This window comes from Coregonus lavaretus (genome assembly GCF_964263955.1).
Source record: "Coregonus lavaretus genome assembly, contig: HAP1_SCAFFOLD_1370, whole genome shotgun sequence".
In the NCBI taxonomy this organism is placed as follows: Eukaryota; Metazoa; Chordata; class Actinopteri; order Salmoniformes; family Salmonidae; genus Coregonus; species Coregonus lavaretus.
Window position 1 is genome coordinate 1 of NW_028161931.1, and position 130059 is coordinate 130059.

At 46.2% G+C, this 130059-nt stretch overlaps 9 protein-coding genes across 10 annotated transcripts; 2 read left to right on the top strand and 7 right to left on the bottom strand.

Moving 5' to 3' along the window:
* Positions 1–767: 767 nt before the first annotated feature.
* Positions 768–5292, bottom strand: LOC311119936 (GATOR2 complex protein WDR59-like; the record flags this gene model as incomplete). The annotated part of the gene is made up of 3 exons (XM_084194580.1): positions 768–903; positions 2216–2265; positions 5128–5292. Coding segments are annotated over 3 exons (351 nt in total), but the record flags the coding sequence as incomplete, so codon positions are not given.
* A 6-nt stretch (positions 5293–5298) lies between these two features.
* LOC311119943 (RNA-binding protein NOB1-like) lies at positions 5299–15649 on the top strand. 2 transcript variants are annotated; one of them, XM_084194587.1, is made up of 9 exons: positions 5299–5372; positions 5599–5731; positions 5914–6047; positions 6809–6880; positions 7737–7886; positions 13643–13924; positions 14228–14325; positions 14462–14606; positions 15124–15649. In XM_084194587.1, exons 1-9 carry the CDS (start codon positions 5304–5306, stop codon positions 15385–15387), a joined length of 1347 nt encoding a protein of 448 aa, XP_084050713.1. In that variant the 5' UTR covers positions 5299–5303; the 3' UTR covers positions 15388–15649. The 2 variants fall into 2 exon arrangements, with proteins under 2 accessions (XP_084050713.1, XP_084050714.1); XM_084194588.1 differs by lacking the exon at positions 6809–6880 and having other exon boundaries at positions 5300–5372.
* Positions 15650–15732: 83 nt separating this feature from the next.
* On the bottom strand, positions 15733–25044 carry LOC311119942 (conserved oligomeric Golgi complex subunit 8-like; the record flags this gene model as incomplete). The annotated part of the gene is made up of 7 exons (XM_084194586.1): positions 15733–17023; positions 17203–17371; positions 19947–20458; positions 20720–20789; positions 20925–21176; positions 22015–22222; positions 24716–25044. 7 exons carry the CDS (start codon positions 25042–25044, stop codon positions 16491–16493), a joined length of 2073 nt encoding a protein of 690 aa, XP_084050712.1. The 3' UTR covers positions 15733–16490.
* LOC311119940 (uncharacterized protein) lies at positions 22241–24676 on the bottom strand (the record flags this gene model as incomplete). The annotated part of the gene is made up of 5 exons (XM_084194584.1): positions 22241–22245; positions 22571–22583; positions 22630–23352; positions 23458–23684; positions 24670–24676. The coding sequence occupies 5 exons, from the start codon at positions 24674–24676 to the stop codon at positions 22241–22243; spliced, it is 975 nt and encodes a 324-aa protein (XP_084050710.1).
* Positions 25045–25249: 205 nt separating the features above from the next.
* Positions 25250–31412, top strand: LOC311119944 (60S ribosome subunit biogenesis protein NIP7 homolog). Its single transcript, XM_084194589.1, has 5 exons — positions 25250–25441; positions 26615–26701; positions 26851–26989; positions 27411–27551; positions 30826–31412. Exons 1-5 carry the CDS (start codon positions 25386–25388, stop codon positions 30943–30945), a joined length of 543 nt encoding a protein of 180 aa, XP_084050715.1. The 5' UTR covers positions 25250–25385; the 3' UTR covers positions 30946–31412.
* Positions 31413–31532: 120 nt separating this feature from the next.
* On the bottom strand, positions 31533–59383 carry LOC311119941 (telomeric repeat-binding factor 2-like). Its single transcript, XM_084194585.1, has 13 exons — positions 59203–59383; positions 56049–56144; positions 55273–55403; positions 54665–54751; positions 50899–51039; positions 50482–50615; positions 45864–46073; positions 44010–44196; positions 42991–43193; positions 36564–36791; positions 36316–36398; positions 36172–36221; positions 31533–32175 (listed from the first exon to the last, which is right to left on the bottom strand). Exons 1-13 carry the CDS (start codon positions 59348–59350, stop codon positions 32017–32019), a joined length of 1857 nt encoding a protein of 618 aa, XP_084050711.1. The 5' UTR covers positions 59351–59383; the 3' UTR covers positions 31533–32016.
* Positions 59384–85979: 26596 nt separating this feature from the next.
* On the bottom strand, positions 85980–90438 carry LOC311119938 (zinc finger MYM-type protein 1-like). Its single transcript, XM_084194582.1, has 2 exons — positions 87567–90438; positions 85980–87005 (listed from the first exon to the last, which is right to left on the bottom strand). Exons 1-2 carry the CDS (start codon positions 89147–89149, stop codon positions 86384–86386), a joined length of 2205 nt encoding a protein of 734 aa, XP_084050708.1. The 5' UTR covers positions 89150–90438; the 3' UTR covers positions 85980–86383.
* Positions 90439–91883: 1445 nt separating this feature from the next.
* LOC311119939 (zinc finger MYM-type protein 1-like) lies at positions 91884–96343 on the bottom strand. The gene is made up of 2 exons (XM_084194583.1): positions 93472–96343; positions 91884–92910 (listed from the first exon to the last, which is right to left on the bottom strand). The coding sequence occupies exons 1-2, from the start codon at positions 95052–95054 to the stop codon at positions 92289–92291; spliced, it is 2205 nt and encodes a 734-aa protein (XP_084050709.1). The 5' UTR covers positions 95055–96343; the 3' UTR covers positions 91884–92288.
* Positions 96344–117717: 21374 nt separating this feature from the next.
* On the bottom strand, positions 117718–129797 carry LOC311119937 (palmitoyltransferase ZDHHC7-like). The gene is made up of 3 exons (XM_084194581.1): positions 129680–129797; positions 128117–128247; positions 117718–121438 (listed from the first exon to the last, which is right to left on the bottom strand). Exons 1-3 carry the CDS (start codon positions 129759–129761, stop codon positions 121259–121261), a joined length of 393 nt encoding a protein of 130 aa, XP_084050707.1. The 5' UTR covers positions 129762–129797; the 3' UTR covers positions 117718–121258.
* Between the last annotated feature and the right edge of the window lie 262 nt (positions 129798–130059).

The following is a 130059-nucleotide window of genomic DNA, read 5'->3' on the forward strand; positions in this document are numbered from 1 at the left end:
CTCTGGATAAGAGCGTCTGCTAAATGATTCACTGGATAAGAGCGTCTGCTAAATGATTCACTGGATAAGAGCGTCTGCTAAATGACTCTCTGGATAAGAGCGTCTGCTAAATGACTCTCTGGATAAGAGCGTCTGCTAAATGACTCTCTGGATAAGAGCGTCTGCTAAATGACTCTCTGGATAAGAGCGTCTGCTAAATGACTCTCTGGATAAGAGCGTCTGCTAAATGACTCTCTGGATAAGAGCGTCTGCTAAATGACTCTCTGGATAAGAGCGTCTGCTAAATGACTCTCTGGATAAGAGCGTCTGCTAAATGACTCTCTGGATAAGAGCGTCTGCTAAATGACTCTCTGGATAAGAGCGTCTGCTAAATGACTCTCTGGATAAGAGCGTCTGCTAAATGACTCTCTGGATAAGAGCGTCTGCTAAATGACTCTCTGGATAAGAGCGTCTGCTAAATGTCTCTCTGGATAAGAGTGTCTGCTAAATGACTCTCTGGATAAGAGCGTCTGCTAAATGACTCTCTGGATAAGAGCGTCTGCTAAATGACTCTCTGGATAAGAGCGTCTGCTAAATGACTCTCTAGATAAGCGCGTCTGCTAAATGACTCTCTGGATAAGAGCGTCTGCTAAATGACTCTCTGGATAAGAGCGTCTGCTAAATCACTCAAATATAAAAAGTAAATATAAAACGATAGAAAAAAGTATATTTAAGGCAATTTGATGAAATGTTAATGTTATTGTTGCCGTTTTAACAGAGTTACTCACAGAGGCAGCGAAGACGTGGGACTCCGCCTTGTGAGGGTTCCACTGAACAGCCCCCACGTCCCACTTGCTCGGTCTGCCAATCTTCCTGGGCGCTTCAGAAGGAGTCTCCAGGTTCACCACATACAGAAACCTCCGTCTACAGGAGGGGAGATACAACACACAGGATATTACCACCTCCCATCCATTTACATCTGATTCATCCACAAATACACAACTAACATCGTAATAATAAATAATAATATGCCATTTAGCAGACGCTTTTATCCAAAGCGACTTACAGTCATGCGTGCATACATTTGGGTGGTCCCGGGGATCGAACCCACTACCCTGGCGTTACAAGCGCCGTGCTCTACCAGCTGAGCTACAGAGGACCACCATCGTGACATGACACTGTTGCCTTATGCCTGATAGATGTTGACTGAGGCAGAGCTACAGTGATGTTGACTGAGGCAGAGTTACAGTGATGTTGACTGAGGCAGAGCTACAGTGATGTTGACAATGAGAGCTACAGTGATGTTGACTGAATGAGAGCTACAGTGATGTTGACTGAGGCAGAGCTACAGTGATGTTGACTGAGCGAGAGCTACAGTGATGTTGACTGAGAGAGAGCTACAGTGATGTTGACTGAGCGAGAGCTACAGTGATGTTGACTGAGGCGGAGCTACAGTAATGTTGACTGAGGCGGAGCTACAGTGATATTGACTGAGGCGGAGCTACAGTGATGTTGACTGAGCGAGAGCTACAGTGATGTTGACTGAGGCAGAGCTACAGTGATGTTGACTGAGCGAGAGCTACAGTGATGTTGACTGAGGCAGAGCTACAGTGATGTTGACTGAGAGAGAGCTACAGTGATGTTGACTGAGAGAGAGCTACAGGGATGTTGACTGAGGCAGAGCTACAGTGATGTTGACTGAGCGAGAGCTACAGTGATGTTGACTGAGAGAGAGCTACAGTGATGTTGACTGAGAGAGAGCTACAGTGATGTTGACTGAGGCAGAGCTACAGTGATGTTGAATGAGCGAGAGCTACAGTGATGTTGACTGAGGCAGAGCTACAGTGATGTTGACTGAGCGAGAGCTACAGTGATGTTGACTGAGAGAGAGCTACAGTGATGTTGACTGAGAGAGAGCTACAGTGATGTTGACTGAGGCAGAGCTACAGTGATGTTGAATGAGCGAGAGCTACAGTGATGTTGACTGAGCGAGAGCTACAGTGATGTTGACTGAGGCGGAGCTACAGTGATGTTGACTGAGGCAGAGCTACAGTGATGTTGACTGAGGCAGAGCTACAGTGATGTTGACTGAGGCAGAGCTACAGTGATGTTGACTGAGGCGGAGCTACAGTGATGTTGACTAAGACAGAGCTACAGTGAATCAACAGCTGGTAAGGAATGTCAGTGTGTGGTGATGGTGCTGTAACCTGTGGTAAAGAGCTGGACTGGTACCCACCCAGACAGGACAGCATGTCGACCCAGGCAGTCCACGGACATAGCAGTGGCCTGAAAAGATAACAACCAACAAGCATATTATTATTTGTTAGGGGGTAGATCAGCTTAATATTGCAGAAAGATTGTAGCTTCCATTAATGTAATTGTTCGCATCAATTCCAATCCCCCATATTTATATATATATTTTTTAAATATACAGTACCAGTCAAAGGTTTGGACACACCTACTCATTCCAGGGTTTTTCTTTATTTTTACTATTTTCTACATTGCAGAATAATAGTGAAGACATCAAAACTATGAAATAAAACATACGGAATCATGTAGTAACCAAAAAAGTGGTTAAACAAATCAAAATCTATTTTATATTTGAGATTCTTCAAATAGCCACCCTTTGCCTTGATGACAGCTTTGCACACTCTTGGCATTCTCTCAACCAGCTTCATGAGGTAGTCACCTGGAATGCATTTCAATTAACAGGTGTGCCTTAAAAGATCATTTGTGGAATTTCTTTCCTTCTTAATGCTTTTGAGCCAATCAGTTGTATTGTGACAAGGTAGGGGGGGTATACAGAAGATAGCCCTATTTGGTAAAAGACCAAGTCCATATTATGGCAAGAACAGCTCAAATAAGCTAAGAGAAACGACAGTCCATCATTACTTTAAGACATGAAGGTCAGTCAATACAGAACATTTCAAGAACTTTGAAAGTTTCTTCAAGTGCAGTCACAAAAAACATCAAGCGCTATGATGAAACTGGCTCTCATGAGGACCGCCACAGGAATGGAAGACCCAGAGTTACCTCTGCTGCAGAGGATAAGTTCATTAGAGTTACCAGCCTCAGAAATTGTAGCCCAAATAAATGCTTCACAGAGTTCAAGTAACAGACACATCTCAACATCAACTGTTCAGAGGAGACTGTGTGAATCAGGCCTTCATGGTCGAATTGCTGCAAAGAAACCACTACTAAAGGACACCAATAAGAAGAAGAGACTTGCTTAGGCCAAGAAACACAAGCAATTGACATTAGACCGGTGGAAATGTGTCCTTTGGTCTGGAGTCCAAATTAGAGATTTTTGGTTCCTCCCGCTGTGGCTTTGTGAGACACGGTGTGGGTGAACGGATGATCTCCGCATGTGTAGTTCCCACCGTAAAGCATGGAGGAGGAGGTGTTATGGTGTGGGGGTGCTTTGCTGGTGACACTGTCTGTGATTTATTTCGAATTCAAGGCACACTTAACCAGCATGGCTACCACAGCATTCTGCAGCGATTCGCCATCCCATCTGGTTTGGGCTTAGTGGGACTATAATTTGTTTTTCAACAGGACAATGACCCAACACACCTCCAGGCTGTGTAAGGGCTATTTTACCAAGAAGGAGAGTGATGGAGTGGTGCATCAGATGACCTGGCCTCCACAATCCCCCGACCTCAACCCAATTGAGATGGTTTGGGATGAGTTGGACGGCAGAGTGAAGGAAAAGCAGCCAGCAAGTGCTCAACATATGTGGGAACTCCTTCAAGACTGTTGGAAAAGCATTCCAGGTGAAGCTGGTTGAGAGAATGCCAAGAGTGTGCAAAGCTGCCATCAAGGCAAACGGTGGCTATTTGAAGAATCTCAAATACAAAATATATTTTGATTTGTTTAACACTTTTTTGGTTACTACATGATTCCATATGTGTTATTTCATAGTTTTGATGTCTTCACTATTATTCTACAATGTAGAAAATAGTAAAAAATAAAGAAAAACCCTGGAATGAGGAGGTGTGTCCAAACTTTTGACTGGTACTGTATATATACACACACACACATACATACATATCTTTTAAAAATATATTTTCCTTTATTATTTTCCGCTAACCCTACCACTCCTCCCCTAATTGGAGTAAACTAATGAACAACAACACTTAGGCTTCTACTTCCAGCATATACACACTATATACATTTTATGGACATAATCTATTTTACAATAGTTATATTTTATTTGTTTTTAGTCCTGCCCTTCCTCTACCCTCAACCTCTCCCATCTATTTCTGATGTAATAATAATATATAATAATAATAAGCCATTTAGCAGACGCTTCTATCCAAAGCGACTTACAGTCATGCGTGCATACATTTTTGTTTGTGTATGGGTGGTCCCGGGGATCGAACCCACTACCCTGGCGTTACAAGCGCCGTGCTCTACCAGCTGAGCTACAGAGGACCACAAATGTCAATTCAGTTTGATTTCTATTTGCCATATATTTTTAACTGTGCTGTTTCACAAAAGTTCTGAAGCTTTCTATTTTCATAGTTTCTACAGATTGTAAATTAAAGATAAATAGTTTTGCTAAAAGTATTATTATACTATTGATCGATTGACTATGACTTTTCTAATCACCCAGTACTGCTATATGCAGCGTTAGCTCCAGGTACATTTTGCAATTCTTCAGCCATTCCTGGACCTGTGACCAAAAAGTATTATTATGAAGTAATATTTATGGTTAGTTTCCAAGTCAGTGAAGATCATGTGAGCATCATGCAGAGGGCCAGTAAGATGGGACCATTTAGCCAGCAGCATCTGAGTCAGCAGTGCAGCACGTTTGGTTTTTTATTTGTTTTCATGCAAAGTATTGCTGCGATAACTTGTGCATGGATCAATGTCTGTAAACTGGATATGTGGGATCTAGTGCATTTGACCTGATGAAACAAAACTCCCAACAGTCCTGCAACTGAGTGGGACATCTTTGAACTGTGACACTTTTAGGGAACTTACTCCCTCACTACTCACAAAGATAACAACTACCACTTTTTCACTAGGGACAGTATGACATCACCACAGACAGAAGAGGAAAGTTATAAATATCTTTGGCAACACATGTTGCATTAGCTAGCTACATCTCACAACTCTCATTTAAAGCCTGTTTTACTAAAGTACCTGTGCATCTCGGAACTCCACCACCACATTCTCACTACTCCAGCGAGCCGCCATCTTCCTCTGCCCCAACAACATCAACCAGACCTTCAACGATGCCCCGAGTCTCAAATCACGGACAACGCGAGAACTACTTTCTGTCTTCTGATTGGTTGATGATGTGGCCATAGCTATCCAAGATGGCTGCTACCATGGTGGAACATGTTGTCGCAGATGCAGGAGCGTTTTTGAAGAAAGCACCTCTTCAGGTGAGGTTAAAACTTCGTCACATAACAGTAGCGATGTTCTTCAGTAGTTACATCACCCAAGGATCATGCAAATAATTTTTTTTGCACAAACTGCGTGGTTGATGTCAGGTCTGGCTATCTAGTTAACGTGGTTCATCCTGTTTAAATGGCCACATGAATATCATGTACCTGCGTATATTATGATTTTGACATTGCTATATATCTATATATTTTTTTTATATTCTAGGAAATCGGGAAGAATATCTACACCCTGAAGGATGTAGTCGAGGAAATTAGAGACAAGCCAACCCGGAGGAGCCTGTCTGTTCTACCATATCAACTCAACTTCAGAGAACCAAACCCTGAGTACATCAGATTAGGTAGCTAAGGTTTTTAAAATGACACATTTGGTCCGTTTTGGTTGTTAATTTGTTGTTGTACTGGGTATTTGTTTTGTAGACACTCGGCCTCTCCAACATCACTTCTTTAGCTGTTGATGTTTCTAAACATATTTCCCAGAATTGTGATGATGATGGTACTGAATGTTGTGGTCTGTTTTCAGTGACCGAGTTCTCCAAGAAGACCGGAGACTACCCCAGCCTCTCTGCCACAGACATCAAGGTGTTGGCTCTGACCTACCAGTTGGAGAGGGAAAACGTTGGGACTGACCACCTGAAGAAAGAACCTGAGGTCAAGGTAAGACGGGGATCGATGAGATGGGACCCCAAATGGCAGCCTATTCCCTTTGTACACTATATATAGGGAATAGGGTGCCATTCTCTGGTCTAAAGTAGCGCACTATATAGGGAATAGGGTGCCATTCTCTGGTCTAAAGTAGCGCACTATATAGGGAATAGGGTGCCATTCTCTGGTCTAAAGTAGCGCACTATATAGGGAATAGGGTGCCATTCTCTGGTCTAAAGTAGTGCACTATATAGGGAATAGGGTGCCATTCTCTGGTCTAAAGTAGCGCACTATATAGGGAATAGGGTGCCATTCTCTGGTCTAAAGTAGTGCACTATATAGGGAATAGGGTGCCATTCTCTGGTCTAAAGTAGTGCACTATATAGGGAATAGGGTACCATTCTCTGGTCTAAAGTAGTGCACTATATAGGGAATAGGGTGCCATTCTCTGGTCTAAAGTAGCGCACTATATAGGGAATAGGGTGCCATTCTCTGGTCTAAAGTAGTGCACTATATAGGGAATAGGGTGCCATTCTCTGGTCTAAAGTAGTGCACTATATAGGGAATAGGGTGCCATTCTCTGGTCTAAAGTAGCGCACTATATAGGGAATAGGGTGCCATTCTCTGGTCTAAAGTAGCGCACTATATAGGGAATAGGGTGCCATTCCATTTGGGACACGGCCAGGTGAAAGGGGCTAGTTATCGCACAGAACCTGAGTATGTAAGTGTTCAATGGATCCACACCACAGCGTTGACATGTAGTCTGATGTCAGGTCCGGGTATGCAGTACAAGGAGACATCCAGAGGCTCCTGTTGGCGTGGCAGGGTTCCACTTTCCCTCAAAGGTACGGTACAAAGAATGACATGAAATCAACTCTATTGTTAACCACAGTACTGATCCATAGTACTGATCCACAGTACTGATCCATAGTACTGATCCATAGTACTGATCCATAGTACTGATCCACAGTACTGATCCACAGTACCGATCCACAGTACTGATCCATAGTACTGATCCACAGTACTGATCCATAGTACTGATCCACAGTACTGATCCACAGTACTGATCCATAGTACTGATCCATAGTACTGATCCATAGTACTGATCCACAGTACTGATCCACAGTACTGATCCACAGTACTGATCCATAGTACTGATCCATAGTACTGATCCATAGTACTGATCCACAGTACTGATCCATAGTACTGATCCATAGTACTGATCCACAGTACTGATCCACAGTACTGATCCATAGTACTGATCCATAGTACTGATCCACAGTACTGATCCACAGTACTGATCCATAGTACTGATCCACAGTACTGATCCATAGTACTGATCCATAGTACTGATCCATAGTACTGATCCACAGTACTGATCCATAGTACTGATCCATAGTACTGATCCATAGTACTGATCCACAGTACTGATCCACAGTACTGATCCATAGTACTGATCCATAGTACTGATCCACAGTACTGATCCACAGTACTGATCCATAGTACTGATCCACAGTACTGATCCATAGTACTGATCCATAGTACTGATCCACAGTACTGATCCATATGCATGTTGAGATGTTAATAAAACAACCTAAAAGGCGAACATCTAGAATAACCATGTGAATGGGAACCATATGGGAAGATCGTAGTACAAATCAACCACTTCTGTCATAGTAAGATGTGTCCCTCATGGTCCAGAGGCCAGCTGATGGGTTGTTCAGTGGCAGACCGACGGCAGCGGCACAGACACAGCACAGCTATAACCCTCCAGAGATCGGAGAGTACAACAGCTTCCAGTTCTGGAGGAATCCTCTGCCCTGCTTCGACGTGGACCTGCTGGAACTATTGGTGAGTAGAACACATACTATTTTTATTTTATTTAACCTTTATTTAACTAGGCAAGTCAGTTAAGAACTAATTCTTATTTACAATGACGGCCTACCAAAAGGCCTCCTGCGGGGACGGGGCTGGGATTACAAATATATATATATATATATATATATATATATATATATATATATATACATATATACATACAGTGGGGAGAACAAGTATTTGATACACTGCCGATTTTGCAGGTTTTCCTACTTACAAAGCATTTAGAGGTCTGTAATTTTTATCATAGGAACACTTCAACTGTGAGAGACGGAATCTAAAACAAAAATCCAGAAAATCACATTGTATGATTTTTAAGTATTTAATTTGCATTTTATTGCATGACATAAGTATTTGATACATCAGAAGAGCAGAACTTAATATTTGGTTCAGAAACCTTTCTTTGCAATTACAGAGATCATACGTTTCCTGTAGGTCTTGACCAGGTTTGCACACACTGCAGCAGGAATTTTGGCCCACTCCTCCATACAGACCTTCTCCAGATCCTTCAGGTTTCGGGGCTGTCGCTGGGCAATACGGACTTTCAGCTCCCTCCAAAGATTTTCTATTGGGTTCAGGTCTGGAGACTGGCTAGGCCACTCCAGGACCTTGAGATGCTTCTTACGGAGCCACTCCTTAGTTGCCCTGGCTGTGTGTTTCGGGTCATTGTCATGCTGGAAGACCCAGCCACGACCCGTCTTCAATGCTCTTACTGAGGGAAGGAGGTTGTTGGCCAAGATCTCGCGATACATGGCCCCATCCATCCTCCCCTCAATACGGTGCAGTCATCCTGTCCCCTTTGCAGAAAAGTATCCCCAAAGAATGATGTTTCCACCTCCATGCTTCACGGTTGGGATGGTGATCTTGGGGTTGTACTCATCCTTCTTCTTCCTCCAAACACGGCGAGTGGAGTTTAGACCAAAAAGCTCTATTTTTGTCTCATCAGACCACATGACCTTCTCCCATTCCTCCTCTGGATCATCCAGATGGTCATTGGCAAACTTCAGACGGGCCTGGACATGCGCTGGCTTGAGCAGGGGGACCTTGCGTGCGCTGCAGGATTTTAATCCATGACGGCGTAGTGTGTTACTAATGGTTTTCTTTGAGACTGTGGTCCCAGCTCTCTTCAGGTCATTGACCAGGTCCTGCCGTGTAGTTCTGGGCTGATCCCTCACCTTCCTCATGATAATTTATGCCCCACGAGGTGAGATCTTGCATGGAGCCCCAGACCGAGGGTGATTGACCGTCATCTTGAACTTCTTCCATTTTCTAATAATTGCGCCAACAGTTGTTGCCTTCTCACCAAGCTGCTTGCCTATTGTCCTGTAGCCCATCCCAGCCTTGTGCAGGTCTACAATTTTATCCCTGATGTCCTTACACAGCTCTCTGGTCTTGGCCATTGTGGAGAGGTTGGAGTCTGTTTGATTAAGTGTGTGGACAGGTGTCTTTTATACAGGTAACAAGTTCAAACAGGTGCAGTTAATGAGTGGAGAACAGGAGGACTTCTTAAAGAAAAACTAACAGGTCTGTGAGAGTCGGAATTCTTACTGGTTGGTAGGTGATCAAATACTTATGTCATGCAATAAAATGCAAATTAATTACTTAAAAATCATACAATGTGATTTTCTGGATTTTTGTTTTAGATTCCGTCTCTCACAGTTGAAATGTACCTATGATAAAAATTACAGACCTCTACATGCTTTGTAAGTAGGAAAACCTGCAAAATCGGCAGTGTATCAAATACTTGTTCTCCCCACTGTGTGTGTGTGTGTGTGTATGTATGTATGTATGTATGTATGTATATATATATAGAACCAAACACACATCACAACAAGAGACACCACAACACTACTTAAAGAGAGACGCCACAACACTACATAAAGAGAGACGCCACAACACTACATAAAGAGAGACACCACAACACTACATAAAGAGAGACGCCACAACACTACTTAAAGAGAGACGCCACAACACTACATAAAGAGAGACGCCACAACACTACATAAAGAGAGACGCCACAACACTACATAAAGAGAGACACCACAACACTACATAAAGAGAGACACCACAACACTACATAAAGAGAGACGCCACAACACTACATAAAGAGAGACACCACAACACTACATAAAGAGAGACACCACAACACTACATAAGAGAGACACCACAACACTACATAAAGAGAGACACCACAACACTACATAAAGAGAGACACCACAACACTACATAAAGAGAGACACCATAACACTACATAAAGAGAGACACCACAACACTACATAAAGAGAGACGCCACAACACTACTTAAAGAGAGACGCCACAACACTACATAAAGAGAGACGCCACAACACTACATAAAGAGAGACGCCACAACACTACATAAAGAGAGACACCACAACACTACATAAAGAGAGACACCACAACACTACATAAAGAGAGACACCACAACACTACATAAAGAGAGACGCCACAACACTACATAAAGAGAGACGCCACAACACTACATAAAGAGAGACACCACAACACTACATAAAGAGAGACACCACAACACTACATAAAGAGAGACACCACAACACTACATAAAGAGAGACACCACAACACTACATAAAGAGAGACACCACAACACTACATAAAGAGACACCACAACACTACATAAAGAGACACCACAACACTACATAGAGAGACACCACAACACTACATAGAGAGAGACAACACAACATAAAGAGAGACACCACAACACTACATAAAGAGAGACACCACAACACTACATAAAGAGAGACAACACAACATAAAGAGAGACACCACAACACTACATAAAGAGAGACACCACAACACTACATAAGAGAGACACCACAACACTACATAAAGAGAGACAACACAACACTACATAAAGAGAGACACCACAACACTACATAAAGAGAGACACCACTACACTACATAAAGAGAGACACCACAACACTACATAAAGAGACACCACAACACTACATAAAGAGACACCACAACACTACATAAAGAGACACCACAACACTACATAAAGAGAGACACCACAACACTACATAGAGACAACACAACATAAAGAGAGACACCACAACACTACATAAAGAGACACCACTACACTACATAAATAGAGACACCACAACACTACATAAAGAGAGACGCCACAACACTACATAAAGAGAGACGCCACAACACTACATAAAGAGAGACGCCACAACACTACATAAAGAGAGACGCCACAACACTACATAAAGAGAGACACCACAACACTACATAAAGAGAGACACCACAACACTACATAAAGAGAGACACCACAACACTACATAAAGAGAGACACCACAACACTACATAAAGAGAGACACCACAACACTACATAAAGAGAGACACCACAACACTACATAAAGAGAGACGCCACAACACTACATAAAGAGAGACGCCACAACACTACATAAAGAGAGACACCACAACACTACATAAAGAGAGACGCCACAACACTACATAAAGAGAGACACCACAACACTACATAAAGAGAGACGCCACAACACTACATAAAGAGAGACGCCACAACACTACATAAAGAGAGACGCCACAACACTACATAAAGAGAGACGCCACAACACTACATAAAGAGAGACGCCACAACACTACATAAAGAGAGACGCCACAACACTACATAAAGAGAGACAACACTACACTACATAAAGAGACACCACAACACTACATAAAGAGACACCACAACACTACATAAAGAGACACCACAACACTACATAAAGAGAGAGAGACGCCACAACACTACATAGAGACAACACTACATAAAGAGAGACACCACAACACTACATAAAGAGAGACACCACAACACTACATAAAGAGAGACACCACAACACTACATAAAGAGAGACACCACAACACTACATAAAGAGAGACACCACAACACTACATAAAGAGAGACACCACAACACTACATAAAGAGAGACACCACAACACTACATAAAGAGAGACGCCACAACACTACATAAAGAGAGACGCCACAACACTACATAAAGAGAGACACCACAACACTACATAAAGAGAGACACCACAACACTACATAGAGACAACACAACATAAAGAGAGACACCACAACACTACATAAAGAGAGACACCACAACACTACATAAAGAGACACCACAACACTACATAAAGAGAGACACCACAACACTACATAAAGAGAGACGCCACAACACTACATAAAGAGAGACGCCACAACACTACATAAAGAGAGACACCACAACACTACATAAAGAGAGACACCACAACACTACATAAAGAGAGACACCACAACACTACATAAAGAGAGACGCCACAACACTACATAAAGAGAGACGCCACAACACTACATAAAGAGAGACGCCACTACACTACATAAATAGAGACACCACAACACTACATAAAGAGACACCACAACACTACATAAAGAGACACCACAACACTACATAAAGAGACACCACAACACTACATAAAGAGAGAGAGACGCCACAACACTACATAGAGACAACACTACATAAAGAGAGACACCACAACACTACATAAAGAGAGACACCACAACACTACATAAAGAGAGACACCACAACACTACATAAAGAGAGACACCACAACACTACATAAAGAGAGACACCACAACACTACATAAAGAGAGACACCACAACACTACATAAAGAGAGACACCACAACACTACATAAAGAGAGACGCCACAACACTACATAAAGAGAGACGCCACAACACTACATAAAGAGAGACGCCACAACACTACATAAAGAGAGACACCACAACACTACATAAAGAGAGACGCCACAACACTACATAAAGAGAGACACCACAACACTACATAAAGAGAGACACCACAACACTACATAGAGACAACACAACATAAAGAGAGACACCACAACACTACATAAAGAGAGACGCCACAACACTACATAAAGAGAGACGCCACAACACTACATAAAGAGACACCACAACACTACATAAAGAGAGACACCACAACACTACATAAAGAGAGACACCACAACACTACATAAAGAGAGACGCCACAACACTACATAAAGAGAGACACCACAACACTACATAAAGAGACACCACAACACTACATAAAGAGAGACGCCACAACACTACATAAAGAGAGACAACACTACACTACATAAAGAGACACCACAACACTACATAAAGAGACACCACAACACTACATAAAGAGAGACACCACAACACTACATAAGAGACGCCACAACACTACATAAAGAGAGACGCCACAACACTACATAGAGACGCCACAACACTACATAAAGAGAGACACCACAACACTACATAAAGAGAGACACCACAACACTACATAAAGAGAGACACCACAACACTACATAAAGAGACACCACAACACTACATAAAGAGAGACACCACAACACTACATAAAGAGAGACACCACAACACTACATAAAGAGAGACACCACAACACTACATAAAGAGAGACGCCACAACACTACATAAAGAGAGACGCCACAACACTACATAAAGAGAGACGCCACAACACTACATAAAGAGAGACACCACAACACTACATAAAGAGAGACACCACAACACTACATAAAGAGAGACGCCACAACACTACATAAAGAGAGACGCCACAACACTACATAAAGAGAGACTGAATCATTGTCGATGTCAGTGCTGATGAATTGATGTAGTCCTTGTTGTTTATGTACAGAACATTGAGGACCTCTCAGTATCAAACAGTAGTGGAGCAGCAGACACCATCCACACAGAACCTGGGACAGGGACCGGGTCAGAGGAACACAAACACTCAGAGAGTCATTCAGAGGAGCACGGCAGTGGGTCGGAGGAGGAAGATGAGGAGGAGGAGGAGGAGGAAGATGGCGGTGGTTGGATCACTCCTAGCAACATTAAACAGGTCCAGATGGAGACGGGGATCTGGGCGTCGCCTGCGGACATTAAAGTGGGATGTCTCACCACTGACTTCGCTATGCAGGTACTGTCTGGGGCCCAAATGGCACCCTATCCCCTATATAGTGCACTAATTTTAACCAGGGCCCTTAGGTAGTGCAAAAGTAGTGCACTATATAGGGAATTGGGGTGCCATGTGGGACGTAACATGAAGATTCTGGTTAAATTAACTCGAATAGTTCAGCAAACTGTCATCTTATCTATGTAACTCTCCTTGAGTGGTAATAGTCGATGCTGTTATTTAAAGTTGATTAAATTCTGTTGATAAGACCCATTTAGATATACATTCAGAATCATGCAGTTGGTCAACTGTTTGATTGTTCAACAGAACGTCCTGATTCAGATTGGACTCCATGTCCTCTCTGTGAATGGGATGCTCATCAAGCAGGCCAGGAATTACATCCTGCGATGCCACGCCTGTTTCAAGTGAGTACCTCTTATCAGTAAAAGGCCCACCAAAAACAGTACAGGTTTTGTAATTAGACAACTTGAAATGTTTACTCAACCTTTGTCTCAAGAAGCTTAATTAAACTGATAGTATCACATGTTATATTTGCTTTAGGACCACAACGAACATGAATAAGGTTTTCTGTACACACTGTGGCAACAAAACACTGAAGAAGATCGCAGTGACGGTCAGTGAGGACGGAAGCATGCAGATGCATTTCTCTAAGAACCCCAAAGTGCTTAACCCCAAGGGGAAGAGGGTAAGGGGGTGAAGAGGGTAAGGGGGTGAAACCCAGACTACAACCAAACCTTCAACTGTGGGAGGAAACTCCTCTTACAGAATGATTCAGGATTTCTTCAGATAATGACATTTGTTGTATCAAATGTGCAGCTTCTACACATGTTGCAAACTAGCTTCTACACGTTGTTGTTGACTGGACGTAGTATTAGAGGGAGGAGCTGACTGGAGGGAGGAGCTGACTGGAGGGAGGAGCTGACTGGAGGTAGTATTAGAGGGAGGAGCTGACTGGAGGGAGGAGCTGACTGGAGGGAGGAGCTGACTGGAGGTAGTATTAGAGGGAGGAGCTGACTGGAGGTAGTATTAGAGGGAGGAGCTGACTGGAGGGAGGAGCTGACTGGAGGGAGGAGCTGACTGGAGGTAGTATTAGAGGGAGGAGCTGACTGGAGGGAGGAGCTGACTGGAGGTAGTATTAGAGGGAGGAGCTGACTGGAGGTAGTACTAGAGGGAGGAGCTAATGTACACTCTGTTCCCCGTAGTACTCCCTGCCCCTGCCACAAGGGGGCAAACACGCCAGCAACCCCCACCTGGTGGAGGACCAGCGTTTCCCCCAGCAGCGTGTGTCCCGTAAGGCTCGCCAGAAGACAGACGTCTTTAACCCGGACTACCTGGCCGGGGGCAGTTCCCCTTTCTCTGATCACGACATATACAGCCGCTCTGCCAACCTGCACATCACAGACGGAGCAGGCGGAGGGGGTCGGAGACGGGCAAACCCCAACGCTGCCCGCAAGAAGAAATGTTGAGGCTGTCTGTTTCTACACACCAATAAAGAGAATTCCAGCAACTGAACTGTGAAGATAGCTGAATTTAATACTGCAGTTTTGTATGAATGACACAATCTTTTTTTTAAGGAAAACTTTATTAATTCCATGTTCGAATGAAATGTTATACAGTAACTCAACTACCAAGTTTGTAAAAGCCATAAAAGGTATTTGCACTTTCAAGGCTTGTGCATGTAACCTGCTCTGACATTTTGATACCCCTTAATTAAAACTTTAAACAGAGTTCAAGGGTGCAACTTCTGTTTTGGATATATTTTAATAATCAACATCATCCATTTGACATGTACAGTAGAAATAAACTATTTTAATATATCCATTTATTAAATAGTTCAACCCAGTATTACCACATTCTCCAACCAGTCATACCCAGATTAGATGACAGTAAATAAAAGCTAAAGCATTGGAATCATTCCTGAAAGGGTCATTGTTAAATACACAGTAACTACAAGATTAAAACCATCAATGCAAGGCTATTGTTAGTCTGTTACCTGCCATCACTCCACTGAGGGTTAACAGTCTGTTACCTTGCCATCACTCCTCTGAGGGTTAACAGTCTGTTACCTTGCCATCACTCCACTGAGGGTTAACAGTCTGTTACCTTGCCATCACTCCTCTGAGGGTTAACAGTCTGTTACCTTGCCATCACTCCTCTGAGGGTTAACAGTCTGTTACCTTGCCATCACTCCACTGAGGGTTAACAGTCTGTTACCTTGCCATCACTCCTCTGAGGGTTAACAGTCTGTTACCTTGCCATCACTCCTCTGAGGGTTAACAGTCTGTTACCTTGCCATCACTCCTCTGAGGGGTAACAGTCTGTTACCTTGCCATCACTCCTCTGAGGGTTAACAGTCTGTTACCTTGCCATCACTCCTCTGAGGGTTAACAGTCTGTTACCTTGCCATCACTCCTCTGAGGGTTAACAGTCTGTTACCTTGCCATCACTCCTCTGAGGGTTAACAGTCTGTTACCTTGCCATCACTCCTCTGAGGGTTAACAGTCTGTTACCTTGCCATCACTCCTCTGAGGGTTAACAGTCTGTTACCTTGCCATCACTCCTCTGAGGGTTAACAGTCTGTTACTTCCTCAGTCTCTGATGGCTCACTGTCTGCCCCTGGTCCCTCTGGGTTTACCTCTGGCTCTGGGTTAGGTTCTGGGGCGGTCAGTACAGGCTTTGGGGGATTCAGTATGGCCTCCAACTCAGGGTCTTCCTGTACTTCACGGTGGCTGTCAGCCCTTGGTCTCTCTGGGTCGTCCAGTACAGGGTTAGGGTCGTTCAAAATGGCTTCCAGTTCAGGGTCAGAGGTCAGACCTGTCTCGGACACAAACTCAGTAGATATGGTGGACGAGACCATGGGATCCTCCTCTGTAGGTTCCGGGCCTGCTATTGGTTCAGGATCAGGAAGTCCCAGGTTGTCAACAGGAAGTGTTGGTTCAGGATCAGCTGCGGTGAGACCCTCCAGCTCAACACTGAGGTCTTCTTCTACCACCGGAGTCACCGTCTCCCTCTTGGGAAGAACAAACCCCAGAGGCTCCAGTACTGCACTCACATCAATACAACCCAGACTGCTGTACTTGTGGACTTGAGTTGGAGGGACACCTGGAGAAGAAAACCATGTTTCACATACATTATTATAGAGGTTGTTACTGTGGATGTTTTCACATCAGCATATCTGTCATATTCTAGTCTTTAGCATCGGTGGCAGATCATGTAAATGCCAACTGATGTACAAATAACCTGTTGAAATAAAGAGAGATGAGGCGTGCCAGAGTATTCACCCAGTATGACAGAGAGCTGTGCTGGGGGGAACAGGACCTGCAGACAGCGGTTGAGGAAAGGCACCATGTCCTCAGCGAAGGAACAGCAGAATTGGACAAACAGCTCCTTCTCTCGGCTGCTGAAGGCCGTCTCCTCAGCCCTGTGGAACGCCACGATCAACTTGGTGACCTGGGGAGGAGAGACAGTGGAAATCATGAGATACAACCTAACATTTCAACTAGAGTTTGTTGAGTTTGAGGGAGGGTGAACTGATCCTATCAGGGTAACTTCTACCATGGACAGAGACACAGTGGCTTGCAGGAAACATCAGATATCTGTGTTCATCACATACATACTGTATCATAAACCATGAATACATAACATTTCAACTGTACTAGATTAACATGTCCCAAAGACTGATCTTTGGTGAATTTAAGATTAGGATTTGGGGAGAGTAAGATTATCCTAGATCTGAGTATAAACATACCATCTACCATGTCTAGAGAGCACAACATCTACCATGTCTAGAGAGAGCATAACATCTACCATGTCTAGAGAGAGCATAACATCTACCATGTCTAGAGAGAGCATACCATCTACCATGTCTAGAGAGAGCATAACATCTACCATGTCTAGAGAGAGCATACCATCTACCATGTCTAGAGAGAGCATACCATCTACCATGTCTAGAGAGAGCATAACATCTACCATGTCTAGAGAGAGCATCTACCATGTCTAGAGAGAGCATAACATCTACCATGTCTAGAGAGAGCATACCATCTACCATGTCTAGAGAGAGCATAACATCTACCATGTCTAGAGAGAGCATCTACCATGTCGAGAGAGCATAACATCTACCATGTCTAGAGAGAGCATACCATCTACCATGTCTAGAGAGAGCATACCATCTACCATGTCTAGAGAGAGCATACCATCTACCATGTCTAGAGAGAGCATACCATCTACCATGTCTAGAGAGCATACCATCTACCATGTCTAGAGAGAGCATCTACCATGTCTAGAGAGAGCATCTACCATGTCTAGAGAGAGCATCTACCATGTCTAGAGAGAGCATCTACCATGTCTAGAGAGAGCATACCATCTACCATGTCTAGAGAGCATCTACCATGTCTAGAGAGAGCATAACATCTACCATGTCTAGAGAGAGCATACCATCTACCATGTCTAGAGAGAGCATAACATCTACCATGTCTAGAGAGAGCATACCATCTACCATGTCTAGAGAGAGCATACCATCTACCATGTCTAGAGAGAGCATAACATCTACCATGTCTAGAGAGAGCATCTACCATGTCTAGAGAGAGCATAACATCTACCATGTCTAGAGAGAGCATACCATCTACCATGTCTAGAGAGAGCATAACATCTACCATGTCTAGAGAGAGCATCTACCATGTCGAGAGAGCATAACATCTACCATGTCTAGAGAGAGCATACCATCTACCATGTCTAGAGAGAGCATACCATCTACCATGTCTAGAGAGAGCATACCATCTACCATGTCTAGAGAGAGCATACCATCTACCATGTCTAGAGAGCATACCATCTACCATGTCTAGAGAGAGCATCTACCATGTCTAGAGAGAGCATCTACCATGTCTAGAGAGAGCATCTACCATGTCTAGAGAGAGCATCTACCATGTCTAGAGAGAGCATAACATCTACCATGTCTAGAGAGAGCATCTACCATGTCTAGAGAGAGCATAACATCTACCATGTCTAGAGAGAGCATACCATCTACCATGTCTAGAGAGAGCATCTACCATGTCTAGAGAGAGCATCTACCATGTCTAGAGAGCATACCATCTACCATGTCTAGAGAGAGCATACCATCTACCATGTCTAGAGAGCATACCATCTACCATGTCTAGAGAGAGCATAACATCTACCATGTCTAGAGAGAGCATACCATCTACCATGTCTAGAGAGAGCATCTACCATGTCTAGAGAGAGCATCTACCATGTCTAGAGAGCATACCATCTACCATGTCTAGAGAGAGCATACCATCTACCATGTCTAGAGAGCATACCATCTACCATGTCTAGAGAGAGCATCTACCATGTCTAGAGAGCATAACATCTACCATGTCTAGAGAGAGCATAACATCTACCATGTCTAGAGAGAGCATAACATCTACCATGTCTAGAGAGAGCATAACATCTACCATGTCTACAGAAAGCATCTACCATGTCTAGAGAGCACAACATCTACCATGTCTAGAGAGAGCATCTACCATGTCTAGAGAGCATACCATCTACCATGTCTAGAGAGCACAACATCTACCATGTCTAGAGAGAGCATAACATCTACCATGTCTAGAGAGAGCATCTACCATGTCTAGAGAGAGCATCTACCATGTCTAGAGAGAGCATCTACCATGTCTAGAGAGAGCATCTACCATGTCTAGAGAGAGCATCTACCATGTCTAGAGAGAGCATCTACCATGTCTAGAGAGAGCATAACATCTACCATGTCTAGAGAGAGCATAACATCTACCATGTCTAGAGAGAGCATCTACCATGTCTAGAGAGAGCATGGGACAGCCTAGACATGTCAATGCTTTGCTTTATCTTGGCCAGGTCGCAGTTGTAAATGAGAACTTGTTCTCAACTGGCTTACCTGGTTAAATAAAGGTAAAAAAATAAATTTAAAAAATGAAATAAAGAAAATAAATGATGGTAAGTTTAGCAGCAGACAGTGTAGCGTACCATTAGCTGAGACAGACAGGCGTTGGTTCCATACCTTTACCAGGGCGTCCTCCAGGTACTGGGTCACCTGCTGGGCCAGACCGAGGGGGCAGCAGAGCCTGAGGTCATTGAAGGCCGTCAGGATGTTGTTGAGGAAGCAGGCCAGGGGGGGGAAATCCAGCAGAGCCATGGGAGGCTGGAGGGTACCTGGCTGGGCACTGGGGGGCTGGAGGGTGCCTGGCATGGAGCCCCCACCCAGCATGGAGGGGAGAGAGATCAGAGTATACAGGTTCATGTCCTCCTGGAACTTCTCCATGGCTTCCTCTACAGCTTTCCGGAAGGTATCGGCCGCCACACGTTGGAACATTGGGGCCAGCTGGCCGCGGAAGTCTGCCCCGACGCGGCTGAAGGACAGGCCGAAGTACATGCACTGTCCCAGCAGGGAGTCCAGGCGGCCGCCCACCCCCCTCTGGAGGTCTCGGTCCAGAGTCTCCAGGAAGTCAGACACCTGCTGCACCACCCAGCCGTGGAAGATGGCCCCCTCGTTCACCACCTGGCCCTGACCACCTTTCAACACAGACAGTACCATACATCACAAGGCTGCCCATCCAGTGACCTATGACCTGCCACTTTAGTTGGACTATTGACCCGTCAGTACTGTACCATACCCACAGCACGACTGTCTTTTCAAGAAAATATGTATTATAGATTTGGAATGTGTCTTTGGATAATTCTCGTGTGTGTTTAAGCTTCATATTTATGAAAATTGTATCAAATAATTCAGCCTTCTCCGCTGTGTTGCCGTATTGAAATAAACCAGTCTGTCACCGGGAGGCAGCAGGGGGTCCTCGTCAGAGAAGATGGCTCTGTACTGCGTGATGACGTCAAACAGATGTACCTGTAACAGAGTAAGAAATGTCACAGAAATATTCCTGTCAGAGAATAAAGGGGGGGAGCATCAGTCCTGTCTCCTTGGTCCTTCGCTCAACAACTACACCGCTAGATAACTACAGCTGCTACCCAGGTTACATACGCGGCAGGCCTCGATGGTCTTGGTGATGTGGAAGTAAGGGTCATCGTCAGGCACGGCGGAGAGGACGGAATGGAGCCAGCTGCCCCGCGCCTGGAGGAACTTGACCCGCAGCTCCGCCTCCGTGAACACGTCCATCCTGCGCAGGTAGCCAATCACACGCAGGCACACAGGAAGCTGGGAGTTGCTGCGAAGCTGCTGCAACAGCTGGTTCAGCATGAGCTGAGCTGACTGACGCACCTCGTGGACGATGCCCTGAGGAAGACAGGGGGCGGCAGGTAGCTTAGTGGTTAAGAGCCGTTGTGCCAGTAACCGAAAGGTTGCTGGTTCTAATCCCCGAGCGGACTAGGTGAAAAATCTGTCGATGTGCCCTTGAGCAAGGCACTTAACCCTAAATTGCTCATGTAAGTCGCTCTGGATAAGAGTGTCTGCTAAATGACTGACATGTAAATGTAAGACACAGGCCATGTTACAGTAGTGGTCAGAGAATCACACGCTGAACCGTCTGTGTGGACAAGCTTAATATAGTAAGAGGGATTTCTAGTACCATAACTATCCGACAAAATGCCACATTCTGATTGTGTATCTTCCCATCTGTAACTCCTAACTGTGTAAGCAGGAAGTGGTACCATCTGTAACTCCTAACTGTGTAAGCAGGAAGTGGTACCATCTGTAACTCCTAGCTGTGTAAGCAGGAAGTGGTACCATCTGTAACTCCTAGCTGTGTAAGCAGGAAGTGGTACCATCTGTAACTCCTAGCTGTGGAAGCAGGAAGTGGTACCATCTGTAACTCCTAGCTGTGTAAGCAGGAAGTGGTACCATCTGTAACTCCTAGCTGTGTAAGCAGGAAGTGGTACCATCTGTAACTCCTAGCTGTGTAAGCAGGAAGTGGTACCATCTGTAACTCCTAGCTGTGTAAGCAGGAAGTGGTACCATCTGTAACTCCTAGCTGTGGAAGCAGGAAGTGGTACCATCTGTAACTCCTAGCTGTGTAAGCAGGAAGTGGTACCATCTGTAACTCCTAGCTGTGTAAGCAGGAAGTGGCACCATCTGTAACTCCTAGCTATGAAAGTGGTAGTTAGCGCATTAATACCTGGATGACAGGGAGGGACGAGTGCTTCTTCTCCAGTCTCTTGACGTAGGCTGCCAGTTCCAGAGCCTCCTCGTAGTAGCCGTTCCGGACGCAGGTGTCCATCAGCTGAGGGATCTCTAAGATCTCCAGGATCTCTGTGTGGCGGTTCAGAGTCAGGCTGTTCATCCTCCGGCTCGCCCCGATATCCTCCGCCTCCTTCACAAAACCCCTAAAGAGAGGATAGACATTAACCTGGTACCAGTCTGTTTGGGCTAGATAGACAGCCTGGTACCAGTCTGTTTGGGCTAGATAGACAGCCTGGTACCAGTCTGTTTGGGCTAGATAGACATTAACCTGGTACCAGTCTGTTTGGGCTAGATAGACATTAACCTGGTACCAGTCTGTTTGGGCTAGATAGACATTAACCTGGTACCAGTCTGTTTGGGCTAGATAGACATTAACCTGGTACCAGTCTGTTTGGGCTAGATAGACATTAACCTGGTACCAGTCTGTTTGGGCTAGATAGACATTAACCTGGTACCAGTCTGTTTGGGCTAGATAGACATTAACCTGGTACCAGTCTGTTTGGGCTAGATAGACATTAACCTGGTACCAGTCTGTTTGGGCTAGATAGACATTAACCTGGTACCAGTCTGTTTGGGCTAGATAGACATTAACCTGGTACCAGTCTGTTTGGACTAGATAGACATTAACCTGGTACCAGTCTGTTTGGGCTAGATAGACATTAGCCTGGTACCAGTCTGTTTGGGCTAGATAGACATTAACCTGGTACCAGTCTGTTTGGGCTAGATAGACATTAACCTGGTACCAGTCTGTTTGGGCTAGATAGACATTAACCTGGTACCAGTCTGTTTGGGCTAGATAGACATTAACCTGGTACCAGTCTGTTTGGACTAGATAGACATTAACCTGGTACCAGTCTGTTTGGGCTAGATAGACATTAGCCTGGTACCAGTCTGTTTGGGCTAGATAGACATTAACCTGGTACCAGTCTGTTTGGGCTAGATAGACATTAACCTGGTACCAGTCTGTTTGGGCTAGATAGACATTAACCTGGTACCAGTCTGTTTGGGCTAGATAGACAGCCTGGTACCAGTCTGTTTGGGCTAGATAGACATTAACCTGGTACCAGTCTGTTTGGGCTAGATAGACATTAACCTGGTACCAGTCTGTTTGGACTAGATAGACATTAACCTGGTACCAGTCTGTTTGGGCTAGATAGACATTAGCCTGGTACCAGTCTGTTTGGGCTAGATAGACATTAACCTGGTACCAGTCTGTTTGGGCTAGATAGACATTAACCTGGTACCAGTCTGTTTGGGCTAGATAGACATTAACCTGGTACCAGTCTGTTTGGGCTAGATAGACAGCCTGGTACCAGTCTGTTTGGGCTAGATAGACATTAGCCTGGTACCAGTCTGTTTGGGCTAGATAGACATTAACCTGGTACCAGTCTGTTTGGGCTAGATAGACATTAGCCTGGTACCAGTCTGTTTGGGCTAGATAGACATTAACCTGGTACCAGTCTGTTTGGGCTAGATAGACATTAGCCTGGTACCAGTCTGTTTGGGCTAGATAGACATTAACCTGGTACCAGTCTGTTTGGGCTAGATAGACATTAGCCTGGTACCAGTCTGTTTGGGCTAGATAGACATTAACCTGGTACCAGTCTGTTTGTGCTTTTGCCAACTATATTGCTGTCCTTGTCAAGCCAAACATGACAATAAGTGAGAAGGAGTTGGCATGATGGCACAAACAGACTGGCCCTCAGGCTAGAGTTGGCATGATGGCACAAACAGACTGGCCCTCAGGCTAGAGTTGGCATGATGGCACAAACAGACTGGCACTCAGGCTAGAGTTGGCATGATGGCACAAACAGACTGGCCCTCAGGCTAGAGTTGGCATGATGGCACAAACAGACTGGCCCTCAGGCTAGAGTTGGCATGATGGCACAAACAGACTGGCCCTCAGGCTAGAGTTGGCATGATGGCACAAACAGACTGGCCCTCAGGCTAGAGTTGGCATGATGGCACAAACAGACTGGCCCTCAGGCTAGAGTTGGCATGATGGCACAAACAGACTGGCACTCAGGCTAGAGTTGGCATGATGGCACAAACAGACTGGCCCTCAGGCTAGAGTTGGCATGATGGCACAAACAGACTGGCCCTCAGGCTAGAGTTGGCATGATGGCACAAACAGACTGGCCCTCAGGCTAGAGTTGGCATGATGGCACAAACAGACTGGCACTCAGGCTAGAGTTGGCATGATGGCACAAACAGACTGGCACTCAGGCTAGAGTTGGCATGATGGCACAAACAGACTGACACAGGCTAGAGTTGGCATGATGGCACAAACAGACTGGCACTCAGGCTAGAGTTGGCATGATGGCACAAACAGACTGGCACTCAGGCTAGAGTTGGCATGATGGCACAAACAGACTGGCACTCAGGCTAGAGTTGGCATGATGGCACAAACAGACTGGCACTCAGGCTAGAGTTGGCATGATGGCACAAACAGACTGGCCCTCAGGCTAGAGTTGGCATGATGGCACAAACAGACTGGCACTCAGGCTAGAGAGACTTCGTCTCGGGCTTAAACACCCGTGCCAATATATCCTCCAAACACCGGCGTCTCGGGCATTATCACTTAAATAACATGACATGTCAAAACGACAGAGTAATTGGCTAACGTCACCACTAACCTGCATTTTTCACCGAAGCTGGGCAACTTGTCGAGGAGTTTGGAAACACTGCTTTCCACACGCCCAAAGTCGCGGTATATCTCCTCGGTGCAGTCCGCAGTGCGGATGAACGTCTTGTAGTTGGAGAAGGCGAGCTCTCGGGTCTGCTGCAGTATCTGCGCCCTCTCCTCCGCCAACCGCTCCGGTTCACGGTTTAATTTCTCCACGCCATACGAACTGAGCTCCGACAAGTAGGCTGCGAAGTCGGGGTTGTCTCTCCAGTTGTCTGGAAAGCTGTCTTTGAATATTGACGCCAGAATACTCTCATCTTCCACGTCCACAGCTGTCATATTGGAAAGCTGTCGCTTCAATACTTCATCCGGATTTTAGGCTTAACGTTCCTTACTCCGATTTCCAGTCTTAACACAGGAGTACGAAAACAGGTCGTTAAAATACAATGTAAGCGTCTGATGTCTTTTAAATGGCTATTTAATTCGCAATTTCGCTAAATAGCTCGCTCGTAAAGGCAAGAGCACAACAGGAACAGGCGCATGAATTTGACGTCACTATTACGATCCACTTCCGTTTTCCTGCAGATGCATTTCCGCTCACTATACCCACGTTGTAGCGTTTATCAAGCTACGTTCAGTGGGCACAATATTGTAAGGAAATTAGCGAATAATTTACCAAAATGAGGCCTCTAACAGACGACGAGACAAAAACGATGTTTGAGAAACTCTCCAAATAGTGAGTATTGAATTGTGATCTTGAAAGACAAGGCGAAAGTTATTTTGAAACCGCCATGGCTGTTCAGCCTAGCTCCATGCTTGATCATCCAACTCCAGAGTAGTTTTGCCAGCTAGCTTGTGCAGAGGGTTGAAAACCTCCAGTCCATATCCAGTCTCTTTGGTGCTATGCTCATGATGACAGTCTTTAACCTGCCTAGTTATGCTTCTCAACAAACTGGCTAATACGTTGTCTGTGTAGATGGCATGTGATTTGGAATGGGACGTTGTCTGTGTAGATGGCATGTGATTTGGAATGGGACGTTGTCTGTGTAGATGGCATGTGATTTGGAATGGGACGTTGTCTGTGTAGATGGCATGTGATTTGGAATGGGACGTTGTCTGTGTAGATGGCATGTGATTTGGAATGGGACGTTGTCTGTGTAGATGGCATGTGATTTGGAATGGGACGTTGTCTGTGTAGATGGTATGTGATTTGGAATGGGACGTTGTCTGTGTAGATGGCATGTGATTTGGAATGGGACGTTGTCTGTGTAGATGGCATGTGATTTGGAATGGGACGTTGTCTGTGTAGATGGCATGTGATTTGGAATGGGACGTTGTCTGTGTAGATGGCATGTGATTTGGAATGGGACGTTGTCTGTGTAGATGGAATGGGACGTTGTCTGTGTAGATGGAATGTGATTTGGAATGGGACGGTGTCTGTGTAGATGGTATGTGATTTGGAATGGGACGGTGTCTGTGTAGATGGAATGGGACGGTGTCTGTGTAGATGGAATGGGACGTTGTCTGTGTAGATGGCATGTGATTTGGAATGGGACGGTGTCTGTGTAGATGGTATGTGATTTGGAATGGGACGGTGTCTGTGTAGATGGTATGTGATTTGGAATGGGACGTTGTCTGTGTAGATGGTATGTGATTTGGAATGGGACGTTGTCTGTGTAGATGGTATGTGATTTGGAATGGGACGTTGTCTGTGTAGATGGCATGTGATTTGGAATGGGACGTTGTCTGTGTAGATGGCATGTGATTTGGAATGGGACGTTGTCTGTGTAGATGGCATGTGATTTGGAATGGGACGGTGTCTGTGTAGATGGCATGTGATTTGGAATGGGACGACATTCTCTGAATCTACATTGACAGTGTGTGACACCTTCCCCTTTTCTGTCCACAGCATTGGTGAGAACATCAAACTCCTTGTGGATAGACCTGATGGGACATATTGCTTCAGACTTCACAATGACCGTGTGTATTACATCAGGTAAACAATGCTTCAGTTATTGTTAGGATTTTCTATGGATATTATAAAGCTGGCTACTTCGTGATCGTCTATTTGTAAACCTGTGATATAGATGCCGATGAAAATGGGTAGCTAAGATATTATCTTGTTTCCACTTTTTTTTGTATCAGTGAGAGAATTCTGAAGTTGGCGACCAACATCTCCCGTGATAAGTTGGTGTCGGTGGGTACCTGCTTTGGGAAGTTCACCAAGACCATTAAGTTCCGCCTGCACATCACAGCGCTGGACTTCCTGGCACCGTATGCCAAGGTAAACAACAAGCATGGAGCTCTGACATGTCAGTGTGTATAATGATAACCAGAGGTCATGTTAGAAGTGGAGATGTTGTTATATGGCACTGACGACAGCCAGTTGAGGACTAGAGGTTTAAAGTACGATTAATCATATTTGTGTAGGCTTTAAAATGAACATCAAATCCTCTGTAGCTCAGCTGGTAGAGCACGGCGCTTGTAACGCCAGGGTAGTGGGTTCGATCCCCGGGGACCACCCATACGTAAAAATGTATGCACACTTGACTGTAAGTCGCTTTGGATAAAAGCGTCTGCTAAATGGCATATTATTATTATTATAAAACCAATATCTCTCTGAAAACCTACAGGATGTCAGTTAAGACGTTGGTAGTACTGTAATAAGACTATTCTCTGAGTAACTGAACCCTCTGTGTGTTCAGTTCAAGGTGTGGGTGAAGCCTGGGCAGGAGCAGTCCTTCCTCTATGGGAACCACGTGTTGAAGTCTGGTCTGGGGAGGATCACAGAGAACACTAACCAGTACCAGGGAGTGGTGGTCTATTCCATGGCAGACGTACCACTGGTGAGTTGGCCCTCCCTGCACATACTGTACATTCATTATCCAATACATTCACATCAACATATAGGGCAGGTTTCCTCAGACCGAGGTTAACTAGTCAGACTAAAAAGCGTTTAAATGCTTTGGTCCAGGACTAGGCTTAATCTGTATGGTAAACCGGCCCAGACTGGACTAGGCTTAATCTGTATGGTAAACCGGCCCAGACTGGACTAGGCTTAATCTGTATGGTAAACCGGCCCAGATTGGACTAGGCTTAATCTGTATGGTAAACCGGCCCAGATTGGACTAGGCTTAATCTGTATGGTAAACCGGCCCAGATTGGACTAGGCTTAATCTGTATGGTAAACCGGCCCAGATTGGACTAGGCTTAATCTGTATGGTAAACCGGCCCAGACTGGACTAGGCTTAATCTGTATGGTAAACCGGCCCAGACTGGACTAGGCTTAATCTGTATGGTAAACCGGCCCAGACTGGACTAGGCTTAATCTGTATGGTAAACCGGCCCAGATTGGACTAGGCTTAATCTGTATGGTAAACCGGCCCAGATTGGACTAGGCTTAATCTGTATGGTAAACCGGCCCAGATTGGACTAGGCTTAATCTGTATGGTAAACCGGCCCAGACTGGACTAGGCTTAATCTGTATGGTAAACCGGCCCAGATTGGACTAGGCTTAATCTGTATGGTAAACCGGCCCAGACTGGACTAGGCTTAATCTGTATGGTAAACCGGCCCAGACTGGACTAGGCTTAATCTGTATGGTAAACCGGCCCAGACTGGACTAGGCTTAATCTGGATGGTAAACCGGCCCAGACTGGACTAGGCTTAATCTGGATGGTAAACCGGCCCAGACTGGACTAGGCTTAATCTGTATGGTAAACCGGCCCAGACTGGACTAGGCTTAATCTGTATGGTAAACCGGCCCAGACTGGACTAGGCTTAATCTGTATGGTAAACCGGCCCAGATTGGACTAGGCTTAATCTGTATGGTAAACCGGCCCAGACTGGACTAGGCTTAATCTGTATGGTAAACCGGCCCAGATTGGACTAGGCTTAATCTGTATGGTAAACCGGCCCAGACTGGACTAGGCTTAATCTGTATGGTAAACCGGCCCAGATTGGACTAGGCTTAATCTGTATGGTAAACCGGCCCAGATTGGACTAGGCTTAATCTGTATGGTAAACCGGCCCAGATTGGACTAGGCTTAATCTGTATGGTAAACCGGCCCAGACTGGACTAGGCTTAATCTGTATGGTAAACCGGCCCAGATTGGACTAGGCTTAATCTGTATGGTAAACTGGCCCAGACTGGACTAGGCTTAATCTGTATGGTAAACCGGCCCAGATTGGACTAGGCTTAATCTGTATGGTAAACCGGCCCAGACTGGACTAGGCTTAATCTGTATGGTAAACCGGCCCAGACTGGACTAGGCTTAATCTGGATGGTAAACCGGCCCAGACTGGACTAGGCTTAATCTGGATGGTAAACCGGCCCAGACTGTCAGTTTTACACTGCTTCTCTTTTGGATAGTGATCATTTGACGGTTGGTTGATCATTTGACGGTTGGTTGCTCCTTCATAAAAGCTTGTTGAAGACGTTGCAAACAAGCAATGTGGAGCTAATATCTAAGTCATCAACAATATTAACGTCTACAGTCGTGGTCAAAAGTTTTGAGAATGACACAAGTATTGGTCTTCACAATGTTTGCTGCTTCAGTGTTTTTAGATATTTTTGTCAGATGTTACTATGGTATACTGAAGTATAATTACAAGCATTCCATAAGTGTCAAAGGCTTTTATTGACAATTACCTTAAGTTTATGCAAAGAGTCAATATTTGCAGTGTTGACCCTTCTTTTTCAAGACCTCTGCAATCCGCCCTGGCATGCTGTCAATTAACTTCTGGGCCACATCCTGACTGATGGCAGCCCATTCTTGCATAATCAATGCTTGGAGTTTGTCAGAATTTGTGGGTTTTTGTTTGTCCACCCGCCTCTTGAGGATTGACCACAAGTTCTCAATGGGATTAAGGTCTGGGGAGTTTCCTGGCCATGGACCCAAAATGTCGATGTTTTGTTCCCAGAGCCACTTAGTTATCACTTTTGCCTTATGGAAAGGTGCTCCATCATGCTGGAAAAGGCATTGGTCATCACCAAACTGTTCTTGGATGGTTGGGAGAAGTTGCTCTCGGAGGATGTGTTGGTACCATTCTTTATTCATGGCTGTGTTCTTAGGCAAAATTGTGAGTGAGCCCACTCCCTTGGCTGAGAAGCAACCCCACACATGAATGGTCTCAGGATGCGTTACTGTTGGCATGACACAGGACTGATGGCAGCGCTCACCTTGTCTTCTCCGGACAAGGTGTATTCCGGATGCCCCAAACAATCGGAAAGGGGATTCATCAGAGAAAATGACTTTACCCCAGTCCTCAGCAGTCCAATCCCTGTACCTTTTGCAGAATATCAGTCTGTCCCTGGTGTTTTTCCCGGAGAGAAGTGGCTTCTTGACACCAGGCCATCCTCCAAAAGTCTTCGCCTCACTGTGCATGCAGATGCACTCACACCTGCCTGCTGCCATTCCTGAGCAAGGTCTGCACTGGTGGTGCCCCGATCCCACAGCTGAATCAACTTTAGGAGACGGTCCTGGCGCTTGCTGGACTTTCTTGGGCGCCCTGACACCTTCTTCACAACAATTGAACCGCTCTCCTTGAAGTTCTTGATGATCCGATAAATGGTTGATTTTGGTGCAATCTTACTAGCAGCAATATCCTTGCCTGTGAAGCTCTTTTTGTGCAAAGCAATGATGACGGCACGTGTTTCCTTGCAGGTAACCATGGTTAACAGAGGAAGAACAATGATTTCAAGCACCACCCTCCTTTTAAAGCTTCCAGTCTGTTATTCTAACTCAATCAGCATGACAGAGTGATCTCCAGCCTTGTCCTCGTCAACACTCTCACCTGTGTTAACGAGAGAATCACTGACATGATGTCAGCTGGTCCTTTTGTGGCAGGGCTGAAATGCAGTGGAAATGTTTTTTTGGGGGATTAAGTTCATTTTCATGGCAAAGAGGGACTTTGCAATTCATCTGATCACTTTTCATGACATTCTGGAGTATATGCAAATTGCCATTATCAAAACTGAGGCAGCAGACTTTTGTGAAAATTAGTATTTGTGTCATTCTCAAAACTTTTGACCACAACTGCAGGTAACAATTAGATAATTATATTTGACATTCATGTGCAGGTTTGACTCAGCTGAACGTGCCCCTCTGTCTTCCACAGGGTTTCGGAGTGGCAGCCAAGTCGACCCAGGAGTGCAGGAGAGTGGACCCATTGTCCATCGTTGTGTTCCACCAGGCGGACATTGGAGAGTTCATCAGGTCTGAGGACACGCTCACATAGAGGAGTCTTCACAAACTGGACTATCAATTATGCACAGTAGTACTTCCCAACCCTCTCCGCAGGGACCACCAGGGGGTTGGGAGGTACAGCTATGTGAAAACGTCTGGTGGTCTTGGAGAGGGTTGGGAAACCCTGGTCAACAGGATACGATTAGGGCCAGTGACTGTCTGGATAGTTTCATCAAGATGACAGCATCCAACATCCCACCCCTATGGCTGAATCCTTAGTGATGTAAATCACCAAATCTAATAGTTTTCTGTCCCTGGATTTGTTCTGTAAATTGAATATTGGGGTTTTGTGTAGTATTCCTAATCTGTATGGATCTCTGGTTTGAGCATGGAACTACTGTTTGAGCAATTAACATAAATACTATTATACAGTTAATAATTACATCTGCATAACATTAAAACTTGTGATATACTGAAATGTATTTTTTTTTCTACAAATAAAACGATCATAAAATGTTGGATTCTGGCACTAACATCACTTCAATATAGCATGTATTTACTGTAGCTATTAAACACTGGTCTTAACTGTAACAACTCAATGCAGTAAGCTTGCCAGTCCTGTGGTAAACATTAGGCCAGTCAGTATAAGAGAAGTCTTTATTCTACGAAGAAAGACTGTCTGTCTTATTTCAAGAATCTGTTAAAAAAAGAGGCAGAATCAACATTGAACATATTCTAGAACCTTTCTAAAACATCCATTTAGATTAGCTGGATAATCGACCTATTCTCTCTCGCTTAGTCCAAAGGTCCTCCGCCCATCTTTAGCTTCTTCATGGTCCTCCACCCTTCCTCATTGTTGATGGATGTGCGGCGGGTAAATGTTAATTTAACAAAATAAACATTTTGTGGAAAGAAAACGTTTAAAAGTCTGCATCCATTCTCTCAACTGGATAATGTCGTCATTCTCTTACGTAGCTCAGAGGCCCTCTCCAGGGTCGAATTCATTACTGCACCCCGTAGAAAAACATTTTGCAACTGAAAGCGAAAAAGGAGCATTTCTTATAGGACAAGTTAGTAGATAGTCCTTCCCCTGTTTTAGCCAGTGTTCTTCTGTTTGGTGCCCTCAGACCATCTTTAGTTTCTTCATGGTTCTCCACCTATCCTTGATGTTGACGGATGTTCGGCCGACGAAGGGGAAAGAGGACTGTACTCTGGTCCAGTTCCCCTCTCCATAGCGACGCACTCCATCCTTCACCCACTCGGTCTCCTCTGCTGTCCACATCTACAGTAGGGACACAACAGAACACTCAAGGTATAGTATACACACTGTAGAGGACAACACTTAGGGTTAACATAGTATACACACTGTAGAGGACAGCACTTAGGGTTAACATAGTATACACACTGTAGAGGACAACACTTAGGGTTAACATAGTATACACACCGTAGAGGACAACACTTAGGGTTAACATAGTATACACACTGTAGAGGACAACACTTAGGGTTAACATAGTCTACACACTGTAGAGGACAACACTTAGGGTTAACATAGTATACACACTGTAGAGGACAACACTTAGGGTTAACATAGTATACACACCGTAGAGGACAACACTTAGGGTTAACATAGTATACAACACTGTAGAGGACAACACTTAGGGTTAACATAGTATACACACTGTAGAGGACAGCACTTAGGGTTAACATAGTATACACACTGTAGAGGACAACACTTAGGGTTAACATAGTATACACACCGTAGAGGACAACACTTAGGGTTAACATAGTATACACACTGTAGAGGACAACACTTAGGGTGAACATAGTCTACACACTGTAGAGGACAACACTTAGGGTTACCATAGTATACACACTGTAGAGGACAACACTTAGGGTTAACATAGTATACACACCGTAGAGGACAACACTTAGGGTGAACATAGTATACACACTGTAGAGGACAACACTTAGGGTTACCATAGTATACACACTGTAGAGGACAACACTTAGGGTTAACATAGTCTACACACTGTAGAGGACAACACTTAGGGTTAACATAGTATACACACCGTAGAGGACAACACTTAGGGTTAACATAGTCTACACACTGTAGAGGACAACACTTAGGGTTAACATAGTATACACACTGTAGAGGACAACACTTAGGGTTAACATAGTATACACACTGTAGAGGACAACACTTAGGGTTAACATAGTATACATTATGTAGAGGTTTCCCGGACACAGATTAAGCCTAGTCCTGATTCTCCATTGAGTTGTTTGCTGTTTAGTTCAGGACTAACCTTAAATCTGTGTCCAGGAAACCATCAACATTTAAAAACCTACAGTGCATTTGGAAAGTATTCAGACCCCTTGACTTTTTCCACATTTTGTTACGATACAGCCTTATTCTAAAATGGATTAAATCGTTTTTTTCCTCATCAATCTACACACAATACCCCATAATGACGAAGCCAAAACAAGTTTTTACAATTATTAGCAAATATATACAAAATATAAAAACGTACATTTTACATTTACATAAGTATTCAGACGATTTACTCAGTACTTTGTTGAAGCACCTTTGGCAGCGATTACAGCCTCGAGTCTTCTTGGGTATGACGCTACAAGCTTGGCACACCTGTATTTGTGGAGTTTCTCCCATTCTTCTCTGCAGATCCTCTCAAGCTCTGTCAGGTTGGATGGGGAGCGTCGCTGCACAGCTATTTTCAGGTCTCTCCAGAGATGTTTTGATTGGGTTCAAGTCCGGGCTCTGGCTGGGCCACTCAAGGACATTCAGAGACTTGTCCCGAAGCCACTCCTGCGTTGTCTTGGCTATGTGCTTAAGGTTGTTGTCCTGTTGGAAGGTGAACCTTCGCCCCAGTCCGAGGTCCTGAGCGCTCTGGAGCAGGTTTTCATCAAGGATCTCTCTGTACTTTGCTCTGTTCACTTTTTCCTCGATCCTGACTAGTCTCCAAGTCCCTACCGCTGAAAAACATCCCCACAGCATGATGCTGCCACCACCATGCTTCACCGTAGGGATGGTGGCAGGTTTCCTCCAGACGTGACGCTTGGCATTCAGGCCAAAGAGTTCAATCTTGGTTTCATCAAACCAGATAATCTTGTTTCTCATGGTCTGAGAGTCTTTAGGTGCCTTTTGGCAAACTCCAAGCGGGCTGTCATGTGCCTTTTACTGAGGAGTGGCTTCCGTCTGGCCACTCTACCATAAAGGCCTGATTGGTGGAGTGCTGCAGAGATTGTTGTCCTTCTGGAAGGTTCTCCCATCTCCACAGAGGAGCTCTGTCAGAGTGATCATCGGGTTCTTGGTCACCTCCCTGATCAAGGCCCTTCTCCCCCGATTGCTCAGTTTGGCCGGGCGGCCAGCTCTAGGAAGAGTCCTGGTGGTTCCAAACTTCTTCTATTTCAGAATGATGGAGGCCACTGTGTTCTTGGGGACCTTTAATGCTGCAGACATTTTTTGGTACCCTTCCTCAGATCTGTGTCTCGACACAATCCTGTCTCGGAGCTCTACGGACAATTCCTTCGACCTCATGGCTTGGTTTTTGCTCTGACATGCACTGTCAACTGTGGGACCTTATATAGACAGGTGTGTGCCTTTCCAAATCATGTCCAATCAATTGAATTTACCCCAGGTGGACTCCAAGTTGTAGAAACATCTCAAGGATGATCAATGGAAACAGGATGCACCTGAGCTCAATTTTGAGTCTCATAGCAAAGGGTCTGAATACTTATGTAAATAAGGTATTTCTGTCTTTTACTTTGTATAAATTTGCAAACATTTCTAAAAACCTGTTTTCACTTTGTCATTATGGGGTATTGTGTGTAGATTGATGAGGATTTTTTAAAATTAATTTAATCAATTTTAGAATAAGGCTGTAACGTAACAAACTGTGGATAAAGGGGAAGGGGTCTGAATATTTTCCAGAATGTCACCATCTTCTAAACTGAGGCTGTCTCCAGAACCTAAACTCACCCTCTTCCTGTCTCCTCCAGTCGTACTGGTTCTGTTGCTGCCTCCAGAACCTAAACTCACCCTCTTCCTGTCTCCTCCAGTCGTACTGGTTCTGTCTCCAGAACCTAAACTCACCCTCTTCCTGCCACCTCCAGTAGTACTGGTTCTGTTGCTGCCTCCAGAACCTAAACTCACCCTCTTCCTGTCTCCTCCAGTCGTACTGGTTCTGTCTCCAGAACCTAAACTCACCCTCTTCCTGCCACCTCCAGTAGTACTGGTTCTGTTGCTGCCTCCAGAACCTAAACTCACCCTCTTCCTGTCTCCTCCAGTCGTACTGGTTCTGTCTCCAGAACCTAAACTCACCCTCTTCCTGCCACCTCCAGTAGTACTGGTTCTGTTGCTGTCTCCAGAACCTAAACTCACCCTCTTCCTGCCACCTCCAGTGGTACTGGTTCTGTTGCTGCCTCCAGAACCTAAACTCACCCTCTTCCTGCCACCTCCAGTGGTACTGGTTCTGTTGCTGCCTCCAGAACCTAAACTCACCCTCTTCCTGCCACCTCCAGTGGTACTGGTTCTGTTGCTGCCTCCAGAACCTAAACTCACCCTCTTCCTGCCACCTCCAGTGGTACTGGTTCTGTTGCTGCCTCCAGAACCTAAACTCACCCTCTTCCTGCCACCTCCAGTGGTACTGGTTCTGTTGCTGCCTCCAGAACCTAAACTCACCCTCTTCCTGCCACCTCCAGTGGTACTGGTTCTGTTGCTGCCTCCAGAACCTAAACTCACCCTCTTCCTGTCTCCTCCAGTCATACTGGTTCTGTCTCCAGAACCTAAACTCACCCTCTTCCTGCCACCTCCAGTAGTACTGGTTCTGTTGCTGCCTCCAGAACCTAAACTCACCCTCTTCCTGTCTCCTCCAGTCGTACTGGTTCTGTCTCCAGAACCTAAACTCACCCTCTTCCTGCCACCTCCAGTAGTACTGGTTCTGTTGCTGTCTCCAGAACCTAAACTCACCCTCTTCCTGCCACCTCCAGTGGTACTGGTTCTGTTGCTGCCTCCAGAACCTAAACTCACCCTCTTCCTGCCACCTCCAGTGGTACTGGTTCTGTTGCTGCCTCCAGAACCTAAACTCACCCTCTTCCTGCCACCTCCAGTGGTACTGGTTCTGTTGCTGCCTCCAGAACCTAAACTCACCCTCTTCCTGCCACCTCCAGTAGTACTGGTTCTGTTGCTGCCTCCAGACCCTAAACTCACCCTCTTCCTGCCACCTCCAGTAGTACTGGTTCTGTCGCCAGAACCTAAACTCACCCTCTTCCTGCCACCTCCAGTGGTACTGGTTCTGTTGCTTTCTCCAGAACCTAAACAAAGACATAGGTTAGAACTCCATAGTAAAATCCCTAGTAATAAAACACCACACAGTTTTGAATCATAACTGTTGATCATCATAATTACTGTCTTTGTGAGGGGAGTCAAATAAATCATCTTCATCGCTCCACCTATCCTTGGATTCCTTGGCAACACTGAATAGCTGCTTCCTGCAGATGACAGCACCATTATATAAAGAGAGAGAGAAAGTCAAATCAGCTGTGATTTGAACATCATCCTCTACCTTATCCCTGAAATACATAACCAAATGTCTCATAGAATCATATCACAGTGGAGAAGACAGAACTATTCTGAAGCTATATAGCTCTACATACCACTTCGGATCGGTTCCCTTTTTACTGGTGGATTCCTTCTGAGGGGTGGAGCTTCTCTTATGTGAAGAGCTTCTCTGATTGGATGAGCCCCTCTGGGGGGTGGAGCTTCTCTGATTGGATGAGCCTCTCTGGGGGGTGGAAACGGACCGGGTGGTACGTTCTTCATGCTCAGGGGGCTCAGGGGTGTCATCCAGAATACACACATCCTCCTCGGGGTCAGACGGGGACCTGGAGACAGAGGTCGTATTCATTAGGGCACGCCAGGCGTTTCTTATTCCCTCTCCGTTTCAGTCAGCTTCCACTACCCTCGTCAAACTAGTCACCACTTAATCGTCCCTCATTAAGAATGTGTTAAAGTCAAAGAGAGCTGGTTAAAAGGCCCTACCATTACCGCAGTACTATATGCAGGGACGTCCTTGTATTTGTATTTATTACGGATCCCCATTAGCGGCTGCCACGGCAACAGCTACTCTTCCTGGGGTTTATTACGGATCCCCATTAGCGGCTGCCAAGGCAGCAGCTACTCTTCCTGGGGTCCAACCACAATTTACATACAATAAAACAATACCTAACACAACACCTTATTACACTCTACCATAACATATTTACAATACAAAATCAATAATACAGCAAAATAACCATATTAAAATGTGTGTGTGTAGAGTGCGTGTGTTAGCATGTGTTTGCGAATGCTGTGTGTGCCTTGTGTCTCTTCACAGTCCGCGCTGTTCCATAAAGTGTAGTTTTATCTGTTTTTTTAAATCTCATTTTACTGCCTGACTGAGTTAGATGATGTGGAATAGAGTTCCATGTAGTCATGGCTCTATGTAGTACTGTGCGCCTCCCATTGTTCTGGACTTGGGGACTGTGAAGAGACCTCTGGTGGCATGTCTTGTGGGGTATGCATGGGTGTCCGAGTATTCCAAACAGACAGCTCGTACATTCAGCTTGTCTACACCTCTTTAAAAAAACAAGCAGTGATGAAGTCAATCTCTCCTCCACTCTGAGCCAGGAGAGACTGACATGCATATTATTAATGTTAGCTCTCTGTGTACATCCAAGGGCCAGCCGTGCTGCCCTGTTCTGAGCCAATTGTAATTTTCCTAAGTCCCTCTTTGTGGCACCTGACCACACGACTGAACAGTAGTCCAGGTGCGACAAAACTAGAGCCTGTAGGACCTGCCTTGTTGATAGTGCTGTTAAGAAGGTAGAGCAGTGCTTTATTATGGACATACTTCTCCCCATCTTAGCTACTGTTGTTTCAATATGCTTTGACCATAACAGTTTACAATCCAGGGTTACTCCAAGCAGTTTAGTCACCTCAACTTGCTCAGTTTCCACATTAATTATTACAAGATTTAGTTTAAGTTTAGGGTTTAGTGAATGATTTGTCCCAAATTCAATGCTTTTAGTTTTAGAAATATTTAGGACTAACTTATTCCTTGCCACCCACTCTGAAACTAACTGCAACTCTTTATTAAGTGTTGCAGTCATTTCAGTCGCTGTAGTAGCTGACGTGTATAGTGTTGAGTCATCCGCACACATAGACACACTGGCTTTACTCAAAGCCAATGGCATGTCGTTAGTAAAGATTGAAAAAAGTAAGGGGCCTAGACAGCTTCCCTGGGGAATTCCTGATTCTACCTGGATTATGTTGGAGAGGCTTCCATTAAAGAACACCCTCTGTGTTCTGTTAGACAGGTAACTCTTTATCCACAATATAGCAGGGGGTGTAAAGCCATAACACATATGTTTTTCCAGCAGCAGACTATGATCGATAATGTCAAAAGCTTCACTGAAGTCTAACAAAACAGCCCCCACAATCTTTTTATCATCAATTTCTCTCAGCCAATCATCAGTCATTTGTGTAAGTGCTGTGCTTGTTGAATGTCCTTCTCTAGAAGCATGCTGAAAGTTTGTTGTCAATTTGTTTACTGTAAAATAGCATTGTATCTGGTCAAACACAATTTTTTCCAGTGGTTTACTAAGGGTTGGTAACAGACTGATTGGTCGGCTATTTGAGCCAGTAAAGGGGGCTTTACTATTCTTAGGTAGCGGAATAACTTTTGCTTCCCTCCAGGCCTGAGGGCGCACACTTTCTAGTAGGCTTACAGTGGGGGAAAAAGTATTTAGTCAGCCACCAATTGTGCAAGTTCTCCCACTTAAAAAGATGAGAGAGGCCTGTAATTTTCATCATAGGTACACGGAAACTATGACAGACAAAATGATTATTATAAAATGAGAAAACAAAATCCAGAAAATCACATTGTAGGATTTTTTATGAATTTATTTGCAAATTATGGTGGAAAATAAGTATTTGGTCAATAACAAAAGTTTCTCAATACTTTGTTATACAGTGATCCCTCGCCACTTCGCGGTTCACTTATCGCGGATTCGCTATTTCGCGGATTTTCATAATGCATTTTTTTTTTTTTGGTGCATTGTGCTCTGCATTCTGATTCGCTAAAAACTCACTCCCGCTTCTTGTATCAAAACATGCTACGAATTGTGCTATCATTTTGTCGTCTCGTGCAGTTATGTGTACGTACATAAAACAGCTTGGCAAATTTACATTAAGTTGGCCAAATTATCTTGTAATTTCGAACATCTCCTAAACCCATAATGTCGACGAAACGGCCTGGACCGACAAAAGCACCTGCGGATGGGCCCAAACGGCGGAAGATGCTACCTATCTCAGATAGTTAAACTTCTGGACATGCTAAGGGAAGGTAAAAGCTATGCAGCCGTTGCTCGCCATTACGGAATCAATGAATCTTCCGTTCGTTACATAAAGAAGGAGGAAAAAAACATAAGGACGACAGCAGCAGTCAATGAGGAGGAAGGACTAACGCTTGGTCGCTTAGCAACCATGGTGCGAATGGCCACTGAACTTAAGCGAGTAGCTGAGGAATGGGACCCTTTGATGAGCTGTTCATTACAGTTCTCCAACGTAATCGATGGTGGCATGTCGGTGTACAAGGATCTTTTTGCAAAGAAGAAAAAAGAGCGACAACAGCTGCCTATCACTATGTTCTTCTCCCGAACAAACACACCTGCACCGCGGGCTTCAGAAGAAGAGAACACTGCAGAGCGCAGTCAGGATGCAGCGGCCCAGTCTGAAGAGCAGTGAAACGGCCTACACGTGAGTCACTGTATTTGTATACATGTAATAGTTGCTAATTGTAAAAAAAAAAAAGTTTTCTATTTCGCGGATTTCACTTATCGCGGGTCATTTTCGGAACGTAACCCCCGCGATAAACGAGGGATTACTGTATACCCTTTGTTGGTAATGACACAGGTCAAACGTTTTCTGTAAGTCTTCACAAGGTTTTCACACACTGTTGCTGGTATTTTGGCCCATTCCTCCATGCAGAACTCCTCTAGAGCAGTGATGTTTTGGGGCTGTCGCTGGGCAACACAGACTTTCAACTCCCTCCAAAGATTTTCTATGGGGTTGAGATCTGGAGACTGGCTAGGCCACTCCAGGACCTTCCAGGACCTTGAAATGCTTCTTACGAAGCCACTCCTTCGCTGCCCGGGCGGTGTGTTTGGGATCATTGTCATGCTGAAAGACCCAGCCACGTTTCATCTTCAATGCCCTTGCTGATGGAAGGAGGTTTTCACTCAAAATCTCACGATACATGGCCCCATTCATTCTTTCCTTTACACGGATCAGTCGTCCTGGTCCCTTTGCAGAAAAACAGCCCCAAAGCATGATGTTTCCACCCCCATGCTTCACAGTAGGTATGGTGTTCTTTGGATGCAACTCAGCATTCTTTGTCCTCCAAACACGACGAGTTGAGTTTTTACCAAAAAGTTATATTTTGGTTTCATCTGACCATATGACATTCTCCCAATCCTCTTCTGGATCATCCAAATGCACTCTAGCAAACTTCAGACGGGCCTGGACATGTACTGGCTTAAGCAGGTGGACACGTCTGGCACTGCAGGATTTGAGTCCCTGGCGGCGTAGTGTGTTACTGATGGTAGGCTTTGTTACTTTGGTCCCAGCTCTCTGCCGGTAATTCACTAGGTCCCCCCGTGTGGTTCTGGGATTTTTGCTCACCGTTCTTGTGATCATTTTGACCCCACGGGGTGAGATCTTGCGTGGAGCCCCAGATCGAGGGAGATTGTCAGTGGTCTTGTATGTCTTCCATTTCCTAATAATTGCTCCCACAGTTGATTTCTTCAAACCAATCTTGCTTGTTTGTAGGTGACCAAATACTTATTTTCCACCATAATTTGCAAATAAAAAGAATGTGATTTTCTGGATTTTTTTCTCTCAATTTGTCTGTCATAGTTGACGTGTACCTATGATGAAAATTACAGGCCTCTCATCTTTTTAAGTGGGAGAACTTGCACAATTGGTGGCTGACTAAATACTTTTTTCCCCCACTGTAAATTGAAAATATGACAAATAGGAGTGACAATATCGTCCGCTATTATCCTCAGTAATTTTCCATCCAAGTTGTCAGACCCCGGTGGCTTGTCATTGTTGATAGACAACAATAATTTTTTCACCTCTTCCACACTCACTTTACAGAATTCAAAATGACAATGCTTGTCTTTCATAATTTTGTCAGATATACTTGGATGTGTAGTGTCAGCAATTGTTGCTGGCATGTCATGCCTAAGTTTGCTAATTTTGCCAATGAAAAAATTATTAAAGTAGTTGGCAATATCAGTGGGTTTTGTGATGAATGAGCCATCTGATTCAATGAATGATGGAGCTGAGTTTGCCTTTTTCCCCAAAATGTAATTGAAGGTGCTCCAAAGCTTTTTACTATCATTCTTTGTGTAATTTATCTTTGTTTCATAGTGTAGTTATTTCTTCTTTTTATTCAGTTTAGTCACATAATTTCTCAATTTGCAGTACGTTTGCCAATCGGTTGTGCAACCAGACTTATTTGCCATTCCTTTTGCCTCATCCCTCTCAACCATACAATTATTCAATTCCCCTCAATCCACTGAGATTTAACCAAACATGTCACACATATTATCCAGATACTGACTGTTAGCACTTGGTGGTCTATAGCAGCTTCCCACCAGAATGGGCTTTAGGTGAGGCAGATGAACCTGTAGCCATATTACTTCAACAGTATTTAACATGAGATCCTCGCTAATCTTCACAGGAATCTGGTTCTGAATATAAAAACAGCAACACCTCCACCATTGGCATTTCTATATTTTCTGTAAATGTTATAATCTTGTATTGCTACCACTGTATCCTCAAAGGTATTATTTAAGTGAGTTTCAGAGATAGTCAGAATATGAATGTCATCTGTTACTAGCAAATTATTGATTTCATGAACCTTGTTTCTTACATTTTACATTTTAGTCATTTAGCAGACGCTCTTATCCAGAGCGACTTACAGTTAAGTGAGTACTGGGAATCGAACCCACAACCCCTGCGTTGCAAACGCCATGCTCTACCAACTGAGCTACATCCCTGCCGGCCATTCCCTCCCCTACCCTGGACGACGCTGGGTCTCCCGGTCGCGGCCGGCTACGACAGAGCCTGGATTCGAACCAGGATCTCTAGTGGCACAGCTAGCACTGCGATGCAGCGCCTTAGACCACTGCGCCACTCATGTTCTTAAGCTACATATGTTAACATGGGCTATTTTGAGCACTTTTCTTCTGGGATGCTTACTTGTTTTTATTGCTTTACTGGGAAGCTTAGCAGCAGTAGATGTGCTCATGTTCTTTATGTTAGTGCAGGGTGAGCTGCACACAGTGGCCTTCCTCCTTGGGCACACCGGCTCAGTGCTAACAGTATAAATCTGGTTCTTAGGCACATGATTACTGCATCCAATAGCTGTAGGATCAGCAGAGGTATTCAGGGCAGTTAGAGGGACATAAATTAGGTTACTTACATTGTGTCTACCGACGCTCCTGTTGTAATGTACATTTGCTGAAGCATTTTGACAACTCTGCGTCACAATGGTAGGGATTAGCTGAGCTGGGCTTGGGTCATTGATAAGTCATTGTCTCAACGCAGCCTTATAATGCTGTGAAAGGATCCAGGAACCCAAATGATTTGGGTGGATCCCATCCTCCTTACAAAACGTGTTTTGTTTCCTAAAGGTATCGAAATTGTCAACAAAAGTTACACCCATTGAGCTGCAATAATCACGTAGCCAATTGTGAAGAGCAAGAATCCTGCTAAAGCGTTCAATGCCACGATTCAGAGAGGGCACAGAGCCAGATATGATGGGTATTTTGTTAGTGTCTAGCAGAGAGTCAATCAGTTCTTTAAAAATCCAGTTTCAACTGTTCAGAGCTGCCCTTCATAATGTCATTAAAACCCACATGGACTACGATAGAATCCATTTCCATGTCCTGACTTAGTACATTGGGGAGCAGCTTAGTGATGTCATTTACTCGAGCTCCGGGATTGGACATTGTTTTCTTGTTCTTGACTTACTCTTTGGTTCTCTCTCTGGCTCGTCGTTTGCGATACTTCCGTGTTGGTGGGCTGCAGGTGGAGGCGGGGCTTAGTGGGTCCGCCCGGCTGACTGACTCCTCCCCGTTGGATACCGATTCCTCCCTCTCAGCTACCGGCTCCTCCCTCTCAGCTATAGGCTCCTCCCTCTCAGCTACAGGCTGCTCTAGAGAGGCCGTAGAATCCTGTACACCAGGGTTAGAAGATGAGGTCATGAATCCTGTACACCAGGGTTAGAAGATGAGGTCATGAATCCTGTACACCAGGGTTAGAAGATGAGGTCATGAATCCTGTACACCAGGGTTAGAAGATGAGGTCATGAATCCTGTACACCGGGGTTAGAAGATGAGGTCATGAATCCTGTACACCGGGGTTAGAAGACGAGGTCATGAATCCTGTACACCAGGGTTAGAAGATGAGGTCATGAATCCTGTACACCAGGGTTAGAAGATGAGGTCATGAATCCTGTACACCAGGGTTAGAAGATGAGGTCATGAATCCTGTACACCAGGGTTAGAAGATGAGGTCATGAATCCTGTACACCGGGGTTAGAAGATGAGGTCATGAATCCTGTACACCAGGGTAAGAAGATGAGGTCATGAATCCTGTACACCAGGGTTAGAAGATGAGGTCATGAATCCTGTACACCAGGGTAAGAAGATGAGGTCATGAATCCTGTACACCAGGGTTAGAAGATGAGGTCATGAATCCTGTACACCAGGGTTAGAAGATGAGGTCATGAATCCTGTACACCAGGGTTAGAAGATGAGGTCATGAATCCTGTACACCGGGGTTAGAAGATGAGGTCATGAATCCTGTACACCGGGGTTAGAAGATGAGATAATTCAAGAAGTTAATTCAAATTCAAGCCATGAGTTGAATTACTCCATTAAAGCCTTATCCCTCCTGCTCACTTCCCTCACCATTATCAATCCACCAAGTGATTTAACAACTCATTTGCATTAAAACCTCAACCCTGTTGCTTCACTCTCTCGTCTTACCTGGCTGTCTGGCTCCATAACCAGCCTGGCTATGGTGTAAGGCCAGCCTCTGCTCTTCCACTGTGGGCCTGCCTCTGGTGCCAGATCTGCTGGGGGTGCCAGGTCAGCAGGGGAGGCCTCCATTGGACTGCCCGAGTCTCTCTGGGACCCAGGGACATCCTGCTCCAGCACAGCGTCTGAGCCCTGCCTGGGGGGTGAAGGCAGATCCAGTTAAAGTACATTTAACAGGGGTCACTCACAACACACTTTAACAAAGACAAACAAGAGGCAGAGAAACGGAGGAGGAAGGGGACATTTAACAGGGGTGCCTCACAACACACTTTAACAAAGACAAACAAGAGGCAGAGAAACGGAGGAGGAAGGGGAACATCATCAACAACAACATTAAACTATATACAATCTGGGGAGCAGAGAAGTCCATAGGGCTAGTCTGGAGAAACACACTCTGTTTGGGATAACATCCCACTCCTTGTCATGCCAAACGTGATTGGCATGACAAGGAGTGGAATGTTAACTAAACAGAATGGTACCCAGGCTACCATAGGACAGGAAGCAGCAGGGTAGTGATATGACTGGTAACCAGGCTACCATAGGACAGGAAGCAGCAGGGTAGTGATATGACTGGTAACCAGGCTACCATAGGACAGGAAGCAGCAGGGTAGTGATATGACTGGTAACCAGGCTACCATAGGACAGGAAGCAGCAGGGTAGTGATATGACTGGTAACCAGGCTACCATAGGACAGGAAGCAGCAGGGTAGTGATATGACTGGTAACCAGGCTACCATAGGACAGGAAGCAGCAGGGTAGTGATATGACTGGTAACCAGGCTACCATAGGACAGGAAGCAGCAGGGTAGTGATATGACTGGTAACCAGGCTACCATAGGACAGGAAGCAGCAGGGTAGTGATATGACTGGTAACCAGGCTACCATAGGACAGGAAGCAGCAGGGTAGTGATATGACTGGTAACCAGGCTACCATAGGACAGGAAGCAGCAGGGTAGTGATATGACTGGTACCCAGGCTACCATAGGACAGGAAGCAGCAGGGTAGTGATATGACTGGTAACCAGGCTACCATAGGACAGGAAGCAGCAGGGTAGTGATATGACTGGTAACCAGGCTACCATAGGACAGGAAGCAGCAGCGTAGTGATATGACTGGTAACCAGGCTACCATAGGACAGGAAGCAGCAGGGTAGTGATATGACTGGTACCCAGGCTACCATAGGACAGGAAGCAGCAGGGTAGTGATATGACTGGTAACCAGGCTACCATAGGACAGGAAGCAGCAGGGTAGTGATATGACTGGTAACCAGGCTACCATAGGACAGGAAGCAGCAGGGTAGTGATATGACTGGTAACCAGGCTACCATAGGACAGGAAGCAGCAGGGTAGTGATATGACTGGTACCCAGGCTACCATAGGACAGGAAGCAGCAGGGTAGTGATATGACTGGTAACCAGGCTACCATAGGACAGGAAGCAGCAGGGTAGTGATATGACTGGTAACCAGGCTACCATAGGACAGGAAGCAGCAGGGTAGTGATATGACTGGTAACCAGGCTACCATAGGACAGGAAGCAGCAGGGTAGTGATATGACTGGTAACCAGGCTACCATAGGACAGGAAGCAGCAGGGTAGTGATATGACTGGTAACCAGGCTACCATAGGACAGGAAGCAGCAGGGTAGTGATATGACTGGTAACCAGGCTACCATAGGACAGGAAGCAGCAGGGTAGTGATATGACTGGTAACCAGGCTACCATAGGACAGGAAGCAGCAGGGTAGTGATATGACTGGTAACCAGGCTACCATAGGACAGGAAGCAGCAGGGTAGTGATATGATTGACAACCTGGGGCTTCCGGAGAGATGCAGGACGGGTTCCTCTTGGTCCAAAACAGCATCTGGTTTTCCTGCGTTCTCCTCCATCACCTCCCTTTCCACCACCTCCTCCAGCTCGGCAAAGGTCATGGGCTCCCTCAGCTCCTCGGCCAGGGCTGTATAAACGGCCCTCAGCCGGCTGCGGGTCAGCAGGACGCCACCAGGGGGTGCACTGGGAGGACTGGAGGGAGAGAGAGTCAGGCAATTTAGACTGGGAGGACTGGAGGGAGAGAGTCAGGCAGTTTAGACAGAGGACTGGAGGGACAGAGCCAGGTAGTTCATAATAATAATAATAATATGCCATTTAGCAGACGCTTTTATCCAAAGCGACTTACAGTCGTGCGTGCATACATTTTTGTGTATGGGTGGTCCCGGGGTTCGAACCCACTACCTTGGCGTTACAAGCGCCGTGCTCTACCAGCTGAGCTACAGAGGACCACAGAGGACTGGAGGGACCGAGTCAGGCAGTTTAGACAGAGGACTGGAGGGAGAGAGTCAGGCAGTTTAGACAGAGGACTGGAGGGACAGAGTCAGGTAGTTTAGACAGAGGACTGGAGGGACAGAGTCAGGTAGTTTAGACAGAGGACTGGAGGGACAGAGTCAGGTAGTTTAGACAGAGGACTGGAGGGACAGAGTCAGGTAGTTTAGACAGGGAGGACTGGAGGGACAGAGCCAGGTAGTTTAGACAGGGAGGACTGGAGGGACAGAGCCAGGTAGTTTAGACAGGGAGGACTGGAGGGACAGAGTCAGGTAGTTTAGACAGGGAGGACTGGAGGGACAGAGTCAGGCTGTTTAGACAGAGGACTGGAGGGACAGAGTCAGGCTGTTTAGACAGAGGACTGGAGGGACAGAGCCAGGTAGTTTAGACAGGGAGGACTGGAGGGACAGAGTCAGGTAGTTTAGACAGAGGACTGGAGGGAGAGATTAAGATAGGGTCATTCATTAGGGCACACCAGAGGAAAATCTTATGCAACGGAAAACAAAAACGAGCGTTTCTTATTGGACAAGTCCAAACAGTCCCTCCGTGTTTCAGTCAGTGTTCTTCCATTTGGTGCCTAATGAACACGACCCAGGTGTTCCAATACTAATGAACGGCATCGTGTCATCTGACACGGTTGTACTGGATCACAGCCATACGATGGCAAACAACTGAACACACAGATTGGTGATTACTTGAAGGAAGAGCGTTATGAAGGTTGTACTTTAATTTAAAGTATTCAAAATCAAGTGGTCGACTACATTGAGCTCCAAAAGGTATTGGGAGTATTGGCAAATGCATCCAACAAGTACAGAGCCAAGTTGGGTCGTCGAAGGAGGAGGTCGTCGGGTAAGCTTGGCGTCGGGTAAGCTTGGCTTTATACATAGCTTGGGCTTTGTCGAGTAAGGCTTAAACTATGTATTTAGATTGTAGTTAGGGATTGTAGGTAGCTATCGTGGGTTGTTGTATGTAATTATTGTAGGTTAGTATTGTATTCGGCTGTGCCGGGTGTAGCACGAAGCTAGCTAGCTAGCTAACCCACCACCTGGACTAGCTGGCGAGTAGCTATTAGCAACGGTATAGTTGTCTCACGCCTGAGAGTGCTTGTAATTACGCCAGCTGGCTGCCTACAATAATTACATACAATAATGCCTACCATTCAGCTGTTTTCTAACCTCATTGTCTGAACCGTTAACGTGAGGTAGCAAGTGGCTACTGTGCTTGAAATTTAGCTAGCTTGTTGCTACCTGGATAGCTACTAGTAAACAATAGCTGGAACGACCGAGCGAACAGACGCGAACTGGCTGAGTCAATTCAGTGGCTAGCTTTGCACTTGGCTAGCTAATAGTAGCTGCTAGGGGTAAGTCATAACCTACACTTGTGTTTTGTTTTTTACATATTGATAGCCCGAGTCGTTCAAGGAATTCGGGACATGGGTGACTAGTTAACGTTAGTTTGGCTCTCTCTGTGTGTTCGTGCCGTGAAAGGAGGGGTTCTTCTTTGTCTGAAAGCAATGGCTAGCTAGTTTACTAACTATTCTAGCTAACTAACTGGCTGAATAAGTTGACGACGGACTCGCTCAAGCTGTCGGGACTAACCCACAACGTTAGACACGGACACGAACGATCTGCTTGCGTGTTGATACACTGGTGGTTTGTTGTGGCCGAGTATTGGCGCTAAACCGTGTTGTTGGAGACCGGCATGCTAGCTGGCTGTGGCGTCTTATGACGAGGTGCCCGGACGATTTTCACGGAATAATACTGCACCTAGTTAGCTAGCTGAATAAACTAAGTTAGTCTATTCCTAGAAAACATTGAACCGCTGTAGTTTACAACAATTATAGTTTCTGAGGTGGAAGTTGGGAGAGTTATATTTGGGAGTTGTGGTGAGGGAGGCCCCGCTCTCTCCTTTCCCAGATGTTTAGTTCATTTCATTCCGATCTCCTCTGCATTATTGTAGCCATCTGCTGCAGCCTGTCAACTATGCCTCTGCCTATCCCTGTTCTCTCCTCTCCGCACAGGCTACACAAACGCCTCACACCGCGTGGCTGCTGCCTCTCTAACCTGGTGGTCCCTACACGCACGACCCACGTGGAGTTCCAGGTCTCAGGCAGCCTCTGGAACTGCCGTTCTGCTGCCAACAAGGCAGAGTTAATCTCAGCCTATGCTACCCTCCAGTCCCTCGACTTCTTGGCGCTGACGGAAACATGGATTACCACTGAAAACACTGCTACTCCTGCTGCTCTCTCCTCGTCTGACCATGTGTTCTCGCATACCCCGAGAGCATCTGGTCAGCGGGGTGGTGGCACAGGAATCCTCATCTCTCCCAAGTGGACATTCTCAATTTTTCCCCTAACCCATCTGTCTATCTCCTCATTTGAATTCCATGCTGTCACAGTCACTAGCCCATTTAAGCTTAATATCGCCCTCCAGGTTCCCTTGGAGAGTTCATCAATGAGCTTGACGCCTTGATAAGTTCCTTTCCTGAGGATGGCTCACCCCTCACAGTTCTGGGGGATTTCAACCTCCCTACGTCTACATTTGACTCATTTCTCTCTGCCTCCTTCTTTCCACTCCTCTCCTCTTTTGACCTCACCCTCTCACCGTCCCCCCCTACTCACAAGGCAGGCAATACGCTTGACCTCATCTTTACTAGATGCTGTTGTTCTACTAATCTCCCTGCTGAATCTCCCCCCCCCCTCTCCGGTGCGGCTCACTCTTGGATTGCGTCCTACCTGACCGGTCGCTCCTACCAAGTGGCGTGGCGAGAAGCTGTCTCCGCACCACGTGCTCTCACCACTGGTGTCCCCCAGGGCTCAGTTCTAGGCCCTCTCCTATTCTCGCTATACACCAAGTCACTTGGCTCTGTCATATCCTCACATGGCCTCTCCTATCATTGCTACGCAGACGACACACAACTAATCTTCTCCTTTCCCCCTTCTGATAACCAGGTGGCGAATCGCATCTCTGCATGTCTGGCAGACATATCAGTATGGATGACGGATCACCACCTCAAGCTGAACCTTGGCAAGACGGAGCTGCTCTTCCTCCCGGGGAAGGACTGCCTGTTCCATGATCTCGCCATCACGATTGACAACTCCGTTGTGTCCTCCTCCCAGAGTGCGAAGAGCCTTGGCGTGACCCTGGACAACACCCTGTCGTTCTCCGCTAACATCAAGGCGGTGACCCGATCCTGTAGGTTCATGCTCTACAACATTCGGAGAGTACGACCCTGCCTTACACAGGAAGCGGCACAGGTCCTAATCCAGGCACTTGTCATCTCCCGTCTGGATTACTGCAACTCGCTGTTGGCTGGGCTCCCTGCCTGTGCCATTAAACCCCTACAACAGAATGCCGCAGCCCGTCTGGTGTTCAACCTTCCCAAGTTCTCTCACGTCACCCCGCTCCTCCGCACACTCCACTGGCTTCCAGTTGAAGCTCGCATCTGCTACAAGACCATGGTGCTTGCCTACGGAGCTGTGAGGGGAACGGCACCTCCGTACCTTCAGGCTCTGATCAGTCCCTACACCCAAACGAGGGCACTGCGTTCATCCACCTCTGGCCTGCTGGCTCCCCTACCTCTGCGGAAGCATAGTTCCCGCTCAGCCCAGTCAAAACTGTTCGCTGCTCTGGCACCCCAATGGTGGAACAAGCTCCCTCACGACGCCAGGACAGCGGAGTCACTCACCACCTTCCGGAGACATTTGAAACCCCACCTCTTTAAGGAATACCTGGGATAGGATAAAGTAATCCTTCTACCACCCCCCCCCCCCCCCCCCCTTACCCCAACCCTCCCAAAAAAAAATACAAAAAAAAAAATACATTGTAAAGTGGTTATCCCACTGGCTATAAGGTGAATGCACCTATTTGTAAGTCACTCTGGATAAGAGCGTCTGCTAAATGACGTAAATGTAAATGTAAAACAAACAATGGTGTCACTGTCCCAATACTGTTGAAGCTCCCTGCATCTCCACACACTGTGGTGGTGGGGCCCAATGACCTTCGGAGTCTAGGCTAGGTAACTGGCAAGCATGGCATCGCAATACCTGAGGTAAAAGGGCTTTATAAAATACATTTACTTTGATTGATTGACATTGGATCCATGAGGCTACCTGGGTTTGTGTCTGGATGTGTTGTCCTGTGTTACTGGTCCAAGCTGGTCCTCTGGCTGAGGGACTGAGGGACAGTCTCCTTCCTCCGCATCCTGTCCTGCCTCCTGTCTCTTCACCATCAGCTGTCTGGCAGCCTGGTATTCACACAGACAGATCTCCTCAGTGCGGGTTAGGAGCAGTGGGTTCTGGGAGACAGAGAGCTCCCAGTGTGTCTTTAGTTAGCTACAGTACAACTGAATAAGTACTGAGACATCAGCCCAAACAGTTAAAACAACATGTTCCTAAGCATGTACTTAGAAGCTGTGTCCCCAACGGCCCCCCTATTGACCCTGGTCAAAAGCAATACCCTATATAGGGAAAGGGGAGCCATTGGGGACGCAGTCAGAGTGTCCCTGAGGGAATACAATACATACATACCCTGCACAGGAAAGGAGGAGAGTAGGTGAACAGGCTTTCACAGAACTGCAGCATCTCTTGTTTAAACTGCTGGTAGGTGACCTGCTGCAGGACCGAATGCTCACTGCTCCTCTTGTTGACCAGCCCCAGGAAGATCGCTTTCTGGAGGACACATTACCCTGCATCAGTCTCTAACGACGTTACCCTGCATCAGCCTCTAACGACGTTACCCTGCACCAGCCTCTAACGACGTTACCCTGCACCAGCCTCTGACGACGTTACCCTGCACCAGCCTCTAACGACGTTACCCTGCATCAGCCTCTAACGACGTTACCCTGCACCAGCCTCTAACGACGTTACCCTGCACCAGCCTCTAACGACGTTACCCTGCATCAGCCTCTAACGACGTTACCCTGCATCAGCCTCTAACGACGTTACCCTGCATCAGCCTCTAACGACGTTACCCTGCACCAGCCTCTAACGACGTTACCCTGCACCAGCCTCTAACGACGTTACCCTGCACCAGCCTCTAACGACGTTACCCTGCATCAGCCTCTAACGACGTTACCCTGCATCAGCCTCTAACGACGTTACCCTGCATCAGCCTATAACGACGTTACCCTGCATCAGCCTATAACGACGTTACCCTGCACCAGCCTCTAACGACGTTACCCTGCACCAGCCTCTAACGACGTTACCCTGCATCAGCCTATAACGACGTTACCCTGCATCAGCCTATAACGACGTTACCCTGCATCAGCCTATAACGACGTTACCCTGCACCAGCCTCTAACGACGTTACCCTGCATCAGCCTCTAACGACGTTACCCTGCACCAGCCTCTAACGACGTTACCCTGCATCAGCCTCTAACGACGTTACCCTGCATCAGCCTCTAACGACGTTACCCAGCCTCTAACGACGTTACCCTGCATCAGCCTCTAACGACGTTACCCTGCATCAGCCTCTAACGACGTTACCCTGCATCAGCCTATAACGACGTTACCCTGCATCAGCCTCTAACGACGTTACCCTGCACCAGCCTCTAACGACGTTACCCTGCACCAGCCTCTAACGACGTTACCCTGCATCAGCCTATAACGACGTTACCCTGCATCAGCCTATAACGACGTTACCCTGCATCAGCCTATAACGACGTTACCCTGCACCAGCCTCTAACGACGTTACCCTGCATCAGCCTCTAACGACGTTACCCTGCACCAGCCTCTAACGACGTTACCCTGCATCAGCCTCTAACGACGTTACCCTGCATCAGCCTCTAACGACGTTACCCAGCCTCTAACGACGTTACCCTGCATTAGCCTCTAACGACGTTACCCTGCATCAGCCTCTAACGACGTTACCCTGCATTAGCCTCTAACGACGTTACCCTGCATTAGCCTCTAACGACGTTACCCTGCATTAGCCTCTAACGACGTTACCCTGCATCAGCCTCTAACGACGTTACCCTGCATTAGCCTCTAACGACGTTACCCTGCATTAGCCTCTAACGACGTTACCCTGCATTAGCCTATAACGACGTTACCCTGCATCAGCCTAACGACCTTACCCTGCATCAGCCTCTGACGACGTTACCCTGCATCAGCCTCTAACGACGTTACCCTGCATCAGCCTCTAACGACGTTACCCTGCATCAGCCTCTAACGACGTTACCCTGCATCAGCCTCTAACGACGTTACCCTGCATCAGCCTCTAACGACGTTACCCTGCATCAGCCTCTAACGACGTTACCCTGCATCAGCCTCTAACGACGTTACCCTGCATCAGCCTATAACGACGTTACCCTGCATCAGCCTATAACGACGTTACCCTGCACCAGCCTCTAACGACGTTACCCTGCACCAGCCTCTAACGACGTTACCCTGCATCAGCCTATAACGACGTTACCCTGCACCAGCCTCTAACGACGTTACCCTGCACCAGCCTCTAACGACGTTACCCTGCACCAGCCTCTAACGACGTTACCCTGCACCAGCCTCTAACGACGTTACCCTGCACCAGCCTCTAACGACGTTACCCTGCATCAGCCTCTAACGACGTTACCCTGCATCAGCCTCTAACGACGTTACCCTGCATCAGCCTCTAACGACGTTACCCTGCATCAGCCTCTAACGACGTTACCCTGCACCAGCCTCTAACGACGTTACCCTGCACCAGCCTCTAACGACGTTACCCTGCATCAGCCTCTGACGACGTTACCCTGCATCAGCCTCTGACGACGTTACCCTGCACCAGCCTCTAACGACGTTACCCTGCACCAGCCTCTAACGACGTTACCCTGCACCAGCCTCTAACGACGTTACCCTGCATCAGCCTCTAACGATGTTACCCTGCATCAGCCTCTGACGACGTTACCCTGCATCAGCCTCTAACGACGTTACCCTGCACCAGCCTCTGACGACGTTACCCTGCACCAGCCTCTAACGACGTTACCCTGCATCAGCCTCTAACGACGTTACCCTGCATCAGCCTCTAACGACGTTACCCTGCACCAGCCTCTAACGACGTTACCCTGCATCAGCCTCTAACGACGTTACCCTGCATCAGCCTCTAACGACGTTACCCTGCATCAGCCTCTGACGACGTTACCCTGCACCAGCCTCTAACGACGTTACCCTGCATCAGCCTCTAACGACGTTACCCTGCATCAGCCTCTAACGACGTTACCCTGCATCAGCCTCTGACGACGTTACCCAAATGGTACTCTATTCTCTAGTGCACTACTTTACCAGGCCCCCACATGGCTCTGATCAAATGTAGTGCATTATATAGGGAATAGGGTGCCATTTGGGACTCAAACTTCATTTCCTAAGGGTTATGATAACTTGTGTAAATGCATGATGACCACAGGTTAAAAGACAGATGGGTCTAAATGCCTCTGTCCTGTCCCTCGGGTTAAAAGACAGATGGGTCTAAATGCCTCTGTCCTGTCCCTCGGGTTAAAAGACAGATGGGTCTAAATGCCTCTGTCCTGTCCCTCGGGTTAAAAGACAGATGGGTCTAAATGCCTCTGTCCTGTCCCTCGGGTTAAAAGACAGATGGGTCTAAATGCCTCTATGTCCTGTCCCTCGGGTTAAAAGACAGATGGGTCTAAATGCCTCTATGTCCTGTCCCTCGGGTTAAAAGACAGATGGGTCTAAATGCCTCTGTCCTGTCCCTCGGATTAAAAGACAGATGGGTCTAAATGCCTCTGTCCTGTCCCTCGGGTTAAAAGACAGATGGGTCTAAATGCCTCTGTCCTGTCCCTCGGATTAAAAGACAGATGGGTCTAAATGCCTCTGTCCTGTCCCTCGGGTTAAAAGACAGATGGTCTAAATGCCTCTGTCCTGTCCCTCGGGTTAAAAGACAGATGGGTCTAAATGCCTCTGTCCTGTCCCTCAGGTTAAAAGACAGATGGGTCTAAATGCCTCTGTCCTGTCCCTCGGGTTAAAAGACAGATGGGTCTAAATGCCTCTGTCCCTCAGGTTAAAAGACAGATGGGTCTAAATGCCTCTGTCCTGTCCCTCGGGTTAAAAGACAGATGGGTCTAAATGCCTCTGTCCTGTCCCTCGGGTTAAAAGACAGATGGGTCTAAATGCCTCTGTCCTGTTCCTAGGGTTAAAAGACAGATGGGTCTAAATGCCTCTGTCCTGTCCCTCAGGTTAAAAGACAGATGGGTCTAAATGCCTCTGTCCTGTCCCTCAGGTTAAAAGACAGATGGGTCTAAATGCCTCTATGTCCTGTTCGTATAGTTGCCATCATCTCTTTAGGAGTTATCAGTTAGCTCACCTTTCCAACCATGCCTTTTGGGAAGTATTTCGTCAAAACCTCCTTGGCTTTGTCAAACGCTTTGTTCTTAATGCACACCATCACCAACTACAGAGCAAAACAAAACAAGGTTGAATGCAAGACTGATGTAAGAATGCACAACGCGGCAAAAGACAAATCACAACAGAATGACAAGGGGAAGACATGAACGGGCAAATTGTTGTGCAATTCAGTATAACGCAGAATGTTATTGATCACAGTACACTGTGTCCTCCCTCTATAGCCACTCAGAAGCCCATCGTATAATGTTGGACAGGGATGACATGAAAAATCATAACAGTGTTTATGGTTTCAACAGGGGACCATTCAATGATTATACACAGTGGGGCCAGATCTCACCACACAGTGGGGCCAGATCTCACCACACAGTGGGGCCAGATCTCACCACACAGTGGGGCCAGATCTCACCACACAGTGGGGCCAGATCTCACCACACAGTGGGGCCAGATCTCACCACACAGTGGGGCCAGATCTCACCACACAGTGGGGCCAGATCTCACCACACAGTGGGGCCAGATCTCACCACACAGTGGGGCCAGATCTCACCACACAGTGGGGCCAGATCTCACCATCTCTCTGATAGACTTGTGTACTCGCTCCAGGTCTTTCTGGGGAACTGTCAACTCCTCGCTGATGCTGTCCAATACGCTCATAGCAGACTCCAGCGGAGTGAGGAACTCCTGAGATTCAAACGAGAAGTCTGTGGACGGCAAGAGATCAACTGTGTCAGTGATCAGTCTGTGGACGGCAAGAGATCAACTGTGTCAGTGATCAGTCTGTGGACGGCAAGAGATCAACTATGTCAGTGATCTTAGACTTGATTTCAAAGACACAGCTGGCTAGCTATAGGGAACAGCAGATTGTGGCACCTGGGGTCACATTTCAGGTGTCTCTGATTTTCAACATGGGAATGAATATTAGTTCATACCGTTACCTAGATAGCGTTGTTACCTAGCTAGCGTTGTTACCTAGCTAGCGTTGTTACCTAGCTAGCGTTGTTACCTAGCTAGCGTTGTTACCTAGCTAGCGTTGTTACCTAGCTAGCGTTGTTACGTAGCTAGCGTTGTTACCTAGCTAGCGTTGTTACCTAGCTAGCGTTGTTACCTAGCTAGTGTTGTTACCTAGCTAGTGTTGTTACCTAGCTAGTGTTGTTACCTAGCTAGCGTTGTTACCTAGCTAGTGTTGTTACCTAGCTAGTGTTGTTACCTAGTTAGTGTTGTTACCTAGCTAGTGTTGTTACCTAGCTAGCGTTGTTACCTAGCTAGCGTTGTTACCTAGCTAGCGTTGTTACCTAGCTAGTGTTGTTACGTAGCAAGTTACTTAAAGTTTAGCTCAAAATTCTCACCGAGTTTGTCACCATCATTTATCCTGGTGAGGAACTGTATTGCTCGAATCTTCTTCGGCATGGCATCGTTGGCTTCCAACGGCCGAACCAGATGACCTGAAAAGAGGATGTTGTTGGATAATGTGTTAGCTAGCGTCTATTAAATGGGGCTAACTGCTTTAGCGCATTTTGACGATAGTATCTTCTGACCGAGGAAGTTTTGTGAAGAGCCCAACCCCCCCCCCGACTCTTGCTCTAAATAAAAACACTCATCGCTTGTGGTTTTGGAAACATAAGGAACGTATCTTTCAGATCAGTGAGAAATTATTAAAAATAAAATTAAAATAAAGGTTAAAATTACTACACACCTTTATAGGGTTGGTGTTCCCACACGGCCATATCTCCATGTTTATAGAAGACATAGGCAGCCACCTGTGCTAATGACTGTCAAAGACTTCAGCCACCCAAGTCATACTGTTCTCTCTTCTACTGCATGACCAAAAGGCTCCTGAACAGCTTCTACCCCTAAGCCATAAGACTGCTGAACAGTTAATCAAATGGCTACCTGGACTATTTACATTGACCCCCTTTATTTTGTTTTGCGCTGACTCTCTTGCACCAGCTCTATGCACACTCACTGGACTCTACCCACACACTCACTGGACTCTACCCACACACTCACTGGACTCTACCCACACACTCACTGGATTCTACCCAGACACTCACTGGACTCTACCCAGACACTCACTGGACTCTACCCACACACTCACTGGGCTCTACCCACACACTCACTACACTGACAATCCAACACACACACATACGCTGCTGCTACTCTGTTTATTATCTATCCTGATTGCCTAGTCACTTTTACCCCTGCCTACATATACATATTACCTCAACTACCTGGTACCCCTGCACATTGACTCGGTACTGGTACTCCTTGTATATAGCCTCGTTATTGTTATTTTATTGTGTTACTATTTCCTTGTTTTTTCCTCGACATATTTTTCTTACTTTTTAACTCTGCATTGTTGGGAATGGGCTCGTAAGCAAGCATTTCACGTTAAAGTCTACACCAGTTGTATTCGGCATGTGACCAATACAATTGGATTTAGATTTGATGAGACATCTAGCGTATTCCGAACACCTGTGTGTAAGCGTAAAGCCAATTTATTCTTGATCCGAAATGTGGTCGGACCATCGTATGGAAGGTGGAGCTTCAAGATCCTTGGTGTCCACATCACCAACAAACTATCATGGTCCAAACACACCAAGACAGTCGTGAAGAGGGCACGACAAAGCCTATTCCGCCTCAGGAGACTGAAAAGATTTGGCATGGGTCCTCAGATCCTCAAAAAATTCCACAGCTGCACCATCGAGAGCATCCTGACTGGTTGCATCACCGCCTGGTATGGCAACTGCTTGGCCTCCGACCTCAAGGCACTACAGAGGGTAGTGCGTACGGCCCAGTACATCACTGGGGCCAAGCTTCCTGCCATCCAGGACCTCTATACCAGGCGGTGTCAGAGGAAGGCCCTCAAAATTGTCAAGGACTCCAGCCACTCTAGTCATAGACTGTTCTCTCTGCTACCGCACGGCAAGCGGTCCCGGAGTGCCAAGTCTAGGTCCAAAAGACTTCTCAACAGCTTCTACCCCCAAGCCATAAGACTCTTGAACAGCTAATCATGGCTACCCGGACTATTTGCACTGCCCCCCCACCCCATCCTTTTTACGCTGCTGCTACTCTGTTAATTATTTATGCATAGTCACTTTAACTCTACCCACATGTACATATTACTTCAACTACCTCAACTAGCCGGTGCCCCCGCACATTGACTCTGCACCGGTACCCACCTGTATATATAGCCTCCCTACTGTTATTTTATTTTATTTCTGCTCTTTTTTTTCTCAACACTTTTTTTGTTGTTTTATTTTTTACTTTTTTTGTTAAAAATAAATGCACTGTTGGTTAAGGGCTGTAAGTAAGCATTTCACTGTAATGTCTGCACCTGTTGTATTCGGCGCATGTGACCAATAAAATTTGATTTGATTTGGAATTGCGGTGCATGCAGAGGCCAAATCTAGCTCCGTACCGCATCGCCGTGCGCCTCTCAAATGTTGTAACAATCTGGAGGGCTCCGCATTGACATGATTGGCTGACGGTAGGTTGGGGGCGGTACGTCCTGTATGAACACAAACTCACTTCCTTGACAACTTCCTTCACAACAGCTCTGCTCCGCTAAACGGAAGTAGTATGAAAGCCATAAAGTCTGTGGAGGCTGCATTACAGTAATTATTGTACTGCCACTTCAGACCTCAGATTGACCATGCAGAGCCTTTAACTGGGGAGGAAGTGTAGTTCGTCAACTGGAGGCACTCACAGATTGTGGATCTGTGCAAAACTGCTAAAGTTAATATTTTTTGTATTTAAAATATTATTTCTCGCTGATATGAAAGATAAGGGACATAATCTGCATATGTTTCGAAAACCGGTTTGAATTGTAGTTCACATGGAGCAAAACGTCTGCAAATGTAATCCACGGAAACCATAAGAAGGCTTTTCCAGAGGTAGCTAGTCTGGATGAGTGTAGCTAAACTCGGTCCTGGGCTGCGTTCAGTACATAACACAACGTTCAATTAACAGAAACGGTGATGTACTGAACGACCAGTTGAAAAACGGAGACGGGTTGTGGGTTCAAAATGCACAGCTTGCCTTTAAACACGTCAGTCACTACTTCATGCCAAACCCGCTACACCCACCGAACGGACCAAACAAGTCTGTTCACGAACGTTTTGGGAAAACGTGTCGTTCCCGTACAAACGAACTGGTTTAGTTGTTGTCCTAGCGCTACACAGCTGATTCAAATAATCAACGCTTTATAGTATTGAGTTGACTGACGTTATTTGAATCAACTGTGTGATGCTAACCTTACTTAGCTAACGTTAGGACAAAAACTGTTCATCAGGGATCTCCGAGACTAGTACTACCAACTGGTCTAGCGAACAGTCAACGTTACCGCACAGTTAGCTAACGTATCGAGCTAGCTAACACGTGGTATAAAAACGTTTAAACTAGCTAAACAAAACGTTTAAACTAGCTAAACAAACTGTCTTATTAGGCAGAGACGGTACAGAAACCTGTATTGGTTTTCGCGAAGACGCTAACGTTACTCACATTGAAGGATGTCTCTGATCTCACAGAAATCAGTATACCGTTCATTCCTAAAAGTATCAAATGCCACAGATATATAATAATCCACCATCCAACGATTAACTACACATTCCACATCTGGTCCGGGGTCCATGTTTTCGTTTGCCGCCATTTCCAACGCCGTAAACAAACCGTAAGATGTATCTGCTGTATTCGTCATCCGCTGCGCTGGTTGGTGGTTGGTCAAACCTTTCGTCTATCCACATTACGCTCACATTCACGCCACGTCAATAACGTCATTGCGTCATCCCGGATACCGTTCATTTACATTTTACATTTACGTCATTTAGCAGACGCTCTTATCCAGAGCGACTTACAAATTGGTGCATTCACCTTATGATAGCCAGTGGGATAACCACTTCATTTAGAATCTTTTTTTTATTTTATTTTTTTATTGACTAATTCTAGAGATGTTATTAAAACATTGGATTTAAAGTAAAAAATATTTAGCATTTGGGGTCGGATTTTTCAAATATTTGTTTTTGTGTATATAACATTTACCAGAGATAATGAAGAAATTTACGGCTCAAATGTTTTACTTTCATTTTAATAACATATTACATCTTTCAGTGTAAATACATGGGTCTTATTAATGAAATAAAACATTGAAATACTTAACTCACTCCAAAATAACTTCACAGTCACACTCATAAAAATTTGTATAATAGTTTCCCATTCTTTATCACAGAAAAGGCATAATTATGTCCTCTTAAGTCCATGATTTTTATTTTTTATTATTTATTTATTTATTTTAGACAAGTTATTGCAAGGGTATATTTTGTGCAAGATTTTAAAGGGAATTTATTTTTCTTTATTTGATATACAAAATTTATGTGGGAGCAACCAAGCTTTCTTCCATTCAATTTCAGTAATACAGTGATCCCTCGCCACTTCGCGGTTCACTTATCGCGGATTCGCTATTTCGCGGATTTTCATAATGCATTTTTTTTTTTTTTTGGTGCATTGTGCTCTGCATTCTGATTCGCTAAAAACTCACTCCCGCTTCTTGTATCAAAACATGCTACGAATTGTGCTATCATTTTGTCGTCTCGTGCAGTTATGTGTACGTACATAAAACAGCTTGGCAAATTTACATTAAGTTGGCCAAATTATCTTGTAATTTCAAACATCTTCTAAACCCATAATGTCGACGAAACGGCCTACACGTGAGTCACTGTATTTGTATACATGTAATAGTTGCTAATTGTAAAAAAAAAAAAGTTTTCTATTTCGCGGATTTCACTTATCGCGGGTCATTTTCGGAACGTAACCCCCGCGATAAACGAGGGATTACTGTATATGCATTCCAGAAGAATTTCCCTCTAGGAGAGATCTTGTTCTTGGAGTTAAAGTTCTCTTAAGAATGTATTATTACATTTCTTATCCACCAGGGGACAACCTAACAAATTATGCATCTATATTGACATGTTCTCCAAAGCACAAATCAGATTTCATTAATTGAGTAAGTTCTGAAGGTATTGGTTTGCATATAGAGTTACATTCTTACTGTATTTTTACAACTCTATCATAGGTTTATACAATTGTAACCCCTCACCTCATTTTATTTATTTTAGGTACTTTAACTTTTGTAACTCAATTCATATGTAGTGATAAAAAATTTTTACTTTGTTATTTTATGTTTCTTCAGATAAAATATACGTGTAGTGATGTCCTGTTTTTGTTATTGTATTGTAATATATATATATGTATATACCATTCATTTAGTGAAGGCGGAGTCAGTTGGTCATGGCTAGAAGGGATCCAGCTTTTGTCAAATTAACGTCAGATTTGATTTATCGTAGCAGTTTAGGAGAACACGCTGCAGGTTGTGTTGTTTGTGTTTGTTTGCCGCGCGTACTGTACGCCGCGCTCGATTTAACGGCACAATCTGTAGATTTCTTGCTGTCCGTCATTGATTCTTGAATAATCGGATTTATCTGAGTCTAACATGATGTTATCAGATTCAAATTCAATGCATATTGGTTCACATCCACACGTTTTTGCACAGGTCAATAAATGGAACAGACAAATAGCCATCATTTAAAAAACTAATCAGGTTTATTATGCAAAACAAACAACACATTATAAAGACAATTTGAGACACATTTCTCAGAGTCGTGGCTGAACAACGACATGGATAATATACACTGAATGTACCAAACATCACGAACACCTTCCTAATATTGAGTTGCAGCCCTCAGAACAGAACTCCATTCATCAGGAACACCTTCCTAATATCGAGTTGCAGCCCCTCAGAACAGAACTCCATTCATCAGGAACACCTTCCTAATATCGAGTTGCAGCCCTCAGAACAGCCTCCATTCATCAGGAACACCTTCCTAATATTGAGTTGCAGCCCTCAGAACAGAACTCCATTCATCAGGAACACCTTCCTAATATCGAGTTGCAGCCCTCAGAACAGAACTCCATTCATCAGGAACACCTTCCTAATATCGAGTTGCAGCCCTCAGAACAGAACTCCATTCATCAGGAACACCTTCCTAATAGTGAGTTGCAGCCCTCAGAACAGAACTCCATTCATCAGGAACACCTTCCTAATATTGAGTTGCAGCCCTCAGAACAGAACTCCATTCATCAGGAACACCTTCCTAATATTGAGTTGCAGCCCTCAGTAAACAGCCTCCATTCATCAGGAAATGGACCATGTTGACTCCGATGCTTCCCACAGTTGTGTCAAGTTGGCTGGATGTCCTTTGGGTGGTGGACCATTCTTGATACACACGGGAAACTGTTGAGCGTGAAACCGAGCAGCGTTGCAGTTTTTGACACTCAAACTGGTGCGCTTGGCATGAATTGGAACGCCGACTGCAAGCCAGGCCTAACCGTCCAACATCAGTGCCCATATTATCATTCCCCACAGGCCAAGTTCCAGTTCCCCATATTATCATTCCCCACAGGCCAAGTTCCACTCCCAGTTCCCCATATTATCATTCCCCACAGGCCAAGTTCCACTCCCAGTTCCACATATTATCATTCCCCACAGGCCAAGTTCCACTCCCAGTTCCCCATATTATCATTCCCCACAGGCCAAGTTCCAGTTCCCCATATTATCATTCCCCACAGGCCAAGTTCCACTCCCAGTTCGCCATATTATCATTCTCCACAGGCCAAGTTCCACTCCCAGTTCGCCATATTATCATTCTCCATAGCAGCACCATACAAATGTCATGTATAGAATATGCCCAATGAGTGGCCATGTTTAACTAACCTGTAAATGAATATAGAATTTTTTTTTGTTTTATGCAGTCCATTTCCTCTGAGCTGGGCTAATACAGTGCCATCATGTCATCATGTCTACCACAGGGCTATACTGTGGAGCTAAAAAAATAAAATAAAAAAATATGCCATTTAGCAGACGCTTTTATCCAAAGCGACTTACAGTCGTGCGTGCATACATTTTTGTGTATGGGTGGTGCCGGGGATCGAACCCACTACCTTGGCGTTACAAGCGCCGTGCTCTACCAGCTGAGCTACAGAGGACCACATACTGTGGAGCTGTCTGAAACACCCAGCACCCTGCTACAGATTCTCTATACTGTGGAGCTGTCTGAAACACCCAGCACCCTGCTACAGATTCTCTATACTGTGGAGCTGTCTGAAACACCCAGCACCCTGCTACAGATTCTCTATACTGTGGAGCTGTCTGAAACACCCAGCACCCTGCTACAGATTCTCTATACTGTGGAGCTGTCTGAAACACCCAGCACCCTGCTACAGATTCTCTATACTGTGGAGCTGTCTGAAACACCCAGCACCCTGCTACAGATTCTCTATAATGTGGAGCTGTCTGAAACACCCAGCACCCTGCTACAGATTCTCTATACTGTGGAGCTGTCTGAAACACCCAGCACCCTGCTACAGATTCTCTATACTGTGGAGCTGTCTGAAACACCCTGCTACAGATTCTCTATACTGTGGAGCTGTCTGAAACACCCAGCACCCTGCTACAGATTCTCTATACTGTGGAGCTGTCTGAAACACCCTGCTACAGATTCTCTATACTGTGGAGCTGTCTGAAACACCCTGCTACAGATTCTCTATACTGTGGAGCTGTCTACAACACCCAGCACCCTGCTACAGATTCTCTATACTGTGGAGCTGTCTGAAACACCCAGCACCCTGCTACAGATTCTCTATACTGTGGAGCTGTCTGAAACACCCAGCACCCTGCTACAGATTCTCTATACTGTGGAGCTGTCTGAAACACCCAGCACCCTGCTACAGATTCTCTATACTGTGGAGCTGTCTGAAACACCCAGCACCCTGCTACAGATTCTCTATACTGTGGAGCTGTCTGAAACACCCAGCACCCTGCTACAGATTCTCTATACTGTGGAGCTGTCTGAAACACCCAGCACCCTGCTACAGATTCTCTATACTGTGGAGCTGTCTGAAACACCCAGCACCCTGCTACAGATTCTCTATACTGTGGAGCTGTCTGAAACACCCAGCACCCTGCTACAGATTCTCTATACTGTGGAGCTGTCTGAAACACCCAGCACCCTGCTACAGATTCTCTATACTGTGGAGCTGTCTGAAACACCCAGCACCCTGCTACAGATTCTCTATACTGTGGAGCTGTCTGAAACACCCAGCACCCTGCTACAGATTCTCTATACTGTGGAGCTATCTGAAACACCCAGCACCCTGCTACAGGAAACACACAGCACCCCGCTACAGGAAACACACAGCACCCTGTTACAGATTCTCTATACTGTGGAGCTGTCTGAAACACCCAGCACCCTGCTACAGGAAACACACAGCACCCCGCTACAGGAAACACACAGCACCCTGCTACAGGAAACACACAGCACCCTGCTACAGATTCTCTATACTGTGGAGCTGTCTGAAACACACAGCACCCTGCTACAGATTCTCTATACTGTGGAGCTGTCTGAAACACCCTGCACCCTGCTACAGATTCTCTATACTGTGGAGCTGTCTGAAACACCCAGCACCCTGCTACAGATTCTCTATACTGTGGAGCTGTCTGAAACACCCAGCACCCTGCTACAGATTCTCTATACTGTGGAGCTGTCTGAAACACCCAGCACCCTGCTACAGATTCTCTATACTGTGGAGCTGTCTGAAACACCCAGCACCCTGCTACAGATTATCTATACTGTGGAGCTGTCTGAAACACCCAGCACCCTGCTACAGATTCTCTATACTGTGGAGCTGTCTGAAACACACAGCACCCTGCTACAGATTCTCTATACTGTGGAGCTGTCTACAACACCCAGCACCCTGCTACAGATTCTCTATACTGTGGAGCTGTCTGAAACACCCAGCACCCTGCTACAGATTCTCTATACTGTGGAGCTGTCTGAAACACCCAGCACCCTGCTACAGGAAACACACAGCACCCTGCTACAGATTCTCTATACTGTGGAGCTGTCTACAGCACCCTGCTACAGATTCTCTATACTGTGGAGCTGTCTGAAACACCCAGCACCCTGCTACAGATTCTCTATACTGTGGAGCTGTCTGAAACACCCAGCACCCTGCTACAGATTCTCTATGCTGTGGAGCTGTCTGAAACACCCAGCACCCTGCTACAGATTCTCTATACTGTGGAGCTGTCTGAAACACCCAGCACCCTGCTACAGATTCTCTATACTGTGGAGCTGTCTACAACACGCAGCACCCTGCTACAGATTCTCTATACTGTGGAGCTGTCTGAAACACCCAGCACCCCGCTACAGATTCTCTATACTGTGGAGCTGTCTGAAACACCCAGCACCCTGCTACAGATTCTCTATACTGTGGAGCTGTCTGAAACACCCAGCACCCTGCTACAGATTCTCTATACTGTGGAGCTGTCTGAAACACCCATCACCCTGCTACAGATTCTCTATACTGTGGAGCTGTCTACAGCACCCTGCTACAGATTCTCTATACTGTGGAGCTGTCTGAAACACCCAGCACCCTGCTACAGATTCTCTATACTGTGGAGCTGTCTGAAACACCCAGCACCCTGCTACAGATTCTCTATACTGTGGAGCTGTCTGAAACACCCAGCACCCTGCTACAGATTCTCTATACTGTGGAGCTGTCTGAAACACCCAGCACCCTGCTACAGATTCTCTATACTGTGGAGCTGTCTGAAACACCCTGCTACAGATTCTCTATACTGTGGAGCTGTCTGAAACACCCTGCTACAGATTCTCTATACTGTGGAGCTGTCTGAAACACCCAGCACCCTGCTACAGATTCTCTATACTGTGGAGCTGTCTGAAACACCCAGCACCCTGCTACAGATTCTCTATACTGTGGAGCTGTCTGAAACACCCAGCACCCTGCTACAGATTCTCTATACTGTGGAGCTGTCTACAACACCCAGCACCCTGCTACAGATTCTCTATACTGTGGAGCTGTCTGAAACACCCAGCACCCTGCTACAGATTCTCTATACTGTGGAGCTGTCTGAAACACCCAGCACCCTGCTACATATTCTCTATACTGTGGAGCTGTCTGAAACACCCAGCACCCTGCTACAGATTCTCTATACTGTGGAGCTGTCTGAAACACCCAGCACCCTGCTACAGATTCTCTATACTGTGGAGCTGTCTGAAACACACAGCACCCTGCTACAGATTCTCTATACTGTGGAGCTGTCTGAAACACCCTGCTACAGATTCTCTATACTGTGGAGCTGTCTGAAACACCCAGCACCCTGCTACAGATTCTCTATACTGTGGAGCTGTCTACAGCACCCTGCTACAGATTCTCTATACTGTGGAGCTGTCTACAACACCCAGCACCCTAATACAGATTCTCTATACTGTGGAGCTGTCTGAAACACCCAGCACCCTGCTACAGATTCTCTATACTGTGGAGCTGTCTGAAACACCCAGCACCCTGCTACAGATTCTCTATACTGTGGAGCTGTCTGAAACACCCAGCACCCTGCTACAGATTCTCTATACTGTGGAGCTGTCTACAGCACCCTGCTACAGATTCTCTATACTGTGGAGCTGTCTGAAACACCCAGCACCCTGCTACAGATTCTCTATACTGTGGAGCTGTCTGAAACACACAGCACCCTGCTACAGATTCTCTATACTGTGGAGCTGTCTGAAACACACAGCACCCTGCTACAGATTCTCTATACTGTGGAGCTGTCTGAAACACCCAGCACCCTGCTACAGATTCTCTATACTGTGGAGCTATCTGAAACACCCAGCACCCTGCTACAGATTCTCTATACTGTGGAGCTGTCTACAGCACCCAGCACCCTGCTACAGATTCTCTATACTGTGGAGCTGTCTGAAACACCCAGCACCCTGCTACAGATTCTCTATACTGTGGAGCTGTCTGAAACACCCAGCACCCTGCTACAGATTCTCTATACTGTGGAGCTGTCTGAAACACCCAGCACCCTGCTACAGATTCTCTATACTGTGGAGCTGTCTGAAACACCCAGCACCCTGCTACAGATTCTCTATACTGTGGAGCTGTCTGAAACACCCAGCACCCTGCTACAGATTCTCTATACTGTGGAGCTGTCTGAAACACCCAGCACCCTGCTACAGATTCTCTATACTGTGGAGCTGTCTGAAACACCCAGCACCCTGCTACAGATTCTCTATACTGTGGAGCTGTCTGAAACACCCAGCACCCTGCTACAGATTCTCTATACTGTGGAGCTGTCTGAAACACCCAGCACCCTGCTACAGATTCTCTATACTGTGGAGCTGTCTGAAACACCCAGCACCCTGCTACAGATTCTCTATACTGTGGAGCTGTCTGAAACACCCAGCACCCTGCTACAGATTCTCTATACTGTGGAGCTGTCTGAAACACCCAGCACCCTGCTACAGATTCTCTATACTGTGGAGCTGTCTGAAACACCCAGCACCCTGCTACAGATTCTCTATACTGTGGAGCTGTCTGAAACACCCAGCACCCTGCTACAGATTCTCTATACTGTGGAGCTGTCTGAAACACCCAGCACCCTGCTACAGGACACACACAGCACCCTGCTACAGATTCTCTATACTGTGGAGCTGTCTGAAACACCCAGCACCCTGCTACAGATTCTCTATACTGTGGAGCTGTCTGAAACACACAGCACCCTGCTACAGATTCTCTATACTGTGGAGCTGTCTGAAACACACAGCACCCTGCTACATATTCTCTATACTGTGGAGCTGTCTGAAACACCCAGCACCCTGCTACAGATTCTCTATACTGTGGAGCTGTCTGAAACACCCAGCACCCTGCTACAGATTCTCTATACTGTGGAGCTGTCTACAGCACCCAGCACCCTGCTACAGATTCTCTATACTGTGGAGCTGTCTGAAACACCCAGCACCCTGCTACAGATTCTCTATACTGTGGAGCTGTCTGAAACACCCAGCACCCTGCTACAGATTCTCTATACTGTGGAGCTGTCTGAAACACCCAGCACCCTGCTACAGATTCTCTATACTGTGGAGCTGTCTGAAACACCCAGCACCCTGCTACAGATTCTCTATACTGTGGAGCTGTCTGAAACACCCAGCACCCTGCTACAGATTCTCTATACTGTGGAGCTGTCTGAAACACCCAGCACCCTGCTACAGATTCTCTATACTGTGGAGCTGTCTGAAACACCCAGCACCCTGCTACAGATTCTCTATACTGTGGAGCTGTCTGAAACACCCAGCACCCTGCTACAGATTCTCTATACTGTGGAGCTGTCTGAAACACCCAGCACCCTGCTACAGATTCTCTATACTGTGGAGCTGTCTGAAACACCCAGCACCCTGCTACAGATTCTCTATACTGTGGAGCTGTCTGAAACACCCAGCACCCTGCTACAGATTCTCTATACTGTGGAGCTGTCTGAAACACCCAGCACCCTGCTACAGATTCTCTATACTGTGGAGCTGTCTGAAACACCCAGCACCCTGCTACAGATTCTCTATACTGTGGAGCTGTCTGAAACACCCAGCACCCTGCTACATATTCTCTATACTGTGGAGCTGTCTGAAACACCCAGCACCCTGCTACATATTCTCTATACTGTGGAGCTGTCTGAAACACCCAGCACCCTGCTACAGATTCTCTATACTGTGGAGCTGTCTGAAACACCCAGCACCCTGCTACAGATTCTCTATACTGTGGAGCTGTCTGAAACACCCAGCACCCTGCTACAGATTCTCTATTCTGTGGAGCTGTCTGAAACACCCAGCACCCTGCTACAGATTCTCTATACTGTGGAGCTGTCTGAAACACCCAGCACCCCGCTACAGATTCTCTATACTGTGGAGCTGTCTACAGCACCCTGCTACAGATTCTCTATACTGTGGAGCTGTCTGAAACACACAGCACCCTGCTACAGATTCTCTATACTGTGGAGCTGTCTGAAACACCCAGCACCCTGCTACAGGAAACACACAGCACCCTGCTACAGATTCTCTATACTGTGGAGCTGTCTGAAACACCCAGCACCCTGCTACAGATTCTCTATACTGTGGAGCTGTCTGAAACACCCTGCTACAGATTCTCTATACTGTGGAGCTGTCTGAAACACCCAGCACCCTGCTACAGATTCTCTATACTGTGGAGCTGTCTGAAACACCCAGCACCCTGCTACAGATTCTCTATACTGTGGAGCTGTCTGAAACACCCAGCACCCTGCTACAGATTCTCTATACTGTGGAGCTGTCTGAAAAACCCAGCACCCTGCTACAGATTCTCTATGCTGTGGAGCTGTCTGAAACACCCAGCACCCTGCTACAGATTCTCTATACTGTGGAGCTGTCTGAAACACCCAGCACCCTGCTACAGATTCTCTATACTGTGGAGCTGTCTACAACACGCAGCACCCTGCTACAGATTCTCTATACTGTGGAGCTGTCTGAAACACCCAGCACCCCGCTACAGATTCTCTATACTGTGGAGCTGTCTGAAACACCCAGCACCCTGCTACAGATTCTCTATACTGTGGAGCTGTCTGAAACACCCAGCACCCTGCTACAGATTCTCTATACTGTGGAGCTGTCTGAAACACCCATCACCCTGCTACAGATTCTCTATACTGTGGAGCTGTCTACAGCACCCTGCTACAGATTCTCTATACTGTGGAGCTGTCTGAAACACCCAGCACCCTGCTACAGATTCTCTATACTGTGGAGCTGTCTGAAACACCCAGCACCCTGCTACAGATTCTCTATACTGTGGAGCTGTCTGAAACACCCAGCACCCTGCTACAGATTCTCTATACTGTGGAGCTGTCTGAAACACCCAGCACCCTGCTACAGATTCTCTATACTGTGGAGCTGTCTGAAACACCCTGCTACAGATTCTCTATACTGTGGAGCTGTCTGAAACACCCTGCTACAGATTCTCTATACTGTGGAGCTGTCTGAAACACCCAGCACCCTGCTACAGATTCTCTATACTGTGGAGCTGTCTGAAACACCCAGCACCCTGCTACAGATTCTCTATACTGTGGAGCTGTCTGAAACACCCAGCACCCTGCTACAGATTCTCTATACTGTGGAGCTGTCTACAACACCCAGCACCCTGCTACAGATTCTCTATACTGTGGAGCTGTCTGAAACACCCAGCACCCTGCTACAGATTCTCTATACTGTGGAGCTGTCTGAAACACCCAGCACCCTGCTACAGATTCTCTATACTGTGGAGCTGTCTGAAACACCCAGCACCCTGCTACAGATTCTCTATACTGTGGAGCTGTCTGAAACACCCAGCACCCTGCTACAGATTCTCTATACTGTGGAGCTGTCTGAAACACACAGCACCCTGCTACAGATTCTCTATACTGTGGAGCTGTCTGAAACACCCTGCTACAGATTCTCTATACTGTGGAGCTGTCTGAAACACCCAGCACCCTGCTACAGATTCTCTATACTGTGGAGCTGTCTACAGCACCCTGCTACAGATTCTCTATACTGTGGAGCTGTCTACAACACCCAGCACCCTAATACAGATTCTCTATACTGTGGAGCTGTCTGAAACACCCAGCACCCTGCTACAGATTCTCTATACTGTGGAGCTGTCTGAAACACCCAGCACCCTGCTACAGATTCTCTATACTGTGGAGCTGTCTGAAACACCCAGCACCCTGCTACAGGAAACACACAGCACCCTGCTACAGATTCTCTATACTGTGGAGCTGTCTGAAACACCCAGCACCCTGCTACAGATTCTCTATACTGTGGAGCTGTCTGAAACACACAGCACCCTGCTACAGATTCTCTATACTGTGGAGCTGTCTGAAACACACAGCACCCTGCTACAGATTCTCTATACTGTGGAGCTGTCTGAAACACCCAGCACCCTGCTACAGATTCTCTATACTGTGGAGCTGTCTGAAACACCCAGCACCCTGCTACAGATTCTCTATACTGTGGAGCTGTCTACAGCACCCAGCACCCTGCTACAGATTCTCTATACTGTGGAGCTGTCTGAAACACCCAGCACCCTGCTACAGATTCTCTATACTGTGGAGCTGTCTGAAACACCCTGCTACAGATTCTCTATACTGTGGAGCTGTCTGAAACACCCAGCACCCTGCTACAGATTCTCTATACTGTGGAGCTGTCTGAAACACCCAGCACCCTGCTACAGATTCTCTATACTGTGGAGCTGTCTGAAACACCCAGCACCCTGCTACAGATTCTCTATACTGTGGAGCTGTCTGAAACACCCAGCACCCTGCTACAGATTCTCTATACTGTGGAGCTGTCTGAAACACCCAGCACCCTGCTACAGATTCTCTATACTGTGGAGCTGTCTACAGCACCCTGCTACAGATTCTCTATACTGTGGAGCTGTCTGAAACACCCAGCACCCTGCTACAGATTCTCTATACTGTGGAGCTGTCTACAGCACCCTGCTACAGATTCTCTATACTGTGGAGCTGTCTGAAACACCCAGCACCCTGCTACAGATTCTCTATACTGTGGAGCTGTCTGAAACACCTAGCACCCTGCTACAGATTCTCTATACTGTGGAGCTGTCTGAAACACCCAGCACCCTGCTACAGATTCTCTATACTGTGGAGCTGTCTGAAACACCCAGCACCCTGCTACAGATTCTCTATACTGTGGAGCTGTCTGAAAAACCCAGCACCCTGCTACAGATTCTCTATACTGTGGAGCTGTCTGAAACACCCTGCTACAGATTCTCTATACTGTGGAGCTGTCTGAAACACCCAGCACCCTGCTACAGATTCTCTATACTGTGGAGCTGTCTGAAACACCCAGCACCCTGCTACAGATTCTCTATACTGTGGAGCTGTCTGAAACACCCAGCACCCTGCTACAGATTCTCTATACTGTGGAGCTGTCTGAAACACCCTGCTACAGATTCTCTATACTGTGGAGCTGTCTGAAACACCCAGCACCCTGCTACAGATTCTCTATACTGTGGAGCTGTCTACAGCACCCTGCTACAGATTCTCTATACTGTGGAGCTGTCTACAACACCCAGCACCCTAATACAGATTCTCTATACTGTGGAGCTGTCTGAAACACCCAGCACCCTGCTACAGATTCTCTATACTGTGGAGCTGTCTGAAACACCCAGCACCCTGCTACAGATTCTCTATACTGTGGAGCTGTCTACAGCACCCAGCACCCTGCTACAGATTCTCTATACTGTGGAGCTGTCTGAAACACCCAGCACCCTGCTACAGATTCTCTATACTGTGGAGCTGTCTGAAACACCCTGCTACAGATTCTCTATACTGTGGAGCTGTCTGAAACACCCAGCACCCTGCTACAGATTCTCTATACTGTGGAGCTGTCTGAAACACCCAGCACCCTGCTACAGATTCTCTATACTGTGGAGCTGTCTGAAACACCCAGCACCCTGCTACAGATTCTCTATACTGTGGAGCTGTCTGAAACACCCAGCACCCTGCCACAGATTCTCTATACTGTGGAGCTGTCTGAAACACCCAGCACCCTGCTACAGATTCTCTATACTGTGGAGCTGTCTGAAACACCCAGCACCCTGCTACAGATTCTCTATACTGTGGAGCTGTCTACAGCACCCTGCTACAGATTCTCTATACTGTGGAGCTGTCTGAAACACCCAGCACCCTGCAACAGATTCTCTATACTGTGGAGCTGTCTACAGCACCCTGCTACAGATTCTCTATACTGTGGAGCTGTCTGAAACACCCAGCACCCTGCTACAGATTCTCTATACTGTGGAGCTGTCTGAAACACCCAGCACCCTGCTACAGATTCTCTATACTGTGGAGCTGTCTGAAACACCCAGCACCCTGCTACAGATTCTCTATACTGTGGAGCTGTCTACAGCACCCAGCACCCTGCTACAGATTCTCTATACTGTGGAGCTGTCTGAAACACCCTGCTACAGATTCTCTATACTGTGGAGCTGTCTGAAACACCCAGCACCCTGCTACAGATTCTCTATACTGTGGAGCTGTCTACAGCACCCTGCTACAGATTCTCTATACTGTGGAGCTGTCTGAAACACCCAGCACCCTGCTACAGATTCTCTATACTGTGGAGCTGTCTACAGCACCCTGCTACAGATTCTCTATACTGTGGAGCTGTCTGAAACACCCAGCACCCTGCTACAGATTCTCTATACTGTGGAGCTGTCTGAAACACCTAGCACCCTGCTACAGATTCTCTATACTGTGGAGCTGTCTACAGCACCCTGCTACAGATTCTCTATACTGTGGAGCTGTCTGAAACACACAGCACCCTGCTACAGATTCTCTATACTGTGGAGCTGTCTGAAACACCCAGCACCCTGCTACAGATTCTCTATACTGTGGAGCTGTCTGAAACACCCAGCACCCTGCTACAGATTCTCTATACTGTGGAGCTGTCTGAAACACCCAGCACCCTGCTACAGATTCTCTATACTGTGGAGCTGTCTGAAACACCCAGCACCCTGCTACAGATTCTCTATACTGTGGAGCTGTCTGAAACACCCTGCTACAGATTATCTATAATGTGGAGCTGTCTGAAACACCCAGCACCCTGCTACAGATTCTCTATACTGTGGAGCTGTCTGAAACACCCAGCACCCTGCTACAGATTCTCTATACTGTGGAGCTGTCTGAAACACCCAGCACCCTGCCACAGATTCTCTATACTGTGGAGCTGTCTGAAACACCCAGCACCCTGCTACAGATTCTCTATACTGTGGAGCTGTCTGAAACACCCAGAACCCTGCTACAGATTCTCTATACTGTGGAGCTGTCTACAGCACCCTGCTACAGATTCTCTATACTGTGGAGCTGTCTGAAACACCCAGCACCCTGCAACAGATTCTCTATACTGTGGAGCTGTCTACAGCACCCTGCTACAGATTCTCTATACTGTGGAGCTGTCTGAAACACCCAGCACCCTGCTACAGATTCTCTATACTGTGGAGCTGTCTGAAACACCCAGCACCCTGCTACAGATTCTCTATACTGTGGAGCTGTCTGAAACACCCAGCACCCTGCTACAGATTCTCTATACTGTGGAGCTGTCTACAGCACCCAGCACCCTGCTACAGATTCTCTATACTGTGGAGCTGTCTGAAACACCCTGCTACAGATTCTCTATACTGTGGAGCTGTCTGAAACACCCAGCACCCTGCTACAGATTCTCTATACTGTGGAGCTGTCTACAGCACCCTGCTACAGATTCTCTATACTGTGGAGCTGTCTACAACACCCAGCACCCTGCTACAGATTCTCTATACTGTGGAGCTGTCTACAACACCCAGCACCCTGCTACAGATTCTCTATACTGTGGAGCTGTCTGAAACACCCAGCACCCTGCTACAGATTCTCTATACTGTGGAGCTGTCTGAAACACCCAGCACCCTGCCACAGATTCTCTATACTGTGGAGCTGTCTGAAACACCCAGCACCCTGCTACAGATTCTCTATACTGTGGAGCTGTCTGAAACACCCAGCACCCTGCTACAGATTATCTATACTGTGGAGCTGTCTACAGCACCCTGCTACAGATTCTCTATACTGTGGAGCTGTCTGAAACACCCAGCACCCTGCAACAGATTCTCTATACTGTGGAGCTGTCTACAGCACCCTGCTACAGATTCTCTATACTGTGGAGCTGTCTGAAACACCCAGCACCCTGCTACAGATTCTCTATACTGTGGAGCTGTCTGAAACACCCAGCACCCTGCTACAGATTCTCTATACTGTGGAGCTGTCTGAAACACCCAGCACCCTGCTACAGATTCTCTATACTGTGGAGCTGTCTACAGCACCCAGCACCCTGCTACAGATTCTCTATACTGTGGAGCTGTCTGAAACACCCTGCTACAGATTCTCTATACTGTGGAGCTGTCTGAAACACCCAGCACCCTGCTACAGATTCTCTATACTGTGGAGCTGTCTGAAACACCCAGCACCCTGCTACAGATTCTCTATACTGTGGAGCTGTCTGAAACACCCAGCACCCTGCTACAGATTCTCTATACTGTGGAGCTGTCTGAAACACCCTGCTACAGATTCTCTATACTGTGGAGCTGTCTGAAACACCCAGCACCCTGCTACAGATTCTCTATACTGTGGAGCTGTCTGAAACACCCAGCACCCTGCTACAGATTCTCTATACTGTGGAGCTGTCTGAAACACCCAGCACCCTGCTACAGATTCTCTATACTGTGGAGCTGTCTGAAACACCCAGCACCCTGCTACAGATTCTCTATACTGTGGAGCTGTCTGAAACACCCAGCACCCTGCTACAGATTCTCTATAATGTGGAGCTGTCTGAAACACCCTGCTACAGATTCTCTATACTGTGGAGCTGTCTGAAACACCCAGCACCCTGCTACAGATTCTCTATACTGTGGAGCTGTCTGAAACACCCAGCACCCTGCTACAGATTCTCTATACTGTGGAGCTGTCTGAAACACCCAGCACCCTGCCACAGATTCTCTATACTGTGGAGCTGTCTGAAACACCCAGCACCCTGCTACAGATTCTCTATACTGTGGAGCTGTCTGAAACACCCAGCACCCTGCTACAGATTCTCTATACTGTGGAGCTGTCTACAGCACCCTGCTACAGATTCTCTATACTGTGGAGCTGTCTGAAACACCCAGCACCCTGCAACAGATTCTCTATACTGTGGAGCTGTCTACAGCACCCTGCTACAGATTCTCTATACTGTGGAGCTGTCTGAAACACCCAGCACCCTGCTACAGATTCTCTATACTGTGGAGCTGTCTGAAACACCCAGCACCCTGCTACAGATTCTCTATACTGTGGAGCTGTCTGAAACACCCAGCACCCTGCTACAGATTCTCTATACTGTGGAGCTGTCTACAGCACCCAGCACCCTGCTACAGATTCTCTATACTGTGGAGCTGTCTGAAACACCCTGCTACAGATTCTCTATACTGTGGAGCTGTCTGAAACACCCAGCACCCTGCTACAGATTCTCTATACTGTGGAGCTGTCTACAGCACCCTGCTACAGATTCTCTATACTGTGGAGCTGTCTACAACACCCAGCACCCTGCTACAGATTCTCTATACTGTGGAGCTGTCTACAACACCCAGCACCCTGCTACAGATTCTCTATACTGTGGAGCTGTCTGAAACACCCAGCACCCTGCTACAGATTCTCTATACTGTGGAGCTGTCTGAAACACCCAGCACCCTGCCACAGATTCTCTATACTGTGGAGCTGTCTGAAACACCCAGCACCCTGCTACAGATTCTCTATACTGTGGAGCTGTCTGAAACACCCAGCACCCTGCTACAGATTCTCTATACTGTGGAGCTGTCTACAGCACCCTGCTACAGATTCTCTATACTGTGGAGCTGTCTGAAACACCCAGCACCCTGCAACAGATTCTCCATACTGTGGAGCTGTCTACAGCACCCTGCTACAGATTCTCTATACTGTGGAGCTGTCTGAAACACCCAGCACCCTGCTACAGATTCTCTATACTGTGGAGCTGTCTGAAACACCCAGCACCCTGCTACAGATTCTCTATACTGTGGAGCTGTCTGAAACACCCAGCACCCTGCTACAGATTCTCTATACTGTGGAGCTGTCTACAGCACCCAGCACCCTGCTACAGATTCTCTATACTGTGGAGCTGTCTGAAACACCCTGCTACAGATTCTCTATACTGTGGAGCTGTCTGAAACACCCAGCACCCTGCTACAGATTCTCTATACTGTGGAGCTGTCTACAGCACCCTGCTACAGATTCTCTATACTGTGGAGCTGTCTACAACACCCAGCACCCTGCTACAGATTCTCTATACTGTGGAGCTGTCTACAACACCCAGCACCCTGCTACAGATTCTCTATACTGTGGAGCTGTCTGAAACACCCAGCACCCTGCTACAGGAAACACCCAGCACCCTGCTACAGATTCTCTATACTGTGGAGCTGTCTGAAACACCCAGCACCCTGCTACAGATTCTCTATACTGTGGAGCTGTCTGAAACACCCTGCTACAGATTCTCTATACTGTGGAGCTGTCTGAAACACCCAGCACCCTGCTACAGATTCTCTATACTGTGGAGCTGTCTGAAACACCCAGCACCCTGCTACAGATTCTCTATACTGTGGAGCTGTCTGAAACACCCTGCTACAGATTCTCTATACTGTGGAGCTGTCTGAAACACCCAGCACCCTGCTACAGATTCTCTATACTGTGGAGCTGTCTGAAACACCCAGCACCCTGCTACAGATTCTCTATACTGTGGAGCTGTCTGAAACACCCAGCACCCTGCTACAGATTCTCTATACTGTGGAGCTGTCTGAAACACCCAGCACCCTGCTACAGATTCTCTATACTGTGGAGCTGTCTGAAACACCCAGCACCCTGCTACAGATTCTCTATACTGTGGAGCTGTCTACAGCACCCTGCTACAGATTCTCTATACTGTGGAGCTGTCTGAAACACCCAGCACCCTGCTACAGATTCTCTATACTGTGGAGCTGTCTACAGCACCCTGCTACAGATTCTCTATACTGTGGAGCTGTCTGAAACACCCAGCACCCTGCTACAGATTCTCTATACTGTGGAGCTGTCTGAAACACCCAGCACCCTGCTACAGATTCTCTATACTGTGGAGCTGTCTGAAACACCCAGCACCCTGCTACAGATTCTCTATACTGTGGAGCTGTCTACAGCACCCTGCTACAGATTCTCTATACTGTGGAGCTGTCTGAAACACCCAGCACCCTGCTACAGATTCTCTATACTGTGGAGCTGTCTGAAACACCCAGCACCCTGCTACAGATTCTCTATACTGTGGAGCTGTCTGAAACACCCAGCACCCTGCTACAGATTCTCTATACTGTGGAGCTGTCTGAAACACCCAGCACCCTGCTACAGATTCTCTATACTGTGGAGCTGTCTGAAACACCCAGCACCCTGCTACAGATTCTCTATACTGTGGAGCTGTCTGAAACACACAGCACCCTGCTACAGATTCTCTATACTGTGGAGCTGTCTGAAACACCCAGCACCCTGCTACAGATTCTCTATACTGTGGAGCTGTCTGAAACACCCAGCACCCTGCTACAGATTCTCTATACTGTGGAGCTGTCTGAAACACCCAGCACCCTGCTACAGATTCTCTATACTGTGGAGCTGTCTACAACACCCAGCACCCCGCTACAGATTCTCTATACTGTGGAGCTGTCTGAAACACCCAGCACCCTGCTACAGATTCTCTATACTGTGGAGCTGTCTGAAACACCCAGCACCCTGCTACAGATTCTCTATACTGTGGAGCTGTCTACAACACCCAGCACCCTGCTACAGATTCTCTATACTGTGGAGCTGTCTGAAACACCCAGCACCCTGCTACAGATTCTCTATACTGTGGAGCTGTCTGAAACACCCAGCACCCTGCTACAGATTCTCTATACTGTGGAGCTGTCTGAAACACCCAGCACCCTGCTACAGATTCTCTATACTGTGGAGCTGTCTGAAACACCCAGCACCCTGCTACAGATTCTCTATACTGTGGAGCTGTCTGAAACACCCAGCACCCTGCTACAGATTCTCTATACTGTGGAGCTGTCTGAAACACCCAGCACCCTGCTACAGATTCTCTATACTGTGGAGCTGTCTGAAACACCCAGCACCCTGCTACAGATTCTCTATACTGTGGAGCTGTCTGAAACACCCAGCACCCTGCTACAGATTCTCTATACTGTGGAGCTGTCTGAAACACCCAGCACCCTGCTACAGATTCTCTATACTGTGGAGCTGTCTGAAACACCCAGCACCCTGCTACAGATTCTCTATACTGTGGAGCTGTCTGAAACACCCAGCACCCTGCTACAGATTCTCTATACTGTGGAGCTGTCTGAAACACCCAGCACCCTGCTACAGATTCTCTATACTGTGGAGCTGTCTGAAACACCCAGCACCCTGCTACAGATTCTCTATACTGTGGAGCTGTCTGAAACACCCAGCACCCTGCTACAGATTCTCTATACTGTGGAGCTGTCTGAAACACCCAGCACCCTGCTACAGATTCTCTATACTGTGGAGCTGTCTGAAACACCCAGCACCCTGCTACAGATTCTCTATACTGTGGAGCTGTCTGAAACACCCAGCACCCTGCTACAGATTCTCTATACTGTGGAGCTGTCTGAAACACCCAGCACCCTGCTACAGATTCTCTATACTGTGGAGCTGTCTGAAACACCCAGCACCCTGCTACAGATTCTCTATACTGTGGAGCTGTCTGAAACACCCAGCACCCCGCTACAGATTCTCTATACTGTGGAGCTGTCTGAAACACCCAGCACCCCGCTACAGATTCTCTATACTGTGGAGCTGTCTGAAACACACAGCACCCCGCTACAGATTCTCTATACTGTGGAGCTGTCTGAAACACCCAGCACCCTGCTACAGATTCTCTATACTGTGGAGCTGTCTGAAACACCCAGCACCCTGCTACAGATTCTCTATACTGTGGAGCTGTCTGAAACACCCAGCACCCTGCTACAGATTCTCTATACTGTGGAGCTGTCTGATACACACAGCACCCTGCTACAGATTCTCTATACTGTGGAGCTGTCTGAAACACCCAGCACCCTGCTACAGATTCTCTATACTGTGGAGCTGTCTACAACACCCAGCACCCTGCTACAGATTCTCTATACTGTGGAGCTGTCTACAACACCCAGCACCCTGCTAAAGATTCTCTATACTGTGGAGCTGTCTGAAACACCCAGCACCCTGCTACAGATTCTCTATACTGTGGAGCTGTCTGAAACACACAGCACCCTGCTACAGATTCTCTATCCTGTGGAGCTGTCTGAAACACCCAGCACCCTGCTACAGATTCTCTATACTGTGGAGCTGTCTGAAACACCCAGCACCCTGCTACAGATTCTCTATACTGTGGAGCTGTCTGAAACACCCAGCACCCTGCTACAGATTCTCTATACTGTGGAGCTGTCTGAAACACCCAGCACCCTGCTACAGATTCTCTATACTGTGGAGCTGTCTGAAACACACAGCACCCTGCTACAGATTCTCTATACAGTGGAGCTGTCTACAACACCCAGCACCCTGCTACAGATTCTCTATACTGTGGAGCTGTCTGAAACACCCAGCACCCTGCTACAGATTCTCTATACTGTGGAGCTGTCTGAAACACACAGCACCCTGCTACAGATTCTCTATACTGTGGAGCTGTCTGAAACACCCAGCACCCTGCTACAGATTCTCTATACTGTGGAGCTGTCTGAAACACCCAGCACCCTGCTACAGATTCTCTATACTGTGGAGCTGTCTGAAACACCCAGCACCCTGCTACAGATTCTCTATACTGTGGAGCTGTCTGAAACACCCAGCACCCTGCTACAGATTCTCTATACTGTGGAGCTGTCTGAAACACCCAGCACCCTGCTACAGATTCTCTATACTGTGGAGCTGTCTGAAACACCCAGCACCCTGCTACAGATTCTCTATACTGTGGAGCTGTCTGAAACACCCAGCACCCTGCTACAGATTCTCTATACTGTGGAGCTGTCTGAAACACCCAGCACCCTGCTACAGATTCTCTATACTGTGGAGCTGTCTGAAACACCCAGCACCCTGCTACAGATTCTCTATACTGTGGAGCTGTCTGAAACACCCAGCACCCTGCTACAGATTCTCTATACTGTGGAGCTGTCTGAAACACCCAGCACCCCGCTACAGATTCTCTATACTGTGGAGCTGTCTGAAACACCCAGCACCCCGCTACAGATTCTCTATACTGTGGAGCTGTCTGAAACACACAGCACCCTGCTACAGATTCTCTATACTGTGGAGCTGTCTGAAACACCCAGCACCCTGCTACAGATTCTCTATACTGTGGAGCTGTCTGAAACACCCAGCACCCTGCTACAGATTCTCTATACTGTGGAGCTGTCTGAAACACCCAGCACCCTGCTACAGATTCTCTATACTGTGGAGCTGTCTGATACACACAGCACCCTGCTACAGATTCTCTATACTGTGGAGCTGTCTGAAACACCCAGCACCCTGCTACAGATTCTCTATACTGTGGAGCTGTCTACAACACCCAGCACCCTGCTACAGATTCTCTATACTGTGGAGCTGTCTACAACACCCAGCACCCTGCTACAGATTCTCTATACTGTGGAGCTGTCTGAAACACCCAGCACCCTGCTACAGATTCTCTATACTGTGGAGCTGTCTGAAACACACAGCACCCTGCTACAGATTCTCTATACTGTGGAGCTGTCTGAAACACCCAGCACCCTGCTACAGATTCTCTATACTGTGGAGCTGTCTGAAACACCCAGCACCCTGCTACAGATTCTCTATACTGTGGAGCTGTCTGAAACACCCAGCACCCTGCTACAGATTCTCTATACTGTGGAGCTGTCTGAAACACCCAGCACCCTGCTACAGATTCTCTATACTGTGGAGCTGTCTGAAACACACAGCACCCTGCTACAGATTCTCTATACAGTGGAGCTGTCTACAACACCCAGCACCCTGCTACAGATTCTCTATACTGTGGAGCTGTCTGAAACACCCAGCACCCTGCTACAGATTCTCTATACTGTGGAGCTGTCTGAAACACACAGCACCCTGCTACAGATTCTCTATACTGTGGAGCTGTCTACAGCACCCTGCTACAGATTCTCTATACTGTGGAGCTGTCTGAAACACCCAGCACCCTGCTACAGATTCTCTATACTGTGGAGCTGTCTGAAACACACAGCACCCTGCTACAGATTCTCTATACCGTGGAGCTGTCTGAAACACCCAGCACCCTGCTACAGATTCTCTATACTGTGGAGCTGTCTACAGCACCCTGCTACAGATTCTCAATACGGTGGAGCTGTCTGAAACACCCAGCACCCTGCTACAGATTCTCTATACTGTGGAGCTGTCTGAAACACCCAGCACCCTGCTACAGATTCTCTATACTGTGGAGCTGTCTGAAACACCCAGCACCCTGCTACAGATTCTCTATACTGTGGAGCTGTCTGAAACACCCAGCACCCTGCTACAGATTCTCTATACTGTGGAGCTGTCTGAAACACACAGCACCCCGCTACAGGAAACACACAGCACCCTGCTACAGATTATCTATACTGTGGAGCTGTCTGAAACACCCTGCTACAGATTCTCTATACTGTGGAGCTGTCTGAAACACACAGCACCCTGCTACAGATTCTCTATACTGTGGAGCTGTCTGAAACACCCAGCACCCTGCTACAGATTCTCTATACTGTGGAGCTGTCTGAAACACCCAGCACCCTGCTACAGATTCTCTATTCTGTGGAGCTGTCTGAAACACCCAGCACCCTGCTACAGATTCTCTATACTGTGGAGCTGTCTACAACACCCAGCACCCTGCTACAGATTATCTATACTGTGGAGCTGTCTGAAACACCCAGCACCCTGCTACAGATTCTCTATACTGTGGAGCTGTCTGAAACACCCAGCACCCTGCTACAGATTCTCTATTCTGTGGAGCTGTCTGAAACACCCAGCACCCTGCTACAGATTCTCTATACTGTGGAGCTGTCTACAGCACCCTGCTACAGATTCTCTATACTGTGGAGCTGTCTGAAACACCCAGCACCCTGCTACAGATTCTCTATACTGTGGAGCTGTCTGAAACACACAGCACCCTGCTACAGATTCTCTATACTGTGGAGCTGTCTGAAACACCCAGCACACTGCTACAGATTCTCTATACTGTGGAGCTGTCTGAAACACCCAGTACCCTGCTACAGATTCTCTATACTGTGGAGCTGTCTACAACACACAGCACCCTGCTACAGATTCTCTATACTGTGGAGCTGTCTGAAACACCCAGCACCCTGCTACAGATTCTCTATACTGTGGAGCTGTCTGAAACACACAGCACCCTGCTACAGATTCTCTATACTGTGGAGCTGTCTGAAACACCCTGCTACAGATTCTCTATACTGTGGAGCTGTCTGAAACACCCAGCACCCCGCTACAGATTCTCTATACTGTGGAGCTGTCTGAAACACCCAGCACCCTGCTACAGATTCTCTATACTGTGGAGCTGTCTGAAACACCCAGCACCCTGCTACAGATTCTCTATACTGTGGAGCTGTCTGAAACACACAGCACCCTGCTACAGATTCTCTATACTGTGGAGCTGTCTGAAACACCCAGCACCCTGCTACAGATTCTCTATACTGTGGAGCTGTCTGAAACACCCAGCACCCTGCTACAGATTCTCTATACTGTGGAGCTGTCTGAAACACCCAGCACCCTGCTACAGATTCTCTATACTGTGGAGCTGTCTGAAACACCCAGCACCCCGCTACAGATTATCTATACTGTGGAGCTGTCTGAAACACCCAGCACCCTGCTACAGATTGAAAAGAAGTTGTTGTTGGATAATGTGTTAGCTAGCGTCTATTAAATGGGGCTAACTGCTTTAGCGCATTTTGACGATAGTATCTTCTGACCGAGGAAGTTTTGTGAAGAGCCCAACCCCCCGACTCTTGCTCTAAATAAAAACACTCATCGCTTGTGGTTTTGGAAACATAAGGAACGTATCTTTCAGATCAGTGAGAAATTATTAAAAATAAAATTAAAATAAAGGTTAAATTACTACACACCTTTATAGGGTTGGTGTTCCCACACGGCCACGTCTCCATGTTTATAGAAGACATAGGCAGCCACCTGTGCTAATGACTGTCAAAGACTTCAGCCACCCAAGTCATAGACTGTTCTCTCTTCTACTGCATGACCAAAAGGCTCCTGAACAGCTTCTACCCCTAAGTCATAAGACTGCTGAACAGTTAATCAAATGGCTACCTGGACTATTTACATTGACCCCCTTTATTTAGTTTTGCGCTGACTCTCTTGCACTAGCTCTATGCACACTCACTGGACTCTACCCACACACTCACTGGGCTCTACCCACACACTCACTGGGCTCTACCCACACACTCACTGGACTCTACCCACACACTCACTGGACTCTACCCACACACTCACTGGGCTCTACCCACACACTCACTGGGCTCTACCGACACACTCACTGGACTCTACCCACACACTCACTGGACTCTACCCACACACTCACTGGACTCTACCCACACACTCACTGGACTCTACCCACACACTCACTGGACTCTACCCACACACTCACTGGACTCTACCCACACACTCACTGGACTGACAATTACCCCTACCTACATGTACATATTACCTCAACTACCAACACTGCTGCTACTCTGTTTATTATCTATCCTGATTGACTAGTCACTTTTACCCCTACCTACATGTACATATTACCTCAACTACCAACACTGCTGCTACTCTGTTTATTATCTATCCTGATTGGCTAGTCACTTTTACCCCTACCTACATGTACATATTACCTCAACTACCAACACTGCTGCTACTCTGTTTATTATCTATCCTGATTGACTAGTCACTTTTACCCCTACCTACATGTACATATTACCTCAACTACCAACACTGCTGCTACTCTGTTTATTATCTATCCTGATTGACTAGTCACTTTTACCCCTACCTACATGTACATATTACCTCAACTACCAACACTGCTGCTACTCTGTTTATTATCTATCCTGATTGACTAGTCACTTTTACCCCTACCTACATGTACATATTACCTCAACTACCAACACTGCTGCTACTCTGTTTATTATCTATCCTGATTGACTAGTCACTTTTACCCCTGCCTACATATACATATTACCTCAACCACCCCGTACCCCTGCACATTGACTCGGTACTGGTACTCCTTGTATATAGCCTCGTTATTGTTATTTTATTGTGTTACCATTTCCTTGTTTTTTCCTCAACATATTTTTCTTACTTTTTAACTCTGCATTGTTGGGAATGGGCTCGTAAGCAAGCATTTCACGTTAAAGTCTACACCAGTTGTATTCGGCATGTGACCAATACAATTGGATTTAGATTTGATGAGACATCTAGCGTATTCCGAACACCTGTGTGTAAGCGTAAAGCCAATTTATTCTTGATCCGAAATGTGGTCGGACCATCGTATGGAAGGTGGAGCTTCAAGTTCCTTGGTGTCCACATCACCAACGAACTATCATGGTCCAAACACACCAAGACAGTCGTGAAGAGGGCACGACAAAGCCTATTCCCCCTCAGGAGACTGAAAAGATTTGGCATGGGTCCTCAGATCCTCAAAAAATTCTACAGCTGCACCATCGAGAGCATCCTGACTGGTTGCATCACCGCCTGGTATGGCAACTGCTTGGCCTCCGACCGCAAGGCACTACAGAGAGTAGTGCGTACGGCCCAGTACATCACTGGGGCCAAGCTTCCTGTCATCCAGGACCTCTATACCAGGCGGTGTCAGAGGAAGGCCCTCAAAATTGTCAAAGACTCCAGCCACCCTAGTCATAGACTGTTCTCTCTGCTACCGCACGGCAAGCGGTACCGGAGTGCCAAGTCTAGGTCCAAATGACTTCTCAACAGCTTTTATCCCCAAGCCATAAGACTCTTGAACAGCTAATCATGGCTACCCGGACTATTTGCACTGCCCCCCCCACCCCATCCTTTTTACGCTGCTGCTACTCTGTTAATTATTTATGCATAGTCACTTTAACTCTACCCACATGTACATATTACTTCAACTACCTCAACTAGCCGGTGCCCCCGCACATTGACTCTGCACCGGTACCCCCCTGTATATATAGCCTCCCTACTGTTATTTTATTTTTGCTCTTTTTTTCTCAACACTTTTTTGGTTGTTGTTTTATTTTTTACTTTTTTTGTTAAAAATAAATGCACTGTTGGTTAAGGGCTGTAAGTAACCATTTCACTGTAATGTCTGCACCTGTTGTATTCGGCGCATGTGACCAATACAATTTGATTTGATTTGGAATTGCGGTGTATGCAGAGGCCAAATCTAGCTCCGTACCGCATCGCCGTGCGCCTCTCAAATGTTGTAACAATCTGGAGGGCATTGACATGATTGGCTGACGGTAGGTTGGGGGCGGTACATCCTGTATGAACACAAACCCACTTCTTTGACAACTTCCTTCACAACAGCTCTGCACCGCTAAACGGAAGAAGTATGAAAGCCCTGAAGTCTGGAGGCTGCATTACAGTAATTATTGTACTGCCACTGTACTGCCAGTGGCGGCTCCTGAAAAAATTCTCAGGGGGGGCAATTTTTCTGATGATTTAGGTGACCTACACACATTTTTTAAAAGATATGTCCAGCAACAACATGAAGACAGGGGCAGCATATAAGTCAATACCAGAAGCATTTATTGACTGATCTCAAAAGTGTTGGCTTACAAAATCAAAATAAGTTATCACAGTAAAAATAATCAAGGGTGTTCTTTCACATTCCTCAACACTGCATAAACAATATGCATTTCCATAAACAAATGAAATAAGAATGAAAACAGAATTTGAAAGTAATTTCTAGAAAAGGTAAACACAGCTATCTGTATGGCTTTGTAAAAATGAACAACCATATTCTGGCCAATTGTATAGATTTGTAAAAATGAACATGAACAGATTTTTTTTTTTTATTACTTTTTTTTAAATGAAAAAAAACTATTTTAAACAACATCAACTGTGAACTGATTTGGGCGTGTGTGTGTTAAAGAGACAGACAGGGAGGGACAAAGAGAGAGAGAGGCTACATTACTTGTACTGAAACTGTTCTCTTCTCTGTTTCAATACAGCAAAGCGTTCAATGACTTTCTCATTGAAATCAGGCATGCTGAGGACTAGTTCCCTCTCCATGGAAAGCATGGCCAGTGCATTCAGACGTTCCTGGCCCATTGAATTTCGCAGGAATGTCTTAACTCGTGTCAAAGTTGAGAAACATCTCTCAGCTTCAGCTGTTGTCATGGGAGTAGTTATGAGGATGTTCAACAGAGTCACAGTCTCAGAGAACGTCTCCTGGAGGTTGTAGCTCATGAGAACCTGGTACAGTGCCAGTGCACCACAGCCTCCCTTGAATTCAGGATTCTCATAGATCAGAGATAGTTCTGTCTTGAGCTTTGCCTTGCTCAGCATGGGGTATGCATTCACAGTGGCATTCAGAGCCTCATCAGGAAATGAATGGCAGTACCTTTCAAACATGTCTGCTTGCAGTAAGGTAGCACTCACAAGGTGGCCAGAGAAAGAGAACCTTTCTTTGGTGTGATCCAGGATGGTGTTGCAGACCTCTTCAGACAGCCTCTGCTTCTCCTCTTCTCTCAAAGCTGTTCTGGGTCTTTTGGCTCCTGTTGCTTCTTGCAGCTGCTGTTGAGAGGAGTCCCTGAAGGCAAACAGACCAATGTGTTTGTTGGCTTTGTACAGTATTGTTGTCTATGTGATGCACAGGTATATGCAATGTATCCATGTATAGTACAAATACTTAAGTTCCACTTAAAATGGGCAGGGATGCATAAAGTCTTTAGTGTTTAAGTTAGCCTTTGTGTCTCACATAGCCTGGATGTTCAGCACAGTATACAGTGGTGCTCATAAGCTTATGATCCCATGCTAAAGTTGACTAAAAAGAGGAATAAAAAAGAAAAGAAAATTGGTGTCTTTAAAGGTTGGATTTTCCAACTTTTTTAATTAAGTCATTAAGATCAATTTCCAAAAGATGATTTTTTAATTTTTTTATTCCTCTTTTTAGTCAACTTTAGCATGGGATCATAAGCTTATGAGCACCACTGCACAGTACACATAGTATATAAAATAAGATAGATTACACCACTGGCCATATATAATGAGAATAATGTGATTTCAAACACAAATGCAGTCTCCTTTCATGCATACATTTTCAAATAAAGCTCTGCTTTGAGAAAGATCGAATGATATTGTTTAATCTTACCTTATGGCCTGCACACTGCTTGTGAAGCTGTCGAGGGCACGTTTGATAAAGACAGCATCGATGTCCTTCTTCTGTAGCTTCTGGTACAGAATGTCGACGTGGGGCATGATTTTGTGAAAAAGCCGCAGGAAAAAAATAAAATCTTCATCATGTAGCATCCTCACGTAACCAGATGCTTCTCTCACAGTAAGCTGGTCAAATGAACCCAATGAACCCGTCCGGATGGCTTCAAAACATACTATGAGGTCGTCTCGATTCTCGTAGACAGTGTTCACGACTCTGCTGTTGAAGTTCCACCGTGTGGATGAAGGTCTGGGCAGTCTTCGTGCAACAGTCTGGTCAAGAATGCTGGTGCGTTTGGGTGACCGGGAAAAAAACGTTGTAATCCCGCTCAGATCGGAAAAGAAAATGTTCACTTTTTTGATGCGAGAAGTAGCTTGATGCATGATCAAATTCAGCTGATGCGCATAGCAATGCACGTAATGGGCATTCTTGAAATGCTCACGCACCTTCTGCTGCACACCTGCCTTCTCTCCCCTCATCACACTGGCTCCATCGTAAGCTTGCGCAATGAGTTTGACTTTCTCGTCATCGGCAAAAAGACCGTTCAGTCTCTCCAAAAGTACACTGGCGATTGAGGCTGAGGTTGATTCCGAGATGGGAAGGAACTCAAAAAATCGCTCCTGCACTTTGTGCTTGCTATCTATGTACCTCAGCACAAGCACCAACTGTGTCTGTGTAGAAACATCCGTGGTCTCGTCAGCTTGGATAGCTACGAAGTTCGCAGACTTCACCTCCTCCACAATATGTTCCCTCGTGACCGCTAGCATACACTCCAGTAGCTCGTTTTGAATGGTCTTTGATGTGCCCTTGAAAACTTTAGCATTTTTAAGATGGTCATCAAACACCTCATCTAATTGTGCCACAAAGTTGACACGTCCAAGAAAAATACCAGGGTTGGTGGAGCCCTCAGTTTCATCTTTGCCTCGCAAAGCTAACTCAAACACTCCGCAAAACTTAACACACTGGATAAGCCGGCTGAGGATATGGCGGTTCTTGCTAACCTCATCGTTGTGGCGGCGGACAGCTAGCCTGTATCCCTCATCCAGTTGAGTGGCAATATTCACTCTTCCCAAAGATGACAATCTCAAACAGCTATCCATGTGGGTCTTTGACAGCTCATGTTTCTTAATCTTTTCTGAAAGATGGTGCATGTCGGTTACACCAGTCGCTGTCCAAGCGGTGCTGTCTGCTGTGCCGCCTTCAGGGTGGAACAGTAAGCAGGGGTAGCAGAAAACTGCATTAGCTACATCGCAGCCTGCTAGCCAGGTTTTCCGTTCATACCAATTTTTGGAAAATCCTCGGGTGTAGGACTTCCCCCCTTTAGTAGAAACCTGTTGAATTATTAAATTTGGTCTGGGAGGTCCTAATTGTTTCGTTGCCAATTTATCTTCATTTGTTCGCTGACAAAAAGGAACTTCTTTCAAAGACACAATCGAGTTGGACTGAAGCCTAGCCATTTTGATAGTAGTGATTGTGAATTGATTGACGCTGCTACCCGCTTTTTTCTTAGTTACGTTCATGGATATGTGTTACGTATGACGAAAGCGCGTAAGTGCAAGCCCTCAGAAACCCATAGAGATTGTATTGAAAGCTCGGATATTTGAAAAAAATAGATTTTACATGGGAGTCTATGACAGACTTCTGGGCGATTTTCAACCTGACTGAAATCGCCCCAAAAGGGGGGAGGGCCATTTGAAGCACGACTTTACCCTGATTGGACATTTAGTGGCACTGTGGCAGATCAGGCGTCTAGATTAGAACACTGATAACTACTGTTGCCGTGATATAATTGATTAGAAAAAAAATCCCTTCCTTTTCCCGTTTGGCAGTGCGTCGCCCATATCGCCCTATTGAACACACCGTCCCTGTGTACTGCTAAAGTTAATATTTTTTGTATTTAAAATATTATTTCTCGCTGATATGAAAGATAAGGGACATAATCTGCATATGTTTCGAAAACCGGTTTGAATTGTAGTTCACATGGAGCAAAACGTCTGCAAATGTAATCCACGGAAACCATAAGAAGGCTTTTCCAGAGGTAGCTAGTCTGGATGAGTGTAACTAAACTCGGTCCTGGGCTGCGTTCAGTACATAACACAACGTTCAATTAACAGAAACGGTGATGTACTGAACGACCAGTTGAAAAACGGAGACGGGTTGTGGGTTCAAAATGCACAGCTTGCCTTTAAACACGTCAGTCACTACTTCATGCCAAACCCGCTACACCCACCGAACGGACCAAACAAGTCTGTTCACGAACGTTTTGGGAAAACGTGTCGTTCCCGTACAAACGAACTGGTTTAGTTGTTGTCCTAGCGCTACACAGCTGATTCAAATAATCAACGCTTTATAGTATTGAGTTGACTGACGTTATTTGAATCAACTGTGTGATGCTAACCTTACTTAGCTAACGTTAGGACAAAAACTGTTCATCAGGGATCTCCGAGACTAGTACTACCAACTGGTCTAGCGAACAGTCAACGTTACCGCACAGTTAGCTAACGTATCGAGCTAGCTAACACGTGGTATAAAAACGTTTAAACTAGCTAAACAAAACGTTTAAACTAGCTAAACAAACTGTCTTATTAGGCAGAGACCGTACAGAAACCTGTATTGGTTTTCGCGAAGACGCTAACGTTACTCACATTGAAGGATGTCTCTGATCTCACAGAAATCAGTATACCGTTCATTCCTAAAAGTATCAAATGCCACAGATATATAATAATCCACCATCCAACGATTAACTACACATTCCACATCTGGTCCGGGGTCCATGTTTTCGTTTGCCGCCATTTCCAACGCCGTAAACAAACCGTAAGATGTATCTGCTGTATTCGTCATCCGCTGCGCTGGTTGGTGGTTGGTCAAACCTTTCGTCTATCCACATTACGCTCACATTCACGCCACGTCAATAACGTCATGGCGTCATCCCGGATACCGTTCATTTACATTTTACATTTACGTCATTTAGCAGACGCTCTTATCCAGAGCGACTTACAAATTGGTGCATTCACCTTATGATAGCCAGTGGGATAACCACTTCATTTAGAATCGTTTTTATTTATTTTTTTATTGACTAATTCTAGAGATGTTATTAAAACATTGGATTTAAAGTAAAAAATATAAATCATTTGGGGTCGGATTTTTCAAATATTGGTTTTTGTGTATATAACCTTTACCAGAGATAATGAAGACATTTACGGCTCAAATGTTTTACTTTCATTTTAATAACATATTACATCTTTCAGTGTAAATACATGGGTCTTATTAATGAAATAAAACATTGAAATACTTAACTCACTCCAAAATAACTTCACAGTCACACTCATAAAAAAATTGTATAATAGTTTCCCATTCTTTATCACAGAAAAGGCATAATTATGTCCTCTTAAGTCCATGATTTTTATTTTTTATTATTTATTTATTTATTTTAGACAAGTTATTGCAAGTATATTTTGTGCAAGATTTTAAAGGGAATTTATTTTTCTTTATTTGATATACAAAATGTATGTGGGAGCAACCAAGCTTTCTTCCATTCAATTTCAGTAATATATGCATTCCAGAAGAATTTCCCTCTAGTAGAGATCTTGTTCATAGTCACTTTAACTCTACCCACATGTACATATTACTTCAACTACCTCAACTAGCCGGTGCCCCCGCACATTGACTCTGCACCGGTACCCCCCTGTATATATAGCCTCCCTACTGTTATTTTATTTTTGCTCTTTTTTTCTCAACACTTTTTTGGTTGTTGTTTTATTTTTTACTTTTTTTGTTAAAAATAAATGCACTGTTGGTTAAGGGCTGTAAGTAACCATTTCACTGTAATGTCTGCACCTGTTGTATTCGGCGCATGTGACCAATACAATTTGATTTGATTTGGAATTGCGGTGTATGCAGAGGCCAAATCTAGCTCCGTACCGCATCGCTGTGCGCCTCTCAAATGTTGTAACAATCTGGAGGGCATTGACATGATTGGCTGACGGTAGGTTGGGGGCGGTACATCCTGTATGAACACAAACCCACTTCTTTGACAACTTCCTTCACAACAGCTCTGCACCGCTAAACGGAAGAAGTATGAAAGCCCTGAAGTCTGGAGGCTGCATTACAGTAATTATTGTACTGCCACTGTACTGCCAGTGGCGGCTCCTGAAAAAATTCTCAGGGGGGGCAATTCTTCTGATGATTTAGGTGACCTACACAAATTTTTTAAAAGATATGTCCAGCAACAACATGAAGACAGGGGCAGCATATAAGTCAATACCAGAAGCATTTATTGACTGATCTCAAAAGTGTTGGCTTACAAAATCAAAATAAGTTATCACAGTAAAAATAATCAAGGGTGTTCTTTCACATTCCTCAACACTGCATAAACAATATGCATTTCCATAAACAAATGAAATAAGAATGAAAACAGAATTTGAAAGTAATTTCTAGAAAAGGTAAACACAGCTATCTGTATGGCTTTGTAAATATGAACAACCATATTCTGGCCAATTGTATAGATTTGTAAATATGAACATGAACAGAAATTTTTTTTTTTATTACTTTTTTTTAAATGAAAAAAAACTATTTTAAACAACATCAACTGTGAACTGATTTGGGCGTGTGTGTGTTAAAGAGACAGACAGGGAGGGACAAAGAGAGAGAGAGGCTACATTACTTGTACTGAAACTGTTCTCTTCTCTGTTTCAATACAGCAAAGCGTTCAATGACTTTCTCATTGAAATCAGGCATGCTGAGGACTAGTTCCCTCTCCATGGAAAGCATGGCCAGTGCATTCAGACGTTCCTGGCCCATTGAATTTCGCAGGAATGTCTTAACTCGTGTCAAAGTTGAGAAACATCTCTCAGCTTCAGCTGTTGTCATGGGAGTAGTTATGAGGATGTTCAACAGAGTCACAGTCTCAGAGAACGTCTCCTGGAGGTTGTAGCTCATGAGAACCTGGTACAGTGCCAGTGCACCACAGCCTCCCTTGAATTCAGGATTCTCATAGATCAGAGATAGTTCTGTCTTGAGCTTTGCCTTGCTCAGCATGGGGTATGCATTCACAGTGGCATTCAGAGCCTCATCAGGAAATGAATGGCAGTACCTTTCAAACATGTCTGCTTGCAGTAAGGTAGCACTCACAAGGTGGCCAGAGAAAGAGAACCTTTCTTTGGTGTGATCCAGGATGGTGTTGCAGACCTCTTCAGACAGCCTCTGCTTCTCCTCTTCTCTCAAAGCTGTTCTGGGTCTTTTGGCTCCTGTTGCTTCTTGCAGCTGCTGTTGAGAGGAGTCCCTGAAGGCAAACAGACCAATGTGTTTGTTGGCTTTGTACAGTATTGTTGTCTATGTGATGCACAGGTATATGCAATGTATCCATGTATAGTACAAATACTTAAGTTCCACTTAAAATGGGCAGGGATGCATAAAGTCTTTAGTGTTTAAGTTAGCCTTTGTGTCTCACATAGCCTGGATGTTCAGCACAGTATACAGTGGTGCTCATAAGCTTATGATCCCATGCTAAAGTTGACTAAAAAGAGGAATAAAAAAGAAAAGAAAATTGGTGTCTTTAAAGGTTGGATTTTCCAACTTTTTTAATTAAGTCATTAAGATCAATTTCCAAAAGATGATTTTTTAATTTTTTTATTCCTCTTTTTAGTCAACTTTAGCATGGGATCATAAGCTTATGAGCACCACTGCACAGTACACATAGTATATAAAATAAGATAGATTACACCACTGGCCATATATAATGAGAATAATGTGATTTCAAACACAAATGCAGTCTCCTTTCATGCATACATTTTCAAATAAAGCTCTGCTTTGAGAAAGATCGAATGATATTGTTTAATCTTACCTTATGGCCTGCACACTGCTTGTGAAGCTGTCGAGGGCACGTTTGATAAAGACAGCATCGATGTCCTTCTTCTGTAGCTTCTGGTACAGAATGTCGACGTGGGGCATGATTTTGTGAAAAAGCCGCAGGAAAAAAATAAAATCTTCATCATGTAGCATCCTCACGTAACCAGATGCTTCTCTCACAGTAAGCTGGTCAAATGAACCCAATGAACCCGTCCGGATGGCTTCAAAACATACTATGAGGTCGTCTCGATTCTCGTAGACAGTGTTCACGACTCTGCTGTTGAAGTTCCACCGTGTGGATGAAGGTCTGGGCAGTCTTCGTGCAACAGTCTGGTCAAGAATGCTGGTGCGTTTGGGTGACCGGGAAAAAAACGTTGTAATCCCGCTCAGATCGGAAAAGAAAATGTTCACTTTTTTGATGCGAGAAGTAGCTTGATGCATGATCAAATTCAGCTGATGCGCATAGCAATGCACGTAATGGGCATTCTTGAAATGCTCACGCACCTTCTGCTGCACACCTGCCTTCTCTCCCCTCATCACACTGGCTCCATCGTAAGCTTGCGCAATGAGTTTGACTTTCTCGTCATCGGCAAAAAGACCGTTCAGTCTCTCCAAAAGTACACTGGCGATTGAGGCTGAGGTTGATTCCGAGATGGGAAGGAACTCAAAAAATCGCTCCTGCACTTTGTGCTTGCTATCTATGTACCTCAGCACAAGCACCAACTGTGTCTGTGTAGAAACATCCGTGGTCTCGTCAGCTTGGATAGCTACGAAGTTCGCAGACTTCACCTCCTCCACAATATGTTCCCTCGTGACCGCTAGCATACACTCCAGTAGCTCGTTTTGAATGGTCTTTGATGTGCCCTTGAAAACTTTAGCATTTTTAAGATGGTCATCAAACACCTCATCTAATTGTGCCACAAAGTTGACACGTCCAAGAAAAATACCAGGGTTGGTGGAGCCCTCAGTTTCATCTTTGCCTCGCAAAGCTAACTCAAACACTCCGCAAAACTTAACACACTGGATAAGCCGGCTGAGGATATGGCGGTTCTTGCTAACCTCATCGTTGTGGCGGCGGACAGCTAGCCTGTATCCCTCATCCAGTTGAGTGGCAATATTCACTCTTCCCAAAGATGACAATCTCAAACAGCTATCCATGTGGGTCTTTGACAGCTCATGTTTCTTAATCTTTTCTGAAAGATGGTGCATGTCGGTTACACCAGTCGCTGTCCAAGCGGTGCTGTCTGCTGTGCCGCCTTCAGGGTGGAACAGTAAGCAGGGGTAGCAGAAAACTGCATTAGCTACATCGCAGCCTGCTAGCCAGGTTTTCCGTTCATACCAATTTTTGGAAAATCCTCGGGTGTAGGACTTCCCCCCTTTAGTAGAAACCTGTTGAATTATTAAATTTGGTCTGGGAGGTCCTAATTGTTTCGTTGCCAATTTATCTTCATTTGTTCGCTGACAAAAAGGAACTTCTTTCAAAGACACAATCGAGTTGGACTGAAGCCTAGCCATTTTGATAGTAGTGATTGTGAATTGATTGACGCTGCTACCCGCTTTTTTCTTAGTTACGTTCATGGATATGTGTTACGTATGACGAAAGCGCGTAAGTGCAAGCCCTCAGAAACCCATAGAGATTGTATTGAAAGCTCGGATATTTGAAAAAAATAGATTTTACATGGGAGTCTATGACAGACTTCTGGGCGATTTTCAACCTGACTGAAATCGCCCCAAAAGGGGGGAGGGCCATTTGAAGCACGACTTTACCCTGATTGGACATTTAGTGGCACTGTGGCAGATCAGGCGTCTAGATTAGAACACTGATAACTACTGTTGCCGTGATATAATTGATTAGAAAAAAAATCCCTTCCTTTTCCCGTTTGGCAGTGCGTCGCCCATATCGCCCTATTGAACACACCGTCCCTGTGTACTGCTAAAGTTAATATTTTTTGTATTTAAAATATTATTTCTCGCTGATATGAAAGATAAGGGACATAATCTGCATATGTTTCGAAAACCGGTTTGAATTGTAGTTCACATGGAGCAAAACGTCTGCAAATGTAATCCACGGAAACCATAAGAAGGCTTTTCCAGAGGTAGCTAGTCTGGATGAGTGTAACTAAACTCGGTCCTGGGCTGCGTTCAGTACATAACACAACGTTCAATTAACAGAAACGGTGATGTACTGAACGACCAGTTGAAAAACGGAGACGGGTTGTGGGTTCAAAATGCACAGCTTGCCTTTAAACACGTCAGTCACTACTTCATGCCAAACCCGCTACACCCACCGAACGGACCAAACAAGTCTGTTCACGAACGTTTTGGGAAAACGTGTCGTTCCCGTACAAACGAACTGGTTTAGTTGTTGTCCTAGCGCTACACAGCTGATTCAAATAATCAACGCTTTATAGTATTGAGTTGACTGACGTTATTTGAATCAACTGTGTGATGCTAACCTTACTTAGCTAACGTTAGGACAAAAACTGTTCATCAGGGATCTCCGAGACTAGTACTACCAACTGGTCTAGCGAACAGTCAACGTTACCGCACAGTTAGCTAACGTATCGAGCTAGCTAACACGTGGTATAAAAACGTTTAAACTAGCTAAACAAAACGTTTAAACTAGCTAAACAAACTGTCTTATTAGGCAGAGACCGTACAGAAACCTGTATTGGTTTTCGCGAAGACGCTAACGTTACTCACATTGAAGGATGTCTCTGATCTCACAGAAATCAGTATACCGTTCATTCCTAAAAGTATCAAATGCCACAGATATATAATAATCCACCATCCAACGATTAACTACACATTCCACATCTGGTCCGGGGTCCATGTTTTCGTTTGCCGCCATTTCCAACGCCGTAAACAAACCGTAAGATGTATCTGCTGTATTCGTCATCCGCTGCGCTGGTTGGTGGTTGGTCAAACCTTTCGTCTATCCACATTACGCTCACATTCACGCCACGTCAATAACGTCATGGCGTCATCCCGGATACCGTTCATTTACATTTTACATTTACGTCATTTAGCAGACGCTCTTATCCAGAGCGACTTACAAATTGGTGCATTCACCTTATGATAGCCAGTGGGATAACCACTTCATTTAGAATCGTTTATTATTTTTTATTTTTTTATTGACTAATTCTAGAGATGTTATTAAAACATTGGATTTAAAGTAAAAAATATATAGCATTTAGGGTCGGATTTTTCAAATATTTGTTTTTGTGTATATAACCTTTACCAGAGATAATCAAGAAATTTACGGCTCAAATGTTTTACTTTCATTTTAATAACATATTACATCTTTCAGTGTAAATACATGGGTCTTATTAATGAAATAAAACATTGAAATACTTAACTCACTCCAAAATAACTTCACAGTCACACTCATAACAAATTTGTATAATAGTTTCCCATTCTTTATCACAGAAAAGGCATAATTATGTCCTCTTAAGTCCATGATAGTTTTTTTTATTATTATGTATTTATTTATTTTAGACAAGTTATTGCAAGGGTATATTTTGTGCAAGATTTTAAAGGGAATTTATTTTTCTTTATTTGATATACAAAATTTATGTGGGAGCAACCAAGCTTTCTTCTATTCAATTTCAGTAATATATGCATTCCAGAAGAATTTCCCTCTAGGAGAGGTCTTGTTCTTGGAGTTAAAGTTCTCTTAAGAATGTATTATTACATTTCTTATCCACCAGGGGACAACCTAACAAATTATGCATCTATATTGACATGTTCTCCAAAGCACAAATCAGATTTCATTAATTGAGTAAGTCCTGAAGGTATTGGTTTGCATATAGAGTTAAATTCTTACTGTATTTTTACAACTCTATCATAGGTTTATACAATTGTAACCCCTCACCTCATTTTATTTATTTTAGGTACTTTAACTTTTGTAACTCAATTCATATGTAGTGATTAAATTTTTTTACTTTGTTATTTTATGTTTCTTCAGATAAAATATATGTGTAGTGATGTCCTGTTTTTGTTATTGTATTGTAATATATATATATATATACCATTCATTTAGTGAAGGCGGAGTCAGTTGGTCATGGCTAGAAGGGATCCAGCTTTTGTCAAATTAACGTCAGATTTGATTTATCGTAGCAGTTTAGGAGAACATGCTGCAGGTTGTGTTGTTTGTGTTTGTTTGCCGCGCGTACTGTACGCCGCGCTCGATTTAAAGGCACAATCTGTAGATTTCTTGCTGTCCGTCATTGATTCTTGAATAATCGGATTTATCTGAGTCTAACATGATGTTATCAGATTCAAATTCAATGCATATTGGTTCACATCCACACGTTTTTGCACAGGTCAATAAATGGAACAGACAAATAGCCATCATTTAAAAAACTAATCAGGTTTATTATGCAAAACAAACAACACATTATAAAGACAATTTGAGACACATTTCTCAGAGTCGTGGCTGAACAACGACATGGATAATATACACTGAATGTACCATTCATCAGGAACTCCTTCCTAATATCGAGTTGCAGCCCCTCAGAACAGCCTCCATTCATCAGGAACACCTTCCTAATATCGAGTTGCAGCCCCTCAGAACAGCCTCCATTCATCAGGAACTCCTTCCTAATATTGAGTTGCAGCCCTCAGAACAGCCTCCATTCATCAGGAACTCCTTCCTAATATCGAGTTGCAGCCCTCAGAACAGCCTCCATTCATCAGGAACTCCTTCCTAATATTGAGTTGCAGCCCTCAGAACAGCCTCCATTCATCAGGAACACCTTCCTAATATCGAGTTGCAGCCCTCAGAACAGCCTCCATTCATCAGGAACACCTTCCTAATATCGAGTTGCAGCCCTCAGTAAACAGCCTCCATTCATCAGGAACTCCTTCCTAATATCGAGTTGCAGCCCTCAGTAAACAGCCTCCATTCATCAGGAACTCCTTCCTAATATTGAGTTGCAGCCCCTCAGAACAGCCTCCATTCATCAGGAACTCCTTCCTAATATCGAGTTGCAGCCCCTCAGAACAGCCTCCATTCATCAGGAACTCCTTCCTAATATTGAGTTGCAGCCCTCAGAACAGCCTCCATTCATCAGGAACACCTTCCTAATATCGAGTTGCAGCCCTCGGAACAGCCTCCATTCATCAGGAACTCCTTCCTAATATTGAGTTGCAGCCCTCAGAACAGCCTCCATTCATCAGGAACTCCTTCCTAATATCGAGTTGCAGCCCTCAGAACAGCCTCCATTCATCAGGAACTCCTTCCTAATATTGAGTTGCAGCCCTCAGAACAGCCTCCATTCATCAGGAACACCTTCCTAATATTGAGTTGCAGCCCTCAGAACAGCCTCCATTCATCAGGAACTCCTTCCTAATATTGAGTTGCAGCCCTCAGAACAGCCTCCATTCATCAGGAACACCTTCCTAATATTGAGTTGCAGCCCTCAGAACAGCCTCCATTCATCAGGAACTCCTTCCTAATATCGAGTTGCAGCCCCTCAGAACAGCCTCCATTCATCAGGAAATGGACCATGTTGACTCCGATGCTTCCCACAGTTGTGTCAAGTTGGCTGGATGTCCTTTGGGTGGTGGACCATTCTGGATGTCCTTTGGGTGGTGGACCATTCTGGATGTCCTTTGGGTGGTGGACCATTCTTGATACACACGGGAAACTGTTGAGCGTGAAACCGAGCAGCGTTGCAGTTTTTGACACTCAAACTGGTGCGCTTGGCATGAATTGGAACGCCGACTGCAAGCCAGGCCTAACCGTTGTCGTATCGTGTCAATGCTGGTAATTATTGCTGTGAAACAAAGGAGTCCGCTCATACTGAACCATGATCATACGTTTTATTCATATCACAAGATTTCAGCATGAGGTTACAGATGTCATGACACCCGGAGAACGGCATCCCAGATTGCAATGGCCGCTCTAACCTCTTCTTCGCTTTTACCCAGTATATATAATCTTCCCAAGATATGGGTGGCTCCCTCTACTGTCCAATCCCCTGGCTACAACACACACTTCCTGTCTGTTGTATGTGGCGTTACACTAAAACATTCCCTCTTGACACTAAAATAAACATCCTCAAAGGTTCCACTTAAAACCATTAAGAAAGTCATAATCTTAATACACTACACCGTCCAACATCAGTGCCCATATTATCATTCCCCACAGGCCAAGTTCCAGTTCCCCATATTATCATTCCCCACAGGCCAAGTTCCACTCCCAGTCCCCCATATTATCATTCCCCACAGGCCAAGTTCCAGTTCCCCATATTATCATTCCCCACAGGCCAAGTTCCAGTTCCCCATATTATCATTCCCCACAGGCCAAGTTCCACTCCCAGTCCCCCATATTATCATTCCCCACAGGCCAAGTTCCAGTTCCCCATATTATCATTCCCCACAGGCCAAGTTCCAGTTCCCCATATTATCATTCCCCACAGGCCAAGTTCCACTCCCAGTCCCCCATATTATCATTCCCCACAGGCCAAGTTCCAGTTCCCCATATTATCATTCCCCACAGGCCAAGTTCCACTCCCAGTCCCCCATATTATCATTCCCCACAGGCCAAGTTCCAGTTCCCCATATTATCATTCCCCACAGGCCAAGTTCCACTCCCAGTCCCCCATATTATCATTCCCCACAGGCCAAGTTCCAGTCCCCCATATTATCATTCCCCACAGGCCAAGTTCCACTCCCAGTCCCCCATATTATCATTCCCCACAGGCCAAGTTCCAGTCCCCCATATTATAATTCCCCACAGGCCAAGTTCCAGTTCCCCATATTATCATTCCCCACAGGCCAAGTTCCAGTTCCCCATATTATCATTCCCCACAGGCCAAGTTCCACTCCCAGTTCCCCATATTATCATTCCCCACAGGCCAAGTTCCACTCCCAGTTCGCCATATTATCATTCCCCACAGGCCAAGTTCCAGTTCCCCATATTATCATTCCCCACAGGCCAAGCTCCACTCCCAGTTCGCCATATTATCATTCTCCACAGCAGCACCATACAAATGTCATGTATAGAATATGCCCAATGAGTGGCCATGTTTAACTAACCTGTAAATGAATATAGAAACATTTTTTGTTTTATGCAGTCCGTTTCCTCTGAGCTGGGCTAATACAGTGCCATCATGTCATCATGTCTACCACAGGGTTATACTGTGGAGCTGTCTGAAACACACAGCACCCTGCTACAGGAAACACACAGCACCCTGCTACAGGAAACACCCAGCACCCTGCTACAGATTCTCTATACTGTGGAGCTGTCTGAAACACCCAGCACCCTGCTACAGATTCTCTATACCGTGGAGCTGTCTGAAACACCCAGCACCCTGCTACAGATTCTCTATACTGTGGAGCTGTCTGAAACACCCAGCACCCTGCTACAGATTCTCTATACTGTGGAGCTGTCTACAGCACCCTGCTACAGATTCTCTATACTGTGGAGCTGTCTGAAACACCCAGCACCCTGCTACAGATTCTCTATACTGTGGAGCTGTCTACAGCACCCTGCTACAGATTCTCTATACTGTGGAGCTGTCTGAAACACCCAGCACCCCGCTACAGATTCTCTATACTGTGGAGCTGTCTGAAACACCCAGCACCCTGCTACAGATTCTCTATACTGTGGAGCTGTCTACAGCACCCAGCACCCTGCTACAGATTCTCTATACTGTGGAGCTGTCTGAAACACCCAGCACCCTGCTACAGATTCTCTATACTGTGGAGCTGTCTGAAACACCCTGCTACAGATTCTCTATACTGTGGAGCTGTCTGAAACACACAGCACCCTGCTACAGATTCTCTATACTGTGGAGCTGTCTGAAACACCCAGCACCCTGCTACAGATTCTCTATACTGTGGAGCTGTCTGAAACACCCAGCACCCTGCTACAGATTCTCTATACTGTGGAGCTGTCTGAAACACCCAGCACCCTGCTACAGATTCTCTATTCTGTGGAGCTGTCTGAAACACCCAGCACCCTGCTACAGATTCTCTATACTGTGGAGCTGTCTACAACACCCAGCACCCTGCTACAGATTCTCTATACTGTGGAGCTGTCTGAAACACCCAGCACCCTGCTACAGATTCTCTATACTGTGGAGCTGTCTGAAACACCCAGCACCCTGCTACAGATTCTCTATTCTGTGGAGCTGTCTGAAACACACAGCACCCTGCTACAGATTCTCTATACTGTGGAGCTGTCTGAAACACCCAGCACCCTGCTACAGATTCTCTATACTGTGGAGCTGTCTGAAACACCCAGCACCCTGCTACAGATTCTCTATACTGTGGAGCTGTCTGAAACACACAGCACCCTGTTACAGATTCTCTATACTGTGGAGCTGTCTGAAACACCCAGCACACTGCTACAGATTCTCTATACTGTGGAGCTGTCTGAAACACCCAGCACCCTGCTACAGATTCTCTATACTGTGGAGCTGTCTACAACACACAGCACCCTGCTACAGATTCTCTATACTGTGGAGCTGTCTGAAACACCCAGCACCCTGCTACAGATTCTCTATACTGTGGAGCTGTCTGAAACACCCAGCACCCTGCTACAGATTCTCTATACTGTGGAGCTGTCTACAGCACCCTGCTACAGATTCTCTATACTGTGGAGCTGTCTGAAACACCCTGCTACAGATTCTCTATACTGTGGAGCTGTCTGAAACACCCAGCACCCTGCTACAGATTCTCTATACTGTGGAGCTGTCTGAAACACCCAGCACCCTGCTACAGATTCTCTATACTGTGGAGCTGTCTACAGCACCCAGCACCCTGCTACAGATTCTCTATACTGTGGAGCTGTCTGAAACACCCAGCACCCTGCTACAGATTCTCTATACTGTGGAGCTGTCTGAAACACCCTGCTACAGATTCTCTATACTGTGGAGCTGTCTGAAACACCCAGCACCCTGCTACAGATTCTCTATACTGTGGAGCTGTCTACAGCACCCTGCTACAGATTCTCTATACTGTGGAGCTGTCTGAAACACCCAGCACCCCGCTACAGATTCTCTATACTGTGGAGCTGTCTGAAACACCCAGCACCCTGCTACAGATTCTCTATACTGTGGAGCTGTCTACAGCACCCTGCTACAGATTCTCTATACTGTGGAGCTGTCTGAAACACCCTGCTACAGATTCTCTATACTGTGGAGCTGTCTGAAACACCCAGCACCCTGCTACAGATTCTCTATACTGTGGAGCTGTCTGAAACACCCAGCACCCTGCTACAGATTCTCTATACTGTGGAGCTGTCTACAGCACCCAGCACCCTGCTACAGATTCTCTATACTGTGGAGCTGTCTGAAACACCCAGCACCCTGCTACAGATTCTCTATACTGTGGAGCTGTCTACAGCACCCTGCTACAGATTCTCTATACTGTGGAGCTGTCTGAAACACCCAGCACCCTGCTACAGATTCTCTATACTGTGGAGCTGTCTACAGCACCCTGCTACAGATTCTCTATACTGTGGAGCTGTCTGAAACACCCAGCACCCCGCTACAGATTCTCTATACTGTGGAGCTGTCTGAAACACCCAGCACCCTGCTACAGATTCTCTATACTGTGGAGCTGTCTACAGCACCCAGCACCCTGCTACAGATTCTCTATACTGTGGAGCTGTCTGAAACACCCAGCACCCTGCTACAGATTCTCTATACTGTGGAGCTGTCTGAAACACCCTGCTACAGATTCTCTATACTGTGGAGCTGTCTGAAACACACAGCACCCTGCTACAGATTCTCTATACTGTGGAGCTGTCTGAAACACCCAGCACCCTGCTACAGATTCTCTATACTGTGGAGCTGTCTGAAACACCCAGCACCCTGCTACAGATTCTCTATACTGTGGAGCTGTCTGAAACACCCAGCACCCTGCTACAGATTCTCTATTCTGTGGAGCTGTCTGAAACACCCAGCACCCTGCTACAGATTCTCTATACTGTGGAGCTGTCTACAACACCCAGCACCCTGCTACAGATTCTCTATACTGTGGAGCTGTCTGAAACACCCAGCACCCTGCTACAGATTCTCTATACTGTGGAGCTGTCTGAAACACCCAGCACCCTGCTACAGATTCTCTATTCTGTGGAGCTGTCTGAAACACACAGCACCCTGCTACAGATTCTCTATACTGTGGAGCTGTCTGAAACACCCAGCACCCTGCTACAGATTCTCTATACTGTGGAGCTGTCTGAAACACCCAGCACCCTGCTACAGATTCTCTATACTGTGGAGCTGTCTGAAACACACAGCACCCTGTTACAGATTCTCTATACTGTGGAGCTGTCTGAAACACCCAGCACACTGCTACAGATTCTCTATACTGTGGAGCTGTCTGAAACACCCAGCACCCTGCTACAGATTCTCTATACTGTGGAGCTGTCTACAACACACAGCACCCTGCTACAGATTCTCTATACTGTGGAGCTGTCTGAAACACCCAGCACCCTGCTACAGATTCTCTATACTGTGGAGCTGTCTGAAACACCCAGCACCCTGCTACAGATTCTCTATACTGTGGAGCTGTCTACAGCACCCTGCTACAGATTCTCTATACTGTGGAGCTGTCTGAAACACCCTGCTACAGATTCTCTATACTGTGGAGCTGTCTGAAACACCCAGCACCCTGCTACAGATTCTCTATACTGTGGAGCTGTCTGAAACACCCAGCACCCTGCTACAGATTCTCTATACTGTGGAGCTGTCTACAGCACCCAGCACCCTGCTACAGATTCTCTATACTGTGGAGCTGTCTGAAACACCCAGCACCCTGCTACAGATTCTCTATACTGTGGAGCTGTCTGAAACACCCTGCTACAGATTCTCTATACTGTGGAGCTGTCTGAAACACACAGCACCCTGCTACAGATTCTCTATACTGTGGAGCTGTCTGAAACACCCAGCACCCTGCTACAGATTCTCTATACTGTGGAGCTGTCTGAAACACCCAGCACCCTGCTACAGATTCTCTATTCTGTGGAGCTGTCTGAAACACCCAGCACCCTGCTACAGATTCTCTATACTGTGGAGCTGTCTGAAACACCCAGCACCCTGCTACAGATTCTCTATTCTGTGGAGCTGTCTGAAACACCCAGCACCCTGCTACAGATTCTCTATACTGTGGAGCTGTCTACAGCACCCTGCTACAGATTCTCTATACTGTGGAGCTGTCTGAAACACCCAGCACCCTGCTACAGATTCTCTATACTGTGGAGCTGTCTGAAACACACAGCACCCTGTTACAGATTCTCTATACTGTGGAGCTGTCTGAAACACCCAGCACACTGCTACAGATTCTCTATACTGTGGAGCTGTCTGAAACACCCAGCACCCTGCTACAGATTCTCTATACTGTGGAGCTGTCTACAACACACAGCACCCTGCTACAGATTCTCTATACTGTGGAGCTGTCTGAAACACCCAGCACCCTGCTACAGATTCTCTATACTGTGGAGCTGTCTGAAACACACAGCACCCTGCTACAGATTCTCTATACTGTGGAGCTGTCTACAGCACCCTGCTACAGATTCTCTATACTGTGGAGCTGTCTGAAACACCCTGCTACAGATTCTCTATACTGTGGAGCTGTCTACAGCACCCTGCTACAGATTCTCTATACTGTGGAGCTGTCTGAAACACCCAGCACCCTGCTACAGATTCTCTATACTGTGGAGCTGTCTGAAACACCCAGCACCCTGCTACAGATTCTCTATACTGTGGAGCTGTCTGAAACACCCAGCACCCTGCTACAGATTCTCTATACTGTGGAGCTGTCTGAAACACACAGCACCCTGCTACAGATTCTCTATACTGTGGAGCTGTCTGAAACACCCAGCACCCCGCTACAGATTCTCTATACTGTGGAGCTGTCTGAAACACCCAGCACCCTGCTACAGATTCTCTATACTGTGGAGCTGTCTGAAACACCCAGCACCCCGCTACAGATTATCTATACTGTGGAGCTGTCTACAACACCCAGCACCCTGCTACAGATTCTCTATACTGTGGAGCTGTCTGAAACACCCAGCACCCTGCTACAGATTCTCTATACTGTAGAGCTGTCTACAACACCCTGCTACAGATTCTCTATACTGTGGAGCTGTCTGAAACACCCAGCACCCCGCTACAGATTCTCTATACTGTGGAGCTGTCTGAAACACCCAGCACCCTGCTACAGGTTCTCTATACTGTGGAGCTGTCTACAACACCCAGCACCCTGCTACAGATTCTCTATACTGTGGAGCTGTCTGAAACACCCAGCACCCTGCTACAGATTCTCTATACTGTGGAGCTGTCTACAACACCCTGCTACAGATTCTCTATACTGTGGAGCTGTCTGAAACACCCAGCACCCTGCTACAGATTCTCTATACTGTGGAGCTGTCTGAAACACACAGCACCCTGCTACAGATTCTCTATACTGTGGAGCTGTCTGAAACACCCAGCACCCTGCTACAGATTCTCTATACTGTGGAGCTGTCTGAAACACACAGCACCCTGCTACAGATTCTCTATACTGTGGAGCTGTCTGAAACACCCAGCACCCTGCTACAGATTCTCTATACTGTGGAGCTGTCTGAAACACCCAGCACCCTGCTACAGATTCTCTATACTGTGGAGCTGTCTGAAACACACAGCACCCTGCTACAGATTCTCTATACTGTGGAGCTGTCTGAAACACCCAGCACACTGCTACAGATTCTCTATACTGTGGAGCTGTCTGAAACACACAGCACCCTGCTACAGATTCTCTATACTGTGGAGCTGTCTGAAACACCCAGCACCCTGCTACAGATTCTCTATACTGTGGAGCTGTCTACAACACCCTGCTACAGATTCTCTATACTGTGGAGCTGTCTACAACACCCAGCACCCTGCTACAGATTCTCTATACTGTGGAGCTGTCTGAAACACACAGCACCCTGCTACAGATTCTCTATACTGTGGAGCTGTCTGAAACACCCAGCACCCTGCTACAGATTCTCTATACTGTGGAGCTGTCTACAGCACCCTGCTACAGATTCTCTATACTGTGGAGCTGTCTGAAACACCCTGCTACAGATTCTCTATACTGTGGAGCTGTCTGAAACACCCAGCACCCTGCTACAGATTCTCTATACTGTGGAGCTGTCTGAAACACCCAGCACCCTGCTACAGATTCTCTATACTGTGGAGCTGTCTACAGCACCCAGCACCCTGCTACAGATTCTCTATACTGTGGAGCTGTCTGAAACACCCAGCACCCTGCTACAGATTCTCTATACTGTGGAGCTGTCTGAAACACCCTGCTACAGATTCTCTATACTGTGGAGCTGTCTGAAACACACAGCACCCTGCTACAGATTCTCTATACTGTGGAGCTGTCTGAAACACCCAGCACCCTGCTACAGATTCTCTATACTGTGGAGCTGTCTGAAACACCCAGCACCCTGCTACAGATTCTCTATTCTGTGGAGCTGTCTGAAACACCCAGCACCCTGCTACAGATTCTCTATACTGTGGAGCTGTCTGAAACACCCAGCACCCTGCTACAGATTCTCTATTCTGTGGAGCTGTCTGAAACACCCAGCACCCTGCTACAGATTCTCTATACTGTGGAGCTGTCTACAGCACCCTGCTACAGATTCTCTATACTGTGGAGCTGTCTGAAACACCCAGCACCCTGCTACAGATTCTCTATACTGTGGAGCTGTCTGAAACACACAGCACCCTGTTACAGATTCTCTATACTGTGGAGCTGTCTGAAACACCCAGCACACTGCTACAGATTCTCTATACTGTGGAGCTGTCTGAAACACCCAGCACCCTGCTACAGATTCTCTATACTGTGGAGCTGTCTACAACACACAGCACCCTGCTACAGATTCTCTATACTGTGGAGCTGTCTGAAACACCCAGCACCCTGCTACAGATTCTCTATACTGTGGAGCTGTCTGAAACACACAGCACCCTGCTACAGATTCTCTATACTGTGGAGCTGTCTACAGCACCCTGCTACAGATTCTCTATACTGTGGAGCTGTCTGAAACACCCTGCTACAGATTCTCTATACTGTGGAGCTGTCTACAGCACCCTGCTACAGATTCTCTATACTGTGGAGCTGTCTGAAACACCCAGCACCCTGCTACAGATTCTCTATACTGTGGAGCTGTCTGAAACACCCAGCACCCTGCTACAGATTCTCTATACTGTGGAGCTGTCTGAAACACCCAGCACCCTGCTACAGATTCTCTATACTGTGGAGCTGTCTGAAACACACAGCACCCTGCTACAGATTCTCTATACTGTGGAGCTGTCTGAAACACCCAGCACCCCGCTACAGATTCTCTATACTGTGGAGCTGTCTGAAACACCCAGCACCCTGCTACAGATTCTCTATACTGTGGAGCTGTCTGAAACACCCAGCACCCCGCTACAGATTATCTATACTGTGGAGCTGTCTACAACACCCAGCACCCTGCTACAGATTCTCTATACTGTGGAGCTGTCTGAAACACCCAGCACCCTGCTACAGATTCTCTATACTGTAGAGCTGTCTACAACACCCTGCTACAGATTCTCTATACTGTGGAGCTGTCTGAAACACCCAGCACCCCGCTACAGATTCTCTATACTGTGGAGCTGTCTGAAACACCCAGCACCCTGCTACAGGTTCTCTATACTGTGGAGCTGTCTACAACACCCAGCACCCTGCTACAGATTCTCTATACTGTGGAGCTGTCTGAAACACCCAGCACCCTGCTACAGATTCTCTATACTGTGGAGCTGTCTACAACACCCTGCTACAGATTCTCTATACTGTGGAGCTGTCTGAAACACCCAGCACCCTGCTACAGATTCTCTATACTGTGGAGCTGTCTGAAACACACAGCACCCTGCTACAGATTCTCTATACTGTGGAGCTGTCTGAAACACCCAGCACCCTGCTACAGATTCTCTATACTGTGGAGCTGTCTGAAACACACAGCACCCTGCTACAGATTCTCTATACTGTGGAGCTGTCTGAAACACCCAGCACCCTGCTACAGATTCTCTATACTGTGGAGCTGTCTGAAACACCCAGCACCCTGCTACAGATTCTCTATACTGTGGAGCTGTCTGAAACACCCAGCACCCTGCTACAGATTCTCTATACTGTGGAGCTGTCTGAAACACACAGCACCCTGCTACAGATTCTCTATACTGTGGAGCTGTCTGAAACACCCAGCACACTGCTACAGATTCTCTATACTGTGGAGCTGTCTGAAACACACAGCACCCTGCTACAGATTCTCTATACTGTGGAGCTGTCTGAAACACCCAGCACCCTGCTACAGATTCTCTATACTGTGGAGCTGTCTACAACACCCTGCTACAGATTCTCTATACTGTGGAGCTGTCTACAACACCCAGCACCCTGCTACAGATTCTCTATACTGTGGAGCTGTCTGAAACACACAGCACCCTGCTACAGATTCTCTATACTGTGGAGCTGTCTGAAACACCCAGCACCCTGCTACAGATTCTCTATACTGTGGAGCTGTCTACAGCACCCCGCTACAGATTCTCTATACTGTGGAGCTGTCTGAAACACCCAGCACCCTGCTACAGATTCTCTATACTGTGGAGCTGTCTGAAACACCCAGCACCCTGCTACAGATTCTCTATACTGTGGAGCTGTCTACAGCACCCTGCTACAGATTCTCTATACTGTGGAGCTGTCTGAAACACCCAGCACCCTGCTACATATTCTCTATACTGTGGAGCTGTCTGAAACACCCAGCACCCTGCTACAGATTCTCTATACTGTGGAGCTGTCTGAAACACCCAGCACCCTGCTACAGATTCTCTATACTGTGGAGCTGTCTGAAACACCCAGCACCCTGCTACAGATTCTCTATACTGTGGAGCTGTCTGAAACACCCAGCACCCTGCTACAGATTCTCTATACTGTGGAGCTGTCTGAAACACCCAGCACCCCGCTACAGATTATCTATACTGTGGAGCTGTCTACAACACCCAGCACCCTGCTACAGATTCTCTATACTGTGGAGCTGTCTGAAACACCCAGCACCCTGCTACAGATTCTCTATACTGTAGAGCTGTCTACAACACCCTGCTACAGATTCTCTATACTGTGGAGCTGTCTGAAACACCCAGCACCCCGCTACAGATTCTCTATACTGTGGAGCTGTCTGAAACACCCAGCACCCTGCTACAGGTTCTCTATACTGTGGAGCTGTCTACAACACCCAGCACCCTGCTACAGATTCTCTATACTGTGGAGCTGTCTGAAACACCCAGCACCCTGCTACAGATTCTCTATACTGTGGAGCTGTCTACAACACCCTGCTACAGATTCTCTATACTGTGGAGCTGTCTGAAACACCCAGCACCCTGCTACAGATTCTCTATACTGTGGAGCTGTCTGAAACACACAGCACCCTGCTACAGATTCTCTATACTGTGGAGCTGTCTGAAACACCCAGCACCCTGCTACAGATTCTCTATACTGTGGAGCTGTCTGAAACACACAGCACCCTGCTACAGATTCTCTATACTGTGGAGCTGTCTGAAACACACAGCACCCTGCTACAGATTCTCTATACTGTGGAGCTGTCTGAAACACCCAGCACACTGCTACAGATTCTCTATACTGTGGAGCTGTCTGAAACACACAGCACCCTGCTACAGATTCTCTATACTGTGGAGCTGTCTGAAACACCCAGCACCCTGCTACAGATTCTCTATACTGTGGAGCTGTCTACAACACCCTGCTACAGATTCTCTATACTGTGGAGCTGTCTACAACACCCAGCACCCTGCTACAGATTCTCTATACTGTGGAGCTGTCTACAACACCCAGCACCCTGCTACAGATTCTCTATACTGTGGAGCTGTCTGAAACACCCAGCACCCTGCTACAGATTCTCTATACTGTGGAGCTGTCTGAAACACCCAGCACCCTGCTACAGATTCTCTATACTGTGGAGCTGTCTACAGCACCCCGCTACAGATTCTCTATACTGTGGAGCTGTCTGAAACACCCAGCACCCTGCTACAGATTCTCTATACTGTGGAGCTGTCTACAGCACCCTGCTACAGATTCTCTATACTGTGGAGCTGTCTGAAACACCCAGCACCCTGCTACAGATTCTCTATACTGTGGAGCTGTCTACAGCACCCTGCTACAGATTCTCTATACTGTGGAGCTGTCTGAAACACCCAGCACCCTGCTACAGATTCTCTATACTGTGGAGCTGTCTGAAACACCCAGCACCCTGCTACAGATTCTCTATACTGTGGAGCTGTCTGAAACACCCAGCACCCTGCTACAGATTCTCTATACTGTGGAGCTGTCTGAAACACCCAGCACCCTGCTACAGATTCTCTATACTGTGGAGCTGTCTGAAACACCCAGCACCCTGCTACAGATTCTCTATACTGTGGAGCTGTCTGAAACACCCAGCACCCCGCTACAGATTCTCTATACTGTGGAGCTGTCTGAAACACCCAGCACCCTGCTACAGATTCTCTATACTGTGGAGCTGTCTGAAACACCCAGCACCCTGCTACAGATTCTCTATACTGTGGAGCTGTCTGAAACACCCAGCACCCTGCTACAGATTCTCTATACTGTGGAGCTGTCTGAAACACCCAGCACCCTGCTACAGATTCTCTATACTGTGGATAGTGCGCCATTTGACCAGGACCCATAGTGAATAGGGTACATTTACATTTACATTTTAGTCATTTAGCAGACGCTCTTATCCAGAGCGACTTACAGTTAGTGAGTGCATACATTTTCATACATTCTCTTCTATCGTAGAGAAACAGTGCCTCCTGTGCACGACTTTCAGTAAAGTACTCTTCTTTTTTATAAAAAGGTTTGTTGGCTCATAAAGAATCACAATTATGTAAAGTTGTATAAAAAAAAAAACATATCTCCTTCTTCCTCATATACACTAACCTGATCCATAGGAGTCCTGGAGTACAGTTAAACTTGCATTGTACCATGGTACCATTTGTGATGCACCCAGGGAGTTCTCAGTAGTGTTTCAAGAGAGGTGAGGTGACTGAATTCAGATTACTAGGTAGGTAAAGGGGATACCTAGTCAGTACAACTGAATGCATTCAACCGAAATGTGTCTTCCGTATTTAACCCAACACCTCTGAATCAGAGAGGTGCGAGGGGCTGCCTTCATCAACGTCCCCGTCATCGGCGCCCAGGGAGCAGTTGTTGTTGGGGGTTAACTGCCTTGCTCAAGGGCAGAACGGCAGATTTTAGAACAGACAGGCCAGTAACGTTGATTCAGAGGAAGAACAGTGACAGGCCAGTAACAGTGAGTGAGTCAACGATGCCTCAATGACTTTAAGGTCATTATATGATTGGTTGCGTCTCAAATGGCACCCTATTCCCTATATAGTGCACTACTTTAGACCAGAGAATGGCACCCTATTCCCTATATAGAGCACTACTTTAGACCAGAGCCCTATGCGTCACGTTCAAAAGCAGTGCACTATATAGGGGATAGGGTGCCATTTGGGACAGACCAGTTGTCTTTCAGTGTCCCCCCCCCCCGTCCCTTAGTGCCAATTTATAAATATAAAATAACATCCATTCTCATAACAGCATTTGAATAGAAAGGCATGGGTTCAATCAATTTTATTTTATATAGCCCTTCGTACATCAGCTAATATCTCGAAGTGCTGTACAGAAACCCAGCCTAAAACCCCAAACAGCTAGTAATGCAGGTGTAGAAGCACGGTGGCTAGGAAAAACTCCCTAGAAAGGCCAAAACCTAGGAAGAAACCTAGAGAGGAACCAGGCTATGAGGGGTGGCCAGTCCTCTTCTGGCTGTGCTGGGTGGAGATTATAACAGAACCATGCCAAGATGTTCAATGTTCATAAGTGACAAGCATGGTCAAATAATAATCAGGAATAAATCTCAGTTGGCTTTTCATAGCCGATCATTAAGAGTTTAAAACAGCAGGTCTGGGACAGGTAGGGGTTCCATAACCGCAGGCAGAACAGTTGAAACTGGAATAGCAGCAAGGCCAGGCGGACTGGGGACAGCAAGGAGTCACCACGGCCGGTAGTCCCGACGTATGGTCCTAGGGCTCAGGTCTCTCAGTTGGCTTTTCATAGCCGATCATTAAGAGTTGAAAACAGCAGGTCTGGGACAGGTAGGGGTTTCGTAACCGCAGGCAGAACAGTTGAAACTGGAATAGCAGCAAGGCCAGGCGGACTGGGGACAGCAAGGTGTCAGCATGCCCGGTAGTCCTGACGTATGATCCTAGGGCTCAGGTTCTCAGAGAGAAAGAGAGAACGAGAGAATTAGAGAGAGCATACTTAAATTCACACAGGACACTGGATAAGACAGGAGAAGTACTCCAGGTATAACCAACTAACCCCAGCCCCCCGACACATAAACTACTGCAGCATAAATACTGGAGGCTGAGACAGGAGCGGTCCGGAGACACTGTGGCCCCATCCGAAGAAACCCCCGGACAGGGCCAAACAGGAAGGATATAACCCCACCCACTCTGCCAAAGCACAGCCCCCGCACCACTAGAGGGATATCCTCAACCACCAACTTACAATCCTGAGACAAGGCCGAGTATAGCCCACAGAGGTCTCCACCACAGCACAAACCAAGGGGGGGGCGCCAACCCAGACAGGAAGATCACGTCAGTAACTCAACCCACTCAAGTGACGCACCCCTCCTAGGGACGGCATGAAAGAGCACCAGCAAGCCAGTGACTCAGCCCCTGTAACAGGGTTAGAGGCAGAGAACCCCAGTGGAGAGAGGGGAACCGGCCTGGCAGAGACAGCAAGGGCTGTTCGTTGCTCCAGAGCCTTTCCGTTCACCTTCACACTCCTGGGCCAGACTACACTCAATCATATGACCTACTGAAGAGATAAGTCTTCAGTAAAGACTTAAAGGTTGAGACCGAGTCTGCGTCTCTCACATGGGTAGGCAGACTGTTCCATAAAAATGGAGATCTATAGGAGAAAGCCCTGCCTCCCGCTGTTTGCTTAGAAATTCTAGGGACAATTAGGAGGCCTGCGTCTTGTGACCGTAGCGTACGTATTGGTATGTACGGCAGGACCAACTCGGAAAGATAGGTAGGAGCAAGCCCATGTAACGCTTTATAGGTTAACAGTAAAACCTTGAAATCAGCCCTTGCCTTAACAGGAAGCCAGTGTAGGGAAGCTAGCACTGGAGTAATATGATCAAATTTCTTGGTTCTAGTCAGGATTCTAGCAGCCGTATTTAGCACTAACTGAAGTTTATTTAGTGCTTTATCCGGGTAGCCGGAAAGTAGAGCATTGCAGTAGTCTAACCTAGAAGTAACAAATGCATGGATTAATTTTTCTGCATCATTTCTGGACAGAAAATTTCTGATTTTTGCAATGTTACGTAGATGGAAAAAAGCTGTCCTTGAAACAGTCTTGATATGTTCGTCAAAAGAGAGATCAGGGTCAAGAGTAACGCCGAGGTCCTTCACAGTTTTATTTGAGACGACTTTACAACCATCAAGATGAATTGTCAGATTTAACAGAAGATCTCTTTGTTTCTTGGGACCTAGAACAAGCATCTCTGTTTTGTCCGAGTTTAAAAGTAGAAAGTTTTCAGCCATCCACTTCCTTATGTCTGAAACACAGGCTTCTAGCGAGGGCAATTTTGGGGCTTCACCATGTTTCATTGAAATGTACAGCTGTGTGTCATCCGCATAGCAGTGAAAGTTAACATTATGTTTTCGAATAACATCCCCAAGAGGTAAAATATATAGTGAAAACAATAGTGGTCCTAAAACGGAACCTTGAGGAACACCGAAATGTACAGTTGATTTGTCGGAGGACAGACCATTCACAGAGACAAACTGATATCTTTCCGACAGGTAAGATCTAAACCAGGCCAGAACTTGTCCGTGTAGACCAATTTGGGTTTCCAGTCTCTCCAAAAGAATGTGGTGATCGATGGTGTCAAAGGCAGCACTAAGGTCTAGTAGCACGAGGACAGATGCAGAGCCTCGGTCTGACGCCATTAAAAGGTCATTTACCACCTTCACAAGTGCAGTCTCAGTGCTATGATGGGGTCTAAAACCAGACTGAAGCATTTCGTATACATTGTTTGTCTTCAGAAAGGCAGTGAGTTGCTGCGCAACAGCTTTTTCTAAAATTTTTGAGAGGAATGGAAGATTCGATATAGGCCGATAGTTTTTATATTTTCCGGGTCAAGGTTTGGCTTTTTCAAGAGAGGCTTTATCACTGCCACTTTTAGTGAGTTTGGTACACATCCGGTGGATAGAGAGCTGTTTATTATGTTCAACATAGGAGGGCCAAGCACAGGAAGCAGCTCCTTCAGCAGTTTAGTAGGAATAGGATCCAGTATGCAGCTTGAAGGTTTAGAGGCCATGATTATTTTCATCATTGTGTCAAGAGATATAGTACTAAAACACTTAAGTGTCTCTCCCGATCCCAGGCCCTCGCAGAGCTGTGCAGATCCAGGACAGCTAAGCCCTGGAGGAATACGCAGATTCAAAGAGGAGTCCGTAATTTGCTTTCTAATGGTCATGATCTTTTCCTCAAAGAAGTTCATGAATTTATTACTGCTGAAGTGAAAGCCATCCTCTCTTGGGGAATGCTGCTTTTTAGTTAGCTTTGCAACAGTATCAAAAAGAAATTTTGGATTGTTCTTATTTTCCTCGATTAAGTTGGAAAAGTAGGATGATCGAGCAGCAGTGAGGGCTCTTCGGTACTGCACGGTACTGTCTTTCCAAGCTAGTCGGAAGACTTCCAGTTTGGTGTGGCGCCATTTCCGTTCCAATTTCCTGGAAGCTTGCTTCAAAGCTCGGGTATTTTCTGTATACCAGGGAGCTAGTTTCTTATGACAAATGTTTTTCGTTTTTAGGGGTGCAACTGCATCTAGGGTATTGCGCAAGGTTAAATTGAGTTCCTCAGTTAAGTGGTTAACTGATTTTTGTCCTCTGACGTCCTTGGGTAGGCAGAAGGAGTCTGGAAGGGCATTAAGGAATTTTTGTGTTGTCTGAGAATTTATAGCACGACTTTTGATGCTCCTTGGTTGGGGTCTGAGCAGATTATTTGTTGCGATTGCAAACGTAATAAAATGGTGGTCCGATAGTCCAGGATTTTGTGGAAAAACATTAAGATCTACAACATTTATTCCATGGGACAAAACTAGGTCCAGAGTATGACTGTGGCAGTGAGTAGGTCCAGAGACATGTTGGACAAAACCCACTGAGTCGATGATGGCTCCGAAAGACTTTTGGAGTGGGTCTGTGGACTTCTCCATGTGAATATTAAAATCACCAAAAATTAGAATATGATCTGCTATGACTACAAGGTCTGATAGGAATTCAGGAAACTCAGAGAGGAACGCTGTATATGGCCCAGGAGGCCTGTAAACAGTAGCTATAAAAAGTGATTGAGTAGGCTGCATAGATTTCATGAGATGTGAGGTATCACGATCTCTTTCAATAATGGCAGGAATGGAGGAGGTCTTTATCCTAATAAGATTGCTAAGGCGAACACCGCCATGTTTAGTTTTGCCCAACCTAGGTCGAGGCACAGACACAGTCTCAATGGGTATGGCTGAGCTGACTACACTGACTGTGCTATTGGCAGACTCCACTAAGCTGGCAGGTTGGCTAACAGCCTGCTGCCTGGCCTGCACCCTATTTCACTGTGGGGCTAGAGGAGTTAGAGCCCTATCTATGTTGGTAGATAAGATGAGAGCACCCCTCCAGCTAGGATGGAGTCCGTCACTCCTCAGCAGGTCAGGCTTGGTCCTGTTTGTGGGTGAGTCCCAGAAAGAGGGCCAATTATCTACAAATTCTATCTTTTGGGAGGGGCAGAAAACAGTTTTCAACCAGCGATTGAGTGCTGAGACTCTGCTGTAGAGCTCGTCACTCCCCCTAACTGGGAGGGGGCCAGAGACAATTACTCGATGCCGACACATCTTTCTAGCTGATTTACACGCTGAAGCTATGTTGCACTTGGTGACCTCTGACTGTTTCATCCTAACATCGTTGGTGCCGACGTGGATAACAATATCTCTATACTCTCTACACTCGCCAGTTTTAGCTTTAGCCAGCACCATCTTTAGATTAGCCTTAACGTCGGTAGCCCTGCCCCCTGGTAAACAGTGTATGATCGCTGGGTGATTCGTTTTAAGTCTAATACTGCGGGTAATGGAGTCGCCAATGACTAGGGTTTTCAATTTGTCAGAGCTAATGGTGGGAGCCTTCGGCGTCTCAGACCCCGTAACGGGAGGAGTAGAGACAAGAGAAGACTCAGACTCAGACTCCGACTCGCTACATAATGGGGAAAACCGGTTGAAAGTTTCTGTCGGCTGAATGAGCGACACCGGTTGAGCATTCCAACAGTATTTCCCTCCAGAAGCCATGAGAAAGTTGTCCGGCTGCGGGGACTGTGCGGGGGGATTTATACTAACGTTACTATCTGTACTTACTGGTGGCACAGACGCTGTTTCTTCCTTTCCTACACTGAAATTACCCTTGCCTAACGATTGCGTCTGAAGCTGGGCTTGTAGCACAGCTATTTTCGCCGTAAGGCGATCGTTCTCCTGTATATTATGAGTACAGCGACTGCAATTAGAAGACATCATGTTAATGTTACTACTTAGCTTCGGCTGTTGAAGATGTTGACGAACCATGTCCAGATAAAGCATCCGGAGTGAAAAAGTTGAATGAGGGAAAAAAGTTGCGATGGAAAAAAGGAAAATAAAGTAAAGTTGGCAGCAAAAACGCACAGGAAAATGACTCTTCTGTCTCGGGAACTACCAGTGACTCGCTCAATACGGAAGTACGGAAGTGGTCAGATGACGCGTATCACTCCTCAGGTTCAGACAGACAGAGGGTTGTCTTCAGATAGAGTGTTAGTGACGTCCTGCACCCCCTCAGGGTGCACAATAAGGAAGCCACCCATACCCGGGACCACCCATACCCAGGACCACCCATACCCGGGACCACCCATACCCGGGACCACCCATACCCGGGACCACCCATACCCGGGACCACCCATACCCAGGACCACCCATACCCGGGACCACCCATACCCGGGACCACCCATACCCGGAACCACCCATACCCGGAACCACCCATACCCGGAACCACCCATACCCGGAACCACCCATACACAATAAGGAAGGGAAAGATAGGGTCCTTTTACAGTTGGACATGAAACAAATGATTTCTACAATCATAAATCAAAACATGTTTTTATTTTATATAACAAATGATTTCTACAATCATAAATCAAAACATGTTTTTATTTTATATAACAAATGATTTCTACAATCATAAATCAAAACATGTTTTTATTTTATATAACAAATGATTTCTACAATCATAAATCAAAACATGTTTATATTTTAAAACAAATTATTTCTACAATCATAAATGAATGGATACAATCAGAAAAATATGGCATTCATCAATGGCGGATACTTGCATGATTGATGATTGTATTGTTATAAATGGTACCCATATCTCACAAAACAAACTGTTGTTTGACGATCATCAATACCCTGTGTCACAACGGCTCTGTTGTGAAGCCAACAAAATAAGCAGAGAGAGAGACATAAAGGTCAGGAGGGTTGAGGGGAAAACCTTCACCAGTTGTTGAAAAGACAACTGTCACTACAAGCTTCCTGTTGTTGACAGACCCATTGCTTCACCAATTAAGTTTGTATGAACGGCTGTGTGTCTCCAAGCCCCATATACTACCCACCACTGTGACCTGTACGCTCTTGTTGGCTGGCCCTCACTACATATTCGTCGCCAAACCCACTGGCTCCAGGCCATCTATAAATCACTGCTAGGCAAATCCCCGCCTTATCTTAGCTCATTGGTCACCATAGCAACACCCACCCGTAGTCTGCGTTCCAGCAGGTATATCTCACTGGTCATTCCCAAAGCCAACACCTCCTTTGGCCGCCATTCCTTCCAGTTCTCTGCTGCCAATGACTGGAACGAACTGCAAAAATCTCTGAAGCTGGAGACTCTTATCTCCCTCACTAACTTTAAGCATCAGTTGTCAGAGCAGCTTACCGATCACTGCACCTGTACACAGCCCATCTGTAATTAGCCCACCCAACTACCTCATCCCCATATTGTTATTTATTTTGCTCATTTGCACCCCAGTATCTCTATTTGCACATCATCTTCTGCACATCTATCACTCCAGTGTTAATACGAAACAGTGTCTCAGACTTGGTTCAGCTTCAGGACCACACAAAGAGCAGCTGGTCTCAGACTTGGTGGGGTGGGGGGGTGGGGGGGGTGGGGGGGCCCTGGACAAGTCCTCGTGTGTTTAACGTCCAGCCCCAACTCATAGCGTCTCTGTCCTTTCCCTGGGTGTCCTAGACAAGTCCTAGTGTGTTTAACGTCCAGCCCCAACTCATAGCGTCTCTGTCCTTTCCCTGGGTGTCCTAGTGTGTTTAACGTCCAGCCCCAACTCATAGCGTCTCTGTCCTTTCCCTGGGTGTCCTAGTGTGTTTAACGTCCAGCCCCAACTCATAGCGTCTCTGTCCTTTCCCTGGGTGTCCTAGTGTGTTTAACGTCCAGCCCCAACTCATAGCGTCTCTGTCCTTTCCCTGGGTGTCCTAGTGTGTTTAACGTCCAGCCCCAACTCATAGCGTCTCTGTCCTTTCCCTGGGTGTCCTAGACAAGTCCTAGTGTGTTTAACGTCCAGCCCCAACTCATAGCGTCTCTGTCCTTTCCCTGGGTGTCCTGGACAAGTCCTAGTGTGTTTAACGTCCAGCCCCAACTCATAGCGTCTCTGTCCTTTCCCTGGGTGTCCTAGTGTGTTTAACGTCCAGCCACAACTCATAGCGTCTCTGTCCTTTCCCTGGGTGTCCTGGACACGTCCTAGTGTGTTTAACGTCCAGCCCCAACTCATAGCGTCTCTGTCCTTTCCCTGGGTGTCCTAGTGTGTTTAACGTCCAGCCCCAACTCATAGCGTCTCTGTCCTTTCCCTGGGTGTCCTAGTGTGTTTAACGTCCAGCCCCAACTCATAGCGTCTCTGTCCTTTCCCTGGGTGTCCTAGACAAGTCCTAGTGTGTTTAACGTCCAGCCCCAACTCATAGCGTCTCTGTCCTTTCCCTGGGTGTCCTAGACAAGTCCTAGTGTGTTTAACGTCCAGCCCCAACTCATAGCGTCTCTGTCCTTTCCCTGGGTGTCCTAGACAAGTCCTAGTGTGTTTAACGTCCAGCCCCAACTCATAGCGTCTCTGTCCTTTCCCTGGGTGTCCTAGTGTGTTTAACGTCCAGCCCCAACTCATAGCGTCTTCAGAGCAGACCAATGCTTGTGATTGACACCTCCTCAGTTCCATACAGCCGATTCTTCATCAAACCTTCCCCTGGTCACATCCTCATGTAGACATAGAACAGTAGGTTAAGTCTACTCCAGTATGTGGAAGAAGTGAATAGACGTACAATATGTAACCAGTGTGTCACTGACTGACTGAATGACTGGCTGGCTGGCTGGCTGACTGGGGCTCACAGCAGAGCAGGGCAGGCTGGTCTCTCCCTGTCTGTTAGATTAATTTGGATTTTAAGAATAATGACTAAAGGATTTCACCCCAAATACAGTATAGATGTTAGAATGATCATGTAGTGTCAACCCACTAACAGAGGGGGCGGTACTAAACATTCAAGGGTGAAGGCGGGAACTGTTTAGAAAAGCCACCTAAAGGTGGGAGGAGTCAAGTTCAGGAGGTATAAAATCGTATGTTTGTGTCTTTGGCCCCAGAGCTCTCCATGAATAAACATACAGATAATACTTGTTGGTTGTGGACCTTGAATCATTGATGATTAAAACCAGAGCCTTACAACCTCTGGTAATGATTCAAGCTTAGGTTGAATTAGAGATAGAAATTCACATGACACTGTCCCAGAACAGTGGCAGATGAGTGATCACTTTCAAACACATCAGCAAGTGGCCACTCCATAAAGGGCTTAGTGGCCAAGGGTTCAGTTTGAGATTCAGCCCAAGTCTCTCTGTGTGGAGGACTGACCCAGATACAGACCCAGATTCAGCCCTAGTCCCTCTGTGTGGAGGACTGACCCAGATACAGACCCAGATTCAGCCATAGTCTCTCTGTGTGGAGGACTGACCCAGATACAGACCCAGATTCAGCCATAGTCTCTCTGTGTGGAGGACTGACCCAGATACAGACCCAGATTCAGCCCTAGTCTCTCTGTGTGGAGGACTGACCCAGATACAGACCCAGATTCAGCCCTAGTCTCTCTGTGTGGAGGACTGACCCAGATACAGACCCAGATTCAGCCCTAGTCTCTCTGTGTGGAGGACTGACCCAGATACAGACCCAGATTCAGCCCTAGTCTCTCTGTGTGGAGGACTGACCCAGATACAGACCCAGATTCAGCCCTAGTCTCTCTGTGTGGAGGACTGACCCAGATACAGACCCAGATTCAGCCCTAGTCCCTCTGTGTGCAGGACAGACATAGACAGCCAAGAGAATTAGGTCAAGTCTTAGTACCCCTCCACTGCCCCAGCAGAGAGACAGGTACTTCAGGAGACCCCCCTGTAGTGTGTATGAGGGGTACAGCTGTTCTCCATCATCTAAGTCACAGGTCACAGGTCACAGCCCATCGTATCAGTCAAAGTACCACCAAAACCACAATGTGTGTCCAGGGGTACAAAAGACCCCCATGATGTGTCCAAGGGTCCAGAGAGGTCCGGGGTGGGGTATCAGATGGGGAAGAGCTGTGTTTGGCTGCTCTGCCCTCAGACAGAGAACTCCACCCCACCACGGCGTGTACGTGTCATCAGTAGGCGCCGCAGACGCAGGCCTGTGAATGGGTTGAACCAGAGGAAGGAGGGCGGGCCTCCGAACACGGCCTTCATCCCTTCCCAGCGCATACGCCGCTCCCACGTCGGCTTCTCATTCTGCAGACGCTCAATCTCCTGGGAGGACAGACAGACAGACAGACAGACAGACAGGCAGACAGGCAGACAGGCAGACAGGCAGACAGGCAGACAGGCAGACAGACAGACAGACAGACAGACAGACAGACAGACAGACAGACAGACAGACAGACAGACAGACAGACAGAGAGACAGAGAGACAGAGAGACAGACACAGAGACAGAGACAGAGACAGAGACAGAAAGGCAGGCACTTTAGTCAACACACTATTTTAATTAAACAGTGCAACTGCGGTCTCAACTAGGTCGATTCAGGACAGCCATTTAGCATCTTATTCTATTTGTTCATGGATATCAGGGGAATACTGAGGGAGTTGGGACCAGGATGATCTGTAGTCCAGTCAGACTAGGAGATGAGATTAATCTGGAGAGGAGAGCCACCAATTACTCTGTCACTAACCCAACTGTTATTATTACTAGGCTGAGGGACCAGTTACTCTGTCACTAACCCAACTGTTATTATTACTAGGCTGAGGGACCAGTTACTCTGTCACTAACCCAACTGTCATCATTACTAGGCTGAGGGACCAGTTACTCTGTCACTAACCCAACTGTCATCATTACTAGGCTGAGGGACCAGTTACTCTGTCACTAACCCAACTGTCATCATTACTAGGCTGAGGGACCAGTTACTCTGTTACTAACCCAACTGTCATCATTACTAGGCTGAGGGACCAGTTACTCTGTTACTAACCCAACTGTTATTATTACTAGGCTGAGGGACCAATTACTCTGTTACTAACCCGACTGTTATTATTACTAGGCTGAGGGACCAGTTACTCTGTTACTAACCCAACTGTCATCATTACTAGGCTGAGGGACCAATTACTCTGTTACTAACCCAACTGTTATTATTACTAGGCTGAGCCACCAATTACTCTGTTACTAACCCAACTGTTATTATTACTAGGCTGAGCCACCAATTACTCTGTTACTAACCCAACTGTTATTATTACTAGGCTGAGGGACCAGTTACTCTGTTACTAACCCAACTGTTATTATTACTAGGCTGAGGGACCAGTTACTCTGTTACTAACCCAACTGTTATTATTACTAGGCTGAGGGACCAGTTACTCTGTCACTAACCCAACTGTCATCATTACTAGGCTGAGGGACCAGTTACTCTGTTACTAACCCAACTGTTATTATTACTAGGCTGAGGGACCAGTTACTCTGTCACTAACCCAACTGTCATCATTACTAAGCTGAGGGACCAATTACTCTGTTACTAACCCACTGTTATTATTACTAGGCTGAGGGACCAGTTACTCTGTTACCAACCCAACTGTCATCATTAATAGGCTGAGGGACCAGTTACTCTGTTACTAACCCAACTGTCATCATTACTAGGCTGAGGGACCAGTTACTCTGTCACTAACCCAACTGTCATCATTACTAGGCTGAGAGACCAGTTACTCTGTCACTAACCCAACTGTCATCATTACTAGGCTGAGGGACCAGTTACTCTGTCACTAACCCAACTGTCATCATTACTAGGCTGAGGGACCAGTTACTCTGTTACTAACCCAACTGTCATCATTACTAGGCTGAGGGACCAGTTACTCTGTTACTAACCCAACTGTTATTATTACTAGGCTGAGGGACCAGTTACTCTGTTACTAACCCAACTGTTATTATTACTAGGCTGAGGTACCAGTTACTCTGTTACTAACCCAACTGTCATCATTACTAGGCTGAGGTACCAGTTACTCTGTTACTAACCCAACTGTCATCATTACTAGGCTGAGGGACCAGTTACTCTGTTACTAACCCAACTGTCATCATTACTAGGCTGAGGGACCAGTTACTCTGTTACTAACCCAACTGTTATTATTACTAGGCTGAGGGACCAGTTACTCTGTTACTAACCCAACTGTCATCATTACTAGGCTGAGGGACCAGTTACTCTGTTACTAACCCAACTGTCATCATTACTAGGCTGAGGGACCAGTTACTCCGTCACTAACCCAACTGTCATCATTACTAGGCTGAGAGACCAGTTACTCTGTCACTAACCCAACTGTCATCATTACTAGGCTGAGGGACCAGTTACTCTGTCACTAACCCAACTGTCATCATTACTAGGCTGAGGGACCAGTTACTCTGTTACTAACCCAACTGTCATCATTACTAGGCTGAGGGACCAGTTACTCTGTTACTAACCCAACTGTTATTATTACTAGGCTGAGGGACCAGTTACTCTGTTACTAACCCAACTGTTATTATTACTAGGCTGAGGGACCCGTTACTCTGTTACTAACCCAACTGTCATCATTACTAGGCTGAGGGACCAGTTACTCTGTTACTAACCCAACTGTTATTATTACTAGGCTGAGGGACCAGTTACTCTGTTACTAACCCAACTGTTATTATTACTAGGCTGAGGGACCAGTTACTCTGTTACTAACCCAACTGTCATCATTACTAGGCTGAGGGACCAGTTACTCTGTTACTAACCCAACTGTTATTATTACTAGGCTGAGGGACCAGTTACTCTGTTACTAACCCAACTGTCATCATTACTAGGCTGAGGGACCAGTTACTCTGTTACTAACCCAACTGTCATCATTACTAGGCTGAGGGACCAGTTACTCTGTTACTAACCCAACTGTCATCATTACTAGGCTGAGGGACCAGTTACTCTGTTACTAACCCAACTGTCATCATTACTAGGCTGAGGGACCAGTTACTCTGTTACTAACCCAACTGTCATCATTACTAGGCTGAGGGACCAGTTACTCTGTTACTAACCCAACTGTCATCATTACTAGGCTGAGGGACCAGTTACTCTGTCACTAACCCAACTGTCATCATTACTAGGCTGAGGGACCAGTTACTCTGTTACTAACCCAACTGTCATCATTACTAGGCTGAGGGACCAGTTACTCTGTTACTAACCCAACTGTCATCATTACTAGGCTGAGGGACCAGTTACTCTGTTACTAACCCAACTGTCATCATTACTAGGCTGAGGGACCAGTTACTCTGTTACTAACCCAACTGTCATCATTACTAGGCTGAGGGACCAGTTACTCTGTTACTAACCCAACTGTCATCATTACTAGGCTGAGGGACCAGTTACTCTGTCACTAACCCAACTGTCATCATTACTAGGCTGAGGGACCAGTTACTCTGTTACTAACCCAACTGTCATCATTACTAGGCTGAGGGACCAGTTACTCTGTCACTAACCCAACTGTCATCATTACTAGGCTGAGGGACCAGTTACTCTGTTACTAACCCAACTGTCATCATTACTAGGCTGAGGGACCAGTTACTCTGTTACTAACCCAACTGTCATCATTACTAGGCTGAGGGACCAGTTACTCTGTTACTAACCCAACTGTCATCATTACTAGGCTGAGGGACCAGTTACTCTGTCACTAACCCAACTGTCATCATTACTAGGCTGAGGGACCAGTTACTCTGTCACTAACCCAACTGTCATCATTACTAGGCTGAGGGACCAGTTACTCTGTTACTAACCCAACTGTCATCATTACTAGGCTGAGGGACCAGTTACTCTGTTACTAACCCAACTGTCATCATTACTAGGCTGAGGGACCAGTTACTCTGTTACTAACCCAACTGTCATCATTACTAGGCTGAGGGACCAGTTACTCTGTTACTAACCCAACTGTTATCATTACTAGGCTGAGGGACCAGTTACTCTGTTACTAACCCAACTGTTATTATTACTAGGCTGAGGGACCAGTTACTCTGTTACTAACCCAACTGTCATCATTACTAGGCTGAGGGACCAGTTACTCTGTTACTAACCCAACTGTCATCATTACTAGGCTGAGGGACCAGTTACTCTGTCACTAACCCAACTGTCATCATTACTAGGCTGAGGGACCAGTTACTCTGTTACTAACCCAACTGTCATCATTACTAGGCTGAGGGACCAGTTACTCTGTTACTAACCCAACTGTCATCATTACTAGGCTGAGGGACCAGTTACTCTGTTACTAACCCAACTGTCATCATTACTAGGCTGAGGGACCAGTTACTCTGTCACTAACCCAACTGTCATCATTACTAGGCTGAGGGACCAGTTACTCTGTCACTAACCCAACTGTCATCATTACTAGGCTGAGGGACCAGTTACTCTGTTACTAACCCAACTGTCATCATTACTAGGCTGAGGGACCAGTTACTCTGTTACTAACCCAACTGTCATCATTACTAGGCTGAGGGACCAGTTACTCTGTTACTAACCCAACTGTCATCATTACTAGGCTGAGGGACCAGTTACTCTGTTACTAACCCAACTGTTATCATTACTAGGCTGAGGGACCAGTTACTCTGTTACTAACCCAACTGTTATTATTACTAGGCTGAGGGACCAGTTACTCTGTTACTAACCCAACTGTCATCATTACTAGGCTGAGGGACCAGTTACTCTGTTACTAACCCAACTGTCATCATTACTAGGCTGAGGGACCAGTTACTCTGTCACTAACCCAACTGTCATCATTACTAGGCTGAGGGACCAGTTACTCTGTCACTAACCCAACTGTCATCATTACTAGGCTGAGGGACCAGTTACTCTGTTACTAACCCAACTGTCATCATTACTAGGCTGAGGGACCAGTTACTCTGTCACTAACCCAACTGTCATCATTACTAGGCTGAGGGACCAGTTACTCTGTCACTAACCCAACTGTCATCATTACTAGGCTGAGGGACCAGTTACTCTGTTACTAACCCAACTGTTATCATTACTAGGCTGAGGGACCAGTTACTCTGTTACTAACCCAACTGTTATTATTACTAGGCTGAGGGACCAGTTACTCTGTTACTAACCCAACTGTCATCATTACTAGGCTGAGGGACCAGTTACTCTGTTACTAACCCAACTGTCATCATTACTAGGCTGAGGGACCAGTTACTCTGTCACTAACCCAACTGTCATCATTACTAGGCTGAGGGACCAGTTACTCTGTTACTAACCCAACTGTCATCATTACTAGGCTGAGGGACCAGTTACTCTGTTACTAACCCAACTGTCATCATTACTAGGCTGAGGGACCAGTTACTCTGTTACTAACCCAACTGTCATCATTACTAGGCTGAGGGACCAGTTACTCTGTCACTAACCCAACTGTCATCATTACTAGGCTGAGGGACCAGTTACTCTGTCACTAACCCAACTGTCATCATTACTAGGCTGAGGGACCAGTTACTCTGTTACTAACCCAACTGTCATCATTACTAGGCTGAGGGACCAGTTACTCTGTTACTAACCCAACTGTCATCATTACTAGGCTGAGGGACCAGTTACTCTGTTACTAACCCAACTGTCATCATTACTAGGCTGAGGGACCAGTTACTCTGTTACTAACCCAACTGTTATCATTACTAGGCTGAGGGACCAGTTACTCTGTTACTAACCCAACTGTTATTATTACTAGGCTGAGGGACCAGTTACTCTGTTACTAACCCAACTGTCATCATTACTAGGCTGAGGGACCAGTTACTCTGTTACTAACCCAACTGTCATCATTACTAGGCTGAGGGACCAGTTACTCTGTCACTAACCCAACTGTCATCATTACTAGGCTGAGGGACCAGTTACTCTGTCACTAACCCAACTGTCATCATTACTAGGCTGAGGGACCAGTTACTCTGTTACTAACCCAACTGTCATCATTACTAGGCTGAGGGACCAGTTACTCTGTCACTAACCCAACTGTCATCATTACTAGGCTGAGGGACCAGTTACTCTGTTACTAACCCAACTGTCATCATTACTAGGCTGAGGGACCAGTTACTCTGTTACTAACCCAACTGTCATCATTACTAGGCTGAGGGACCAGTTACTCTGTCACTAACCCAACTGTCATCATTACTAGGCTGAGGGACCAGTTACTCTGTTACTAACCCAACTGTCATCATTACTAGGCTGAGGGACCAGTTACTCTGTTACTAACCCAACTGTCATCATTACTAGGCTGAGGGACCAGTTACTCTGTCACTAACCCAACTGTCATCATTACTAGGCTGAGGGACCAGGATAGGTAGAGTGATCCAGTCAGGCCCTGCAGTATTGCCTCATGCAGCTAGCAGACTACTTGGAGGTGAACTGTGATAGTCAGTGGTTACTACCACAGCTATCTGCTAGGAGAGGATGCAGACAGAGGCCTGGTGAACTGTGATAGTCAGTGGTTACTACCACAGCTATCTGCTAGGAGAGGCTGCAGACAGAGGCCTGGTGAACTGTGATAGTCAGTGGTTACTACCACAGCTATCTGCTAGGAGAGGATGCAGACACAGGCCTGGTGAACTGTGATAGTCAGTGGTTACTACCACAGCTATCTGCTAGGAGAGGCTGCAGACAGAGGCCTGGACCCACATACTGAGACTTGGAGTCGCACAAAGTCACAGAGAGCCTATTGTGGGGTAAATAAAGTCAGATTGAATTGAGGTCATTCCCCACAACTAGGGTCAATTTTTGAGCTCTGAAGGTTGGGGTCAATCCTAAAATCGTTCATCCTACTACACCTCCATTTAAATCACCTGACTTGAAAAGCAAGTAACCTTAGGGAAACAGCCAGTGAACCATTCAATGACCGAGGTTCACTTTTCCTGGAAACCTTGACAACAGTGTTCTTTAAGTGGTGACGACCACCGTGTGGCGTGCCCGGTGCCTCACCGTCTCGTCGTTGCAGATGGAGTGTATCTGCGTTCCAAACATGACCACGGTGAAGGTGAGGAAGAGGATGGCCTCCAGACAGAGGAAGATCATCAGCATCACTGCCACTGGAGGAGAGAAGTCAGTGCATTCTGGGAGATGGAGTTGTGGGAGAGGAGAGATATTTGTCATTATTTTGACAGAAGAGGTATGTAATTATTTTCTCCTCTGATCACTCATAAAGGCACAATGAACATTTAGAAGCGCTTAAAATATAATGTATTATTATTATCATTATTATTAGAACCTTCTGGGGATAAAATCCTATTTTCATTTTCCACAGAAATAAGATAGTTCATGATAGCAGCATAGTTCTAATGACCAAGAGAACAACGTCTACAGGCAGAACTGTCTGTCCATTTCCCACAGCACATTAACACACAGTAGACAGCGATGTAGCAGTGAAGACAGAACCCTACTATTACACTAAACTTAGAAACACAGAAGCCAACCACAGTGAATGTAGCAGTAAACAGTAGCCTACCATTCCACTAACCTTAGAAACACAGAAGCCAACCACAGTGAATGTAGCAGTAAACAGTAGCCTACCATTCCACTAACCTTAGAAACACAGAAGCCAACCACAGTGAATGTAGCAGTAAACAGTAGCCTACCATTCCACTAACCTTAGAAACACAGAAGCCAACCACAGTGAATGTAGCAGTAAACAGTAGCCTACCATTCCACTAACCTTAGAAACACAGAAGCCAACCACAGTGAATGTAGCAGTAAACAGTAGCCTACCATTCCACTAACCTTAGAAACACAGAAGCCAACCACAGTGAATGTAGCAGTAAACAGTAGCCTACCATTCCACTAACCTTAGAAACACAGAAGCCAACCACAGTGAATGTAGCAGTAAACAGTAGCCTACCATTCCACTAACCTTAGAAACACAGAAGCCAACCACAGTGAATGTAGCAGTAAACAGTAGCCTACCATTCCACTAACCTTAGAAACACAGAAGCCAACCACAGTGAATGTAGCAGTAAACAGTAGCCTACCATTCCACTAACCTTAGAAACACAGAAGCCAACCACAGTGAATGTAGCAGTAAACAGTAGCCTACCATTCCACTAACCTTAGAAACACAGAAGCCAACCACAGTGAATGTAGCAGTAAACAGCAGCCTACCATTCCACTAACCTTAGAAACACAGAAGCCAACCACAGTGAATGTAGCAGTAAACAGTAGCCTACCATTCCACTAACCTTAGAAACACAGAAGCCAACCACAGTGAATGTAGCAGTAAACAGTAGCCTACCATTCCACTAACCTTAGAAACACAGAAGCCAACCACAGTGAATGTAGCAGTAAACAGTAGCCTACCATTCCACTAACCTTAGAAACACAGAAGCCAACCACAGTGAATGTAGCAGTAAACAGTAGCCTACCATTCCACTAACCTTAGAAACACAGAAGCCAACCACAGTGAATGTAGCAGTAAACAGTAGCCTACCATTCCACTAACCTTAGAAACACAGAAGCCAACCACAGTGAATGTAGCAGTAAACAGTAGCCTACCATTCCACTGGTCGTGGACACAGGCGTAGAACTGGAGGAAACTGAGGCAGAGGGCGTAGCCCGAGATCAGAGCTATGTACATCTGAAAGGAGGAGAGAGGGAGGAGTGGGGAGGGAGAGAGGGAGGAGTAGGGAGGGAGAGAGGGAGGAGTAGGGAGGAGTGGGGAGGGAGCGAGGGAGGAGTAGGGAGGGAGGAGTGGGGAGGGAGAGAGGGAGGAGTAGGGAGGAGTGGGGAGGGAGCGAGGGAGGAGTAGGGAGGGGGAGGAGGGAGGAGTGGGGAGGGAGAGAGGGAGGGAGAGAGGGAGGAGTAGGGAGGGAGAGAGGGAGGAGTAGGGAGGGAGAGAGGGAGGAGTGGGGAGGGAGAGAGGGAGGAGTGGGGAG

Excerpts from the sequence above, each read along its gene's own strand:
- LOC311119943 (XM_084194587.1), top strand. The coding sequence starts at position 5,304 with ATGGCTGCTACCATGGTGGAACATGTTGTCGCAGATGCAGGAGCGTTT. Across the intron at positions 5,373-5,598 it reads TGAAGAAAGCACCTCTTCAG|GAAATCGGGAAGAATATCTA; the intron begins GTGAGGTTAAAA and ends TTTATATTCTAG. Across the intron at positions 13,925-14,227 it reads CCACTGACTTCGCTATGCAG|AACGTCCTGATTCAGATTGG; the intron begins GTACTGTCTGGG and ends ATTGTTCAACAG.
- LOC311119944 (XM_084194589.1), top strand. The coding sequence starts at position 25,386 with ATGAGGCCTCTAACAGACGACGAGACAAAAACGATGTTTGAGAAACTC. Across the intron at positions 26,702-26,850 it reads GACCGTGTGTATTACATCAG|TGAGAGAATTCTGAAGTTGG; the intron begins GTAAACAATGCT and ends TTTTTGTATCAG. Across the intron at positions 26,990-27,410 it reads TCCTGGCACCGTATGCCAAG|TTCAAGGTGTGGGTGAAGCC; the intron begins GTAAACAACAAG and ends CTGTGTGTTCAG.
- LOC311119941 (XM_084194585.1), bottom strand. The coding sequence starts at position 59,350 with ATGGCGGCAAACGAAAACATGGACCCCGGACCAGATGTGGAATGTGTA. Across the intron at positions 54,752-55,272 it reads ACAAGTCTATCAGAGAGATG|TTGGTGATGGTGTGCATTAA; the intron begins GTGAGATCTGGC and ends TTTGCTCTGTAG. Across the intron at positions 36,399-36,563 it reads AAGGGAACCGATCCGAAGTG|GAAGCAGCTATTCAGTGTTG; the intron begins GTATGTAGAGCT and ends TGTCATCTGCAG.
- LOC311119938 (XM_084194582.1), bottom strand. The coding sequence starts at position 89,149 with ATGAACGTAACTAAGAAAAAAGCGGGTAGCAGCGTCAATCAATTCACA. Across the intron at positions 87,006-87,566 it reads AGCAGTGTGCAGGCCATAAG|GGACTCCTCTCAACAGCAGC; the intron begins GTAAGATTAAAC and ends GTTTGCCTTCAG.
- LOC311119939 (XM_084194583.1), bottom strand. The coding sequence starts at position 95,054 with ATGAACGTAACTAAGAAAAAAGCGGGTAGCAGCGTCAATCAATTCACA. Across the intron at positions 92,911-93,471 it reads AGCAGTGTGCAGGCCATAAG|GGACTCCTCTCAACAGCAGC; the intron begins GTAAGATTAAAC and ends GTTTGCCTTCAG.
- LOC311119937 (XM_084194581.1), bottom strand. The coding sequence starts at position 129,761 with ATGTACATAGCTCTGATCTCGGGCTACGCCCTCTGCCTCAGTTTCCTC. Across the intron at positions 128,248-129,679 it reads TGTCCACGACCAGTGGAATG|AATGCACTGACTTCTCTCCT; the intron begins GTAGGCTACTGT and ends TCCATCTCCCAG. Across the intron at positions 121,439-128,116 it reads CCATCTGCAACGACGAGACG|GAGATTGAGCGTCTGCAGAA; the intron begins GTGAGGCACCGG and ends CTGTCCTCCCAG.